This window comes from Rhinolophus hipposideros, assembly GCF_964194185.1.
Source record: "Rhinolophus hipposideros genome assembly, chromosome: 8".
In the NCBI taxonomy this organism is placed as follows: Eukaryota; Metazoa; Chordata; class Mammalia; order Chiroptera; family Rhinolophidae; genus Rhinolophus; species Rhinolophus hipposideros.
The window spans coordinates 29,528,560-29,672,738 of NC_138054.1; the positions used below are offsets into that span (position 1 = coordinate 29,528,560).

Sequence of the window (144,179 nt, forward strand, 5' to 3'; positions counted from 1 at the left end):
TAAAGATGGCCTCCTAGTTGAAAATGAACACTAGTTTTGATTTTTAAGACCTGAAGCGGACATGGTCATGGAAAACCAAATGACTGGGTACACGTCCCATGTATGTGTTATGTGTTATGTGTGTGTTGTTTGTGTACAATTGTGTCCATGTGTATTTAGATTCTGTGCATATATAAAGCTCTTATTAGTAATACTGAGGGTATGGCCACCAGACTGAAAAGGATTTGTTTTTTAAACAGACTCTCTATCATAATCTCAGATTTCAAACTTTTTATTCAAAATTAACATTTTAATCTATTCACAACTAGTTTCTTATTGAGAAATACTAATTATTCATGTAATTATTCTGATTATCCCAGTGTTAAAGGATTGAATTATTCCATATCGCTAGATAAAATATACAAAATCAGGGACATTGGATCAAAATTTCACGATAAAATTTCTTTGTAAGTTGAATGTGGAATAGATGTTTTATAAAAATAAGTTGTAATTGCTACATGCTAAAATCCACTTAGATATGTATGCCATATGCAGATACCTAATTTAGCTGATAGCAATATATGTTTTTAAATTTTTAAAAATGTTTTATTAAAATATAGCAAACATACAATATTATATTAGTTTCAGGTGTAAACCATAGTTATTCAACAGTTATATACCTAAAGAATTTATCACCATGATAAGTCCAGCAACCATCTGACACTGTACAACACGATCAAAATATTGTTGACTATATTCCCTATGCTGCACATGTTTATTTTATACCTGGAAATTTGGACCTCTTATTCCCCTTCACTTTTTCCCCATTTTAAAATGTTTTCAATCATAGTTGACATTCAGTATTATTTTATATTAATTTCAGGTATACAGCATAATGGTTAGACATTTATATAATTAAGAAATGACCCCCATGACTCACCTGGCACTATACATAGTTATTACCATATTATTGACTATATTCCCTATGCTGTAATTTACATCCCCATGACTATTTTTTAATGACCAATTTGTACTTCTTAATCCAGTCTCCTTTTTCACCCTGTACCCAACCCACTTCCATCTATCACCCTGATAAATTGAGTACCCATTTGACACCATACATAGTTATTATAATATTTTTTACTATATTCCTTATGCTATATGCTACATATCCATAATTACAGTGTAGCAACCAAATTGTACTTCTTAATCCCTTCCTTTTATTCACTCACCTCCAACACCCTCCCATCTGGCAAACATCAAAATGTTTTCTGTATTTATGAGTTTGTTTTTGTTTCATTTGTTTATTTTGTTCTTTAGATTCCACATATAAGCAAAATCACATTGCATTTATCTTTCTCTGTCTGACACTCTACTCAGCACAATACCCTCCAGGTCCATCCATGCTTCTGCAGATGGCAAGAAGCCATTCCCTTCCATGGCTAAGCAATATTCCATGATATATATGTACCACTTCCTTTTTATCCATTCTTCCATTGACAAACACCCAGGCTGCCTCCACATCTTGGCCCTTGTAAACAGTGCTGCAATGAACATATGGATGAACGTGACCCCTTGAAGTAGCATTTTGGGTTTCTTTGGATAAATACCCTGAAGTGGGATTACTGGGTCCTTCTTTGTCTTTTGTTATAGCCTCTGTTTTAAAGTTTATTTTGTCTGGTATAAGTATTGCCACCCCAGCTTTTTTTTAACCCATTTTTATAAATTATCTTTTTCCACCCCTTTACTACTTTCTGTCTACTTGTGTCTCCCAATCTGAAGTGATTCTCTTGTAGGCAGCATATGTAATGGTTTGTTTTCTTATCCATTCAGCCTGTCTATGTCTTTTCAGCGGAGCATTTAATCCATTTACATTGAAAGTAATTGGTGATTGATATATGGCTATTGCCATTTTATTATTGATAATTTTTATCTTTTTTTTTTTCCATCTTAAAGAAGCCCCTCTAACATTCCTTGTAATACTGGTTTGGTAGTGATGAACTCCTTTACCTTTTTCTCGTCTGGGAAGCTCTTTATCTGTCTTTCTATTGTAAAGAATACCTTTACTGGGTAGAGTACCCTTGATTGTAGGTCCTCACTTTTCACCACATTGAATATTTTGTGCCCATCCCTTCTGACCTGCAAAGTTTCTATTGAAAAATCAGCTGAAAATCTTATAGGAGCTCCCTTATAAGTTAGTAGTTACCTTTCTCTTGCTGCTTTTAGGATTCTCTCTTTGCCTTTAACCTTTGCCGTTTTAATTGCAACATGTCTTGGTTTTGTCCTGTTTGGGTTCACCTTGTTTGGGAGTCTCTGGCCTTCCTCTCTATTTCCTTTGCCAGGATAGGAAAGTTTTCAGTCATTATTTCATTAAATATATTCTCAATCCCTTGCTCTCTCTTTTTTCCTTCTCATACCCCTATGCTGTGAATGTTGTTATACTTGATGTTGTCCCAGACGTCTCTTAAACTCTCCTCAATTTTGGATTCTTTTTTCTTTCTGCTGTTCTGATTGGGTGTTTTCTACTGCTTTGTCTTCCAAATCTCTGATTGGATCCTCTGTTTCATCTACTCTGATGGTGATTCCTTCTAGTGTATTCTTCATTTCAGTTACTGCATTCTTCACTTTTGACAGGGTCTTTTTTATGGTTTCTATGTCATTTTTTGTGCTTGCTATCCCTTTGTTGAAGTTGTCACTGAGTTCTTTGAGTATCCTTATAACCACTGTTTTCATTCTGTATCTGGTAGGTTGCTTACCTCCATTTGGTTTAGCTCTTTTTTTCTGAATTTTTCTCCTGTTCTTTCATTTGAGATGCATTTCTTTGTTTCTTCATTTTGGCTGTCTTTCTGTGTGTTTCTATGTATTAAGTAGATCTGCTATTTCTCCCATTCTTGGCCAGGTGGCCTCATGTATTAGGTCCCATGTGGGCCCCTGGAATAGTTTCCTTTGTTACCTGCTATGGCTGCTCCAGGAGTTTCCTTTGTGTGGGTTGTGTGTGCACTCCTATTATAGTTGAGGCATGATTGCTATAGGCATCTTAGTGAGCAGGATTGACCTTCAGGCTCACAGGCTATGAGGTTTGGCCAAGTCCACAGCTTATGGGCTGCTCTATGGAGACTGACCCCAGTGAGTGAGATTTGCCCAGTGGTCTCTGGTGCTTATTCAGACTGCCTTTTGTGTATTCCACTTGTGGGGCTAATTGTGTGGTCCTCTGCTGTGGTCTGAAGCCCACCTCTAGGTATATGGTTCTGGACCCTTTTGCAAGGTACTCTCCTCCAGACTCAAGTTACCCACTGCCTGTGACTGGCCGGGGAGTACCTGGTAGGAGCTATAAAGCAATCCATGATTGTTTGCTGCCTGTGCTTATCCTGGAGACACATGAAACAGGCTATGTTGTGAACTAAGGAAAGCTGTGACTACCAGTACCAGGCTCGGGATAGCTCCAAAAAAGCAAGGACACTCTAAGGCCTGCTGTCACCTGCTGGCTCTGTGAAGGTTCAGCCCCTGATCAAATCTCATGTGGTATACAAGTTGGGTGAGGTGGGGTCTCAGGTAGTCACCAGCATGAGAAGTGCTATGTTCTATAGGTTAATTTAGACTCTGGTTTGGTGCTAGTGCTGAGCCTGAAGGTACTCAGCAAAAATCTCAGAGCACACTGAGGCCAGCTGCTGCCTACCTGGGTCCTGCAGACTCCAGTAGTTTTTCAAGAAAGAGTGCAGTGCAGGTAGGGCTGGCTCCTTTTGGAGAAAGTGCCTCTGGCTTTGGGGGAATTGGGTGAGGTGGGGTCTCAGGGAGTCAGTGTGGTGTAGCAGCAGCACTCACCAAACCAATCAAATTCAGATTTGGCCAAGTGGGCTCAACACAGGCAAAGTGGCACCCATCTGCTGACTGCACTGAAAAAGGATCCCACACAGGGAAAATGGCAATTGTTCTCCAGTCCTGGTGCTGTCACTTCCCGAGTTACTCTCCCTCCACTGGAGCCCAAGGTGAGTGCCTGCGAGTGAGAGAGTCTGTCCTTAGGCTGTTTAAGAAGATGCCTATGTTTCTCACAGCCTTCCTTCTCATCCAGATTGTCAGTACCCCCATTTTTTTCACAGCCAGATGTTGTGGGGCCTCCTCTTCCCGGCACCAGTTCTCTGGGCTGGGGGGTCCAGTGTGTGCCTGTGATCTCTCTCCTCTGGGGGGAATCTCTGTGGCTGAGATATCCTCCCTGTTTCACAACTGCCTCATGGAGGTTGGGACCAGCCCATTTCATGTCTCTACTACTTCTACCAGTCTTGACGTAGTTTTTCTTTGTATCCTTAGTTATAAAAGTTTTGTTCAGCCAGGTTTCAGATGATTTTCCAGTTTGATTGTTCTATAATTTACTTATAATTTTAATGTGTTCATGGAAGGAAGTAGGCACAGTGTTTATCTATCCTGCCATCTTGGATCTTCTCTCCTGGATAGCAATTTAAATTGAACTAAAATTATTTAAGTGTACAGCAAAATTTTCCCAATTTTTTGGCTTCTTAAAAAGATAATGATTTTACTATTTATTTCCAAGGTGTTTTCAAAAATCAAGTTGAAAAGTAAGATGAGCACCAGATTTTTCTGATAGTGGTTTTTAGAAACATTGAAATAGAAAGTGAGAGGGATGTGTGTATCTATATGCCCACATACAGGTATTCAGTTGATTGTAGCCTTATTGGGCCCTCATGCTTAGTCAAAGACACTCATGTGGAAAATAACTGGCATTTGGGCCTAAATATTTGGGATGATGGGGAGGAGGGTCACTCACATAACTAAAGCCAGAAGCCTTTTTAAATGAATGATTTCTTCCACTTAAACAAAGGAGGAGAGCTTCCAGCTGTCTAAAACCTTTCTTCACTAATCTGACAAAAATATAAATATTTTTATAAATATATTATTTACTAAGCAGAAAGCTTTTGGGGAGGTGGTAGGGCAATAGAGGAACACAGATAAATGTGCCAGCAGTAAGAGCTTTATGACCACACCAGACCCAACTGTCATTCCTTCGGTACTTCCTGTCAGTCTGACTAAATTCTGTCATCCCTCAACCCGGTTTAAATTAACAGGTAATTTGTAAATGTCACTTCAGGTTAGGCCGCTCATTTTGTTTCTACTCTACCAATGCAAAGTCTAGGACTAATTTTTCTTGTCTTCTTTTAATAGGATTTTCATTTATAAATAGAATTATGTTCTGAAAATAAATTACAGTAAGTGATGCACAGAACGGGTAGCAGCAGCCCTTTCATAGAATTTCAAGCACCTACATCAGAAGAGATTAATAAAAACACTTCAAAGGCTAAATTCTATTTAAGCAAAAGACAGCTTTTGGTTAATATTTAATCTGAGTAACTAAGATCTTGGTGGAAAATATAATTTTTTAATATCTAAATTAATTTTCAAAACAAAACCCATTAATTTTGCTTGGAGAGTTTATGCAGTGAGAAGGTTTTAGTAATGTATTTGTAGAGAGAAAATTAATCACTTAATTTTGTGGTGAAAAAATTAGCTTTTCATATTGTATTTGTTCTAAATGAATTCTTGTTATTTGATCAGGTATAGTGCTTTACTATTCTTTCTCCTAAGCCTTTCCCATCACAAGAGGCAAAGGAGAAGGCTCTAGGGGAAGAATGATCTTTTTCTAATTACTCTTCCATGGCTGCCATGCCCTTCACCTGGTTTTTCTGGCAAAATGTCTCAAATTTGAACCCCCAAAGTTCTCCACTCCTAAAGGTTGCAAGCCTGGCTAATGGGGTTTATCACATGGAAGGCTTTTGGTACTGTCATTATAGTAGGTTCATTGCAATCGTGGAATTTTTTACAGAGAGGAAATTAGGGTTGGGCGATGCAGTAGGGGATCATGTTAGGTTGAAAGGGAAAAATGAGAGCTCTTGCTCTTTAAGTCACATGACAAATGCTCACCAAATGTTAATTGATTGTTTGAGACAAAAGGTGTACGTATGTATCTATATGACTTGAATAAAGAAATTCGAGAAACTGTCAAGTTGATAATTTCTGTAGTCTTAGTAGTTCTGTCATTTATTACATTTGTGGCCTTAGATGTGTTCTTGCTCCTCTCTGAGTTTGAGAATGCATTGTCAATTTATGCTACATCTGGTCTGATTCAGTGAGGGTTTATGTAGCTGAACTTGTTGTCTAGCTAAAATCCTATTTTGTGATAGTCACAGGCCTTTTAACAAAACCAAAGTCTTTACTACTCTCCTAATTAGGACTAGAGATGGCTGGTCTGAGAGAGCTTTTGTCCTTCTTCTATCTGGCAGCTAGAGCAGCATCATTTTTAACAGAAAGATAAAAGGAATCTAATACTTAGTATCTGAAATTAGTTTAACAGAAACTCCAGGTCTAGACCATCAAACCATTCTGACACTGTGTTCTTTTACCTTCTCTTTTTAATCTATTTTGCAAACACTCTTTGGTCTATTCTCTCCATGTTAAGTGGGAGATGTGGAGAAAAAGAAATTCAAATTGTATTTAATCCGAGAATTCACCAAATTTCTTCTCCACTTCTTGGCTACTGTGGTTCAATGAACAAGTTCACCAATGTGGACTTTTTCATTCTCCAAGGTGATCATCTTCTTGCTGCACTTAGATGTTTACTAATTGAAGTCATATTATCTCATTACAAAAATTTGGGAAATGGAAAAATTATTACTCAAAACCCCAACATCCTGACATACTGTTGTCATATTTCCTTCAAGTATTCTTTTCTTTTTGTATCAAGTTTTTAATTCTAATGTAATTTTAAGCAGTGCACATATTATTTATAGCATTTTCTTGTAAAGTGCCATTTCTTTTTCCCATGGTTTTGCACAGCTTTTATAGTGATCATAATTCCAAAAGAAAAGATTATTAATTAAAGGAAACACAATCATAATTCTTTTAACAAATATCCATATTACATTCATTTGGGAATAGTGATTTAGAAGAATTTGTGTCTGTTGCTTTTTGCTATTCACAACAAATTTTTCCCATTGACAGAGAACTAACATTTTATCTCAGAAACAGTGTCACAATGGGTGTGGCTCCATTTGCTCAGTGCCAGACCTCTCTGCAGAGTCCACCTGGTAGAGATGGGGTTCTGCATTTCCTATCAAACGCCTGCCTGTTTAAGCTTGTTTGTGTACCTAAAGCCTTCTTTTTAGTAGATGATGTATGTCATAAAATATTTGGCTATGAATTCAGAAAGAACAAGGAGAGAGAGTGAATGAGAGACAGACTGACAGAGGATCATTTTTCCTGTTGCCTTAAATAATTAGAGAAAAGAGTATTTTCACCCAACTTTTTTCATTCTATTAATAGCATTTTTACTTTAGATCTTTTCCTTTACGTCTTGCTTTGGGGGTGCGGCGGGGGGAATGATATAGAATGTTATGGTGGAGGGCCAAGGAAAACAGTATTTTAAATCTCTGAGTCATTATATTACCTTTTAACAAATTGCTACCAAGAAACAATGAATGAATTTTTATTGACATAGAAAGCAGGATTGCTTCCTCCCTCTTTGTCACATGTACACACACACATGCCTGCTCATGCACACACACACTTCTTAATTGAATAATTTCACTCTAAATTCTCATTAGGATTAGAAGCATTATTGGCAGTGCTAGGTGACTTCCTTTTAAAAATTGGTCCTCATTTTAAAAAATAATAAGTTTTCTTCAGGTTTGCATTGAAATCATAAGTTAAAACTAAAGCCCCAAAAAAGAAATGTAGCATTGATGAGTGCCATTTCCAACTTTACCATTAGTTTATCATGTGAGCTAGTGAAAGAGCATAACTTTTATTCCCCCTACAGTATTCTGACTATAACTAGAAGAAATAATTGGTAAGGCAGAGACATATCATTACCAGTCAAGCTTCATGAAATTGACTTTAAAAATCTTTGCAAAATATAAAGCATATGTTTAAGAATAATATTAATTTGGTCTCAGGCAGTTTGCATGTACTTTTTAAAAAACACGCACTAAGAAAAAAAACAAACCTGCTTTTTATTTACACAGCCCAGTACTTTGAAATTTCTCATGGCGTAAAGCAGTCCTTCATGTACATAACCTATGAATTATCCTTGAAATAAAATGTTTAATTACAGTTGACATTTCTGAACCCATTGCAGGTGGTGCCCATCTGAAGAGTGACATTGTTTACTACACTACAAGGCTCCAGGCCTAGTGTCAGAGATTATAAACCAATTTCCATCCCTGCTTTAATGCTGGTTTAATATCAGAAGAAGAACTTTACTGTGTAAATATTAAACATTTTGTTTAAATATTAAGTACCAAAGGTCTTTTCCTTTTGATTATTAAAACAGGAAGAGCCCCAACTTGGAAAGAGGTGCCTTGTTGTATTAAGAAAATGACTGGTTCTTTACCTTCAGGTTAATTATCACTGGCCAGAGATGCGTGCTCAGGCAAAATGTCAGTTGCCTGCTTGTACCATTGTGAATGTCGGTCATTACACTGCAAGGGCTGACCGGCAGTCCGCATCACTAATAACGAGCTTATTAGGAATTGTGCACTTTCACTTGCTCTTTACCTCAGAAGTGGTCTTATGGTAATTGACAAAAACAAAACAAAGCAAGAAATTGCTGTCTCCTTGATGGAAGACAGTGAATCTCAAGGAAGTGACCCATGAGTGACCCAATTGTAGCATTCACTGGGTTTGATCATCATCAAAACTGGAGAGAAGATAACTGTATACAGGGCTGAGAAGAAGGGACCCATTGTGAACCTATGCTTGTTTGCCCACCTAAGACTGAAAGTAAACCAGGGAGGTGGACATTTATGAATACCTGTCCTGTACACAGAGACTCAAGTTGGATGCAAACTCTCTGAGAGTTTGCATCTCCCAAGTAATTGCAATAGGAACTACTATGAGAATATTGTCAATTCTTCTCAGTCATGGAAAAATGAACTGTGTTCTTTATTCTGTGATACATAGAGTTTGCTAGCTTTGTTTTTTTTAATTTTCTGTTTTGTTTGTTTCTTTGTTTTTTAACGTATTGTCTTAAAATCCCTGAGTAGAACACTCTGCATCTATTAGGCAGGTATGACAGATCCAGATGTTGCTCTTATATTCACAGCTGTTGGGTCTATCTTATTGAAGTGCTATACAAAGGCACATAAACTTGGGTTTTTGGCTTTTGATATTCAAGTAAACTCAACACCTCTAAATATGGAAGTGTCTTTAGAATTCTGTCTGAGAAAGATGAGGAAACCAGACAAATCTCCTTAGGGGGATGTTTTAGAGCACAGCAGCTTTGATGGGAAAGGGGAAAATGACTTGTCTTCTTTTTTTTTTTTTTTCCTTAGAACTGTTAACCCTATTAATATTTACATTTAGATGATTAGATGGCAACATTACAAAGTAGCTTATAGGACATGAATCAGTTTACCAGTACCTCACAAGCACTTTTAAAAAATCTCTTCAATTATTTAATCAATTAACGTATGTGTATATTGGACATCTATTTTGCACCTGGCACTGGTGAGAGCCTTTGGACATTTAAGATAGATCTAAAAAGTCAAGATAAATTTACTTGATCCAATTAGAAAAGCGTTTTACGTATTATTCTGTTCAATGGTAGAAAAGTAAAATTGGCTAGTTAGGGTGTGATAAGATTTTATAAGACATTAGTAATCAGTGAAATTGTTTGGAGGGGTACTATCTTTGAGCTGTGTGGTTTGGGCAGACTTATGTCACAGTCATAAGAAGGACATTTGGTAAAGGGAGAGATTGGGATCGAAGAGTCCTGCTGGAGGCTATGGCCATTATCTACTGAGGGATTAAAAAATAACTTAGGTTAGTGCAGTGACAGTGGGAATGGACAGGAAAGATGGTTTCTAGAAAATTTTAAATTTGATGATTACTAGTAGCTCTTAAAAAATTTTGTTTCTCATTATTTTTTCTTTGTATGAGGAGTGTGGAAAATATAACCCCATGGCCAAAGAATGAGTCAAGGGTTTAAAAGGCATTTATCGCTTTCTTGGTCAGATTGCTGACACTGTGTGACTGGCCTTTCTATACCTTCTGGCTCCCCTACCCCTAGATTCAGCATGACGATAGCAGATGATCTAACTACTAGATAAGATTTTAACATGTTTTAAGCTTCCAATGTGAAAGTCTCTTTGGAATTAAAGGAATTATTTTTAATATCCATGACTTAATTTTTTTTCCATTCCAATCTGTCAAAGGGAGAGGGTATCTTGCATTTTGAATCAAAGTTCATATATTATTAATCTTTTAAACATTAGGTTCTTTTTTACTCATGTATGTGTGTCATTGATGAGTATCCTTCAAAGATTTTCTTTTTGAAAGATTTAGAGTGTTGCTTATTGAATTAGATAGTTTAATATGATGTCATTTGCAATGTCTACTTTAGAGAAATCTTTAACATTCTTCCTTAGTTGAGATTTATTTAGTCTTACAGTGTTGTTTTCCAAATGTGAATATACTTTAAAATGTTAGGAACTTTTCATGTTAAGAGTCTTCATATTTTCTACCAATATCTCCTGCCTGCTTTTCAATCAAAAATAATCATTGAGTTATTATATAAAAAGTTCTCTGCAAATACACACTGAAGAAGTAACAAAGTGAAAGATAACTTCTACTCTTCTAGAAAATTACAATCTAGTTGGGAAGACCTGACATTTAAACACAGTGATGTTGCTAAGTGGCATATAAGTGGTGAAATAACCAGTGATATGCATTCATTCAGAAATATATCCATTACACAGCAAGCACATGACAAGTATATAATGTATTAGGAGATAAAAGGTGAACTCCAACTGAAGAGGTCTTTGAATTGGGTCCTGAAGAAAAGTAGGATTATGATAGGAAAGGGAACATTTTCAACTAAGGCACTCTCTTTGCAAAGTTATTAAGGCGCCAAAACCCAAGCTATGGCCAGGAGAGACACAATAGGCCAGGAAGAGGCTGCTCTGATGTCTGTGGTTAATCCAGATTCACAGAGCACAGATAGAAATCCTTAAGAGTGTTGTAAAATGGGAAATATGGGGGATACTAGTAGATGTCAAGAAGGAATAAAAAGAAGGAGTCTTAATAAGCTAAACTGGCCTACTGCCTTTTGAAAAATGTAACTGTTTAGAATTGTGCAATGGGATTTTCCATTCATCTCATAAGAAAAGATTGTTTTTTAGCACTGTGTCCTAGTGTCCCCTGCTCCTTCATCAGAGGTCACTTCCTCCAACTCATTGGAAGCAAATGGAGCAATCAGTTTCCCCCACTGTCGATTTCTGTTTTGAGGAACCAGAATCATATTACATTTTCAAAAGTATTATTGACAAAAGTGCTTCCATTTCACTCCTGGGCACTTTATAGACTATATTGTTCTTAGAAATGTTGACATATTAAAACTCATGCAATGTGAAGGGTCAGGGATAAGATCTCTGGAGATTTTTGAAACAAGAGTCACATAACAAGAGATTGAGCATAATTGTCATATTAGGTTAATATTATTCTGTAAATACAAGTTATCATATTTATAAATTGATACTATTTTTCAGAATGAAACTTATTATTTCTTTGAGTTCTTAGAAGAAAAGAGACCTCATAAATCTACTCACAGTTCAGGAGAAAAAAAAATTTTTTCAAAAACCTAGTGTTGATATGAAACTAGAACAATTTTTCCAGATGAGGACAAGTACATTAAAGAAATAATTGTTCTCTACCTGAAGTTGGCTTTGTATATATTACATTCTTTCCTGCAGACCCCTTGATGATATGCACCACTTTTGAATCTTTCAGGAAGCATGAAATGTGCCATTTTCAAGATATTTTGACCTAGCTTCTAGTTACCAGGAAAATCACTTGCAGTTTTGAATAGAAAAAATACATGTCTTCACAGTAGATTTGTTTAAAGATTTGGGAATTGGGGTTTGGATGGTTGTGTGTTTCACAATGGAAATGTTGCTGAAACTTTTTACACAACAATTTAAAAACATTATGGCAATTATAAAATAATAAACATAACTCCCCATTAAGCATGTGAGTAAAATAGCACAGGCTGCAGTTTATTAATATATTTTGTTGAAATTTATTCTACTTTTGGTTTCACTGGAGGCAAACTTTCAGAAAATATTCTAACTAAACATATTGATATTATTTTAGGATACCAAGTTTTAAAAGACTAGGACTGACCTTCTGTCAAAAGGACATTATGTTATAAAAATGTTTGCTTAGCGATTTCATTGTTTTTTATGCACTATTGACAAAAATCAAATTTTGTTTCAGAAATGATTTCAAATAGATCCATTTCTGTTCTCCTGACATTTTAAACTTGCTTACGTAAAATTCTTCTTCTTCTTCTTTTTTTTAAATTGAAATGGGCTGAGCATTTCACAAGTCAGGATGTATCCTGTGGTTTGGAATGATTGTTGAACTAAGTTTAAAAATATGGAAGATACTAACATAGAGAATTGGATTAGCTGGGGCAGTTTCTTTCATCATTACAGAAAGACTAAGGCAGAGAACATGTACTACCAGGAAAGGTGCTACCTGTTTCTGGCCTAAACAGGCAGAATCAAGAAAGTCTAGATTACATTTTTCTTAGAATTTACTGACATTTTAACCTACATATCAGTAGTTGTTTATCATCAGACTTAAGATAACAGATTATATGAGGTGAAGAGGAAAGAAGGCAAATTTATTTTGTATCAAGATTAAAATTGTATCAGCATGAGACATGTTGATACAATTTGTGTGGGCTGGTAATTTTCACAATTGCCTTACAAGGCAATAATACATTTTCCAGCTATTCAAATAATATGTATTACAGAGATTTGAAGGCAAAGGAAACGGCTTTAATGGAAAGAAATACAGCCAGAGGTACCCTTCATTTGAAACAATGCATAGAAAGGATCCACTATTAAGAGTCCCTCATATGAATGATTGCTTGTCCTGTATATCAACCTAATCCTATGAATTATAGCAAATGGATTCTTGCATTTAAAAAAATATATAATTACTTATAAATTTCTAATTCCAAGTAGCATAAATTAGGGAGTTTCCTTCCTATTATTTCAAACATAAAATCCCATATCCGTTTTACCTTTTGAGAGGTCTGTGGACTGGAAATTACATTTCAACACATTCAAATTATTACTGAGTTGATCCTAAGGGGTAAATTTTCAGTGCATGGCAGTGGGATTTGGTTGTGTAATTCTTATTAATACTAATAACACCCTGTTATTGGACTCTGAAACATACCTGAAGAATTTCTCCTAAAGCCTAAATACATGAAAACAATTTATTTTAGTCAAACTCAATATCAGACATAGTATATACCTTCTTGGAACTAGAAGAGAGAAAATATTATATCTGAATATTAAAACAAGAAAGACTTACAATTATAAATAAAGATTACTTGAACTCATGGAACAAAATTTATATGGCTTTTGCATCTTTTCAAACATATACTGGGTTGGTGGAGAAACAGTGCAAGAGCCAAAATAAATGACACATCAACTTTCATGCAGTACCTATGAAATGAGTCATGCCGTTCCCACATACATGCATTGGAATTCTGTGGTGCTGTGTTGCCACTGATTAGCAGGGTCTTCATAGATCTGTAATAATTTGGAAGGTCTGGACTCAATTTAACGTATGGGCCTTCACTGAGTTTAGTTTGGTTCTCATTCTGCTTTGTTCGACTCTTCTAGTCTCTGAATGTAATGAAATTGGTAGCCAATACAAATTGACTCAAAAATGACTCACCCTACTTAAATCCAATCTTTGAGAAAACGTTGCCTAGAGAGCGGTTGACTTTAGACAATACTGTACCTTGCCATGAGTTTGTGATAGGTATTTTTGGGATTGGCTATTACTCCTTTGGCAGGCATTACCTTATGTACCTATGAAATTCCAGTGCCCCCCCACTCCCTGCCCTACAAAGCCCACTTCAATACTTTGAACATTGATTCATTTTCCTAACTAGACATCCATCTTCTCTAGTGGCTGCGTGTAGGAGCCTTAGTCAGACTTAAAGCATTCTAACTTTAGGCAAATCAGTTATCTTCCCTGGGCTTCATTGGTCTCTTCTGTGAAATGGGGATAGTAACAGTACCTATCTCGTAGGGCGGTTTAGGGAATTAAAGGAGTTAAGAATTGTAAAGCTCTTGAAACAATGCCTAGCATATAGTAGGCATATTATAGTACCAAAGACCTTTATATATAATCCTGTTATAAGTATATGGTAATATTTATAGTCTTTCTTCTGCTCTCATCTTATGCAGCAGATCTTGTTTTGTCTGCTCAGGTAAACGGGAAAGCAAAGAAAAGGAAGGAACTAAGAACAAGCAGACTAACATGGATTAGAAAGGACACACAGCAGTGCTAAGGTGAACAGATTTTGTTTGGAAAATGGGAACAAGGAGGGAGAGAAGAAGGATCAGGAGGCCAGATAAAGGTAGAGAATTTAGAGGGGGCAAAGGTGAGGGAAAGGAGAGAAGGTAAAGGCAGGAAAGAGGAGGAGGATGGAAGGGAAGAGGAGGAGAGGAGAAGAGGATACACCAAGCTGAAGGCCTTAGCACGTAGGAATAGATAGATGGCTGAGCTCCAGACAATGCTACCCACTCTCTGGCATCTGTCAAGAGACTTTGGTAAGATTAAATTCTTCCTCTCTCTCTCCCTCCCTCTTTCCCCCTCAACCCTTCACTTGTTTTCTTCTTCCTTAACTTTAACATGGGATTTATTTTACTTACTTATCGGGAGAGGTTAAGTGCAATACCTTTTCCTTCTGATCAGGAATACTCTGTAGACACAGATACCAACCACAGTATGCCCTCGGTGTCTTGAGGTGCTCTCCACAGGGGCGTATGCCACATACTGCCCAAACAATATTAATATGCTATTTGAAAACTTTCTTTTCTAATGAACATGTGTTGGAAAGACTTAATATCATTTTAATCTAGCAACCCAATAATACAAAAGTTTACATAGCACTTCAGACCATTATAGTGTTTAAAATGTTTTCATAATCATGGTCTCATTTGTTCCCCCACAATAATTTTGCATATTTATAGGTCAGGAGCTATCATTTCTATTTTATACAGGAGTAAAACCATGGCTCAGAGATGTGCCAGCCCTAGAACTAATAAGGTGCTATGACTCCTTATTAACTCCTGTTATGTATGCATTCTACTTTATCACTATGGCTCCTGAATGTGTCCATAGGCCTACAGGGCCTATATGATCTCTTCATTCTCTATGAATTCCCTATGCATTTTTTTTTTCAGGACTCCATAGTTTTCCTTTATTTATGTACTAATTGCTTTAGGCTTGTTTAGCCTCTATAGTTCAATTATAAGTGTTTCTTTTGGCAAGGGGCTGTGTTTCTTTAGAATATACAGAGACTATATGTGAGGCTACAGGTTTCCAAACAGTTTCCTTACCTTCCGGCAGAGGACAGACAGTTGAACTGCACTGCCGGTTTTTACTTTTATGTTCTAGGAAGTCTTGCCTTCAGCCATACTACTGACAAAGGGATTAGAACTCACAACCTCTGATCATCCTTTCTTTGCTTTAGCCCTTTGAGCCATCCTGCATTTAAGTTTAGTAATTAGCACTTAGAAAGTCATTGAGGTCAATCTCTCATTGCATGTGTGCAAAATTTGGATTCATTTAATTGCCTCTTAAAGAACATTTCTGTATTATTCTGTATATTTTAAAGTAAATTAAACCAATGCCATATTCCATTAGAATAGGATACAGCAAATGGTATATGGACAGAACAAAAACCTATTGATAGACGTGTGGTAAGGTGACATTCAGATACATCTGTTTCCTTTCATAAAGTCACCTGCTGGAAGCCTATTGAGTAAATGTTAATGAATTTGGGTGTACTTTAGCTGCAAATGGATCAGATCTTCCTAATGTAACATTACAGCAATCTAGATTCACTTGGATTATTCTGCTGATTTATATTAAATTGAACACCAAAGCCAACAAAATGTATTAGAGAGGAATTAGATGTGTTAGAGAAATATTTCAATGGTGTTCTTGGAACCCAAGGAAGAGGAAGAAGAATAAGCATATCTCTTTGTATTCTTCCAGCTTAGAGCCCACGACACACATTTGGAGAGATGGACATGATGATTCTATTGTGTGAGTGGAATTTGCCATGTGACCTCCATTAATGTTTAAAGATTGCTCCATAGTTTAATCTTTAAAACACCATGCTGAAAGCATGCTGCTGTCAAGTGCCTGCCAAATCTAGTTTTAAATTTCAGCTGGCTTTTAGCTAGAAGTGAGGAAAAAAACATTAAAGATTTTTTGTTGTTGTTTTTACTGTTTCAACAAAAGTTAAAACTTGCATTTCTCTGTTTGATCAATTATTTCAAAAATAGCATGCAATCACCTCTCAAATCAAATTAAAACTCAGATGTAGAAGTTAAACACCTCTCTCCCTTTTTCTACCTGTTTCAGTCTTCTTAATGTCTTGATTTATATGCTGTACTTAACTCTTACGTATTTAATTAATACCTACCCACGTTTAACACTTAAAACTCTTTAGTTCATGGCTTTTCATATGTACTGTCTCCTCATCATGAGGCTGTAAGTATTCAAATGTGTAATTTAAGGGCTCTGATTTTGATGTAGTTTTTCACAGTGGAATTTAAGTTTTCTTTCCAGTGCAAGCAACTCATGACACTTTCTGACTTATTAATTTCATTTAGAAGATAAATTTGGTCAGTCACTAACAAATGCTTACAGACTACTTAATTTTGACTACTTTTTCTCATAGGAAAACTATGTAAAAAGTGGCCTAAAGTTATTTTGGTTGATAATATGGGTTTTCTGATATTTCTACAGTTGTGAATGAAATGAGCTATTTTCTCAGACTACATGAAGGATTCCTTTTATTCTCTCCTTAATAGATATAATTTCACTGATGCTATTGGGCCAGAGTCTCTGTCTACCACCATCAGATTCTTCAAAGACCCTTGTACTAGGGTTTTACAAAATAATTAATATACATGATGCCTGCTCTTAAAGACCTCAGCAATTGCATATAGTAGTTGCTGATGACTGGCCAGCACTGGCCATGAATTTCCAACATTTGATTCCAATATGGCTTGTAAATCAGAAGACTTCCATGGCAAACAGAGTAAAGTGGTAAACTTTGTTTTATAGTTACTGTTGATGGTATAGTTACAGTTATTCTAAAATCCCACATCGCGTTATGCACATGAAATACCTGATGAGATGGCCGATACTGGGAGCATTGTGTTTCTGAGCACTGAGTAATGGTTTTCCACCTTTTCTTTTTACCTCCCAATGAGATTCTTAGTACAAATGAAATATTCTCATGATGGAATATATGGAAAACAAATAAAATTGGAAGTATTTGGTGAAGGAATCTGCATTAATGAATAGAAATATTGTATATAATATCTATATAAACATATAAATGTTTCTAGTAGGCACAATAAAAAATGAAAAAGGAACAGGAGAAATTAACTTTAATCACCTATTTTAACTCTAAATATTCAAAACGTTACCATTTCAACATGTAGTCAATGTAATGAAATTACTAATGAGATATTTTATAGTCTTTTTTCATACTAAATCTTCAAATCTTGTATATTTTACACTTGTAGCACACTTGAATTCAGACTAGACACATTTCAACCGTTCAATAGCTACATGTGACTAGTGGCTGCCATATTGTATTGTTCCGGTTTTGATGTAGGCATTATGAACACTAAGATTCTCTGGGTTTAAATCTTGCCTTTGTCTCAGTCCCTCTGTGACCATGGACAAGTTAATCGAACATTCTGAGACTCAGTTTCCTAAGATGTAAAACAGAGATAAAAATTATTTCTATCTCGTTGAGGTGTCAGAAGAGTTAAATAAATTCAAAATACATGATGAATAATAAATATACTGCACTAGATGATGCAAAGGGAATGATATTGCTGAGAAAATTACCTAAATTTACAGAAGCATTTTGAAAAAATACATGATAAAGTTGTATTTCCATGTTCACCACATTGTCATTACCCCAGTGTTCCAATCATGCCATTCTCCATGCTTAATTATTGCTGTTGTGAGCTCATTCTGCATGTTGGGTATGACCTTACCTTTTTCTGGGTATAGCCTTCTCTTGTGTCAGGTATTCAACTAAAATGCTTTTTCACACTTGGTTTTCAAAGAAGCCAAAGTCTCGAAAGTAAAAAGTAAAGACTTAGTCTGGTTTGAGCTACTTTTTCTTTGAGACAAACAACTTATTAGATGGATACAATACAATGATTTTCCATAATGTTCATTGACTGACAATGCACAAATAAGTGGATATTGTTTGCTTTCCTAATTGTACAAATTTCGTGCTAGATCCAGCGGAAGGTAAACCCATTTTGTCAACACAAACCATGATTGCGAAAAGTGGACTGGCAGCTATTCTAGCCTTCAGAGAGCTGTCAGAATTTATGGACACATGACAATGTTGTGGAAAGCCTATTGTAAGTTACAATATTCATATAGTTGCCAACCACCTATAACCAGTGCCAGACATCCATAAGTGTTCACATTGTCAAAGGCAAACAGTAAGGACAAGCACCATTGATACTGCAACCGACATTGTTGTAACTAACCAAAAGGATAATATTAATTCATGACCATTGCATGCTCTGAAGCTAGCCAGAGGGGTGGGAGTGGGGGGAACCAACAGCAGGAATTCAATCAGACCATTCAGGCTGGCTAAGGACTATAGAGAAATAAAAGGCCATCCAAAGCCCCAAATTACCCATTCAGGCCCTTAGGAGAAGGGGAGTTGCAGAGTATGCTTTTCAAAGATGGAGCTTTCTGTCTGCCACAAAAATTTAAAGCTCTTTTTCTTCTGCAGGGGGTGTGAAACAAAAGGATCTTTGGCATTCTTTCTCTAGGTAAGAAACAAGTGGAAGATTTTGCTAGAGATTTGAGAAAGTTGAGAGTTCACTTTCTTTAATCCCCTCAATTATATCTGAAATGATAGAATGCCTAGAGAAGTTAACTAATTGCCCCAAATCAGACTGTGCAAGGCTCAGAGACAGACTTGCTCTTCTGGCCGTCTGTGCATTAGTCTATCCACTCTTCCTTGCTACTCTCTGTTGATTTTGTTACAGCAAGAGTAATTTTTCCCTTCTTATTATTTTTGCTAGACCTAAAAACGAGAGAAGAACTGAAGACAGGAATGATAAAAATCATAGAGGTCCCCAGACTGATAAGTCCATTCAACCATTCTACAAGAGCTTAATTTTACAGTGGGTAGTCTTGTGATTCAGCAAAGCAAGAGTTGTTAGTGACCTAACCAAAGGTATTATTCATGCTTTTTGTACAGTCTCCAAGGTCCAGAGTCTGGATTGTTCTGGGTTGGCATATTATATCTATGCAAGCACTGTGAAAATTCCTGTGAATGCCTAAAACACAGTCAGAAGGTATTCTGGGACCTAGGAAAATGTAAGTCATTTAAAATACTTGTTTGTATTTAGATAGTTTTAAAATATATAGAAATATTTTATTTTGTGTTTCTACCAAATCTAAGTAGCATCCTGTGCCCAGAGAGGTTAAGTTCCAAGACTGTTTACCTATTGAAAAAATTTACTCAATTTTATAAATAATAATTTAATTTTCACAAATATGAGTTTTGTAGGCAGCTGTGGAATTGTGCTAAATAGCTCGGGACTTGGAGTTACCAGAACTCAGATTTGTATGACTCTGATGGACTACTCATTAGCAAACACTATCCACCTAAAATGGTTATGATAAGGATGAAATAATATAATTGTACAAGCATTGTATTAACTATAGAGAATTGTACAAATGTAAGAGCTTATTATTTTGCTCAAAATCTAACAGATACTTGCATTATATATTGAAATAATTTACATTTATATAAAGTATTTTCTATATGATAGAAGGAGATTATGTCCAGATTGGACATGTTTATTGATAAGCTTCCTATTTAATACTTGTGACTTATTTACTTTAACAAGACAACTTACTTTATAGCTTACTTGAAATTTACCTCAAACATTCAACTGACAGTGACAACAGCTATCAGACCTTCTGTTTATGGTGCAAAAATCAAACTAAACATTTATAAAAATTTCCACAGAAGATTCACGCTAATGAAAGCACCGTTTGTGGTGTGCTAAAACATGTGCACACATAGGTATTGCCCCATTTATCAGACATGAGAGCTAATTACCTCATACACCACTATATCTCTTCCACTCTCTGCATTTCAATTCCCAATATTAACACATAGGTGGTCAAGCTGACCATCGAATAGCCTGCATGAGCATGAATGCATTAAATAATTTAATGTTGGAAGAGTTTATTAAACTGCCACATTCTAATCAGCATGCGTACCTGCCTTCATTAATTTTGCACTGGTCCATGGTGTGTCTCTACAGCCAACACAGAGAGCACTAATGTTAATAGGAGCTCTTAACAAACAGGACCAGTTAATCAAGGAAAATTTACTATTAACCACATGACCATGCATACTGCAATCTAATTATAATCACATTTAACTCTCACTCTGCCACACCCGTTTAGACATCTTTCTTATTATTTGTCAATGAAACTGCAGAAAATAGGGTATCATTATTTCATTAGAGTGAGAGAAATATTAGCATCTACACATGATTGAGAAGAGGAGAGGGTTTTCTGCTTGCCACAGTCGCTTGTTGGAGGATTCGGTTTTGTAAGTTTTAAAGAGCACTGCAAAGAGAGCCCTAATTTTGTCCAATAAATATTTGTAATTCTCTGAAAATAATTGATTACAAAGAAATGAATGGATATCCATATTCTGAACTGTTTCAGGTGAAATTCAGCATTTGGCAAGTTACAGTTATTGCTATGTAAATGGTGTGGATATAATCTAGATCATTTAGTTTGACTGTTTAACAAAATAATCTGAGATATTAATGTTAAATCTGATAAGATTGGAAGCCCATCATTGAATCAAATTTGGCTACGTTAATACCAGTGAACTGGAGAAACATTTACCAAGACTTCCTATTTTGCATATTTAGAAGAAGTATATAAAAGGGAAAAGAAAGAGTGACAAGGTATTTTTCTTTTTTCAAGTACTCATAGTATCTATTCTATTCCTTCATGTCATACAAGCTTGTGTGTATTTACAACGGATTTCTTGGTTTAGTGATTATGCCATTTGCAGTGAAGAAGTGTGACTTTCTGAATTGGAGTAAGAAGGAGCGCTGTGAGAATTTAGAAATGTCAATGACAGTATTTATGAAATATCAAGAAGAAAAGTTACAACACTTCTGTCAGTATTTTGTTTTACGATTACCTTGTTCCTTGGAATATTAGCCCACACTGAAGGAACTAAAGAAATAGCTCAGCGATTTGCTAAGAATTTCAGTTTGATGACTCAAAGGGCATTTAAAATACTTTCTTGAAAGACTGTAATTACCGTGTTTTAGATATTTCTTCCTGTTGGGGCTGATAAAGACTATCTCCCTATAGTATATTTTATTTTATTTTAGGTCAAATTAGCTTGCTTTAAAGATACAGACAATTCCATGTGGGTCAGCTATGGGATCAGATGAACCATACATTTATATGGAGTGGGTTGGGGCAGAGTATACCATTTTATTCTGCATCATAGGACCATAGTTCCGCATCTGCATTACATTTTTTCCTTGTGATTCATGGGTTTATAAGTGATTTTTACAGTTTTCCCTGTTACAGTAATAGTAGCTAAGTTTTATTGCCACATTATGTAGTGGTCTTACCTGTTGAAATATCAGACTATCAAATATAGAATTGACTGGATTCTATTTACAGCATTCTATTTACACAAGAATGGTCCATAAGGAGCCTCCCACTAGAAAGTTGCCTTAGAAGAACATTTAAAATGTGATGTGCTATGTAAAATTCAATGCGTGCAAGTTACCATGAATCTGACCATTCCTTGAGGTGATGGTGGATTCCCTAATACCACTCTCAGTATCAAGCAGACCAAGGTTAGAACTGTATACATAGCTGTACATAGCTGCAGACCACTGAAAGGAAATATGAGAGGGAGATTGAAGAACCCATGTCACTCTTTTTTGAGGGTTCTGATTAAAGAAAGGAAGATTGAGGAACAATATTTGTCTTTTTCTATCATAGTTCCTAAGAAATTATAGAGTTATATCATATTTAATGGGAGAATAATTATTTTGAATTTAACCAAGAAAAACATTATCTGACTTGAATGGTATAATGTTTTTCAAAATAGCTGACAAAGTGTGTAGATTACGCTTTCGGAAACTAGTATTTCATATGTAGAATACGTTTGCTTTGTTTCACTTATATGTTGTCATTTTGATGTTTTGACAAAGTCTTGTCTGTGTATATGGTTGTCTAGGCGAGTTGTAAGGTTAGGTGAAAAAGTGTTCAAGGGTTTGGGACCTCTGAACTGTGCTCCTATCTCTGCTTTGTTCCCTCATCTGTAAAGAGGAAGTGTTAGATTAGCTAATTTCTAAGGATTTTTGAACACATTGATTATAAGTATATGAAGTAATAGAATCTCAGAGACAATGAGAACATAATATTCCCTTCAAAAGTTCAGGAACCTTAAATGAGCAGTCTGGGGAATATTAAATAATGTCTTCTTTTTTGTTTTATTTTGTTTTTAATTTCATGTTTATAGATAAGGGCATTCAATTTTAGGTCCCTTGCTTTCTTCCACTCTTTGCAAAATGTACAAACTCCACATTGAGGGATGATAATGCAATAGTACTCTATATGACTCATAAATATAATTTAGTTTGGAAATGTCATGTGATAATCACACATAAAGCACTATTCATCAAAGGCCTGAGCTGTCAGGTCCTGATGGTGCTTTGATTATTTTACACATTATTTACACCGGAAAGAGTCAAAAGGCACATTCCACACACAATTTAAAGGGGGGAGAAGGAGCTCAATGGAGGGTTTATCCTTTTCACAAATGTGGTTAATTCTGAAAATGTAAAAGGACAGATATGTTAAATTGGCTAGGCAATTTAATAAACATACTATATATAATATATATACATATATGTATATATTATGTATATATGTATACATACATATGTATATATATTATATATTCTATATAATGTATATATGTACACATAATATATATACATAATATATATAATATATATGTATACATAATATATATAGTATATTATGTATATATGTATGCATAATATATGTATATATATTATATATATAGTATATAATATATATAATACACACACACTGCCACTGAACGTGAGAGAAAACATTCTGATGTTATATTAAGTGCAGGAAATATAAACAAAATAAAATAAACAGCATTCACCCTGAGTAGTGGTGTTTTTTAGATTCACAGAAAGCGTTCAGTAACTAAGATTGCACAACTAAGGTGGTGTGGCATTTGCTTTAGTAGCTCCAGAGGGTTCGAGCCAGGGGCCCGGAAGGGAGAGGGTGTGGGATGAGGAGGTCTTGTGGTGAGCTTGATGCAAGGTTTACAGCCTCACATGCCATCTAGGGAGGATAAATCCCAACAGGAAAATACTAAAAGCACTCACTTGTGAATGCACAGGCATATACTCTCAGCGCACATGTAGACATGCACTTGCACACAACACAACTAAGTCAGTAATTGGTGTTTTCCTGGGGGAAGCAAACTGGGAGAGTGAAGAGACACAATGGAATAAATCTTTGATCTGCTGCATCTATGTGTATTTATTGTGTTAGCCCAATATGCCGTTGGTAATCCTTTTGAGACATAGGTAAGAAAAAGGAGAGTGAGCTAGAAAGAATTTAAAATGGAAAGGGAAATCTTGAAACCCAGAAATGAAACCTGAAAAACCACTTTCCATTTCCTTTAGTTATTTTCCTTGCATCTTCTTTTTCTTCCCCAGTAACTTCAACTTATTATGATCTTTGTCTGGGGAATAGATAAGTAGTTTCATGTGGAGCCCAGAATCGTACTTCTCTGTGTTATACTGCTTTCCTATGGTATTGTAACATTCAGTACCAGGTAACTAATCCAACAGTTGTCCAGTTGATCAAGACATTTCTGGCCCCTAATCGGAGATGAACTGCAATATGAGATTTACTTTGCAAAGGGGAAACTTAAAAATTCTACTGCAAATTAACTATAAAGATCCAACAAACAATGTTTTTTATCATACGCATGTTACTGCCATTGGAAGAACCAAGATTGGAAAACATTCATCCAAGATGTGGGATAAGATTGAACATTTTGCTCAAAATATATACCAAATTTGGCTCCAACAAATTCCAAAAAGAAAATCACTGAATGAATTTTACTAAATGTTCTAATATGTACTTACATGGTACGATATAATGCCACAATAATTAATTGTTAAATTTAGTACTTATTAAAATTTCACTGCATTTGAAAACAATTTGTAGGCCTAGATTTTCTCACATTGTTAAATTTCACCTATGCACGATAACTGCTGAGAACTCATAACACATTGTGAATCAACTCAGTTACTTGTAGACAAATAATTTCAAAAACAAACTTACAGCCCGAAATCTGTGTAATTTTACCAACAGTTATCACCTTGGTAAACTTTAATGAAAAACAAAAAACTTACAAATATTTTTTGAAAAAAATTTATACCAACATAAGTTTTAATGTGGGTCTAAGTATATATTTTAAGTGTTTACATGTTTGGAGCAAGACCTCCAAATATAAGAGAGCCTAAGACAGATGGGAATCTGAAAACAAAACAAAACAAAAACTGGATAAAGAGTCAACTGTTTTAAAGCAACTTCATTGATGGTACTGGTAGTTTAAGTGACTATTTCTAGAATTCTCTGAAGGTGGCCAAGCTGCATTCTTTACTCTTAAGCACTCTCAATTGAAGAATATCAAGCTAGTCTTGAATATCTGCAGGGATGTGGTTGATTATATGAAGCCTTTGCAGCTGGCTGCCTCTCCCTGCTGGCTTGATACAGCTCAGGGACACGCAGCACTACTTGGAACAGGCTGTTAACTATAATAATACCCTAGATGTGGCCTCACTTTGACTTTCTAGACTCTCCACATGAGCTTTTGTAACCTTGCTCTATTTCACATAAAACCGTATCGCTGAATTTGTCTCATACACTGCTTAGTCTTGAAGGAAATGTCTTTCTCTCAGGATGCCCCTGGGCTTCGCATATTGGCCACATTAAGAAGATATTCCCCAAGTCAACATTACACAATTTCCTGGGGGAATCCTCTCCTGACAGGAGTTTTTTTTTTTTTTTTTTTTTTATTTTGGACTTCATTTTTTCCTTAATAATCTAGAATAAATTAAAGAGTTAGCTAACATTTATTTACATTGAACTAGCATAGAAAAGGAAAATTATGGTCCTGAGCCACAAGCATAGAATCCACCTTGATGCTGAGAAAGAAAATTAAATAAGGCTGGTATTGTTAATTTTTAAAAAATGCTTACTCTGAATAACCACACAGTTATTGTCAAAACTGGTGTTGGGACAGAGCCCCAGAAAGCAGTTTCCAGGCTCTGGGCCTCACATAGAAAGGTGCTGGCTCAGGTAGTAAATGGCCATCAACTGTGATTGCATGGCCATCAGCTCTGGCTAGTTGGCTGTCAGCTGTAACCAGTGAGCCATTGGCCACTAATATAACTGCTGTGGCTATGCTAGCAGAAAAATGGGGGCTAGCAAAAGCAGATTGCAGAGAGGTGGATGCCGCCGGTGAGAATATAGTGATATGACTCCCCTTCTTATGGCTCCGTGGGTGTTCCTTTTTGGCCTCACCATATCCTGTGTTCTTATGTGGGGAGCGGGAGCAGAGACCCTGCATGACTTCCTGCACGACAACTGGCTTGCACTGAAATGTGTTATGTGCTGGGCTGAAACTTTTTTTCTGAATTATACCAACTGGTACAATCCCAACAGGGAAATACTAAAAGCACTCACTTGTGAACACACAGGTATATACTCTCAGTGTACATGTAGACATGCACTGTAATTCACATTACTGCATTTTAGAAGGAAGCAACACTATCTCAACTTTCTCCCCTCACCGTCATCCTTCCCCTAGCTCCCCTCTCTCCTTTTCAATCTTGCCTTCTACTTGGACTTGCTTTTAGGCAGATTTCTAATCAAAATCTCTCTGGGTCTACCTACTTCTGAAAAAGACTCATTCTTATAAAAATCATGATAGTTTGACAAGCTGAGGGCAATTACCTGATCAATATCAGTCAGAATGAGAAACCCATGATGGATGCCTCTTTGGATTGAAAGAAAGGCAGCAAAGACATATTAAATTAAGCTAGACTCATTTGGCCCATCACCAGAAGATACTGAGGCAAGGTAATTTGACCTTTAAAAAAATCAAGAGATCGTCTGCATCACCCCACTATGAAGAAAGTTCTCAGACAAGGTAATTAGAGAATTTCAATAATTGCTGGCTTTGCAATAAAGGATTTTTAAAGTCTTTTTGGAGCTCAAACTAAAAATTAAGGAAAATTAGTGAACCTATTTCCACAGTTCCTGTAGAGTAGGTGGGGATATTCCGTGGGGCAGGGTGGGCATAAGACAAAATGGGAAACCGTCATTGCCACTCTTCAGATACGTAAGTCTTAATCTACCCTTTTCAACTTAGCAGGTTAATAAATGTTTTAATTATACTTTTAGTTTGATATTTTTTCTCAAGCCAAATAGTAAATCTCTTTAGATTATGTTGTCATTGGCTGTTAACATAGCTAACAAGGCAATAGATCTCAGGTACTTAGCCATCATTACTTTTCATTGGCTCAAATAATCACAATCAACAACTGCACACTCAGAGGAATTAATATCTGCTCACTCTAAACATCACTATGAAAAGGTGACCTACACCCAGTAACTATACACAACGTTTTTAGTGATTGTACAGTTGTAGGAACGAACAATAATTAAAAAATACATTTAAATCATCTACTGTCCCCTGTGACAATATCTTAAAGCATTTTTCTAGGCTCGTTCCTCTTCGGTTTATCCAAAGATCAGTGGCCCTGAAAACCATAATTAAAATACACCAGGATGGAACATTTTGGAAACCTGGAATGAGAATGTCTACATACATAGAAACCCAGAGTCAGAGAAACCCTTGAGAAGTTTTCTTTCTATTCAGTATTCTCAAACTTCAGATGCATGAAATTACAGCACAATTGTTAGGCAGTATAATCCAGTATGCCTTAGGAGCAGCCAGGGATCTGCATTTTTACAAGTGTCCCAGATGATACTATGCTGGTGGTCCATGGGTGCATATTAAGAAACACTACATCTGGTCCTCCTTTGTATTAGCCTTCCAGCAGTGTGGAAAGTATACTAGCTTAAAGTGATGAAAATCAATCGCTTTTTGCAAAGGCTACCATGGAAATGGACTGAGACTCATTCAATCAAATAACACAGTCCAAGGCTTTGATGTTTTGTCACTAGCCTGTTACAAACTGCCACTTCTCTTCCTCCAGCTGGAATCCCTTTGTTTTATTTCAGTCCATTTTGCTTAAATGTGTTCTACTAGCAAAAGTGTTCCTAGTGAAAAGATGGGTTATTTCATCTTTTACCATCAAATATGTGCTCCACCTATGTTACGTATTGTCCCAGGTTTCCAGTTCCCCCCAAAGTGTAGTGTACTTTCTTACCAGGAAGAAGAGAAATTAGTAAGTTAATTTCATTCAGAGTAAAAGTCAACTCCTTGCTATGTCATCACCTCTATTTTGCCTCTTGCTCACCCAGGCCAGCCACAATGGCCTTCTTGTTATTCCTCAAACATACCGGACACATTCTCACTTGAGGGCTTTTATTTCAGCTGTTTTCCCTGTTTTAAGTATTTGCTTAAATTCCACCTTCTCCCTGAGCCTTCTCATCACCTTATTTAACACTGAAATTCAACCTCTGCCTTTTTATTTATCCACCATAACATGATCTAAATATATATTGTCCCCCCTCCATGGCACTTATTTCCTTCTAATATACTATTAATTTACCTAAAAAAAATTCTTGTTTATTTTCTGTTTATAATCAGATTATAAACTCCATGAGGTTTGAAATTTAATTTTTTAGACTGATGCATAATAGGTGACTAGAACAGTGCCTGGCACATAGCAAATGCTCAATAAATGTTTGTTGGATGAAAGAATCAATGTCTAATTACCTATGATAGTTCCCTTTTCACAAGCATTTGCATCAAAATCTAAAAAAAGGCTAGAGGAGGCAATAGTCAAAAAGGGTGGCAATTCAAGTATCTTTCGGATTCACATAAATTCACAAATCATTCAGAAAATATGTTTGGATAGTCGGTTTTTCTAGGTGGGTCTTAAATTATACTACAAACATTACCAACTTCTCAGCCTACTCCTCCAGCCAGCTGTTTCAAACTCTTTAACATGAATATTGATTGCTGCTATAACTGAGGGCTGAGTAATCAGCAAAAGTAGCAAACTATAGGGAAAAAGTTGAGTGAGAGCTAATTAGTGTTATCCAAATTGTATTGAAAATATTGTTAGTGACTTGATGCTGCATTAGCATTTGGATACAATTCGACTGGTACTTATTTATTTTGCTAAATTTATAAGGCTAGGTGACATTATGGAGAATTCATAATGTTATGCCTCACAAACATTAACTCCCTATTTCTTCAGGAGTACTATTAAGTATTCATTGACTTGCAAGTGGCAGAGAATCCACCTCAAACTATCTGAACCAAAGACAAATAGGGGAAAAAAGGACAATATGGTTCCTGCATCTAGGAAGTCAAAAGAAAAAAAAAATATTTATCACTCAAACATTTAAAACATAAGCAAAATAAAAATACAATATTAACTATCTGAACATTTAAAAATAGTGTAAGCTAGGTAATTATTCTAAATTTATATCCACATACTTTAATCAGTTTCTTAGCCATAATCTATCTTAGCACCATGTTACAACCTTGTGATGGTGAATTTTGTGTGTCAGCTTGCTGGGCCCAGGTTGACTGCCCACATGTTTTGTTAAACCTCATTCTGGGTGTGTCTGTAAGGTACTTTGGATGAGTTGAATATTTGAATTGCTAGACTGAGTAAAGCGATTGCCCTCGCCAATGTGGGTGGGCATAATCCATTCTGTTGGAGGCCTGAGATTCCATCTCTCTGCCTGACTGTTTTTAACTATTTTTAAGAGGAAACATCATTCTCCTGTCCTTGGACTGAAACTTCACCACTGGATATCTTGGGTCTCCAGCTTGCAGATGGCAGATGATGGGACGTGCAGCCTCCATCATTATGTGAGTCGACACCTTATAAGAAATTTCTTTCCATATATATGCCCATCATACTGGGTCTGTTTCTGTGTAGAATCCTAACACAAGCTGTTTTTTAAAAGAATGCATTATTTTTCAATATGGCTGCTTTATTTTTTCATAAATTTCCTGCGATTTTTTTTCCAAGTTGCATTTTAAGGTTAATAAATTTGAAATCTTTGACATCTTCAATTAACTTTTCTTTCTACACCACAGTATTTTGAAATGAGACAAACATTTTCTTTATAAATGTTGAGGTACCAGGTAACCTCAGAGCACATTCTGCAAAATGGAGAATACTCTCAAATCTCTTTTTTCCATATTGAGATATTCAAATATTTCAGGACAATTCTTTTTACAGGTACTGTCTTTTTGCCTCTGTTCTTTGACAAATATATAAGACAAAGCTCTTTAAATAAGTTGTCTCTAATTATGATTTTTTGAATGTTTTGCCAGATATACCGTGTTTCCCGGAAAATAAGACCAGGTCCTATATTAATTTTTGCTCCAAAAGACGCATTAGGGCTTATGTTCAGTGGATGTCATCCTTAAAGATCATGCTAGGGCTTATTTTCCAGTTAAGTCTTATTTTCGGAGAAACACGGTAGATTATGTAAAATACTAAACCTTCTCAATTTTATCCGATTCCAGTACATAATACAGATTTATCCAATTAAAAATAGAAACTTTATTTTAAAATTTGTCCCACAACTTGAGCTATTCCTAAGCACAATTATGAAATTTCAGAATTATATTTTGTGTAATAGTTGAGCCCTTATTCTTTGTTTTGTTCAGTTCCTCCTTTGCTTTTGTAAGGATACATTTTCTCACCTTATTTGCACACTTTGTGTTCATTGCAATTTGTTAAAAGATCCAAAAGCTGAAGTCTGTAGGTACTTCATTTGCTTAATAATTTGATTCAAGATTTTCAACTGATTTTGAACGAAATACAACAAAAATTTGGGACGATTTATAAAAACGCACAATATCTTTATGGGACAAGAAGGTTGATTTAAAAAGCAGTTCTTTAAAAGTATAAATATTTCTGAAATCCATTTGATGATGGATCTCAAAGAGAAAGCATGTAATATTTAACATCGGTGTCATCACATTTTGGTGTTCAGGTGCAGTGTGTGTGTGTGTGTGTGTGTGTGTGTGTGTGTGTGTACAGCTACAGCTTCTATTTTCCTTAGTGGAATATCCCAACTTATTTGAACACAATCATGAATTATGTGTACAGCACAATCAATTCCTAGAATACACCTCTTCCATATGCTTCTTAATTTTGTAAGAATTATGTTTTTACCATGATACCATACTCCACTAAAGTTATATTTTTACTACAACAAAACAAATAATTGTGGCTTCAATGTTTTACTTTTACATTGATTTCACAGTAGCAGTCAATAATTTCAAATGTTTCTTCTTTAACAAAATTAAGTTCCAAAGCTTTGCTTTGATTCCACGAATTGTATGAAAAATTGAACCATTATTAGACTAATTGATTTTCTGTCTGAAGCGTCTGATGACACTGATAGAAAACTGGCATCACTTCTTTTACCAGGAAATCCAACATGTTAACAGCTATTGCTTCACTTTTCATTCATGTAAAAGAAAACATGAATTGAAAATAAACACACTTAATTTAAAATTGAAATCCTTTGATCTAAATGAAAAGTCATGGTTCTCAGAGTGATTTTTAAACATAAATTCTTCACTTGCATCAGTTAAATTATTATTATTATTATTTTGGACTCAGGCTTTAAAATAACCACTGACTTTTGAAATAGACACTGATGCTTCATCAGCAGATTGATGCCTTCTGATTTTTACATGTCAGTGATATCAACTATGGCCCCCAAAGTAAACAGTGAATGTTTATAAGCATTATGGGCAAGTCAAGAGTTCAAGTCAACATCAGAAACGAGACATCAGCACTTTCATTTTTACTCAACATACATTGTTTAGCTCATTACTATTGAAATATTTATTTCAAAAATTTAAAACTCTTCATCAAAAATTAAATAATAGTTGTATGTCACTAGCAAATAACCAAACCTCTGTATTAAGAGTATTCACTTTATACTTTATTTGCTCTACAGAATGACTGCTCAGTCAGTCTTATTTTCTACATATGTTTCATATACACTTAAACCGTAATTTCTCTCATTACTCACTGACCCCTGACTGGCAGCCTGGTGACTCTATGCATTTCACAGGCTGGAGCTGGGGCTCCAATACACCAGTGGTTGGCAGAGTAGATGGCATTTATATTTCCTCCACCATCAGCTGAGACTAGAAGTGAGATGTCCCTAGTCATGTGCTTATGGGTCCATTGCACGCCCCTTTGAAATGAAGGTCTTAGTTACGTGGCATTCGGAAAGAAGAGTAACAGAATGTTCTTGGTCATTTTTCATATTTCACCACATACTAAAGTGAAAACTTGGTACGCTGTACATGCTCCTCACACACTACCAGACAAGACTGTGCCAAGAAATGGCATTACTGAAAAGTGGAGGCCTCCCAAACCTATTGTGTCTTATTTTAATGAAACTGGAGTCAGGGAGTCATGATACTAAACCAAATGAATTATCAGCTCAGCTGACATCATTTGGGCCCCAGGGCAAACCAAAGTGTCTAGTGAACCTCATCACAGGAAGCAGAAAGTCCAAAGTGAGGAACAAAGCTAGCCTGGGGAGGTAGTGTTCCAGGAGGTGGGGTGACAGTGAGAGAATAACAAAAAGGTAGTTAGAGGCCAGTTCACTGAGAGCCTTGTAAGCCAAGGCAAAGATTTCAGGTTTTATTTTACATAACCCAAGAAGTCTTTGGAACGCATTGATCTGATTAATGTTTAAAAGGTCACTTACCTGCTTCCTGGAGATTAGACAATAGAGGATAAGAATGGAGGCAGGAAAACCTGTTAGGAAGCCATTGCTATTGTCAGGTAAAAGGTGATGGTGTTTAGGAGGAGGATAGATGTTGTAGATGTGAAAAATGGTCCAATTTGGGAAATATTTTAAATGTCTATCTGACAGGGTACATTGATAAATTCAATGTGGGGAGTAAGAGAAAGAGAGGTGTCAAAGGTAAACTCAAGGTTTTAGGATTAGCCTTTGGAGGAATGTTGGTGACATGTACAGAGATAAGGAACATTGTGGAAGAGTGGCTGGAGGGAGAAACTAAGAGTTCAGTCCGTTTGTTAAGTTCAGTCAGTCTGTTAAGGTTAATTTGGACATAACTATTAAATGAACATGTGTAAAGTTGAGTAGGTATTTGGACAAACGAGTATGCATTGTGGACTGGTTGGGGCAAGAAATATAAATGGGAAATCAGGAGTATAGATTTGGCATTTCTGTAAGAGTAGATAAGATCACTTCATTAGTAATAATGAAAACGCATTAATTGCATTTTCATTATTACTAATTGTATCAAAATTACCACATGCTCTTTGAAACACACACACACACACACACAAACACAAAAAAGAAACACAAAAAAAGACTAACCCTCTTTGTTCCACGGAAGAGTTTTAAAAGTTACATTGCATAAAATGAACCAATGATGGGGGGAATTAGTGTACTTAGGTTTTCCTTTAATTATCTTCTAAAATAATTCATGTTCTTCATTGCTCTCTACAGTGCTTGGTGCAATGTTGCAACCTAATAAAAGTAATAGACCACTAACTCTCATTTTACTTCATTCATTTACTAGAAAAATACATAGAAAATTAAATATTATAAAATTCATACTTCTGAATGGGTAATGAAATGAGACAAATGCCTCGAGGTGCATTCGCCATTTGATTTGGTGATCTGCCTATCACAAAACGTGCATTTCCTATCTACAGTCATAAGCCCAATTTAATCAAAATATGATTTCCCCTGGACATACCAATCAGTAATTGACTCTTCAAATGCTTCGCATGAAAGAAATTCTGGTAATTTATTAAGCATCTAATGACAGTTTACTGATGATGCAAGAGGACAGGTAGTAGACAAAGGACCAGAGGGACCAGTAATCAAAGAGATATCAAGCCACTGACTTGTAGAGAGAGACACATTTAGAAATAATACAAGATGAAGGGCTTGAGAATGAAAGGTGGAAAAAAGGACCATCAAATGTGTCTAATTATGGAAGTAGCCAACCTCAAAGATTCCAAATTGGAACTCTGATGTTATGGTTGAGCAAGGAATCTTAAATTCCATTTTACTTGGTGTAGTCCCTTTGTAGAACCTCTTTGATCTAGGAGCAGGAAGGCCAATGAGCTGGCATAACCTTTTGAAATCTTCTGTCATCAGTATACTCAGTGCCAGATAAGAGCAAAAGAGAGAATGAACCAAATAGATTTTTTTCTTTTTTTTTTTTTTAGATTCACATATAAGTGAGACACAGTATTTGTCTTTCTCTGTCTGGTTTATTTCACTTAGCATAATGCCCTCGAGGTCCATCCACATCCATGTGGGTGAAAATGGCAGGATTTCTTTCTTTTTTTGTGGCGGAATCATATTTTATTATAATATATGTGTATATTTGTGTGTGTGTGCATATATATATAGTGCTTTCTTCATCCATTCATCCATTGATAGACACTTGTTTCCATATCTTGGCTATTGTAAATAATGCTCCCATGAACATGGAGGTGCATATATCTTTGCAAGTTAGTGTGTTTTTTTTTTTTTCTTTTCTTTTCTTTGGATAAATACCCGGAAGTGGAATTGCTGGATCATATGGTAGTCTTATTTTTAATTTTTTGGGGAATCTTCATATTGTTTTCCGTAGTGACTGCACCTAGCAACAGTGCACAGGGCTTCCCTTGTGAAAATATTCTATCTTCATCAACGTTTATCTCTTATCCTTTGATAATAGCCATTCTAACAGAAGAATTTTCTTAATATCTATCCCATGATGATGTGGATGGCAACAGTAATAATAATAAACAGAGCACATTAAAACTTACAAAGAACTTTTAACAAAAGATCTCATTTAATTACCATAACAAGTAGATGAGTTAGGCAGATTATGTCTAATTATGTTTAATATGTCCAATTTTCAGATGAGGAAAATGACACTTGGAGAGGGTGTATAATTGCCAAAGGTCACATAGTTTGTGAGGGAAGCACGACCAGTCCTCTGATTTGTCTGGCTTCACATTGCTACACATTGATGCCATGCAGGGTAGCCAGAGAGATCACAGCCCTAAGGAGCCATAGTTGCTGGTGATATATGCCTAATACACTATGCTCTGAACAGCATAGCACAGTCTTATTTTAAGCTTTTCTTTGCCAAATATTCTTAAGAGAGAAGATAATAACAGGACTTGGATTTCCTTTAAAATGGTATTTAAATTGTTCAGAGTGGATCAACATTTAATGTGACTGATGAATATCACTAATTCTCTTAAATGAAGTCTTTTCTCAACAGCAGTTAAATATGTTTGGATAAAAAAACAAAAAGTGGCCTAAGTTGCGAAACTCAGGCCCAAAGTATGACAAGAATGTCTCAACTTAGAAAGATCCTAACAAGATTCTTCCTTCTTTGCCATATTCAGACACATTACCAACACTCACGACTTTGATACATTGCCTTCACAGTACTTTGTGTACTTCCCAAGACAGTTAATTTTCTTTGAAAATTCCTATAGTCACCAGTTATTTCCTCTTCTTAAGATGGTTGTCCTTTGGTCCTCACTGCATGAGAGCTGGCCATTTTAGCAGTTTCTGCTTCATGTGGGAATTAAAGTCAGGCTACCACAGACACAAAAATCATGGGCAATCTCCTGGAAAGATTAGAAACAAAATTGAATGACAGTTATGAGCCCTTTTATCACTTATTACTGAGAGCTATTTTCCTGAGTCATCTGCTGAAAATGAACACTGTAACAGGCTGTAATGATAGTCAGGATTCATCCACCATGGATTGCTATGTAAATTCTAATATCTATTTCTTGATTTATCAACTTTAGATTGTATGTACTTATGCCACACTATAAAACATTAGTATGTTATCTCTCAATTTTATTGGTTATGTTATTAGTATTTCCAGAAATTACATTTGTGACTAAATAATATATCTAGACCACTATTTATTGTTTATCCATCAATTTAGAGAGTATCTATTGACTCCTCTCTAGATAAGTGATAAAATTAGTGAACCTATTGTTTTTCCATCTATTTTCCTCCCCCTTTTCTCCACATTCTAGCTCTTATTAACCATACTATTACTTTTACATATTCTGTAATTATTACTATCTCCTATGCTCTGTCTATAAATTGATTCTATAAAATGAAAATAAACACATATATAATTGTAACATAAGTATTATTTTCCTCAGATCTAAGTGAAGTGATTGGATCCAAAGAGAAGACTATGTTAATGTCTATGTCACTTGATTTCTACTACACAAAAGAGAATGTCTATTTTAAGCATTAAGAGCAAATGGATTCTTGTTTCCTAGCTGTCTTCCTTATAGAGTGTTCATTATTTGGAATATGGATTTCACTACATCTGTGTATCCTAAAAGTGCTAAATGCCTTTATTTTCCTTATTGAAAGGGGAAAAGACAAGTGATTTCATCTTATCAATTTCTGAGCCATGAGCTTTGTGATAAATTGACTTGCTTATTAAAGAGACTCTATATATAGCTCTCACTAATTTTCTCTATTTCTTATTAGGATGGCTGCTTAATTATCTTCTCTTCGCATTGCCTTGTATTTCTTCTATTGTGGTTCAATCCTATGTTTTACACTGTTCAGGAATCCTGTTTTGTTTTGTTGGAATACAACTTCAAGTAAATTTTATTTTTAGAAAGTTTGTGTGACCTCTCCAATAAAATTGATAGTTGCCTGCTAGCTTTCACTCCTGATTAAAAAGTGTGATGGCAGTCTGATTTTTGGTCGGTTGTGGATAATCTATTTTTTTCCCATCTGGGACTTATTAGAATTTCTCATTGCTCGTAAGTTCTTAAATTTTATAAAAGTGCATCTATGTCTTTGTTTCAACTTGCATAATCAATTATGCCTTTAGCTCAGATAAATTTTCTTGTATAATTTATTTGATTATATTCCCGTCAGTGGGGAAGAGCATAATGTTATTTTCTTTAGGAACTCTAATTAATTATTTTTGTCTATTCTGGATTGACCTTTTATATCTTTTACATAATCTCAGATTTTCCATTCCCTTAGTATTTAGTTCTGAGAGATTTTTCTAAACTTTATCTGTCAAATCACCCAAATTCATTTTCAGGCATGTTCATCCATTATTGAATTCTTCTATTGTTTTTTTTTTGGGCGGGCGGGTTTAAAAATCTTGTTTAATTTCTGAAAAATCTGTCTTACTTCCTGATTACTCCTTTTTCAGAGTGGTCTAATTGTGTTCTGAGATGCACTGTCTTCTTGAATATCATCCAGGATAGCAATTAATTTTTAATTTTTTTTTAAGGTTTTCTTCTGTTACTTATGCTAGCTCTAGTTCCCTAGGGTCATTATTTATTTATTTATTTATTTATTTATTTATTTATTTATTTATTTATTTATTTATTTATATTTTTACTTTTGGGAATCCACTTTTATGCTATTGGTTATATAACTATTAACATGGGTAAATGAGGACCATGCAGTTAGCATACATTGGAAAGTTTTTATTGTCACTCCGTTACTTTGATTTACCAAAGGACCCTCTTCTTGGTGAGGCTGACAGGAGGCAGTGCTCTGACCATCAGGTTGCCCTGTGGAGTGTATAGGCAGGAAATGGGCAGGTAGTTTCAGTATCCCTAACAATGCAACTGAAAGGAAGATTACTCTGGCACCAAAGTGGTTTCTCTGCTTTGTTCTTCTGCCAGCCTGGAACTCTTTTTTCCCCCTTCTCCCAAATTCGTCCATGTTTTGGACTGCTATGTGGGTCTAGACTTATCTCTAATTCCCATTTCTTTTCTTTAATCCCAACTCCCCAGTAAGGATCCTCTGGGGTAAATCTAACACTTTGACTAGAAATAAGTTCCCAAGTACTTAATTAAGATGGAGGCAAATGCTACTCAATATCCTTGTGGGAGGTGGAAGGATCAGCAGTTCCAGCTGTTTTATTGACATTCCTTCATTTAATTGGCCTGAACCATGCACCAAAGTCCACTCCTGATCTTCAGGCCTGCCAACTCCAGGATTAAATCTTTCTGATGTTTCCTAGGAAGAATGTCTCCCATCTTATACTACAATCAGTATCACATCACAGTTCATTCTTATTCCCACTAACTACTCAGATTCTACAAAAGTGATGGTACTCAATAAATACGTGTTGAATGAATAGATGGACAAACACATGAATTAATAGATTTTGATATATTCCTTTTGATACATTTTCATTGTTATTTTAATGAACTTTGTAATGTGGGTAGGTGCTCAAATCATCATTTTCAAACTGATAGAATTTTTAATGAGTTATTAAAATCATAATTATAAAAATTATGTTTTATAAAGTTTATGATATAGTATTATATAATAGAATCAAAATGCTTAATTTCATATATATTATGACTTCTACTTTTCAGATACTACTCTGTGTGTGTGTGTAGACAGAGACTAGGAAAAATATCACATAAATGGTAATTTAATCTGATTTTTCAATTTCTAGAGACTTGGGTTCATGTTTTCTTTTTATTTGAATTTGTTGTAATATTATTTATGTAATAATAAAAATATGAAATTAAATTAGATACCAGTGGAAAGAGATGCTGCGATCTCCAGGTTGATGTAATATGAAAAAAAAAATACGCTGACCATTAGAAAAGGCTTTCTACATCTAACCTAAAACCTTCCTTTGTCACTTTTGAATGGGTCTCTCTTCCACCCACTACCAAGAAAACTGTTCTTGTCTTACTGACCATTTCTGATGATTCAATATTATCTGCTTCGATAATTATTATATCCATTCAGTAAATAAATTTTAAACCAATTTCCCTAGGTATCATGCTAAATCTGGGGATACAAAGATAAATAAAAGTCTGTATGTTTTTAAAGATTATAGCCTAGTGATTCTTCAATGGGAATTCAGAGAGGTTCTTACAGTCTTCTTTTATTTGCTGACTTTTAAGAAACTCTCCCCAACTTTCATTGTGCCTTTTCTCATAGATCTAATTACAACTATTGAAAGTTTAATTTTGTAATTTCCAAGGAAAAAGTGCAAAGCAAAGATAAGAAGGACAGAAAAAGGGAGGAGGGAACTAAAGAGACTAAAAGAAAAGAGAAATAAAGGCAACAATAGAAATTTATTTAAATGAGTCAAGGCATATAGGGAAAATTAAGAGAAAGATATCCTTCTTGGGCAAATATGAAAATAATGAAAACTCTCCCTTTCCCATATACAAGGTCAAACAATTAAGTTCACAAACTCATACTAGAAATAGTGCTACATACCACATTGCTGAATATCACTACAACAATCACCTTCGAAGCTAATGCACCTGGGAAGCTAATGTACCAATACCAGCTCCTAGTCCACCCTTCAAAGTAATTTTGGAACTCTTTATCTGGAATGGCCATCAGAGCTGTTGTCGTATTAATCTGAATATCCTGAGTGTCATCAAAATGTCTTCCTTTCAATGTTTCCTTTATCTTCAGGTAAAGAAAGAAGTCATTGGGGGCCAGATCAGGTGAGTAGGGAGGGTGTTCCAATACAGTTATGTGTTTACTGGCTACAAACTCCCTCACAGACAGCGCCCTGTGAGCTGGTGCATTGTCGTGATGCAAGAGCCATGAATTGTTGACGAAAAGTTCAGGTCTTTTTCATCTAACTTTTTCATGCAGCCTTTTCAGCACTTCCAAATAGTAAACTTGGTTAACTGTTTGTCTAGTTGGTACAAATTCATAATGAATAATCCCTTTGATATATAAAAAAAAGTTAGCAACATCGTTGCAACAAGTTCCCGAACCTAATTGTCAGTCCTTGTATGCTCTTTACATTGTAAATTATAGACTCCTGTATTGTTTCTGTATTCCTGTGCATGTTTCTACTTTGTGAAATTATTCATTTGTTTCATATATTGCTTTGTGTTATCATTGCTATGGCCATCTAAGTGCTGTATAAGAAAGTCCAGTATGTTTAAAAGAAGAGTAAAAGGTGGTTTCTGACTGAGAGCTTAAGGGGCTTTTCTATATTAAAGTTCAGAATTTTATCTCATGGATTTTATGAAATCTATTTTGGCTCCCATGTAAGTGTTATCTCATACTTAACTAAGTTCTCCAACACTGAGTCTTTCAGAAAATTAAGCTATTTCAACAAACAAGGGCTTCACATACTTGTAGTGGAATTTCCTTATGGATTTATGCCTTACCATAAGCTTGGGTGGTTAAACAGCATCTCTATCCATCCAGTTTTTCATGCCAGTAATCTGGGAGTCATTCTTGACACCTGCCTCTCTCTCCATCCCTATATCCTATACATCACAGGTATTATTGATCCTACATTCAGAATGGGTCTTGATGCCTTCGAGTTCTCTTTATTAATCCTGTCAGCACTCTGGTCCTGAGTTAGACCTCGATCATCTTGCACATGGATCACTGAAATGGCTGCCTAACATACTTCCGAGTCTCTCTCTCGATCGCTTCAATCCATTTTCCACATAACAGTAATAGTAGTATTTTTAAAAACTCAAATTTACCACATGGCTCTCCTGCTCAAATCTCTTCAATGACCTCCCATTGCTCTTAGAACAAAACTCTAGATCAGGGGTGTCCAAACATTTTTCAACGTTTTTCACCAAGGGCCATATGCGGTAAAATACACAAACAGCCGGGCAACTCACTCAAGGTGAAGTATGTATTGCCTCACCTGGTTTATTTAAGTAAACTAAATATATTTTTGGAATTTGCTGCGGGCCAATAAAAAATGGAGTGCGGGCCGCAGTTGGCCTGCGGGCCGCAGTTGGCCCCTGCTCTGGATCCTTATGAAACTCCCCATGAAGTGGCCTTATTTGGGTGAATAGAAGAGCTCTTTTCTGCTTCAAACCCTTTGTGTGCCTCCATTTCTTCCATAGTTTATTTGCATAAATCCTATATGTGACTCAGATTTCTGATTAACATCATTCCTCAGAGAAGTATTATTGAACTCCCTCTTCCTTAAGTTCCACATACTAGTAATTTCGGATTGACTATTTTTTTTGGTTGTTGTTTGTTTAATAGCTGTCTCTGCCATAAAACCTTAAGCACAAAGAGGGCACAGATCACATTCATTTTGCTTGTTACCACAGCCTCAGTAACTAGAAGAGTACCCAGCTTAAAGTAGTAGCTTAAAACCATTTTGGTGAGTAAATGATTGATGCTGGTTGTTGGCCTGCCAGAGGTGGTGTTGGCAAATTAGCTCTAGTCTCTAAGATATCGGTCAGCTCTGTCCCGTAGAAGCTGTCATAAATGGCTTTTTCTCATTCTGTTCTGGGTATTTAACCAGTCATATGTGTGGTAATTCAGGCCACAAATTAGAAATTAGAATGGAGTTTATGGCTTCTCAAACAATCTGGAGAAGTAGGCTCAGCATTTCACATCAAGATAAAGAAAGATGACCCCGTCCAACAACGTAGCAGATGCCTGATCTTGTCTTTTCATTCAAAAGCCAGCATACACGGGTAATATATAATAAGCATTTAGCAGTGTGCTAATAGTGTTTGAAATTCTCTTAGGTGACATGATGAGGAATCTCAAGATGGATGGAGTTGTTATATATTTGGTGTCCTGACTGTGCCTGCCAGAGCCTTTAAAGTCAGTTTAGTGGTCTATTAATGTGCCCATTATGAACCCAATTTCTTACCTTAGTCATTTTAAATCTCATCTGTCTAATAACTTAGTATATGTTATTAGCCCAAATTCAAACATTTTATACCAACCATAATTCTTAGTTGTTAAACCAGTTTTGACTTATTGGTGCCACATTAAAACCTTAATAGGTGGAATAATTGGCTCTCATAACAATTTGGAGTAAGAGAAGTCAGGAGTAAGCGCTGTTTCCAGATACCCGAAAGCTATGAACCAGTCCCCTTTGCCCTCTGAAAAGCTATGAATGAGTCCCCTTTGCCCTCTCCTGCATCGCCCCACCCCTGCTAATTTCAGGTTCTCCCAGTTTCCCAAGCCAGTCCTAATTGAATCCAAACAGGAGCTTGAAACCTCCTGGCATGGCTCTCGGGAAACACCTTTCAGGATTTCATAGGGGAATCTTTCTCCAGGAACAGTCAGTCAATGGCACAAAATGATGGGCCTTAGATGTTCTTTGCTTCAGAGGCAGAAGCCTGAAGCCATCCTCAGGGAGAAAATTGAATCACCGGGCCTGCTGAGTACTCTGCCCTGTAGCGTTCCAAACTCTTTACATTTTAACATCAAGCACCAGAATTTACTCTCCCACCAATTTGATTTGTATGTCTTTCCCATTTCTTAGTAGCATCCTAAGCTTCCCCCCTTCTATGGCAAAGTTAACTTCCCCTCCACAAAATGGACTGTTGGGCATAGATCTTGAATTTTAATCTTGCAGCCCAAACTCAGCCAGCCCAACTCATGTCTAAGTGTCCCAGGAGCAGATACCTGTGTTCCTGGACTCTTCAACCTGTTTACCCTCCTTGCCTACCTGCAAAGCCTCTGGTGCATCATGCATGTCTTTGAATTCTTCTCCCCTCTCTAACTGAGAGAAGCAAAGCCTTCTGGGGTGCAATAAAACTGCTTTAGGAAGGCAAGGAACAGATGGAAAATAAATGGGTTCAGGTGCTCCAGGGACTCAAGTGCTGCTGCAGAAGGCAGAAACAGAACAACTAAACAGCAAACGAGTATTTGATTTTTGTCTTTTAAATTTTGCATTGGGGTAGGGAAAGTATCAAGGTAAAGAATCAGACATTCTTAGGTACAAATAACACATAGAGAGCGTTCTGGTTAAAGCCAGGCGCTTCCTAACTTCTGGAGATAATATATTGGTAGCTCTAACCTGTGTGAAGGGTGAAAGGTAGGCACTAAATTTGATTCCTAGCAAAGCAATTTTTCTCCTACTTGGAGAACTATTTCATAGGGAGAAGTATGCTTTGAAAGAAAGAATAGAGTTTCAATCCTCAATTCAACACATGCTGTGTTTTTGGACGAGTCAGTCAACACCCCAGAACCTCGGTTTTTCTCAACTCTGACATAGGAATAACAAAATTTGTATTGAAGAACTTTTGGAAGTGTACAGGTATACTGCAAAGTATGGGCAAACTGTTACTATTGCAAGGTCAGTGCACACCTAGGGTCTGCAGTTTCCTGCTCCACCCTCTGAGGTAAATGATTAACATCCTCTATGATTTCACCACTTCGGTTTCATAATTCTCACCATATTTCTAACAGCTACTTGAGATACCACTTGTAGCCCCTTCCTCCTTGTTCCGCTTTATAGCTTTGCAGATTTAATCTATGAGGGCAATGTAACTTAGAGAACAGGAAAAATCCACCTGGCAATATTGGACATAAGGTAAGCTTATCAATTTGGGAGAATGAATTTTGCCACAGAGTCAAGAGCCTTGGTGAATGATGCTCTTGCCCAAATATGCTGCTTTCCAGTAAACAATTAATGATAAATAATGCTTATTGAGTGCTCACTTTGGGCCAGGTACTATTCAAGGTGCTTGTCTTGAATTTACTAATTGAATCTACCCCCTCCCCAAATGGTATGAGGAAGATCCTGTTTTTATTTTCATTGTACAGATGAGAAAAGTGAGATACCCAGAGACTGAGTGACTTGTCCAAGGTCACAAGGTAAAAAATAGAGACCTGGGAAGGCCGACTGTCTCCACTGCTCACATACTTAACGACTAGGAAGTGCTGTCATTTGAAACAAAGACAGGAGACTTGTTCTGGTCTCCTGGACTTTCTGGCTAAATATAAATTTAGCCTCATGCAGAGCAACAGGTCCAATATAGTTTTACTGATATGCTCTCTGCACTATAACTTGTATACAATGGCTTGGGGCAACCAGGAACATATCCGCTGAAGTTTATTGCCTGGCGGTCTAAGATTTATAACCTACATATGGTGGTGGTGTGTTTTTAACATCCCCCTCATGTATATTTTCTTAGTGAGATAGTAAGTTTCTCAAAGTTTTGTGTACAGCTTTTTATTTCTCTTGCATGTCCCTCACTCACAATGTTTTGAGGCTCAGTGAGTGGTTTTGATTGACTGTCTGAATTTTAGCGACTCCGCGTGATGGTCACAATGATCAAGTTTGCAAAATGTAAAGGGGCTAGGGCTGTGGATCAGATGCTGAAGGATTTTACTCCAAATTCTAATTTAACCCTTAGCCTGGTTTCATAAGACAACAAACCAATAGACCTTCAAAGTACATTTTTTGAGTATTTACCATCAGCCCAGGCCAGTGCTAGGAACTGTGGGGTACAAAGGCAAACAAGACACAGTTGCTGCTCTCCAGGAACTCACAATATAGTAGAGATTAAGTCAAACAGTATGCTACTAGGAGAGTGGGAATCTGCCCGAAAGAATCTGGAACGGCTCCTTGGAGAAAGTAGGATTTAACTGAACTTTGCAAAAAACAGTAAGATTGAGAGCATTACATGGAGTGAAGAAATTCCATGAATATTCCCCTGCTGGTGAACAGGGGTAGAAATTTCACCCTGAGGTGACATGCCCATCTTATTGTCCTATTCCTACTCTGGAACTTTAATGAGGACAATTAGTTCTTTCTGGAGGATTTAAGACAGGGAGAACTGATCATCTCATGATTTGCTTGAAATGGGGATTGGAGAACTTGTTAAATTCTTTTGTGTATGGAATAGAGGTAAAGTGCTCTGAAAATGTATTATTTAATTCTCACATGAGCTACAAATAAGGAAACTGAGTCTCAGAGAGAAAAAGAGTAACTTACTCATTATCATGCAGATGGTAATTGGCAGAGCAGAAATTCAAACCTAGATCTGTCTGATTCCAAAATCCATACACTTGTATAAAACATACCTCATTCTGTCAAATTATCTGAGCTCCATTTTGCTGTGAGTTCTTATTTATTCTTCTATGTGAACACCGCATTTATAGGTAAAAAGAAATCTAAAAATTCTAAGTTTACGTTTATTCAGTGTGCATCAATGTTTTACATTAATGCCTATTTTACTTTTCTTTTTCACCCCAAAGTTTTTTTTTTAGCTAGAAATTTTCAACCTTCTGTGATCTCTTTATAACTCCTTTTAGAATGCATAATTGTGCTCCATCAATTTGTTAGAGGCCTTTGAAGTGTTAAAAAAACTACATTAAAATTATTTTCTTTCAGGTGTTATGTTAATGAACATAGGTGCTATTCAGAGCAAAGTCAGGGTGTCAAGGGAACTTTAGTTAAAGTTATTCATACATAAACTAAAAAAGGAAACATCTTTAGTAGAGGAAAAATACATTTAATGAGTAAGTACGGCACACAATTCCCCCTTTCAAAAATGTCAGCTCATATTGAACCTCCATTCTAGATATCTTACAATTACTTTGTCAACAGAAGGTAGAGTAGTGATGGATGACGCATTGGTTCTTGAAACCAAACTTTCTATGAGTTACTTAGGCTGAAACTAAGTGCTTTTACATTCCAGTCTTATTGATGATAGTGGTTTTATATTTATCACCCTGTCATTTCAGTTGACTGTATCAGCCTCTTCCCTGTAAGAATATGGACACTAATGGAGGTGTGTCCTTAGTGCTCTGAAGGGTCACAGATTCATCCTGCTAACAGAGTCAGGGCACAGACTGCTTCGTGTGGAAGCTCAGAGGCAGCTTCACCCATTTCAAAAAGGGATCAAAAAAGAGGTCCTTAAAAGGAAATTGTGTTCTTACTGGCTCTCTTTGACCATGACCCATCCTTGCAGTGCTGCACACGGAGGCTTTTGGCTCTCACTAATGGAGTGTTACTATTTTGTAGCCTCCCCTTTAATAGGAAGAATTCTACTAGGACCTTGGCAAGTCCAGCACCTGATTGCAACACTTTATTTATAAGAAATTCTGTCAAGAATCAATAATAGTCTTGGGTCTCAAATTCTTTCTTTAATAATACTTTGATATGATTTGTCACAAGCTAGCCCACCAGATTTTATTACTTAGCTTGCAGCACAGTGTCTTATCTTTGAGTCATGAGATCAGCCATGGAGAGACCTTTAAAAAGCTATATTCTTTACTGTTTAGTTATTACAGAAAGTCTATATTACTCAATAATACCTTTTATAGGGTGTGCTGTCACATCTTCACACAGATGTTTAACCCCAATGTAGATATACTGGCTGCCTAGAAGCCATTTTAGTGACATAGACATTGTTTTTCATGATTAGATGCCTGATGTATCAGTAGCAACAAAGGCAGAAAACAAACAGAACAATACAAAAAGGAAACACAACTAAAACAAAACAAAAAAATCACTATCGTGTGACATTTCTGACTGGATCTCAAACTAACTGTCCATTTTGACAGAGATTTTGTTTAGAGTTCAGAGTATTAGGTTTTTATTACCTGAAAGCAGCAGAAATTTGGAGAAGTCAATTTAGATTCCTTTCCTACATGCAATCAGCTGCGTAGGTTTCACTGTACATCTCAATAAACATGATCCTACTATATCAATAGCATGCTGTACAGCAATAGCTCTAAACATGTTTTATACTGCTCAGCCGTGGAATTCATATTGTTACGGCTAATGCCTGTTGGTAAGTGTTCGTATCGTTACATGTTGTATTTACAAAACTATATATTGTCAGCCTAGGGTTTCATTTCTCCAATCTGTTTTTCTTCTTTGGAGAAAAATAGCAGAAAATGTACCAATACTCACTGTAGACAAAACACACACATACAGACACACTCAAACACACTCACATACAGACACACACAGACCAAGATTTCAAAATGGTAATCATTTTGAATTTTGAAATTAGAGGAAATGAGGGAAAAACACTCCCTGGAAAGTTATTATTTTAGATCTTTCATCTGTCTCCAAATTGGTACTAATTTTCAATGTAGATTTAAGAAAATTGGTGGTATGTGAGAAAACATTTTATTTAAAAAGTTTGCAGTTTTGTTCTTGCGGCTGCTGTAGTAGTTGCCCAAGGGGATTATCCTTAAGAGGCCAGCTGATTTCCCCTGCAGCTTGGCCCCTGGCTGACCATGTGCAGGGGCCTGAGGAATGACGCTTTGCCTGAGCTCAGATGAGCCACACCATCACTGCCCAGAAGACATCCTGGCTTTATTTCCATTCCTTGTGCAATATAAATAAAGATAGCAAAGCCAGGAGTCTATGGGGTGGTTCCCGCTGCTTGCTGTGACAGACTGTTCCGGAAACTTTGTCTCTCCTCTTGCTAGAACAGGCATACTTTTCAGTGCAGGGACTCAAGACATTGCCCACCATCTGCTGACATTCTCTCCTCAGACTGGGCTTATACTGGAGCTAAGGGCTGATGGGTGACACATCTCTTCTCCTGGCACTGGCCTCTTCCTCAGCTTCCTCAGAACTGAGCAGTGGTAAGAGTATGCAAGTAAACTGCCTTGAACTTGCCCCAAGAATCCCTGGTTTACCTGTAGGACTGTGTTAAAGGACAAGGGAAAGGAATCTATACTTGTTAAATACCTACCATGTGCCAAAATATGAGCTAGGCCTTCAACATATGCTTGCTCATTTAATCCTCATCTCTCTACAAAGAATATATTATGCCCTCTGTGATGCAAATGAGGAGCACTGCATTCAGAAATTAGGGAGCTTACTGCCCTTATGCAAATGAGACTGTGGGAACTGGCCTATAGAATCAGGGAGGTCGGACTCCAAAATTCGTACTATTCGTTATCTACTTAAAACCATACCACCAAAGCTAGCCAAACCATGTTGGTAGCTTCTTCCAGATTACCATGGATCACTGTTCTCTCAGAGAGTCTCATAAGCCTCCTTTCCAGCCCCATCATCCTATCGTCTAGGAAGCCCTCTTCCTATCCAAATCCTACCTCAATCCTACTTCTCTATGAACCCTTTTCCCAATAAGCTTTTTCAGGTTTGGGGATATTTTTTCTGAACTTTTTAATTTGTAATAATCATAGATTCATATGCAATTGTAAGAAATAATACAGAGAGATCCTGTATATCCTTCACTTAGTTTTTCTCAATAGTAACATTTTACATAACTAAAGTAAAATACCATAAACAGGATATTAATTTTGATTCACTCCATCAACCTTATTTAGATTTCATCAGTTTTATATTCATTCATGGTGTGTGCGTGTTTAGTTCTATGCAATTTTATCAAGTGTGCAGATTTGTGTATTGCTACCACAACTGCAATACAGAACAGTTCCAACAAAAAGATCCCTTGTGCTATTCTCATATAACCAGAGCCACCTCTCTACCTCTCTCCACCAACCCTGGCAATCACTAATCTGTTCTCCACTTTCATAACTTTGTCATGACAAGAATGTTGTGTAAATAAAACCATATAGTATGTAACATTCTCAGAGAAAATCTATTCAGTTTTAATACTTCTGTTCTTGAAACCGAAGTACATTTTGTGTGAAATAATTTATCAAAAAAAAGAAAGAAAAAAAAAAGAAATAATTTATCTATTGATTCAAAAATATTTGCAAGCCACCTACAACACGCCAGGTACTGTGTGAGATACTAGAGATACAATGAGGAGCCAAACTGACAAACATCTCTGTGCCATATATTTGGGTCCTTATTTTTAGAGACATACATTGCTCTTGATGTATTTCCTATCTAAACTCTTATCCTATCAATAGATCATAAGCCCCCTGAAAGTAGAGAACCCATCACACAATTCTGCTGTTGTCACATCCAAGGCCTTAGAGCAGCAAACCTTTACTAAGCACACAGAACTTAGATTCACGGCGCAGAGAGGAATATGTAGAGATCATATGGTCCATTCTGGTATGAAAAGATCTTTAAGGGAAGTGACATTATTACTCTCTTAACACATGTGAAAAGCCTTGCATTGAACAATGACATGTAAAACAATTTAAGCATATCAGTTTCTTTCATAATCCCTTCAGCCTTCAACACCTCTCACTCAGAGACATCACACTGTCAATCTCCCTGCCTCCCACTCAGTGTAAGCTCAGGCTCCCCTCTTCAATTTGTTATTGGCCTGTGCAACAGATGCTCCCCATCTTCGGGTTAGGTCTGCATATCAGAAGAGAATGAGGCCCATCATCGTGCAAATGGGAGGATTGTTTCACTTATAAATCACCCTTGGCTATAACAATAGCTTTCCTTTGTGACCACTGTTTAGTTCTTTGCTTGTGCAGCGGGCAGAGGAGAAAATTCTTCCCTTCTTCTCAACCATGAAGATTCTGCAAGGATCTTTAACAGATTTTGTGATGACTCTCTCAATCTGGTGCAGAGGAGAGAAAGATGAACTTGATAAGTTTGGAAAAGGTTGATTAGCCTCCAGAAATAGGTCACCAGCAAATTTATACCTATGAAAAGCAAACTTCCAATACGGAATATGACTGTTATCATCATCCCATAGATTCTTATTATGTAATAAATCAAAAGGAGTGTATTCTGTTGTGTGTTTCTCAATCAAAATTTTTGTGAACACAGAATTGAATTTCCCAGATGTAATCATGTAATGGAATTATTTTCCTTCTGCCCAATTATAGGTTTATTGTCTCTTTATTCTATTAACGATTGTTGATAGAGACAAAGAATGTTGACAAAGAATGGAAAGTTAAAACCTCATTGAAGAATGTTATATTCAATTTTCTGTGTAAGAGAACTTCTGGAAACCCCAGGATACATGGTAAAATGGTTCCCCAAAAATTAACGTTGTCTCGATAGGCCGCTCAGGAGGAGAATGTAGTTTTTAACTCATCTCCAGAACACTGACTTGGCACAATAATTCATTTGCTGACTCTAAAATGATAAAATGAATCCTTGTAGCAAATGATACATTGGAAAGATGAGAACCGAAGAACTCCGTGAATTTGAAAAGATTCTTTTATTCAATATATCATCTGTTCAGTGGATTGAGTTGTTGGCACTAGATGAAGCAGACAGGCTTACTGGCAAAGTGAAACATGTGGACTTTTATGCAGGGCTCTTGATGAATTAGCTGACCTTGCTGGTGTTGTCCAAGGTGCATCTTTCTTAAATTTTGTGTCTAGGAATCACAGTTTCTTGGGGGTGAAGTGATCTAGATTTAGCAATAAAACATTTTCATGACCACTAGGGCACAAAGAAAATGTTAGTATAACAAAACGGGCATAGCCTATAATTTATTTGAGCATAATTTCAGAAGAAACCCAACCCTAAACTGTCCACCATCTTCTGTGTGCAGCACTTTTCACTATCTGTTCATCATTTGGGGAAGATGATACGAACCCCAGCAGGAAACAGACTGTTCTACGGTAGAAATCTATTTGGATTTCACAGGTTGTTTGGATCTGCTGTCTTTGGTTGAGACTGGAAGGAATAAACTCTCTCTGTCATGATGGGGGATGGGGAGACATGCTATTTTGTTAATCAACAGGATTCATAAGTTAGATGGGAAATCTTGCTTTTTGCAATTTACATACAATGCAATGAAAAATTGGTGCATATTAATGAACTATTTGGTTCTCACAGGTTCTGAAAAATATGGGGAAATAGAAATTTCCAGAATAAGCAAAAATGTTTTAAAAAGTAGTCGGAAATATTTTCTAGCAAATTCTTTCACTTACTGTTTAGAAGACAATAATTAGAGCATTCCAGATAATTATTAGAGAAGATTTAGTGGAAAAGGTAAAATATTTTTATTCATCAAGTTGTCATAATTTTGTCTTAGAAAGAATTTAACATTTCCACCAGGCCCTAGAGTGAAGACAGCGAAAGGACAATGGAATGCTTACCAAAGTTACATCTAGAATTTATTGAGGTTACCAATTTACATGGAAACTAAGTTTCTTAAAATGGGGCAAAAGCTGATTTTAATTGGCATTAATGTAGAGAAGATGAATGACATTGTCTGAACAGATGACCTTTCATAGAGTCTGGGAAGTGATGATGACGAGGAGGAAGATAATAATGATAATGATGATGATTACCATCTCTATCCAGTTGATAGACTGAGAATATGTGCCATGAGGGAGGAAATAAGCCTAGGAGAGTGGTGTTGCATGCCCTAAAATGGACTAGCTGGGGATTTGTTACCAGAGTTAGAATTTTAATTGCTAAGTTGCTTGCTTTCACTCTAAACACTTATAGGTGAGTCAGAATTTACTACCAGAATTTTGGATGTTTTTCATACCTTGTGATAAACATCCTGTATTTCCGGATTCTTAATTGGTTATGACTAGCCTGACTGAATGAATGCTTTTTTTAAATTGCACTTTTTTGTATACAAATACTTTGATAAACGCTTCATATATATTTCATCCTTTTAATATCCAAATGATAGCAATAGCATCACCCCCATTTTTTAAATATTGGACTATAAATCTAGAAAGAGCCCAAGTTCCTGTTATAAATAGGACTGGTCACTTACATCTTGCTTAAACCCCAAATGTGTTAGGTTTAGCTACATATATTAGCTATAATTAAATATATATATATGTATATATATATATATATATATATATATAATCATAACTGATATACTGATCTATTAAGATTCCAAGGATAAATGGAATTAGGGTAAGTTAATGTGCTATGTAATTTTTATGTAATAATTCGTATAATTCTGACACCTGAAAAAGATACTGTAGTCCCATGTCACAATTGGGAAGGAAGAGTCTCAGAGAAGTTAATTTAATGATGAGGACTTTGGGTTCCAGAAAAGTTGTCTAACATCATACAAGTACTAAACACAAATCAAACACAGGTCATTCTGATTCCAAATACCATACTTTTAACTATACTATAATATATTGTCTTAGAATATAAAAACAATTTTAAAAGTCCCCTATATTCAATATCACATGACTACTCCAGTTGGTTGGGAAAGCAAGAGAGAGTAAACAGATAAATCTGTAGTTGACAGGAGGTTATTTAAAAAGAATATAAGAATATTTCAAAAAATTGGAGAACACAATTTTAAAGTGAAAAGGCCCTGAAAAATGATCTGGCACTCATTACTTGTTAAACAAAGAATGAATGAATAACTTCCTTTATACTAACTTGTTCTAGTATAAGTGGCTATACCTGACCTAAAACAACAACTAAAATGATAACATATATATTTTTTCCAAATCATAACCACCCAAACCACAAATACTCATTGAAAAGATTCCAGACACAGAAGCAACCTGGGATGTGGTAGGAACAGTAAACTTGGACTTATGGGAAAACCTCATACTGAATATTGAAACCACCCCCATATTTTCTCTACTATTATGCCCAACTCCAAAATGTTAACAGCAGAGAGGAAATTACAGCATCCTTTTCTAGTGAAATTAAACCATTACAGTAGTTAATGGAGACACCCTTTAGTTCGCAGATGCATTAACATATGCTTTCCATCAACTCTTTAATGCCTAACTATGAACAGAGAGCTAAGAATTATCAGACACTTTATCAGACCAGGGTGGGAAATTGTAGTAAGAGGCACACTTTGGAATGTGAGTCAATAATTAGATAGAGATTAAAAGAAGCCAAGCAAAAGAAAAAATGCAATTACTAATTTTAGTAAATGAGAGCCTGTACAACAAAATAAATGTAATCAAAGGCAACTACTTGGCTCACCAAGGGAATATATGTGTATAGTAACAACAATAAAAATTACAAATATGGATTTAACTCCAAATTGATAAAACTCTATTGTAAGGATCAGGGGAAGGTGGAGAGAGAGAGAGTAAAAGAGCTAAAATCTTCATGTATTATTATAAGAGATCAATGGATAATGTTTAGAATTGATAAATCACAATATAACTGTGTAGCAGTAGACATAGTTAAAAACACTGAAAAAGTCATTGCCCTTAGAAGGTAGGTGAGCTGCAGAGCAAGCAGGGGGATTAATCCCTCTCTTTTTAAAAAAAATATATAAGCTTCAGGAGTGCTTAAATTCTTCAACTGTGTACTCATAATTGCTTTGATTTTTTAAAAGTTTATAAAAAGTTCCCATCATTGCTACTTGACCATCCCTGAATCCATCAGTTTTCTCTTCAGCTTTATAGTGACTCCTCTGTCCCCCAAATTGTCCCTTCAATAATGTGAATTGGGCTAAAATCTGCATTATGCATAATCAGAGTTCTTAGAAAGATAAGAATGTAGTCCCCCTGTGGTGCTTCTTTTTCAGTTCTGAGCATTGCAAAGACATGTTACATAACTCGGAATTTCAACAAACACCTGGAAATCAGGCTGTGTGTATTGCTCAGATGAGACCAGACATGAAGAGATTGGTAGTGACAAGTGTTGTCACTTCTCTGTGTGACAGCAGGCAAGTGGCGTGCTGCATATACAAGGTCTGATGCCATGCTCTCAAGAAGAAAAAAAATGAAAAGCCAAGTTGAAAAATAACATTTCAGGAAGAGCTATCTGGGAAAATAATGGCAAATTACACATGATTTAGCTTTGCTCTTAGCTTTTATAAAGACCCAAGAACTATGAACTGAGTAGTTGTGCCCTAATTAAGTCTGCTCTTGATCATCTGTGTTGTACATCCAGTTCTCAGGCTGCATTTTAAAAACGCATCATATTATCCTCTAATTTCTCTGCTTTTTATCTTGCCTTGATTTTTTTTTAATTCCTGCCATTTTCCCCCTTGAGTAAAAGGAGGTTAACGTGAGTCATTAAGAAGTAAAAATAATTGCATAATAAAAAATAGTTCAGATATATTTTAATTAGAGCCTAATTTAATGGGATTTGAACCCAGCACACTGGAAATATATAGCTGTAACTTTAGCCGGTAAATTGCATGGCCTTTGCTTAAACTCAGTGGGAATTTAGAGAGATTATTTTGGCTGCTGGAAGACACCATGTTTTTTCCATTAATGCCAGGGAAATATATTGAGCAACTAAAATATTACTAATAAAAATAAATGTGAAAGTTGTAAATTTCAAACGATGTAGGACCCATAGTTCATACCTGAATTTCCAGATGTATGTGACATTTCATTAAGCTTAAAGCTGAAGACACACTGTATTATGTCTGACTTCTTTAAAAAAGGAAACTAAATATTTCCAAAATCTGTCATCCTTCAGAATCTAACGATAATAAGGCAAAGAATGTGAAAGGGTCTGTTCTAAGCCTAGAGAAAGCCCTCACATGAACTCTCCGGTCCTGTGCTCAGAGGTGAGGTGTCTCGTTCCTTCCCAGCATTCCCAATCCCTCCACTACCTTCCAGTAGCTTGTTTTTCATCAGTAAAATGGGAACAGTGAAATATCCCAATTTGCATGGGAGATTATGAGGTAGATTAATTACAATAAACAGCTACCCAAAACCTTTCCATGAAGAATAACAGATATTAAGGGTAAGGTAGAATTCCCAAACAGATTTGAACTCATTATCTCAGAAGGAAGCGATTCCACATTGAACCACTAGGCTGTACGGCCCTGAGAAACACCCCTGTGGTTTCATCTGAGCTATGTCAGCCACTGGAGGGAGCCAGTATGACTCTCATAGTGTAGTTGAATATGCTGAACTAGTAGGAAGACATAATTTTAAAATGGAATGTAAGGATGACAGAATTTGAACAAAATTCCTTTTATTTATTTATGCCAAAATCTGTGTGAATGTAAAATGCCATCTCCATCATGCTTTATTTATGGTGTGTGGTTTTTCTTTGGGGGAGAAAAGAAAAAAGAAAGAAGCAGCATGTTGGCTTGAAGTTCTCAGACTGAACCTCATTCCCACTGGCAAATGAGTGATGTGGAGAGCTCGGACAATGGAACAAGCCTCAGCACACGCAAATCTGGTGTGGGCATGCTCCCTGACTCTGCTTGCCTGGTCTGATCTGGGCAGGTTTGAAAAGGTATTGCTTGTCATTTAGCGTAGCTAGAAATCACGCCTGTGCCTCTCCATGAATAGAGGGATGTGTAATATGTAAAATTCCTAAAGACAATTTTATTTATAGCTGTTGCAAACAATGTTTATACAAAGTTTATTAAATATGTCACCCACATTGATTTATCTCAACCAATCTCTTCAATCACTAGTATTTATGTGATGGGTTCAGCTGCAACAATTATTTTATATGCTGTAGAGTCTGTTATAACTAGGGATTCACCCTGGCAATTATATGAAAGATAAAATGCTTCCTGAAGACCTCGGGGCAGACCAGGAAGTATATTATTGGACACAAGGTGGTTTTAACTGAATGCCACAGCACTAAATTTAGGGCAAGAAATGTAGAGCCTCTTATGCTTAAAAATTAAAGGTAGTTTTGTGTCCTTTTTGAAGTTTCTTTATTACTGGGAAGGTAGTAAGCTTCTCTGCACATTTCCTTTCCCACATCTCAACCTTGCATCTGGGAATGCTTTCCTTGTCATCTTTGAATTTGTCAGTTCTTGCTCCTCAGCAGCATTTATTTGTGCCCAAAATGGGCAGAAAATTCTACTTGGTGTTTACAAACACCTACAAAGGAAACTCCACACAAGTTACATGCCCAGAAGACGTTGGCATCTGATGTGAGGGCTTGAAGCATTGTTAACAAAGAAACCAGAATTTTCTAAAGAGCCCAAGGTAACTATTGGAACTATAAAATGACAAACTCGACAAAACAAAACAAAAAAGTTATTTAAAACCACAATCTAATGTAACTTCTTCTGTTTCCTAATAGAGACTAAAAAAGTCCTTTGTCAAAATTAACTTGACAGACCCACTTTGGTTCAGAGTAGGGCCTCACAGCATGATGTGAAAGTAGAAAGTAAAACAAAGAGGTAGCTAAACCATTCTGCAAAAGAAGTTAGCAGTGATTTGGGGCTGAAATTCACTGTAGAAGACAGTGGGAAAGAGTTTTGGATCTAAGAAAAGAAAGGGAGGTGAACAACAAGGAGGAGATTGTGATGACCGAGAAATTCGGTGTGCTCGTGAGGCTGGAAAATGATTTTCGAGCGTAGGCATATGTCATATTCAGGTTAGAATGTTCTGTTGTGTTGTCATGTAAGCCTCTTGCCTGTATCCAAATGATTGCTTTAGCAAATGGGAGTACAAACTTCAGTAAACTGTTTGCTGAAAGCACATAGTGATAATCGATAAACTGAAATAATTTAGTTGAAGCGGGAATGCTGAACCAGAGGTAATACCGTATTTCCCCGAAAATAAGACTGGGTCTTATATTAAGGTTTGCTCTAAAAGGTGCATTAGCGCTTATGTTCAGGGGATGTCATCCTGAAAAATCACACTGGGACTTACTTTTCGGTTAGGTCTTATTTTCGGGAAAACACATTAGAAGTGTTATACTGACACTCTAACATCAATAATCTCTGGGGAGATTGGGAGGAAGCCTCACTGAGATATAAGGGGGTTACCTTAAAATAATTTAATCTCAGGGGACAGAGTGATCCCTATCTAAGGATCATGCAACACTTTCCCAGGGGACAAATAGGTTCTTCTAGTACTTCAGTGGCAGTGTGGTTCTAATCCTTTTTCCCCTCCTGCTGTTATTATTTTATAATATTTTATAATATAAAATATAATATATTTATAATATATATTATTTTGTTCTATTTTATTTTATTTTTCAAAACCATTTATTTCCCTTCCAGGAGAGATTATTTTTTTCACTACGGTAATCAAGTCTTCCTCTTTAGTTGCCATTGGAGTTGATTTTCATTTTGTAGCTTTTTCTAGTGATTAACAGTATAGGCAATAGAAATGTTTGGGAACATGGGTTTGGGAATACTGATCTTGTGTAAAACCAATCACTCTCAAGCAGAACCAATTGAACTTATAGAAGAAGCTTTTTGGTCACCTCTTTAGGAAAGCTACATGAAGCAATCAATTAACTCTTTATTGAGTGATCCTGGCCCAGGCCACAAACTGGACAAAAGACCCAAGAAAGACCTCCACCTGCAGTGTGTTTCCATCTTGAGGAGGGAAGTAAATGACTGTCATCTAAGGAGGACTGTCAAAACAGTATGGAATGATTCTGATCTTTTCTGTCCAATTTATCATTTGATGCAAAAAGGAAAGATTTGAGTTCAACTTGACTATAGGAATTTGGGCTTTGCCTTACATATCCATAAAACATCTGTAAGGTAAACTTCACAGAACCTAAGAAATTGGAGACTCTCATCGTGGCTTCTAAAGGAATAGTTGTAAGCTTAAAATTAAGTTGGCACCCAGGGGGAAATATATATATATATATCCAATTTAAGGGCTACATAGTTTTAAATGGTGTGATGCTATAGTATCCTTTTATACTCTTTCTATCGGGTGCTTGGTTTACAACCCTTGACAAAGAATGCTCAGTAGAGCCCCAGAGGGTTAAATATAGGATAATGGTGCCGACAGAATAAGGTTCTGTGTCCTCCAAGACCATGAAGACAGAGTGTTTGGGGCCTACTTTAAATATTCTTCCCTCCAAATCCCAAGTTCCATTGATTTACCAACCCACATGCTATCTGATTGCCATGATTTCTTGATATATGAAATCATAGTGGAATTTCCTTGGAATTATATATTTTAAGCCATGATAGCATTCAATGACTTCCAGATGTCTTAACAATGATGGTCCACTGCATAGGGAGTTCCCACAGATTATCTCCCCTTTGATTTGTCACAGTTTTGTATGGAATTTATTACCAGTAGAAATATTAACCTAGCCTTCTACATCAGCCTACTTCTGAGATCTTCAGACAATATTGAAAAAGAAAAAAAGAAAAAAAAAGGAGGAATCTGTTATTGTTTTTACTGCTGTGGGAATGGTTAGTAACTTCTGCCAATCTCACTGAAAAACTAAGTAAAGAAGCATAGTCCTCTTGATGCCTCCTTTCCTAAGCATGGAGCAAATACCCAGTGTTCTAGAGACTGTTCATTTGTCACATGCACACAATAGAAAAGGTAAGAAAAGTGCTCATGTACTGTGGACACTGCACTGAGCAGGGCAGAGCAGAGTTCTTCCTGTCTGCCATCTACCTTGGCCATCATGCTGTTGCCATGCATGTGATTTCGGATTCTGTGCCACAGACCTATGCAAAACTAATTGTTCATGTGATTTCCTTTCTGAGCCACTGCAGATGTCCCTTTCTGTAACAATTTAATTAACACTTTAAAATAATGATGCATTAATTAATGCCAAATTACAATGAAAATCCTGGAGAATTACACTTTATATCAACATTAATGCAAAATGCGTTCCTCCTGGATAATTTTTCTTACAATGAATACAAAAAGAGATAATACTAATTAGGCCATCAATTTAAATTTACCATAATTTCAATCCATGTCATTTATCTGTTCCTCAGCACAAAACAATTTCAGTCTACCATACATTTGTACAGAAATAGGGATGTCTACATGGCAACCAGACCTGGGTCATCTTTAGGGTATTGTAAGATGGGCTTGGATTTTGTATCTTAGTTATTGAAAATGGTGTGTGTGTGTGTGTGTGTGTGAGAGAGAGAGAGAGAGAGAGAGAGAGAGAGAGAGAGAGAGAGAGAGAGAGAGAGAGAGAGAGAAAGAGAGAGAGGAAAATACTTTAGTAAAATAAATGCCCTGACTTGAATAAAGTTATATACTCAATCATATAATATGCATGGCAAAAGTAATCAGGCTCAGTCTATCAAGCTGCATATAATTAAGTTTATTTTCCACTCTCAGTGTCATGACCCAGGAGTTAGAAGAAATGTAGTATCTCCAGGGTCATTTATACATGAGCAGACTTAAATCACATCTTCCTGTATTCAAAGGTGACATGACCTCCACCTGTTACATTTCATTTTCATTGCTTCTAATAAAGAGAAGCTCCTTTCAGCATAAGGAAGAGAGAGGGCTCAAAAGGTTAATTTTACAATGTTTATTGAAGAAGGAAAAATGTGACAATGGCTCATCAATTGCAACTATTTTCTTTCTTAAGTGACCCTCACAATTGCCTTTCATGTTGAGACATGCTTGGCATCTAGAATATTTAGGTTCTGCAAAACATTTTGTTTCTAAGTCAAAACACCCTTGACTAAATATTTTCATAAAATCTTAAGTATTTTATTTCTATGTGAGTCTTTTAATGGTAAGAGAGCATGTTTGGACACATTCCTTCAGGGCTTAATCTTAAATGATACTCTCTTTTTGACAAGGAACTCCAAAATGATGGGTTTCTACCTCTCAGGTTTAGGAATTCTGGCATATACTTTGCTAAAGTACCATGAAAAACATATTTAATAAAGTAGCCAATTACAGTGTATAAGTGGACATGGAAATTTCCCAACAAAACAAAAAATCTTCCAACAATAAGAAACTCTAACTTCAGAAGGGATAAGAATATGGACACAGTCCCGTATCTCTGGGGAATTTTCCTCGATATATTGCTTACTCCTCTTAGCAATCTGAGTTATCACCATGCCCCTCCTGAAGATCTCTTTCCCCTTGTATTGAATGACAAGAAAAATTTGGCTCTTTATAGTTTAGTTTTCCTATGTTCTAAGTCAGCAATGGAAATTTCTGCTTGCCCAGGTGTTCTTAAAGAAAGTAGGCAATGGGCCTAAATGAAGTCTGGCAGAAAATTAATTTTAAAAAATCAATAAGCTCTGCTTTTGTTTTTATTCAGCTTTAGGGGAGTACATATCAGTGGCATTTACCGTGGACTATGTCTCCATGCCTGAAATAACAACAGCATGTCAGAGTGGATCAGGGTTCTTGGGTAATCCCTTCTACCTTCTCAGTCTGGTTTACTGCCAGGCGGTAGATGATGAAGACAGTTGAAACTTGACCTTGCTGAGCTATTTGCTATCATACACTCATCCCCGTACCATATGTATCTACCACAGGCATAAAGATTATGTAATTCAACATGTGTTCCCAGGCTGCACCTGTAGAGTTTTTCATGAAGATGATAAAATCAGTAAGCTAGTTCATCATATATGTCATTAATTATATACTTGAAATTTCTCAAGGTAATTCTTGAAATGAAATAACACATATTGATAGCTGGCCTAGTACCTCAAATAATGTTTGTTGTTTTTTTTTATTTGTTTATTTGTTGCCCTCACCACCACTCTTATAGTGTCTTCATCTCCCATTCCCTTGTCAGGAAACACTAGTAAAAGACTGTGCAAGCATAGAAGCATTCTGAGGTGGAACTGTTATATAAAGATATGGATTGTGTCATGTTGCAGGCAGATGAATGTTTTCAAGTCTATTCTTTTAATAGTCTCTCAGCAAGGTTATTATAAAAAGAAACTATTTGGGTTATTTCTCACAGTTGACATAATTTAATCCTTCCAGTTTCAGATTTATTTTGAAATACCTGAATGGTGAAGGTGATAGCTCTCAAATATTGGATTATATTAGATTAGAAACAGTGTCTTTCACAAAGAAAGACATGAGCCTCTTTGTTAAGTAATCTTTCTGACTTTCATCAAAACACAAAACCAACAGTAACCGTAAGATCCCAGTGGTTAAGTCTCAACTTAACCTGATGGGTAGGACACTGTTCACCCCGAGTCTCCTTCACTCTGGGGATTTCTGCTATGCAAACTTGCTCCTCAACTCTGGAATTAGATGGGGATACAAATCCCAGCTTTACCCTGGGCAAGCTGCTTACCCTTTTTAAACTTCAGTTTTCTCATCTACAAAGTGGAGGTGATAATAAAAGTAATTTGAAGACTGAACAAAAGTGCTTAAACAGTATTTTGCACATTTAGTTCAGGTTCTGTTGGTTATTTGAAAATTCATTCATTGATTATGCAAACATTAATTGATCACCTAACATGGTGCCAGTCACAAGCCTCTGACAATAAAAAGGTGATTAAGATAGAATCTCTGTCCAAAAGATCTTCATAGTTTAGGGGTACATACAGGTACAATAGTAAATAATTAAAATCCACTGTGCTATAATAGAGGTCTGAACAAAATACTATAAATCAATAACAACAACAACAATACAAGGAGAGATTAACTCTGAGGAATTTGGGAAGGGGTCCATGTGATAGGTGATATTTGAGTTAGAGCCCAGCAAAGAATAAAGGCAATATCATTCTAAGAAACAAATACAGATATAGGAAAGAGGTGGGTTCATCACGTGACAAGCTATCCCACGTAGTTGGATATGACTTACGTGGATTCATAATAGCCTGTTTGTGAGAATCTAAGGTTATTCAAGCATGACTGAATGTAAATTACCAAAAGTAAATTTATAACACAGAGAATATGAAAAAGTTTGGCAAACATTTTTTAAGAGGAGAAAAATAATACTTATCTATTGATTGAAATCTGATAGAACTCCAAGACTAGATATTAACTGGGAGCGATTTTAAACTCTCAGAAGCTCCTGCAACAGTCCTGGTGAGATGTGACAAGGCTTCAGTTAAGACAGTAGCAGGAGGGATGGATCCAGGAGACTCTATTGGGTTCACACTCAAGAAAAATAAGTAAGAATTGGATAAGGGACATGTCAAGGATGACTCTGAAGTTCTGGGTTCTCTGATATTTTACTTATTAACTCCTCAATTTGAGTTTGAAGGAACCATTGTATATGACCTCCTATAAAAATGTTGTGATACAAAAGGCATATATTTATACTATGTTTCCAGCAGCTCCTTCAATGAAAGCACTTTTGAAGCTGATTTGTACATACACCTACGCTGTGAACCACAGATATTTTCTTTTCAAAAAATACATGTTCTCCAAATTCTTTCCCCACCTGTATCATTAAGCAAAAGCAATTGCTTTATTCACCCCTCACCTGTTTGAGTTCTTTTGAATGCAGGTTCAAAGGCAGATTCCATGAATGTATCTTTTTTACCCATGTGTGTTGAAACCTGCTGGCAAAATATGTGTTATTTCATACCCCTATGGAAAAATAGGCCAAGTAAATGAATAGACAATTTATGATAGAAGCAAAATAAATGATGGACATCCATAAAAAAATGTTAAATTACCTTAGTAATGAAAATTAAACCTAGTTTCAAAATGGCAAAAAAAAAAAAAAAATCATCTCCTAAAAAGATAATATGCAATTCTGACAGGATGTTGGTGAGATAAACATTTTCTAACATGCTCAGTATCCTTTCTGGGAAAACGTATTGCTAGATGAGATCAACATTAAAACTATTCTTTTCTTCCAGCCCAGGAATCCCATGTCTTGAAATTCATTAAGAAAATAATTAGGCATATAGTTAAGGATTAATTAATTAATGTGTAAGATGAACAACAGTAAGACAATGGCTAAATAAATTGTATATCTACTAAAAACATACTTCCCAAAAGATAGTTTAATGATATAAGATAATTCTTATGCTACATAAGTGACAAACTCTATATGTCACAGAATTTTGATTTTTAAAGAGTTTACTTGTACATTCAAAAATAGAGGGGATGGAAAGAAAGAACCTGAAATATCAGTATGGATTTTCAGTGAATGTTGGGATCATTGGTTATTTTTACTCTCATTACTGTTTTTTTTTCTTAAGTTTCTAAAGTGAAGCATGAAGATTTTTAAAATCAGAGGCAATTATTCAGTTATTTATTTCTAATATATTTTAAATGATCTTGGGCATTCTTTCATATTCACGTAATATTTTTCTTTATATACATACTATGTTTCACACACACAAGTATGATCATAAAATATGGTGAATGTTTACATAAAAAATTATCACAGTAAAAGACACATTGCCATTAATCCCCCTCAAAATACTCCCTCTCGCTTTGAACACACTTATCCCATAATTCTTGCTACTTTCTGAAGTAGTTCTGGAAGTCTTCTTTTGTGAATGTCTTTAGTTGCACTGTCATGGCTGCCTGGATGTCCTGAATTGATTCAAAACATTTACCTTTCATGGTCATTTTGACTTTGAGGAAGAGTTGGGAGTCCTGAGGTGCCAGATCTGGTGAATAAGGTGGATGAGGACGCACTGTAATGTTTTTATTTGACAGAAATTGCCATATGCCAGAAGCGATGTGTTACATGGAGCGTTGTCATGATGGAGGATGATTTATGGCACACTTTAAAACATACCTTCACTCAACCATAGCTCACACCTGATTGCACAGAACAAGTTGAAACTTGTCACACAGTGTTACTAAGGTTTGATGTCTGCTTCCCATATTGAAGTTCCTGCCTTTGCGTTGGATGGCACTCGCACGGTATTTTGTGATTACAATGGAAAGGCTGTCACACATCACTTCTGGTATGACAATTTCTGTCAAATAAAAATATTACAGTGTGTCCTCATCCACCCTATTCACCAGATTTGGCACCGTGTGACTCCCGGCTCTTCCCCAAAGTCAAAATGACCATGAAAGGTAAATGTTTTGAATCGATTCTGGACATTGAGTCAACCATGACAGCACAACTAAAGACACTCACAAAAGAAGACTTCCAGAACTGCTTCAGAAACTGGCAAAAATTATGAGATAAGTATGTTCGAAGCAAGAGGGAGTAGTTTGAGGGGGATTAATGGCAATGTGTCTTTTAATGTAATTTTTTCTTTTAAATTTTAAACACCATATTTTTTTACATCTCATATACATATATAAATATATATATATATATATTTATATGTGTGTATATATGTATATATGTATATCTGTGTATATATATGTGTATATATATACATATATATACACACACATACACACACACACACATACACACGACAGGCACAGATATCAAAATCAGTTCAGTAAATTAGGAAAATTACCACATGGCCATAGACATATGTTTATTTAATTACAATGTTTTCTAAGAATTGCTTATCATTTAGTCAACATTTACTGAGAGGCATAAATCCATAACATTATCAAAGATGCAAGGGACTGAGAAATAATATAATCCAAATATTCATTTTTAAGGGGGCTTTGGGAAATTTTTCTTTTGTTGTGAAGCACTGGAAAGCCATTGAAGGCTTTCAAATGCAAGAGTGGTATAAGTAGATAATTTGGGTAATAATGTGAATGTGGATGGTTGACTGATAAGGTAATAGTTGAGGGACAGGACATCCAGAGAGAAGGCTATTTTAATAACCAAGGGAGAAAGTAATAAAACCGTGAATTAGGAAAGTAGCAGTGGGGCTGGATAGCAGATGAGGTTTGAAATGTATTTAGGAAGTAGAATTGACACATTAGAGTCAAACTGATTATGGTGAAAAGAAGAGAGAGAAGTTAAATATAACTGAGTTTTCTAGGTTAGGTAACCACAGAAGATGATGCCATGCCTCAGATAAGCTATCAAATTCTTGTCCACAATTTCACCACGCTGTGGACTTCTAATAAATATCAACTCATTGACTAATTCGGCTACATTTATGTCTTTTTTAGATGAAACAAAGTTTGGATTAATAATTATTTACTTTTAGCTTCATGTAGTTTTGAGATACACAAGAGAAGACTTGTGCATCAGGCATATAGAACATATGCACTGAGCTTTAAAGATGCATCAATAAAATGTAGCTAGGACACGCCAATATGTTCTGTGCCATTTTTGTCTAGGCCATCATTTTCACAGCAACAACACCAAAAGCAACTCCTAGAAAAATAGGACTATTTTTAACTTTTCTACTTTATATCAATTAGAAACTAATTTGAAATATTTTAGTGTAAAGGTTGAAGATATTTCTGGTCCAGTCACCAGCTTTAATTAGTTGTTTTTAAACCAATATATTTTCTTCCTTTCTTTGGGCTCCATATGTTCTTCTCCACTGAGATATGGATTTATGTCCTCACTGAGACACAATCAACAGACATATTCGTAGAGTGTGCTTTCTTGCAGGCATGTTCTGTTGACATTATCATGCATATAAGAATAATCTTAGAAAAAAGAAAATTTAAAACTAGGGGATGTAAAAGTTCATTCTCTTATTTTACTGACGTTGTTATGGATTCTATTAACTGAGAATTAGAACAATCTCAAAGTATGAGACTCAGTTATGTACCCAGTGTTTCTGCCACACATTCACCTCCTCAAGTCGTCACAGAGTATCCTGAAAGTAAAAGCAATAACACTCTATCTATATCTATCTATCTATCATCTATCTATTTATCTATCTATCTATCTATCTATCTATCTATCTATCTATCTATCGTCTATCATCTACCTATCTTTATATTTATAAATATACACTATATATCCATAATATACATACTATATGTAGTATATACATATATGTACGTATATTCTTTATTTTAGGCTAGTTTTACATTTACTATTTCACTTAGTGGATTTAAATATACCATTGAGACTATTCAACCTCAGCTGTTTTTCTCTGTGGTGGTTGTCCTCTTATTCACATAGTTTGTTACTTTGGTTGATTTCAAAATTACCAGTAAGTACTTTTTTAAGACTCTTATTACAAATATAGTTAACATGCAATATTATATTAGTTTCAGGGTTATACCATAGTTATTCAACATTTATAAACCTAAAGAAGTTATCACCATGATATATCCAGCAACCATCTGACACTGTACTATGATATCACAATATTATTGACTACATTCCCTATGTTGTATATTACATACCCATGATTTATTTGTTTTATACCTGGAAATTTGGACCTGTGACTCCTGCTCATCTTCCCCCCAATTTTTAATTTTTCTATGTCTCCCAATCTTGGTCAGGTGACCTTAATGTAGTATGGGCCATGTGGGGCCCTGGAAAAGTCTCCCTGGTCACCTGCTCTGGGTGCTCCAGGAGTGTCCCTTGTGTGGATTGTGTGTGCTCTCTTGTTGTAGTTGAGCCTTGATTGCTATTGGCATGTTGGTGGGTGACATTGACCGTCAGTCTGATTGGCTGTGGGGTTTGGCCCTGTCCACAGCTTATGGGCTTTTGTGTGTGGGGCACTCCACTGAGTAGAATTTGCCCCACTGGGCTCTGGTGCCTGTTGAGACCGCCCTTGGTGTGTGCTGCTCATGGGCCTAATTGTGCAGTGCTCGGCTATGATCTGAAGCCAACCTCCAAGTATGTTGGTTCTGGGCCTTTTGTGAGGGGCTCCAGTACAGGCCCACATCACTCACTGCATGTGACCAGTCAGACGCTACCTGGTAGGAGCCACAAAGTGATCCACAGTTTTTGCTGCCTGTGCTAAACCTGGAGGCATGCTGGAGAGGCCATGCTCTGAACGGAGTGTGGCTGCCACCAGTACTAGGCCTGGGGTAGCTTCATAAAAAGCCATAACACCATGAGGCTTGCTGCCACCTCCTTGCTCCCTTAAGAGTCAACCACTAATAAAACCTCAGGCAGTTTGCAAGTTAGGTGAGGCAGAGTCTCAGAGAGTCACTAGAGGGAGAAGTGTTCTGTTCACCAGATTAATGTAGATTCTGGTTTGGTGCCAGTGCTGAGTCTGGAGCTACTCAGCAAAAGTCTCAGAGCATAGCAACACCAGTTGCCACCTACCTTTGGACTGTGGACTCTGATAGTTTTCCACGAAAGAGTGCAATGTGGACAGAACTGGCTGCTAGCCAAGAAAGTGCCTCTTATATTGGCAGAGTTGGGTAGGGCAGGGTCCCAGTGAGTCTGCAGGGTGGAGCAGGGGAGCTCACCACACCAATTCAGATTCATATTTGACCATGTGAGAGAGGGCTCAACACAGGAAGGATGGCAGCCACCTACCAGCTGCACAGGAAAAGGACCCTACACAAGGAAAATGGCAACTGTCGTCCAGCCCTCACCTGGAAGTCAAACACCTCAGTCTGCCTCCCGTATGCCTCTGTTGCTTCCTGAGTCACTATCCTTCTGCCAGAGCCGAGGGTAAGTTCCTGTGAGTAAGTGAATCTGTATGCAGACCCTTTAAGAGAATGTCTGGGTTTCCCGCCACCTTCCCTCCCACCTGGATGATCAGAATCCCCACTGTTTGTTATGGCCAGAGGTTGTGGAGGCTCCTCTTTCTGGCCCCAGTACTCTGGGCTGGAGAGCCTAGTGTGGGGATGGGGTTCCTTGCCCCTCTAGGGGTAATCCCCACAGCCAAGATATCCCTCCTGATTCTCAACTGCCACAGTGAGGTTTGGGGCCAACCTGTTTTGCATCTCTACCCCTCCCATACTTCTTGATATGGCTTTTTCTTTGTATCCTTAGTTATAAAACTTCTGTTCAGCTAGACTTCAGAGGGTTCTCCAGGTTGATTGTTCAATAATTTAGTTGTAATTTTGATATGTCCACAGAAGGAAGCAGGCACAGTGTTTATCTACTCTGCCATTTTGGATCTTTTACCAGTAAGTTTTGTTAGCTCTCTTTTGTCTTTTCCTGAGCTCTAATTTGTCCAAAGCAGTCAAGTTGTAACTTTTTGCAGACAACATGATTCTTTATATAGAAAACTCTAAAAACTCCACCAAAAAGAAATAACAAACAAATATAATAAAATTGTAGGATAGAAAATTAATATACAAAAATCCATTGTGTTCCTGTATACTAGCGATGAAATTTCAGAAGAAAGAAATGAAAAAGACAACCCCTTAATCCTGTTTGCAATTGCCACAACAACAAAATATGTAGGAATACTCATAAACTTAGCAAAGGATGTGAAGCAAATATAAACTGAAAATTACAAGACATTATTAAATGAAATTGAAGAAGACACAAAGAAATGGAAAGATATTCCATGTTCATAGATCAGAAAAATCAACATAGTTAAAAAGGCCATATTACCCAAAGCAATATAGAGACTCAATGCAATCCCCATCAAAATCTCAATGGCATTTTTCAAAGAAATAGAACAAGAAATCGTAAGATTTATATGGAATCACAAAAGACCCCCCAAATAGCCAAACCAACCCTGAGAAAAAAGAACAAGGCCAGATGTATCACACTCCTTGGCTTCAATTTATGCTATAAAAACCTAAACAGCATGGTACTGGCAGAAAAGCAGACATACAGAACAACGGGACAAAATTGAGAACCCAGAAATAAACCCACATATCTATATATGGGCAGATGATTTTTAACAAAGGAGCCAAAAACATACAATGGAGAAAAGAAAGCCTTTTCAATAAGTGGTGCTGGGAAAATTGGATACCCACGTGCAAGAGAATGAAACTAGACTGTTGTCTGTCTCCATACATCAACATTAACTCAAAATGGATCAAAGACCTAAATTAAGACCTGAAACAATAAATTGCATGGAAGAAGTCATAGGTACTAAACTTATGGAATTTTAGAAAGAATTTTTTAGAAAGAATTTTATGAATTTCTAAATTTAGAAAGAATTTTATGAGTTTGACCTCAAAGGCAAGGGAATTAAAAATAAAAATAAGTGAATGGGACTGTATCAAATTAAAAATTGATAGATGATTGCATAAAGAAGATTTGGTACATACAAGGTCTGACAATTAGATTCGCTAACTTGCCACTGCGTGCTTATAATGGCAGCACTGTACAAAGGTTTCATAACTTTGGTATATCAGTGTCTCACAGCTGTGTTCGGTCGACGTGTCTTGCTGAGTGATGGTTATTGCATGTTTCTGTGTGCCACCGTGAGAATATCTGAGCTTGAATTAGAGCAATGAACAAACATTAAATTTCTTGTTAAACTTGGCAAGAATGAAAGTGAAATCAGGACATGTTAGTCCAAGTTTATGGGGAGAATGCCATGAAGAAAATGACAGTGTACAAATGGATTAAATGTATTTCTGAGGGGAGGGAATGTGTCATTGATGAAAAGAGGTCAGAGCAGCCAGTAATGAGCAGAACTGAAAAAACATTGCAAACATTTGTTGACTTGTGCATTAAAATTGTTGGCTGACTGTGGGAAGTATAGCAGACTAAGTAAACATCAATAGAGAAACAGTTAGGAAAATCTTAACTGAAAATCTTGGTGTGAGAAAGGTGTGTGCAAAAATGGATTCGAAGGAGCTCACCGAGGACAAAAGCAAAGGAGAGTCGAAGTTTGCCAACACCTTTTGGGGAGATAAGATGATGTTTTGAGCCATGTTTTCACTGGTAATGAACCACAGGTGTACCAGTACAACCTTGAAAAAAAGTCAGAGTGCACAATGGAAGTCAGCCAATTCCCCAAGACCAAAAATGTTCCATCAGTCCAAATCAAGAGTCAAACGATGCTGCTAATCTTTTTTCGTTATCAGAGGGATTATTTGTTATGAATTTGTACCAACTGGACAAACAGTTAACCAAGTTTACTATTTGGAAGTTCTGAAAAGGCTGCGTGAAAAAAACAGAAACAACATGAACTTTGCACCAATAATTCATGGCTCTTGAATCAGGACAATGCACCAGCTCACAAGGCACTGTCTTTAAGGGAGTTTTTAGCCAGTAAACCAATAACTGTTGGAACACCCTCCCTACTCACCCGATCTGGACCCTAGTGACTTTTTTGTTTACCCGAAGATAAAGGAAATATTGAAAGGAAGACATTTTGATGACATTCAGGACATCAAGGGTAATACGATGACAGATCTGATGACCATTCCAGAAAGAGTTCCAAAATTGCTTTGAAGATGGACTAGGCACTGACATTGGTACATAGCTTCCCAAAGGGAGTACTTCGAAGGTGACTATAGTGATATTCAGCAATGAGGATGTAGCACTTTTTCTAGGATGATTTCACGAACTTAATTGTCGACCTTATATTCTTGCTCTAGTTTTAAATTTCTTTTCACTTTATTTTACAAATATTTTTAATACTGTCTCTTGAAATATTTATTTATTTTATGCAGTATCATCAGTGACTTCCATATTCCAACAGTGATTTAATTTGTTTATATTCATTTTCATATCATCTTAAAATCATCTTTTTTAATAAGAGAAATTCATTCATTTGAAAGATATTTAAATTTATATTGTGCTAGGTAATGCTAAGAAGAATATACTCAGAGTAATATCCTCTTATACTGACAACAGAAAACAAAGTTTTTGTAAAGCAATTTTCCATTCCTGTGGTGGTCTAATTCTAATCATGGGAAGAATTTACTTTGTACTGCATATTTCTTTTTTATAGGTTATATGCTGACATTTTATATTTAGTTAACTTTGGACAAAAAGATTTCTATTTAGTCTATGGGTTTGGGCACAGCCAGGATGTAAGATTCGACTCAGTTCTTCACAACAGGTCAAGATGCTGGCAGGCTCCCCTACTGCTCATTGACACTGGAGGGCAGCTAAGTTCTTACAGGGACAAGTTTCTGGCTTTGGCTTAAGAATATTATGCATTCAATTGTTCATTTATTTATTCATCCATCCATTCAACCAACCAACCAATTTTTGTTGTGGAATCCAATTAGATAAACAAGAGAAAAAATTGCTAAAGGTTTACTAAATTGATTATGGGACTTTGAAGCACATGAATGTAAGAAGTAGTGGAAACTTAGGTAGAACATTTTGCCTGTGTTTTTGTCTTTAAAGACAGACGTCTGCTTAGAGGAAGTTTGTGATGCTGGCACAAAAAAAAGGAACAACCTGAATCTGTAGCTCGAATGGTCGAAGTGATGAATTATGTGAAGAAAATGGAAAAGGCTCTGAATCAAAACCAATTCTTTGTCCTGACCCATTAGAAAAGTGGTTTGAAATTTTTTTTTTCCACAACCAGGATACTGGCTTTTTGTTTCATAGTGGGATTACATTATATACATACTGTATATAAAATATACATACTGTATATAAAATATACATATAATTATTTTTTAGATAGTTTCATAGTTATGCAGGCATACATCAGAGTTACTGTAGATTTGGTTCCAGACCACTGCGATAAAGCAAATACCACAATAAAGCATGTCACATGAAATTTTTTGGTTTCCCGGTGCATATACAAGTAATGTTTACACTGTAGTCTAGTAAGTGTGCAATAGCGTTATGTCTAACAAGTGAACACTTTATTACTAAAATATGCTAACCGTGGTCTGAGCCTTCAGTAAGTCTTAATCCTTTTGCTGGTGGAGGGTCTTCCTGTAATGTTGATGGCTGCTGACTCATCAGGGTGGTGGTTACTAAAGGTTAGGGTGGCTGTGACAATTTCTTAAAATAAGACAACACTGAACTTTGCCAAATCGAATGACTGACTCTTCCTTTCACAAACCATTTCTCTGTAACATGAGATGCGGTTTCATAGTATTTTACCCACAACAGAATCTCTTTCAAAACTGGAGTCAATCCTCTGAAACACTGCCACTGGTTTATCAACTAAGTTTATGTAATATTTAAATCCTTTGTTGTAATTTTAATAGTCTTCACAGCATCTTCACCATGAGATGAAACCACTTTCTCTGCTCATTCATAGAAAGCAACTTCATCCATTTATGTTTTATTATGCAGCAATTCAGTCACATCTTCAGGTTCAACTTCTAATTCTAGTTCTCTTGCTATTTCTACCACATCTGCAGTTACTTCCTCCTCCACTGGAGTTTTGGACCCTTCAAAGTGATCCATGAGAGTTGGAATCTCTTCTTCCAAATTTATGTTAATGTTGATATTTTGACGTCTACCCATGAATTATGAATGTTCTTATTGTCATCTAGAATGGTGAATCCTTTCCAGAAGGTTTTCAATTTATTTTGCCTAGATTCATCAGAAGAATCAATAGTTATGGTAACAATAGCCTTAAGGAAAGTATTTCTTAAAAAATAAGATTTGAAAGTCAAAATTCCTTCTTTATCCATGGGCTGCAGAATGAATGTTGTGATAGCAGGCATGAAAACAACATTAATCTCATTGTACAACTTCATCAGAGCTCTTTGATGGCCAGGTGCATGGCCAATAAACAGTCATATTTTGAAAGGAATCTTTTTTCTTTCTTTCTTTTTTTTTTTTCTTTTTTTCTGAGCAGTAGCTCTCACCAGTTGGCTTAAAATATTCAGTAAACCATGTTGTGAAGAGTAGTTCTATCATCAGGCTTTGTTTTTCCATTTACAGAGCACAGGTAGAATAGATTTAGCATAATTCTTCAGACCCCTAAGATTTTAAAAATGGTGAATGAGCATTGTCTTCAACTTAAAGTCACTGTCTGCATTACCTCCTAACAAGAGAGTCAGCCTATCCTTTGAAGCTTTGAAGCCAGGCATTAAAAGTCTTAGATGGCATTTTCTTCCAATAAGAGGTTGTGTCATCTACATTTAAAATCTGTTGTTTAGTGTAGCCACCTTTATTAATTATCTTAGCTAGATCTTCTGGATAACTCCTTGTAGCTTCTATATCAGCACTTGCTGCTTATTTTTTGACTTTTATGTTATAAAGATGACTTCTTTCTTTAAATCTCGTGAGCCAACCTCTGCTAGCTTTATACTTTTCTTCCATAGCTTCCTCAACTATCTCAGCCTTCATAGAATTCAAGAGAGTTGGGGCCTTGCTCTGGATGAGGCTTTGGCTTAAGAAAATGTGGCTGGTTTGATCCTTCTACACCAGTAAAACTTTCTCCACATCAGCAATGTGGAGGCAATTTTGCTTTCTTATCATTCTTGTGTTCACTGGAGTAGCACTTTCAATCTTCTTCAATAACTTTTCCTTTGCATTTACAACTTGACTAACTGTTTGACACTAGAAGCCTAGCTTTCAGCATATCTCAGCTTTTGACCTGCTTTCCCCATCAAGCTTAATCATTTCTAGCTTTTGATTTAAAGGGAGAGACATGTGACTCTTCCTTTCATTGGAACACTCAGAGGCCATTATAAGGATATTGACCTAATTTAAATATTGTTGTGTCTAAGGGAATAGAGGCTCAAGGGGAGGAAGAAAGACAAGAACAGAAGGTTGGTGAAGCAGTCAGAACACACACAACATTTATTGATTAAGTTTGCTGTCTTATGTGTACACCCTAAAATAACTACAATACTAACATCAAAGATCACTCATCACAAATAACCATAACAAATAAAATAATAATGAAAAAACTTGAAATATTGTGAAAATTACCAAAATATGATACAGAAGCATGAAGGGAGGAAATGCTGTTGGAAATATGGCACTTAAAGACGCTTGATACAGGATTGCCACAAAACTTTATTTTGTAAAACATACAATATCTGCACAGTGCAACAAAGTGAAGCACAATAAAATGAGGTATGCTTGTATTAAGATTCCATAGCTTATTGGTCCTTCAAACTCCTAAACGAGAAATTTTCCATAGTCTGTTATGGAACGTCAACCTATTTTCCATCATTTTATTATGAAAAAGTTCAAAGATATAGTAAGATTGAAGACTTTTACAGTAAACAGTAAACTTTGCTCTATGTTGAAAATTAACGTTGCTGTACTCGTTTTATCACATATATGTATAATGATTTCTCATACCTCTAGCTATTCATCAACTCACCTTACTTTCTAAAAATTGCAGATTTTCCTTTCTCCCAAAATTCTTTGGCATCCTGAACTAGGATTCAGGTGTTATTGTTTTTTACAGTTTTTAATGTAAAATTTATATACAATAAAATGCACAAATGTAAAGTATACATTTGGTGATTTTTGACAAATGCTGTGTAACTCAAGCCTCTATTAAGATATAAAACATTACCATCACAAAATTCTTTCATGGACTTCTCAATTTCTCCCTAATACCCTCAGAGCCAAAATTGTTCTTATTTTCTTCCATCACAGATGAGTTTTGCTTGTTTTAAAATTCCAAATAAGTAGAAGCACGCAGTATGGATTCATCTGTACTACTTTTTATACTTCTTTTACTCAGTATAATGTTTTGGTATTCATCCATTTTGTGTGTTTCAATATACATATGGTTGAATAATATTCCATTGTACAAAGATATCAGTTTACTTATTTCTTTTTTATACATGGATTCTGGCTGTATCCAATTTTTGCCTATTCTAAATAAATCTGCAATTTCATTAAATATTTTCTTAAATACTTTTGCATCTATGTCCATGAAGAGATATTTGTTTGTAATTTTATTTTTATAATAAGGTGTCAGATATCAGTATTAGTATTATATGAGTACTGGCTTCATAAAATGAATTACCAAGTATCCCTCTGCCCTTAATTTCTGTAAGTCTTTGTTTAAGTTTGGTGCTATTTCTCCCTGTATGTTTAATAGAATTCTCAAATGAAATCATCTGGGCCTGGAATTTTCTTTGTGGAAAGACTTATGATGATTGATTTAATTTATTAGTAAGCATAGGACATTTCAGATTTTCAATTTTATTTCATGTCAGTTTTGATAAAGTGTCCCTTTCCCCTTCAGGATTTGTCTACCTCATCTACATTGTCTTTTCTTTTCTTTTCTTTTTTTTTTTCTTTTTTTCTTGGCATAAAGTTGATCATAGTATCGTTTCAATATTCTTTTAATGTCTGTAGGATCTACGGTGATAACAATATGTTCATTCCTCTTAGTGGTAATTTGTGTTCTTTATCTTTTTTCTTGATTAGTCTAACTAGGGACATTTTATTTTGTCGATCTCAAAAACCTAACTTTTGCCTTTATTAATTTCTCTGTTGCTTGTCTGTTTTTTTTATTTTATTCATATTTGTTATGATCCTGATTATTTCCTTCATTTTACTTTCTAGGCCTTTAATTTCTTTCTCTAGCTTCTTGAGGTAGACTGTTAGACCACTGACTTTAGACCTTCTTTTCTAATAGAGCATTTAAAGCTATAAATGTTCACTTAAACATTGCTTTAGGTGTATCCCACATGTTTTGATATGTTGAAATTTTATTATTATTCAATTTGACATATTCTTAATTCTTCCAGTTATTTCTTCTTTGACTCCAGATTATTTGAAATATATTTTTAAATTCTAAATTTTATATATTTTTTGGCCCTAGAATCTTATTTTTATGGGTATCTAACTTAATTCCATTGTGATCAGAGAGCACCTGTTGTACAATTTCAATTCTGTTAAATACTATATTTGGTGACCTTTCTCATGATGCAATATATGGTCTATCATGTTGAATGTTTAATTTGCACTTAGAAATATTTCTTCTCTGGTGGTTGGGTGTGATGTTCTATAAATATTAATTAGATCAAGATGTTAATCATATTGCTTACATCATCTCTATCCTTATGGAATTTTTTTTCTGGTTGTTCTATCAATTACTAAGGGATTGTTGTCAGAATCTCCACGATGGTGTTTGGAATTGTCTAATTCTCCCTTCAAAATGTGTTTATTTCTGCTTCACGTATTTTAAAGTTCTGTTGATAGGATTGAATGCACTAATGATTATTATGTCTTACAGATGATTTGATCATTTTATCATGAAATTTCCCTCTATTTCTGGTAGTACATTTTGTCTTAAAGTTATTTTTTCTGATAGTACTTTAACTACTCTAATTTTTTAATTTTTTTATGCTTACTGTTTATATGGTATATCTTTTTCACCGGTTTACTTTCAACCTTTCTGTATGTATATATATATATATATATATATATATATATATATTTAAAGTGAGCATCTTGAAGATAGCAAATAGTTAAATCTTGATTTTTTATAAATTTGTATAATCTCTGACTTTTAATAGGAGAGTTTAGTCATTTATATGTAATACAATTGTTGACAGGGTTGGATTTTGTCTTCCTATTTTATAATGTGTTTTCCCTTTGTCCCATCTGTGTTTTGTTACTCTGCTCCTACATTTCTGTCCTCTTTAGGATGTTTTAATATTTTTAGAATTCCATTTTAATTTATCTATTGACTTTTCATACATACCTCTGCATTGTTTTTTAGTAGTGGCTCTAGAGATTAAAATACGGATCTTTAACCTTTCACAGTGAACTTAGAGTTAATATTCTGCCATTTCACATAAAACGCAGAAAACTTGTTACTGTATAGGTCCATAAAATCCCCCTCACTTTATGCTCTCATGAACATACGTTTTATTTCTGTATACATTAAAAATCCCATGGGACAATGTTATAACTTTTGCTTTAAATAGTTATATGAATTTTAAGAAAATTTAGAGGAAAAGAAAATAGTTATGTATCATTACTTTATATTTGCCATTTTCAATACTCTTCATTCTTCCTGAGGATATGAGTTTCCAAATAGTGTAATTGTTCTTCAGCTTTAGAACTTCCTTTGGCAATTCTTTGAATTTATGTCTAGTAGTACCAAATTTTCTCATATTCTTTTTATCTGAAAATTTATTTTTTCCTACATTCTAGAAGGATATTATTGCTGGATATAAAATTCTTAGTTGACTGTTATTGTTTAATAATTTTTTTCTATCAGCTTAATGATATTTTTTCCTACTGTCTTTTGGGTTCCAAGTTTTCTGATAGGTAAATAATATAATGATTCACTTTTTTCTTCTGCGTGGAATGTTTCATTTTTCTTTGACCATTTTCATTTCCCCCCCTCTTTTTCTTTGGTTTTGTGCAGTTTTGTTTTGATATATCTGGGTATGAGTCTTCTCTTCATATTTTTCCTGCTTGGGGATTGCTGAGGTTCTTACATCTTTAAATTACTGTCTTTCACCAAATTTTGGGAAAAAAAATAGCCATTATTTCTTCATATTTTCTCTTCTATTCTCTCTCTTTTTTTCGAAGACTCCAATTATGTCTATAAATAAATCTTTTTATATTATTCTATAAACCAATAAATCTCTGTTAATTTAACTTTCATCTTTATTCTCTTAATTTCATAGATTGGATAATTCTTATTGATATGCCTTGAAGTTCACTGAACATTTCTTCTGTGTTCTTCATTTTCCTGTTAAATGCACACAGTACTTTTTGTATATCAGATTTTTATAAATCAGATATTTTCATCTCTAGAACTTCCCCTTTTTTGTATTGCTTACATTTCTATGCTGAGATGTCCTATCCTTTTTATGTATTGCATCAATATTTATAATTATTGTTTTAAATGTGAGCAGAGGCATAATAACTGCTTTAAAATCCAGCTTTGCTAATCCTATACATAAATTATTTTCAGGATGGTCAACGTTTGTTGTCTTCTACAGAATTGGTCAAATACTTATGTCTCTCTTAATGTTGAGTAATTTTGGATTGTATTCTAGACATTGCGAATTGTTATATTGTGGAAACTTTGGATTCTCTTTTATTCCTCTGAAGAATGTTGATATTTTTGTTTTAGCAGGCAATTACATTTGTTGTACTGAAAAAAACATGTTCTTTCTTGAACAACATTTCAAATATCAGTTAAGGTTTTTTGTTTGTTTTGTTTTCTTATATGTGCTGCTTTAGGTCTGCCTCATACATGCATGGTTCAAGGGTCAGGTTGAAATTTGAGCAAAGTTTATCGCAAAACATTGGGTCTCTACCATGCTACCTTTCTTTTTAACTATATTTCCCCCTATCTCCAGCAGCTATAACTTCTCTGAACTATCTTGTGGACTTTCAGGAGAGAGAAAGTGTGCATTTTCTATTCAACTTGTTTATTTTCAGACTAAAATCCATAAAACAGAAAATTTAAAGCATGTGAGTTCCTTTTCCTAAGTGTTTATTGCCCACTCCACAATCTGTCTACCTTTGTTTACATTTTTCCAAGTTATTGGCTTTTGTATTTGTGGTGAGTTGTAGTTGACATATTTGGGGATGTCAATTTGATATTTTTATTAGTCTCAGGAACCAAAACTCACTTTAAGCTGTTTTACATGTTTTTCAACTTTAAAAAACAAATGATGAGCTTACACTCCAATAATTTTTTTTGTAACAGCTTTATTTAGGTGTAATGCTACACGATTTATTCCTTTAATGTGTACAAGTCAGGGTTTTAGTATATTCACAGAGTTATGCAAAAATCAACACTGTCTAATTGTAAAACATTTTCATCCCCTGAAAAAGAAACCCTGTACCTATTAGCAGTCATTCTTAATTCACCCTCCCTCCAGCCTCTAGCAACCACTAAACTGCTCTCTAAGTATATGGATTTACCTATCCTGGACATGTCATATAAATGGAATCCTAAAATATGTGACTAGCTTCTTTCACTTAGCATGTAATGTTTGCAAACTTCATCTTATTGAACATGTATCAGTACTTCACGCTTTTTTATTGCCAAATAATATCCCATTTTATAGATGTGCTGTATTTTGTCTTTCTGTTCATCAGTGGATGTGCATTTAGGAGGTTTCCAGCTTTTGGCTATTATGAATAATACTACTATGAACATCCAGTACAAGTTTTTGTATGAATATATGTTTTGACAGTTTGACTGTGATATATCTAGGTGTTAATCTCTTTCAGTGTATCCTACTACGAATGTTTGGAGATTCTTCAATGTGTTAATGTTCAGGTTAAAGTGTTAATGCACAGGTTAATGTTCAGCCATTCTTTATTCAAATATTATTTCTGCCCCTTTCACTCTCTCTTCTTCTGGGACTCCTGTTATGCATATGTTGGTGAACTTGAGACCACAGTCCTCCCTGAGTCTCTGGTTATTTTTCCTTTACTTTTATTTGTTTGTTCCTCAGACTGGATAATTAAAATTATCCAGTCTCAATATCCTCAAATTTATTTATTTTTCTTTGGTCGGCTCTCAACTGCTGTTATTCCCCTTTAGTGAATATTTTAATTATCATACTTTTTACCTCCAGTATTCCTATTTGATTTGATTTGATAATTGTAATCCTTTTGTTGATATTGTTATCATTATTTACTTTATTTTTTAAATGTAATCTTATTTCATTATTTGAATATGGTGTATAATATCTGATTTAAAGTTTATGTCTTGTAGTCCAATATCTGGGCTCCTCAGGAACATTTACTACTGGTTGTTTTCTTTCTTGTGTATTGGACACACTTCCCTGTTACCTCATGTGTCTTGTGATTTTTGTGGAAACGTGGACATTTTAAATAATATAGCATGGCAAACTCTGAGAATAGATCTCTGCCTTCTCCCCTAGACTTTGTTGTTGTTGATGTTTATTTGTTTACTGACTTTAAAAATTTTGTAATATCTATGTTCTTTATTATGTGCAGTCACGATAGTCTCATCTCTGCTTAGTTACCTTAGACCAACTAATAATTGGGCAGATATTTCTTTAAATGACTTGAATCAGTAAGTCTTTCACCCCTCTCTGAGATACCCAGTATGTGGGTTTGTGTAGGCTTTCAATGCACTAGTAGTTTACAACTTCACTTCTTGCTTGCATAGAGCCTCAAGGTCAGCCATGGATAGAATTAGATACTTGTCAAGTCTTTTCATGGCATGTGCACAGCACTGCACATCCATATGGCCTTTTAGATCCCCCAAAATGTGATGTCTTTTCAAAACCCTTCATGGAGATCTTATTCCCCTTATTTTCCTTTTAACTTTTTGGCTGCTTAATTATTCCAACTTGAATTGCCACCCTAGGCAGCTATGTTGCTAAACAATTGCCTCTGACTTTTTTTGGCAAATGTCCTGTAGATACAGCTATCCTCATCCAGTGCTATCTAAGTCAGTTCCAATAAAGACAAGCCCTGAAAATGAGGTCTTTCCAAGGAGTTTCAATTCAGGCCAGATAATGGCAATTCTCTGGGGTTGTACTTTTAGGGGAATTCCAAATCCATTCTACCCACTCCCATGACTGTTAGAGTTCTATTTTTCACAGTTATTGTAGTTCCAAAGTGGCTGGTATTCAACGCTACTATAGAGCTATGAGGAAAGGCATGGGAACAGGGCAAATTAAAATGTTACAAAGTTTGATATTCTTACTGAGATTCAACCATTTTTCTTAAATAAATTCTTCTTGGATTATTTCAAGCCTTTGAGTAATTTTAGGAACTAAAAAGATGATTTGACTGTTGTTAACCAGTGTTCTTACTGCTTTTATAGAAGGGTGGATTTGGGGAGGTTTTTACTTTGCCAATGCTACTTTCCAATAAACTGAATAAATTGTTTAATTCATAAATATTTGTCTGTATACAGTACTGGTTCTTTAAGTGCATCATAAAGCATTTAAAACATTTTAAACAAAGGTAATAAAAAGTAAATATATATAGAAGTTCTAACATTCCATATTGTACCTCAATAGATCATCTTCCTGGGATATGAACTTTCCAGCTGGAAACTTTTTTATTTTTTTTGGGGGGGGGGACTTTCATTAAAATTTACTTCTGGTGTGATTGAGAGTGCAAAATGATTTGTTAGGGCTTGAAAGTTCTGTTGCTAATCAATACTGATAAGCATAGTTATTAGTATATTTTTAAAGTTTTTAATTTAAGTTTTATAAGAAGAACATGTTTAGGCCCTCAAACATCAGAGGATATCCAGGAATTATATCTTTTTTTATTAAGTAAGGGCTTCAAAGAGCATTTTACTCCATGGATTATTTCATGCTCACAGAGTAGATCAGGAATCAGCAAATTACTGCTGATGGGCCAAAATCAGCCTACTGGGGCCATGCCTAGCCAAGCCCACTGCTTAAGCTGCTTGCATACTACAAAGACAGAGTTGAGTAGTTGCAACAGAGACTGTACAGCCCAGAAAACCTAAAATGTTTACTATCTGGCCCTTTGCATAAAGTTTTCTGATATTTGGAGTAGAGCATGACTTCCAGTTTGCACTGGACTTTAGTGTTTCTCAAACCTTGGGATATATCCAAATAATTAGCCGTATTTGCAAATAGTACTGATTTCTGGGTTCTACCCCAGGATCCATAACATATATGAGTTACTTGCTGTCTGATTTTTAGTTGTTTTTGGTTGAGTGCTAGGAAACTAGGAGGAGGAAGAAAAGTAAGCTCAGGGTAATTATTCCCCCTTTTCGTTTCCTTCAACCTCTTCCCACTTAAATGCCTCTCTCTATCCATGTTTCTGTTTATCAGTGGTCTGATTATCAGCTCCTCTGTTCACATCTTCAGGTTTAGAGGGAGTAGTTGAGCGCTTATTATTCTTTGGGGCATTTGAAAATCCTTTGTAGTTTCCTTAGTCTCTATTCACTTTTGTAAATAATTTCTTTATTCAACTCTCCTAAATTATATTCATTTTAGTGTGCATTCCCTTTCAAGCTAGAAATCTAATACTTTAAAGTCTTCTTACTCTTCTTTATTTAGATAAAAACTTGAGCCTTTTTTCTCCATATTGAACTCCTGTCTTCAGAAATATTATTACTTTCTCTCAGTTTTGTGCTATCTTGAATTTAAAAATTCTACCTTCTGTTTCTTCAATCAAGTTGTTAATAAAACTGTAAACAGTTTACGGCCAAAAATAATACCATAGACAATTATTAGAACACTGCTTCCTGGTTGATTTAATCCATTTATAATATTCTTTGGTGTTATTCAACCAGTTACTAGTTTATTTTAAAAGCCTCTGGTCCTCGTGCCTGCATGTTGCCCTTTCTTTGATGTCTATGCCCTTTGATTTCTCCAAAGTCTCATATTCATAGGAAGTACCAGATTTCAATGGTTACGCATGTCTAGCCTCTCTTCATCCTCTGATCTATATCTTCTTCCAAGTGGCAGAAAACAATTCAGACATACTTGGCAAATAACAGTCTAATTAAGTATTTCAGTTTTTTCAAACTTGACTTCCCTTTGAAGGATCTTGAAGGAAGGCTTTGCTCTATGACACTGTTGATGTTCTTGTGACACTTGCCTCTTTACACTTGATCACACCTGTTGATGTTGAAGTTTATCAGCATTTTAACAACAGGCATTTTGTGAATTTCCTCTTTTGGCTAGACTACATCACCCTGAACTTAATAAGCAACTAAATTAAGATCAGTTTCAGATACATGGTGAAATAGGTCCATTTGACATAACAGCATGCTTCATATTATTTAAACTGCATAATACACATATATCTTCTGTTTGGAAAGTCCTCTGTACCTTTACTGAGGATGCTCATAAGCAAAGACAGATTTTTCTAAATTTCCCCGTATATAATTTGCTAATTGTTTTTATGGAATTGCTCATCGGAATCTGTGATTAAATCTCCAGAGAGCACAACACAAAGTGATCACAAATAAATTGCTGTCATTATTGTGTGTGTATGAACATATTGTTCTTATTTGTATAATTATTTTCAGCTCCTAAGTATAATATTTTCATAAATCAAGTTCAACTTTAAGACTAATATCTCTTTGTAGAAAGGACACTGACAGGAGGAAGTAGAGAGAGAAAATTTGTAGACATTTCAAATTTCAATTTTGATTCTATGGAAGAAGAACTGAGAAACATGTGCAGAATCATTGTACTACTTGTATTTTCTTAAGGAATTGAGGCATATTGACAAGCTAATGAAGAATGAGGTCAATAGGGGACCACAGCTGAATAGGGCACAATCATTAGTACTGGCTAGTGATTCCTCTGTCCTTGCTTACTGGTGCCAAAATGTGATTATATCAAAAATGAAAACAGTAGATTGTGGAACATCTTTGTTTTCTTGGTTTTTTGTCTTTACTTTTTTTCTTAAATAATAAATAAGAATAAATATTTGATAAGCACTTACTGTAGGTGACCAAAAGCCTGGAAATATAAGCAAATATGCATAATAAATAATTATTGATTTTACAGTATATGATTTGTCCAGTGACCTTACCTGATATATTCACTGCATTGCCTCTCATCGTGCTAATCAGAATCATCCTGAGATAAAATTTGTAGAACTTACTTCTTGTATGGTCAAAAAACATATATTTTGGAAATCTCTTGGCTGGTTCTACAAGGCACTTCAAATTCTTTGAATGTTTGGCAAGTTGGCTACGTTGGACTGGCTATGACCTTGGCTATGACTATTTCCTTCACCTTGTTGGTAATAGATAATAGCCCACAAAAAGAGTGTGTCCAGCTCACTGACTATATCTTTGAATTTTTGAACTAGCTTTCCAACTGTGCTATGGGAAATGGCAGCTCTCTCAAGATGATTTTTATTAAAGGGCTCTGCTATTCATTGTTACGATCAGCCCTTTCATCCATTGAACAGTATCCACTCAATGAATTAATCTTTCATCAAACTTTAAAAAATATGTAATGATGATATTTGTGTTTCTGATTTCATGGACACCCTGTATATATTGAGGAATCTTCTAAGAATTTTTTTTATTTCATCCTCAAGACAAATCCATAAGTTGGCTTCTATTATTACTTCCATTTTATAGAGAAAGAATTGGAGTCAGAAGGAGATTAAGCAACTTGTCCAAGATCATAGAACTGGTAAATGAAAAATTATGAATCTTGGGTTTTAGAAAAGAATAAATTGAAGATATAATACTGAATGAAGAAAAACTATGTTAGCTTATAAAACACAAATATTTTGCTGTATGTTCATATAATTTGATTAACTGTTAATATAACCTGCTCTCTGGCTTGCACAATAGATGTTAGATATATAAGTCAAAATGGTTTCCAGAGAGTTTCTCTGATAACCATACTTCGCCAAAGTATGTTTTGTGGCCTTTGACAAACTTCAGAATCTGTAAGCCCTCAAAAAATGGAGATGATTATTTTAGCCATCTAACAGGTGAGTTGTTATTTGGGAATTTGAATATAAATTGTTTTTTTATTTCCTTGGAAGAAAGTCATACTATAAAAACAAATTAGGGCTATTATAATGACAAGTGTGTGAGTGTACATTAATTTTTCCCTTATGTTCTTATTGCCAGCAGATGGAGGTCGAAATTGAATTGCTGCTGACTGTTGTCCCTTGTTATGGCCTGTGGAGATATGACAATTTAGGAAAAACTTAAAGGAATGCCAAGTAGCAGAGCATGAACAAGTGGGTGTGACCCACTGCCTTGGACATTTTATGGTTGACAGCATTTGGCAAGAAGAAAACTTGCAGCTTCTATACTAGCCTTGTGCATAGATGTCAACATCAATCCTGCCCCCAGGTCACCCCGTCTGAATTGTCCCATAATATATTCATTTGCCCAAATCTACTCTTTTAATTTTCAGCTACCTCACTAGTTCCCCTGCAAAATATCTAAATAACTAAAAAAATCACACTTGAAGAAATTTCTTCGTTTCATTGCAAATTTGGGTACAGAAAGAAGAGGCAAGGCACGTGAAATTTCTTATCCGTTCTCCTTTTGATCCCTTTTGGGCTTGTCCTGCTCTTTGTTTTTTTTTTTTTCCTCTTTGTTTGACCAGAGATTTTATTTTATTTTATTTTTTTTTACCTAGGGAGTCCTTAGATAATATTCCAAGGGTGCCTGACCCATGGGAATTCGCAGCACGATATCTGTGCGTGCTACAACATTTGTTTTTTCTATTAGCAGAGAGTCTATAGCTTTCACAAGATTCTCGAAGGGGCTTAGGACTTCAAAAGCTTATGATTCCTGCTTTGGATCTTTGGTTTATGGGGCAGTGAAACTTTGTGTGTTTGCTTTAACGATTGAGACACAACATTTTATGTGAATGAGAACAGGGGACTGCTTGGAGGGCATTATTACCTTTCCCAATCTACATTGCTTGTCATGAATTATTAATCATGAGGTAACACTTCATCTGATGCTTTGAAAACTCTCCCCCTGGTAAGAACAGCCTAATTGAATTGGAGGAAGTGGAGCAGGAAGAACGAACGTGGACGTTGATGGTTTCACCAAAAGTAATTAGACACCCTACAGCCTTCTCCACCTGTTTGAAAACACAAGGCCCACTAACTCCCCTGCCACAAGGGAACCAATGGGAAAGGAGAGGAAAAATTAAAAAATTGTGGAGCTTCAAACACCTCTTTCTTGAGAGTACTTTATTTTGGCTATGGGGTATACAGGGAGAGAAGGGGGGATAAGAGGTGTTGTCAGGGGTCTGATATATAGGAGATGAGAGTGTAAAACCAGTTCAGTCTATCTGGAGTGCAGTTTGGCAATGTAACAAAAACTTTAATGCAGGCATACGTCTACACAGTAATTCTGACTTCAGGAAGTTTGTTTCAGAAATGCATATATGTAAAATTTTGAAATAATTCGTATGTGTAATAGAATATGAAGGAGTCATTAGAAATCATGTTGAAATATACAGAGGGTACCAAAAACATGTATACACATTTTAAGAAAGGAAAAAACGGTATTAAAATTGTAATACTCAACATATACTGATAACAAAAGATGAATACAAGTCACATTTGACTTCTGTAATTACAAGAGGTGTTCAAAGTGGTTACCATCAGCGTAATTTTAATACAGGTTTTTCCTTTGTTAAAATGTATATACATTTTTTTGGCACCCTCTGTATATTTTGATATAAAACTGTGTTTTTGATACTTTGTATAAAAAGGCAATAAACCAATATTTGTGTGTACAGAGTACAATATACTCCACATTGATGACAAATGTAATACTATGGGATTGAGGGATATGTGCCTAAATTGCATTTTTATATAATATAAGCATTAAAAGACTATACATATACTAAATGACAAAAATGGTCCCAAATGGGTGATAGGAGAGCACTTATTTTTTTCTGCTTATCTTTATTTTCATTTTGTTTCCTGTAATAAGCATGTACTTTTTGTCATTAAATGCATTAACACAAGTTTAGACACTATTTTCTTTTGAAATTATGTACTCCAGGTAGAAAATAGAAGGACTTATAAGCAAAGGACCAATTTTTGCCAATTCCCAAAGGTTAGGTTTTACCAATCAGAAACTGAAGAAGACAGACAGAAGTGATGGAAATGCCCTTCCTCCCTCTAGATGAAGCAAAGACGCCAGCCTGGGCTATTTCCCTGGATCTGAACCACTCCCTTCTATCCATAACCAGGTCAAAGCAAGAGAGTTTTATATTAAATAGTACATAGAAAGGCTTTTAAAGACATTTGAAAATAAAAAGAAAAACAAATCAGCTCAAACCCTAGCAGAATTGCCTACTTCATGTTGCTCACATGCTGACTTCCCTTACCCCCGTGTTTACTTGGATCATAGTGTTTTCCAAACTATGCCAGAGTTACCCTGCCTGTCTTCCTTACAGAATGCAAACTCTCTCTGCTTGGTTTTCACTGAATCCCCAATACCTAGCATAACACTCCATAAATAAGTGTTGAGTGAATAAGTGATTAAATGAACACATGAATGAAGAGCATCAAGGAACTACCACCTTAGCTATCTTGGATTCCCCAAATGCAAATGCAATGAAATACAAGATTTGTAAACAGGTATTTTCCCAAAGGTAACCAGGCTACAACAGGCATCTCCAAGGAGTAAGAAATGACGGTTCAAAATTGTGCACATGGGGATTTGGAAAGGGTAACGAGGGGGAGAAAAATGCTGCAAGAACCGAGCTGAACTGAAAAGAAAAAGATAGGTGGTTTCAGTTATATTCTACCATTATAAATGCCATTACTGTAGGGATGGGGGAACAAAGATTGTTAAGTTTGCAGAGAACTGGATTCTTGAATGGGTGAAAATTAAATCTGCAGGATGATTTGAAGTGGAGACAGCACACTGGATGATTTTAGCCACATCAACAGGAATGGCCTTGTGCAATGATTTCTATTCAACCCCCCTGGCTTCCTGGCCTAAGCTGATTATTATTAAGCATTTATGTGGCATTTCATATGTACAAGTGCTTTACAATCATTTATTATTTATTCCTCACAACGTGAGAAAGCCACAAATCAAGGGCAGGGATAAAATTAATACAATTTTATTAAACAAGAAGGGTGTGCCCAGCAGCAGGCTCAGCTACAACCAGGGAGTGTGGCCTCCCAGGAGAGAAAAAACATGAAAATTACTTTTTCTTTTTGTATTGCAATTTATACTTTTAATCAGTATTACATCAGGTGACCCTGCTCACCTGGGAGAGCTCCTGGGAGCCTGGCAACCCAGTGTGCCAACTAAGAGGAAGCCTGCCTCTGAATCTGTCACTTCTGTCACAAGTTTCCTCTCTCCCTCCTTCTCTCCCTTCCACTCCTCCCTCCAATCCATCCACCCCTGTTTCTTCCCTCTGCTTTCTAGATTTTATTTTATTTTTTTGTATTTCTTTTTTTCTTCTTCCCTTCATGCCTCATCTCCCCTTTCTTTTCTTCCTATTTCATTCTCTCTCATCCCTGTCTTCCTTCCCCATTCTTATTCTTTAGATCTCTTTATCTCTCTGACTTACTTTCCTTCTCTCTCTGCTTCCTTCTCTTTCTCTCTCTCTCTCTCTCTCTCACTCTCTCTCTCTCTCTCTCTCTCTCTCTCTCTCTCTCTCACTCTCTCTGTCATATTTTCTCTTTCTAAATCCCTTCAGCTCACAGACACACACAGACACTACACACAGAGAAAGAAGCAGAATCTAATTGTGTTAAGTGCAGAAGGTCATTTCCTCTCTAAGAAGGCACTCCTTCACTGCCTTCTTCTGAGACCTGACACATGGAAAATTTTAACTCGATTTGTACAGGGAGAATAATGCCAGTGTTAATCCAAGTTGCTAGGAAGGTCATTTAAAAACCATTCCAGGTTGTTTTACTCCCACTGCTAGTGTTCTTCAGGCGCTTCTCATAAATGCTAATGAATAATTCACCTTGGTAGTATAGACAAACACAGGCTGGTGGTGTTATTTGGAAATCATTCAAATTGACTAATTAGTTATTTTCTTTAGATTTTATTTAACAAAGGAAAAGGAATTTTGAGCTATTTGGTGACTCACATCACTATGTTACTACAATCTTAACAACTCATGAATTTGGGGAAGGGTTGATCACATTTAGTGAAAAAGACTGAATGATTGCAATTTGTTTGAAATTATAAATTTATTATATCTTAGGCAGAATTTTATTAGACTTTGAAAAAAATATCTTAGCTAGAAGTCTCACTGGTCCAATTTTGAGGAATAAACAAGAATCATTTGTCATTAACACATGCATTGAAAATGAAGAACAGTAGATGAACACTCTAAAATCTGTTTAAATACTATTATTCGTTTATGACCACCTACTATACGTGGGATATACTGTTCTAAGAGCAGAGAACTGATAGAAAAGGTCCTTGCTTTCATGAAATTTAGATACTATTGGAATATTTTGTAAAGATAAGGAAAGACAGTTGTTAGATTAGATAAATAGATATGGGTAGATGTCACTTAATGACAAGTGCTAGGCAAAAATCAGAAAGAAAGTGACTGGATGTGTTTTGGGGTATGTTGGGTGCTATTTTCAGAAAAGCCTTTAGGGAAGGGACAATACAGCAGAGATTAAATATTGAGAAAGAGACAGCTATGTTAAGATCTGGGCATTCCAAGGAGCTGGATAAGCATGACATGTAAGAGCCCTGAGGTGTGAACAAGCTCAGTGTGTTGAAGTATCTTGTGTTTGTAGCCTAGAGATAAAAGAGAGTGGTAGGAGAAAAAAAGCAAAGTCCGCTCAGGTACCAAATCATGTTGTTTCTCTCTTTTGCTTATCAAACTCTTTTTAGTTAATAAAAGGGAATTTCATCCCAGTGACTGAATCATCACAATTCTCAGTTACTGGTAGGAGCAGGGTAAGTTTGTTTAGTTGTGACCAATGTATGTTCCCCATCCATACACGTTTCCTTTTAAGTCTGTAACTTGTTCCTATTCAGGCTACCAGATGTGAGTCTCCAATGTACCAATAAAGAGAAACCTCAGAGAACCAAATAGTGACTTTCTTTGTTTTTCAATTCCGTGAAAGGCAGACATAATTAAAATAATGTATAATAAAGCACATTCTTGGATTTTCTCCTCAAGATGATGCTAAGATCTCCTAGTTGGGTGTGTGCACTCTGCCCAGACCAACGCCTGGAAAGAGGAGATAGATGCCTGACCTGACTAGCTGCATCTTTGGAGCTGAAAGCATTTTGCCAAAGGACTTCTCCATGCTTTACTCCTTCACTAGGAAGTGAGGATCTGCCCACTTCAAACTGGGGCCTATCTTTACTAGTCCCAATGGGGTCGAGCCAGTGGCTTGACTTCTAAGATAGAGTTAGTGGGAGATGTGGCTTAAAAGACATTTTAGAACCAGATAGGAACAGATCTTAAAAATAATGTTAAATGATGTATTAAGCCTTTGATTTTAGAGAAGTTACCAAAAAAGCAAAGACTAAATCAATGATAGGAATTGAAACACAACTCATCTATATTCTTTTCCTTTGTTAAAAATTTATCTTTTTTAAAAAATTATTTTGTATTGGGGTGACAATTGTTAGTAAAGTTACATAGATTTCAGGAGTAAAATTCTGTATTACATCATCTATAAATCCCATTGTGTGTTCACCACCCAGACTCAGTTCTCTTTCCATCACCATATATTTGATCCCATTTACCCTCATCTACCTCCACCTGTCTCCTTTTCCTCCTCTTTCTCTTCTTTTTCTATTGCACACTAAGTATGGGCTTTAGTGAACCATTTGGTTTAATGAAAAATGTAATGCATGGGTCAAACTTTTGACTGTCTGCAAGTCCCCTGTTTGATAGAATCAACTTGTCCTTTTCTTACTGGTGATGAGGCAATTAGTATCTCCCTCTTTCCATACCTCTAAAGAATTTTGAAATTATCTTTTACCTAGACATTGCTACTTCTGTTAAATTCTAAATCACTGCTCTGTATGTAGTCAACTGTATACTCTTTGGTTTTCATGCCATATCACACTGCTAGACACATATATAATCTATTTACTTTCCAAAATACCATCTACTGAATAAAGGCCATGCATGTAGTAAATTTTATTGAGGATTTGGAGTCAATGAATGACAGAAGAAATCATGAAATGATTGAAAGACAGATAGATCACAATATGGCACAGCCAAGCTATAAAATAAAATTAGATGACTTTCTTAAAATCCTGTCATTATCACCTCTGAAAAGTTTCCATTTGTTTTCTCAATCCAGTTTCATCCCTCCACGATGTTGAAGACACCCTTCCTTTCTATTTTTACACCCCTCCCCAAGGCTTGCTTGTCTCTTCCTCCAAAGGCAGAGTGGTTTATGTGTCTGCTTGATTCATTCCCAATTCAAACAAGACAAACTCTAAGAACTATATGTATTAGTTAGGGTTCTCCAGAGAAACAGACCCGATAGAATGCGTATATCACTAGGAAGAGATTTATTTTAAGGATTTGGCTCATGTGATTGTGGAGGCTTGTTGAATCCAAAATCTAATGGGGAAGGCCAGCAAGCTGGAGACTCAGAAGAGGTTTGCAGTTGGAGTCGAAAGGCTGTCTCCTAGAGAATCAAGAAAAGCCGATGTTTCAAATGAAGTCTGAGGCTGTCTGCTGGAGAATTCCCGCTTGCTTGGGTGAGGTCAAGCAAGAGTGAATTCTCCAGCAGACAGCCTCAGACTTCATTTGTTTTATTCAGACCTTCAGTTGATTGAATGAAGCCCAGCCACATTATGTAGGTCAATCTGCTTTCCTCAAAGTCTACTGATTTAAATTTGTGTATTATCCAAAAACACCATCACAGAAACATTTAAAATAAGGGCTGACCAAATATCTGGTCACTCTGGCCCTGCCACGTTGATATATAAAAATTAATCGCCACACTATGGAAAACTAAAAGACATATGAGAGTGTTCTGCCAAATAGAGTTCTCTCCTTTAGGAGTTTCTATAACCAGCTATTAAACATATTCCTCTTCTCATCAGCACAGAAAATTCATTATTTATCACCAGTTACTGGTTTTCTCTCTCCTTTGTCAAAACAAATCAGAGCTTGAAAGGGGCAAGTATGTGTGTGTGATGGTGTGTATGTGTGCTTGTGTGGAGGAGTGTGCATATAGCAAAAAGGTGATTCAGTTTGGAAGGGGCAGTCTGATATAAAAAAAGGAAACACTGTTCTGTCGATCTGAATGAACAACTGTTTAAAATTTGATTTAATTAACCCACTGACTTCCTCTATATTTGATGTGTAAACCTTGCAGTTGAGAAATAAAGGAAACTTGCCCTTTTTTTCCCCTCTTGCCCACTCCCCCAAGGATAATATATATGTGCTAAATACAAAGGAAATACTTTGTTTTTCTAATTTACAATAAGAAAAAGTTTTTCATGACAAATGAAAATGAGTAAGGACTGGTAGATTTCAAAGCTTCAAAGTGTTCTAAAGGCTAATATAGATCTCGGAATTTGTTTTTTAAATGCTGTGCTATGCAGAAGAATTAATTTAAAAAATGTTCGATAAATTTAAGTTTAGAATTTCACAGTATAACTTCCACTGTGAAATGCTGCAGCCTTACTAACTCACTTTCTTAGTAAGCATGAAAAATATTGTGCATTCCATTTATATTTGACCTCGTTGTTTTCACTATATGCAAATTATCTGATTGATGTTGGGTTGATAATACAAAAGTGTTTGTGGAGGATTCTTTTATTTTTATTTTCAAGGCCTGAACTTTTATTTGTTTGTATGTCTGTCTGCTGTCTGGATGTCTATTACCAAGATGGGCTTAATTTAAAAAATATGTATGTGTGTATGTACACACACACACGTCTGAATTTACAAAACAGATAATTAAGAAAGAGATTTTTTTTTCAACATAATCATGTATATATAATATAGCTAAAAGCAGAGTGTTTCTGTCTGCAGGGGGAGCAGATGTTGGGGAAGGTGGAGCAGGAAAGTAGAAATTTTCTGGACCTGCATCTTGCCCTATGTGACAGCCTCGTGTAAATACAGTTTTCAAATTACTAACATAGGAGGAAATTGTAGATATTTCTATCCAGGAAAAACAATCCTCAAAGTGATGTTTAATAGCTGGATATTGAGTTCATTTAAAGTATATCTTGATATCTGCTCATTCTAATTTCTACTCATTCGAGTAAACTACTACCTGTGAAGCCCATCCCATTTTTTTTCCTTGAAGGGAAGAAATCATTGCTTAAGGGAAGAAATAATGTTCTAACAGCACATCATTTCTACATCACTTGTGTGCTAACCACAATGTACTTTATTATATTGTGAGATCCTTAAGCCAGAGATCACTTTATCTTTTTATCCAAGAACTTAATACAGTGCCTGAATCAGAGTTATGTGTGACCAATGAACAGACCTGTGTCATAGTTTGTAGAATAAATGTTTTTTGAATGAAAATAGCCAGGTTCATCCTTGTAGCATAGAGTAGGCAACTTTGATTTTAGGTTTTCCACAGTATACCGTTTCTCTCCTTCAAATTCAGTTTGAATAGACTGATGTGTTATCAAATTAAACATAATGTTCTTCATTTGCAGAATAAATTAAAATTAATTTTTCCTTAATGCTTAAAATTGTATGTGCTTCATTGAAATAAGTAAGATGTTTGAGAGATTGGGATCGTAGAACTGTCAAATAATTAATGTTAGAATTATTGATTTTTGTTTATTATTTCAATCTTTCAAATTAGAAATTAAAGAGAAATAGTAGATATGAAGAAGTAATGAGAATAAAACAATCCTGTAATCAAAATTGCAGCTTCTCTATTTTTCTATCCATGTAAAGTAATGGAGAAAATTTGAAGATAATTACAAGAACAAGAGGTTTAATAGATTCTAAAATCATGGGATGGAAAATTGCATCCCAAGATCCCTCTGCCATGAGCACTTTGACTGAAATATAGCTTTGATTTTTCTTTTGGATCGTTAAGGTACAAAACAATTATATTTCTGAGTGATTGCAGGGTGGGGAGTTGAAAATAAGATTGACCCACACTCCTCTTTCAGCTGTCATCAGATAATCAGTTTTGAAAATCCTTGTTTAATTCACTTACATTTTTTCTAATAGCATGAGAATTTTGACAAGAGAAGGTCCAAGTATAGGAGTAGGGATCATGGCTATAGTATTGCTAAAGGAAATGATATTCTGTGCTGCATTGTTTTACATTGCTAGGTGCTTCCATTTGGTGGATGGGAATGTGCTTCACAGACCATGACATTCTATGCTATTCCCATCATTTCCTGGTATTCTAAAAAAAAAAAAAAAAAAAAAAAAAAAAAAAAGCTGTGGAAGAGATATGCTTTATTTTTACTTAATAATTAAACAGAAAAGAGCTTTTTCAGATTCATTTGAAGTAATCACAAGGTTTTGAAATCTCAGCAAAGGGAATACCCATGTGTTTCTTTTCCTTCTTTTTCTGATTCTATGTCATGCAAAGGATGAAAGGAACACCCTTAAGAAGGCTACTGAAACTATGACATTTTTAAAGCAAATATGAAAGCTGAGTAGTCACAGGACTAGTTCCTTAAGAATGCATAGCTACAATTTAAAAAGTTAGAGAAACTTTGGAGGGTAACTGACTGATGTTCAAGAAGCATAAAACATTCTAGAAAAGGTCTAAACTAAAATTTGAATAATTAAGAAAGAAATACCCAGTCAGACTCTGTATGAATTAATAGGACTGGAATGGGTAAAAAATAGTATTTACTGAGAAAGGAAACAACCCATTTTTGTATTCCTTTAAAATATTTCCTTTAAAATATTCCTTTAAAAATTTAATATTCCTTTAAAATATTCCTTCACAGTTATGTGTTTTACAGTTTATCATTTATTTGTTTTAGATAGTTAAATGGGTTCATAACATTAAAATAATAAGTGTTTATTTTTACATTATATAATCAACTATGACAAATTCACATACACACTCACACACACACAGTCTTCTTTGTGTGTGCTTAATTTAATTTTTTTCAGCAGTACTCAAGGGTTCCAATTTCCTCACATCCTAACCAACACTTATTTTTTTATTTTTATTTTTTATAATAGACATCTTAATATGTGTGAAAAGATATCTTATTGTTACTTTCAATTTATTTATTTTTGTAAAGATTTTTTATTAATATATAGCTAACGTACAATATTATATCAGTTTTAGGTGTACACCATAGTTATTCAACATTTATACCTAAAGGAGTGATCACCATAAGTCCAGCAACCATCTGACACCTTACCACACTATCACAATATTATTCAATACATTCCCTATGCTGTACATTACATCCTCATGATTTATTTGTTTTATACCTGGAAATTTGGACCTATTATTCCCCTTCTCCTTTTTCCCGCTTTTTAAATTTATCAATTACAGTTGATATTCAACATGATTTTATATTAATTTCAGCTCAGCATAGTGGTTAGACATTATGTAAATTAAGAAGTGATCCCCCTGAGTAGTCCGGACTCACCTGGCACTGTACATAGTTATTACCATATTATTGACTATATTCTCTGTGCTTTACATCCACATGACTATTACGTAACTACCAGTTTGTACTTCTTAATCCCTTCACAATTTTCACTCTGCCCACCAACACCCCAACAAATCTAGTACCCATCTGACCCAATACATAGTTATTACAACATTACTGACTGTATTCCTTATGCTATACCCTACATCCCCATGGCTACTGTGTGACAACCAATTTCTTAATCCCTTCACATTTTGCACTCATCCCCACACCCCTCCCATCTGGCAACCTTTAATATGTTCTCTGTATCTCTGAATTCGTTTTTGTTTTGTTTATTTTGTTCTTCAGATTCTACATATAAGCAAAATCACACTGCATCTGTTTTTCTCTGTCTTACATTCCACTCAGCAGAATACTCTCCAGGTCCATCCATGCCGCTGAAATGGCAAGAACCCATTTCTTTCAATGGCGGAGCATTGAAAGAGGTATATGTATTACCTCCTTTTTATCCATTCTTCCATCGACAGACACCCAAGCTGACTCCACATCTTGGCTATTGTAAACAACGTCACAATGAATATATGAATGCACATGTACACTTGACATAGCATTTGGGTTTCTTTAGATAACTACCCAGAAGTGGGATTAGTGGGTCCTTACTTGTCTCTATTTATAGACTTTATTTTAAAGTTTATTTTGTCTGGTATAAATATTGCTACCCCAGCTTTCTTTTTCTTTTCCATTTTCATGAAATATCTTTTTCCATCCCTTTACTTTCTGTCTGGGTGTGTCTTTCAATCTGAAGTGAGTCTCTTGTAGGCAGCATATGTAAGGGTTTTGTTTTCTTATCCATTTAGCCCTTTATGTCTTTTCAGGTCAAACACTTAATCCATTTAAATTGAAAGTAATTGTTGATAAATGGCTACTGCCATTTTATTATACATAATTTGGATCTTTTTTTTTCCATCTTAAAGAAGTCCCTCTAACATTCTTTGTAATACTAGTTTAATGGTAATGAACTCCTTTAGCTTTTTCTTGTCTGGGAAGTTCTTTATCTGTCCTTTGATTCTAAATGATGGCTTTGCTAGGTAGAGTTATCTTGGTTGTATGTCCTTGCTTTTCATCATGTTGAATATGTTGTGCCAATCCCTTCTGGCCTGTAAAGTTTCTGCTGATAAAACAGTTGACAATCTTATAGGAGCTCCCTTATAAGTTATTAGTGCCTTTCTCTTGCTGCTTTTAGGATTCTCTCTTTATCTTTAACCTTTGCCATTTTAATTATAATGTGTCTTGGTGTGGGCCTGTTTGGATTCATCTGGTTTGGAACTCTCTGGGCTTCCTGGACTTGTCTTGTGTGTCCATTTCCTTTGCCAGGTTAGAAAAGTTTTCAGTCATTATTTCTTCAAATGCGTTCTCAATCACTTGCTTTCTCTCTTATATATTTATTTATTTATTTTTATTTTCACTGTTTCAATTGGGTGTTTTCTGCTACCTTGATTTCTAAATTGCTGATTCAATCATCTGCTTCATCTAGTCTGCTGGTGAATCCTTCTAATTCATTCTTCATTGTTCACTTCTGATTGGTTCTTTTTATGGTTTCTATATCCTTTTTTTGCTTGCTATCTCTTTGTTGAAGTTTTCACTAAATCCCTTGAGCAACTTTATTACCGTTGTTTTGAACTCGGTCTCTGGTAGGTCACTTGCCTCCATTTCATTTAGTTCTTTTCCTGGATTTTTCTCCTAGTCTTTCATTTGGGATGTATTTCTTTGTTTCCTCATTTTGGCTGCTTTTCTGTTTGATTCTATGTATTATGTAGATCTGCCATGTTTCCCAGTCTTGACCAAGTGGCTTTATGTCATAGGTGCCCCCTGGTGCCCTGGCACTATCTTCTTGATTACCTGCTCCACTCTTCTGTCCTACTCAGATGGTATCCCAGGAGTATTCCTTGTGTGGGCAGTCCTGTTATAGTTGAGCTTTGATTGCTATTCATACATCAGTCGGTTGGATTGACACTCAGCCTGATTGGCTGTGGGGTTTTACCACACCTACAGCTCACAGGCTGTTGTTCAGGAGGTTGACCCCACTGAGTGGGATTAAACCCAGTGAGCTCTGGTGCCTGTTGAGATCCTTTGGGTGTGCCACTTGTGGGGCTAATTGGGTAGTGCTAGTCTGTCGCCTGAAGCCAACCTCCAAGTATGTTGGTTATGGGGCCTCTTGCGAGGAGCTCTGGTGCAGGCACAGGTCACCACTTCCTGTGACCTGCTGGAGACTACCTGGTAGGAGCTACAAAGTGATCTATGGTTGTTTGCTACCTATGCTAACCCTAGAGGCATGTGGGAGAAGCTATGCTGCTATCTGAGGACAGCTTCAAACACCAGTACCAGGCCTGGGGTAGCTCCACAAAAAGCCTGCACAACCAAGGCCTGCTGCCACTTCCTGTCTTTTTTAAGTTTCAGCCTCTGATAAAACGTTGGTGTGGTACACAAGTTGGGTGACGCAGGGTCTCAGGAAGTCACTGGAGTGGAAAGAATTGTGGTCAACAGGTGAATATAGACTCTGGTTTGGTGCCGGTGAGCTTAGAACCACTCAGCAAAAGTCTGAGAGCACACTGAGGCCAGCGGCTGCCCACCTTAGTCCTTTGAACTCCAATAGTTTTTCAAGAAAGAATTCAATGTAGGAGGGGCTGGCTGCTCTCATAGAAAGTGCATCTGGAGTTGGGAAAGTTTGGTGGGGCGTGGTCTCAGTGAGTCAGCAAAGTTAAGCAATGGAGCTCACCATGCCGATTGGAATTAGATTTGGCTGAGTGTGGGAGGGCCTTAACACAGGAAAGATGGAGCCCATCTGCCGGCTAGATGAGAGGAGGAGCCCACACAGGGAAAATGGCGACTGTCCTCCAATCCTGGCTCTGACAGCCCCTGAGTTATTCTCCCTCCACTGGAGCCCAAGGTTAGTGCCTGCAGGTGAGAAAGACTGTGCGGGTTGTTTAAGAGCACGTCTGTGTTTACTGCAGCCTTCTGTCCTACTCAGATGGTCGGAATTCCTAGTTTTTCACAGCCAGGTATTGTGGGGGCTCCTCTTTCTGGCACCAGTATTATGGGCTGGGAAGGATGGTGTGGGGCTGGGATCTCTCGCTCCCCTGGGGGGCGCCTCCATGGTTGAGATATACCTCCTGGTTCTCAACCACAAAACACAGAGGTTTGGGTCCAGCCCGTTTCTGTCTCCACCCCTTCTACTGATGTGACTTCTTTTTTATATTATAAAAAATTAATTATAAAACTTCTTAATTATAAAACTTCTGTTCAGTCAGACTTCAGATGGTTCTCCAGGTTGGTTGTTTTATAACTTAGCTGTAATTTTAATGTGATAATGGAAGGAAACAGGCACAGTGTTTTTCTACTCTGCCATTGGGTCTCCTCCCAAACACACAGTCTTTGGCTTATGTGTCTTTTGACAGTGGATAAGCACCATTGGTAGCACGAAAAACCAAATGTAATCACAAGAAAACACATAAGAGGGTAAAAATGTTTCAAATGCCAATACTGAAAACTCAAATTCCAGTGTAGACATTTAGGAAGAAGGAACAAATACAGCTTACTGAATGCTTCTGGCTGGTGTCTGCCCTGACTCCTCTGTGCATTCTTTCTCATTAGTTAATGAGTGTGCCATTCTGATTCTTGACAGTTTTTGATGTCATTCATGGTAATATATAAAATTATAAAATGACAGATAACATTTAAGATGTGTTCACAAGCTTACTTCCATATATGATTGCCTAGCCTAGAAAAAGAACTACTGCATATTCACAAGGATATTCACTGCAGTATTATTTGTTTTGGTGAAAATAATAGGAACAACCTCAATAGAGGAATTAGTATTGGTATACTCTCACTTTGGTACACTGTGCAATGATAAAAATGGACGAGGTATATCTATTTGTATTTTCATGTAAAATTGATAACATATAGTCTATTAAAAATGTTTCAAATTTACAGAATAATATTATTAGTGTTAAGAAAAAAGAGAAATTAATACCCCCATATGTAAATTCAGAGCCAATGGTCCTGGAAGAAACACATTAAACTAATGACAGTGATTACCTCCTTGATGGAACATGATAACAGATACAGGGCTGGTTGTCAAAGGGACTTTAATCTTATATCCAGTGTCCTCATTTTTATAAGAGGAATGCATTTAGGTATTATTTGATTAACTTTTGGGTGTTTTTTTTTTATAAGTAAGTTTACTTAGGGTATTGAAAAAGAGGCAAGGGTAAAGCATGTTTGGCAATACACTATGTGGTTTTTTCTTCTTCATGACCAGGTAATGTACTTCATATATGACCCAATTTCTAGGGACATGCCAAGGTAAATAACCTTTTGCAAAACCCTCCACTCATTGCTGGAACTGAGTGTGCTAAGCAAGGAGCAATGTGTCTTGTCTCCAAATATAAACCTGTATGAAAGTGTTTCACCTTAGGGATTTCCCACAAATGTGACCAACTCCTAAAGCTAAAGAGCGATATAATTGTGATACTATTGCTATGTCCTGGCTTTGATATATTATTTAGATGGCACTGGCATAGCTATAGTAATGACTAATACTCTGAACTAACCCTTAAGTAGAGCTTACTTCATGCCAGGCACTCTTCTTAGGTCTTACCATGTATTAACTTAATCCATTTTTCCCTAATTAAAGACCAAATACCTACTTATTGTAGAAAATTTTAAATTTTAAAAGACCAAATTTCTGATTATCCTAATGAATCCTTCATTTAAAAACTTACAGTTATTTTGCTCTTGGAAGATTACATCAATTTTTTTTAAATATCAATCTAAAAAGATGCATAATATGTTTATATGTATTTTCATAAGTAACATATTTGGGTTTGCTTTTGCCATGTTTTATGAAACATTTTGTTTGTTTGTTTGTTTGGTTAGTTGGGTTTTTTTCCTACTTTCCTGTCCCCTCAGTTTTCTGTGTTTCACAATATAGATTATATGTTGATTTTTTAAAAGTTTCTAAATATATTTAGAAGATAAACATTTTACATTTCTTTAATTTCCAAATATAAGTGCAAAGGGATAACATTCATTGTTCTTGATGCCTAATAGAAAATCCAGCAGGTGAGCCAATGTCCTGGCACATTCTAATCTTTGTTAATATCTGTGGTGTACATTCAACACATTGTTATGCAATTATTATTTTAACCCTATAAATCTTTTCTATTACTTGTTTTTGAATTCACCAATGAAACTCATAACCACTGCTACAAGTGTAATTCATAGCCAGATCTGTATGCATATTTTATTATTTAGTAATAATACAATTTAGTACAATAATAAATATTCACTATAACTCAATGAAGAAGTATCTGTTTTTATCTCAGTTATCGTAGAGAGAGAACTGAAATTCAAATACTTTAGGCAATTTGCCCAAGGTCAGTAGATTAAGCTGCTAGTGCCCAAGTTGAGATTTGAACACATTCAGTCCAAGGAAGCCTGAACTCTTATAAAGCACCTCATACCACCATAAGAATGCTTTCTTTATCCACCTTCTCTAATGTTGCATTTCATTTTTCAACACATGCTTATGAGGTAGATAATATGTGATAGTCTGTTGAATAAAAGGGTGGTTCCTTGCCTTCATTGCCCAAAAAAGAAGCCATGGTGCCGAAGTGTAATAAATGTTAAGATAGAATTACAAAGTGCTGGGCAATCTGCTGACAAGGGCTGTGCTTAATTTGTACATCAGGACAGGCATTGCAGACAGAGGGACTTTTTGGTGTAGACCTGCATGGTGAGGAGGAGTTAAATTAGTGAGAAAGAATCTGAAAGGAGGTGAATATGGCTGGAGAGTCGCATTTTTGCTAGGAAAAATGAAAATGACAGATTTAAGGAAGAAGGAGGGATAAGAAACAAGGCTGAAAAGGTGCCCATACGTTAGTTAATAGAACTTGCTGCTGCCCTGGACTTTTGCTTTTAGCTCATAGACTTTCCCTTTTTAGTTTGTAGGGCTGTTGCTGATTTGTGACTTTTTTTGTATCTGTCCATGGGTATTAGCATGTGATGTTTAGAGCAGGCATATAGAGCAATGGAAATCTGTTCTCATGTTATTGTGAAATTTAAAATGAAAATTTAGCTTCTAAAAGTATTTGCTATGTTGAAAAGGAAATTCTAAGAAGGCAACTCTAAATTTACATTTGTTCAGCTGTTGGAAATGAGGAGAAGCTCAGTGGAGCTCAAACTCCCAACAAGTTATTAACATGTTCCTGTTGGTTTTTGAAAAGGAGTCTCTAAAACAGTCATAGGGATATTAATGAAAGTTTTATGATGAAATAAAAATCCTACAGCTAGAACAAAAAACATGCATTAACCAAAAATAATGGTGGGATACAAATTCCATGGCTACCAAAATATTATTCTGGTTAAGCTGAGAAGTGAAATGGATATCTTGTAAAGAAGTAAATGGAGTTTAGCCCAGTTACACTGGTTGAGAAGAAGCATAAACCTCACTTTTTCATTTTCTGCCATCAAAAATGGTGTACTCTCTAAATCTCATGTCTATGAGATGTAAACTACTAAGCGTATTGGCCTTATAAATGCAATATAGGGGAAAATGATCATTAAAGTCCCAATAGAACACAATATGCATAATATCCTATAAATAAATGATTTAAGAAGTGTAGAAATAATGCACCCTAACATTTATAGATATTCAAAACTAGCAAATTTAATGGATAGAAACTACCTTCTCCTTTTCATATATCTGCAAAATAAATACGTTTTAGCTTAAAACCAAGTTTATAGACACAAGTAATTGAAAGCCTGACTTCAGAAAAATGATATAAATGAGGTAGTGTACGCTACTTGTACAATGAACACTGTAGATATGTTTATCTCACATCCCTACTCTCGACTAAAAGAACAAAACAAATAATAGTAGTAAAAAAACCCAAAAAACAAAACCAAATAAACAAACAAACAAAAAGTAACAAACGTAGGCATCAAGGAGAAAAATTCTTGAGTGTAGGAGTGGTGGTGGAACTGAGGAGTGGTGCTGTGTAAAGCATGCAACATCTAAAGACGGAGGTCTAAAATTTTGGAATTATATAAAATATTGTTCTGAGAGATAGATGGGGTAAGGATTTGTAAAAGATTTACAAATACTTTTCCTCAGAATTTTGGTAAGTTCCAGGTACTTGTTTAACTTTTTAAAGGTTTTCAAATTAAAACACAGGTAACATACAGTATTATATTAGTTTCAGGTATACATCATAGTTATTCAACAGTACCCACCTGGTATTATACAGTGTTATTACCACATTATTGATTTTATTCCCTATACTAAAGAAGTGATCACCATGATAAGTCCAGCAACCTCCTGACACTGTACCACACTATCACAATATTATTGACCTTCCCCCCACTTTTTAAATTTTTCAATTAAAATTGACATTCAATATTATTTTATATTAGGTTCAAGTGTATAGCATAGTGATTAGACATTTATATAATTTAGGAAGTGATCCCCCTGACTAGTACCACCTGGCACTATACCTAGTTATTACAATATTATTAATTATATTCCCTATACTTTACACCCCCATGATTATTTTGTAACTACCAATTTGTATTTCTTAATACCTTCACTCTTTAAATGAAATAAAATTTATATTACTGAAAGTAAACCAGGCACATGCTAGTGTGCCTGAAAATCAGAAGCACAGGAGAGATGAAAACACCATGGACTCTAGATTTAAATACCCCGAGATCCTAATTCTGTAACTGACAAGCAAGCACTTTACCCATCTTCTCAGTTTTCTCATCTGTTAAAATAGAAACAAGGGAGAAGGATCCAACATGGTGGAGTAGATAAATGTTGTACCTAATGTGTTCCAAAGAACACATTAGAATTACAACTCAATTATAGAACAATTAACCTGGAGAATCATTTGAAGTCTAGCTGAATAGAAGTTTTATAACTAAGGATATAAAGAAGCCATGTCAAGACTGAAAAAGAAAAGAAACAAAAATAATCTAACTCTCAGATTGTTTTCAGGGATAGCACAAAGTATACATAAAAATCTTAGTTCAGTGGCAAGTGTAGACCCTGCAAAAATTATTAGATAATGAAGATGCCAACAATGATGATATAATCAGAATGATGTAGGAAGAAAGCCTCAATTAAGTGAAGTTGTATAATCATCATTTCTTTTTAAATGGTTGCTTGGTATTCTTCTTGAGTTGGAAATAATTAGGAAGTGGAGACATCAACTTTGAGATAGAAGCAAGGGCTGCCACATTTCAGTAAGAGCAGGGGTAAGGCTGGGGATGAGCCCTCAACATCACGTAACTTTCAGTTGAACTTTGTTGGATAGTCAGATTCCAGAACAAGTAATTGAATCATGGGCCATCATGTCTGTTCTTGGAGCCAGAGCTGCTGTTTGCCTTCTTCTGAATCCTCCTCCCAGAAATAATTTATCCATTTGGCCTCCAGGAAACTTTTCTCTCTTGGTTTTCCTCCTATTATGCTGACTACAATTTATCAGTCTCCTTTGCAGTTATTTTTTATACTCCCAACCTCTAAGTAATGAAATGCCTTAGGGTTCCTTGGTATTCTTCCTTTCTTTATTCTGCACTCACTCCATAAGTAAGCTTATCTAGCCAGGTGTTTCAAATCCATACTCTGCTTTGATAAATCATATTTACATCTCAAACATGACATGTCCCTTGAATTCTAAGGGATTCCTGTCTCCAGCCATCCACTCATCATTTTGGCCTTGTATATCTATCTACTCACTATCTCAAACTTAACACAAAAAGCAAAGTTTTACACCTAATATTATCCACCCTCCCACCCCCCAGTCTTTCTTAGTTCATTAAAGTACAACTCAAGTCCCCAAACTTGGATTCATTCTTGATTTGTATTTTTTCCCTCATACTCTAATTCCAATCCACCAAGATATTTCATCAGTTCTACTTTCAAATCAGTTGACCCTTGTACAACACGGGGCTTAGGGGAACCGACCCCTTGAGGCAGCTGAAAATCCACATATAATTTTTGACTCCCCCAAAACTTGACTACTAGTAAATAGCCTATTGTTGATGGGATGGATGCCTTAGCAATAACATAAACAGTTAATACATATTTTGTATTTTAGATGTATTATATACTGTATTCTTATAATAAAGTAAGGTGGAGAAAATAAAATGTTATTAAGAACGCCATAAGGAAGAGAAAATACAATTACAGTACTGTGTGTATTTACTGAAGAAACTCTGCATAATTGGACCCATGTAGTTTAAACCCATATTGTTCAAGGGTCAACTGTGTATCCATAACATGACCTTTTTCACCAATTCTATTCCGTTTTTATTCCCACCTTCCCTGCATTCAGGCCATAATCTCTCTCCTGGATTATCACCATGGCCCCCTTATGTGGTTTACTTGCTACAGCTCTTACCACTCCACCATCTATTCTCAAAGTAACAACTAAAATGACTTAAAAAAATAAGTTATATAATATCAGTTCTCTGATCAAAACATTGTAAGATTTTCAATATTACCCAGAGTAAAACTGATGATCCACATTGATGTGGTTCCCCTTTTCCTATCTGACTCACTTCCTGCCACTTTCTCCTGGGTTACTGTTTGCCAGCCACATTGCCTTCCTCATTCCTGTCACTCCAAGTGTGTTCCTCCCGTAGGCCTTTTGAACTTATTCAGAGCTCTGTCTAAAATGTCATTCTCCTAAATATGCAGAGATCTGCTCACTTCATTCAGGTCACTTCCGCTCACATCATGCTGGAGGAGTCCCCTATCCTGTCCATTCTAAATAGCATCCCCATTCATGCCTTTACCCTCTAATCTTGAGCTATTTTGTTTCTCAGAATCTACCGTAGTCTAGGTTGTTTATCACTTTGTCTGTTTTTTGTTCACTATTATATTACTGATACCTAGAAAAGTGCCTGTTTCATGGTTGGAAAAGTATAAATATTTATTAAATGAGTGAATGACTGGAATAAAATGGAAGAGAGTAGTTTTATTTTACCAACAGGTAAGGGTATATTCTAATCCTTGGCTGGGATGTTTGGAACCCAAACTCAGTTGGCTAGTAAGTATTAGAATAGTATCTTTGCCTAGTAAAAATTCAATAAACATCTGATTTAAAAAGACTGCCTTATGGTTTAAAAATTGTCAATACTGTATGAGCATTTCTTCCTAAAGTTATGCTCCTCTTGGTCAAGGGGAATTTTTAGGATCTTTTTTTTTTTTTTTTTTTTTTTTTTTTTTTTTTTTGTAAAGAAAAAGTACCCCCACACACTGCCTGTGATGGTAAAGTTTTCTTGAAAATGTACTCATGTCATTTCTGGGACAGAATGCAATTTGACCACACATTAAAATAAAATTTTTGGAGCCAAGGAATTCTTCTTCCCTTCTCCCTGAGGTCCCTGATCTCCCTTCCAGTAAGATCTCTTGGAATAAGCCTGGCTAAACAAAGTAAACTATACATACATTAATAGGAAAACAGCTGTTGAACTGTTTCAAGAGCAATATCACCAACTAATATTAGGGCAATATAGTTCAGTCTCTGAAGACGAAGAGCTTTTCAGTTCACTTTTGCATTATAACATTTACACATTCATAAAAAGGAAGAGGAGAAGGTATTTCAAACCAAGAATTGGAGCACTTTAGAAGAGACTTTGAGCTAGGATTCAGATCATTCACCGTAGAAGGGAAAAGAACAGAGCCAAGACATTCTTAACCTATATTTGTAAAATCTTTTGCTTATTTGCTTGCAATTTAACCAACACTCTTGGTCAGTTAATGGTCCATGGGACTTGTGTGCATGGGACCAACTCTGCTACCAGCTTCCCTGGCTGGGTTCCTCTGGTCTCTCACCTTGGAATGCTTCTATTATGTTTCCTTTCCCCATGCCTCCAGGTTTCTCCCAGTCCACCCATTACAAGTCCTCCTGATACTAAGAATCTTTTCCTATATCTCCACTATACATTTATTTTGGTCTTCTGTGAAATATAAACTGTTGGTATCCTTTCCATCATTTCAGCTTATACACATCTTCTATGTGTGTGTAGTGAGTATGTGTATGTGCTTGTGCCCCATCCACCCCACCCTCGCAAATAACTTGTAAGGTTGTTGAGAGCACAGAGTAGGTTTTGTATGTCTAGCCATCTTTCAAAGAATCTCACAGTGCTGTGTACATAGGCAGCCTCCATGAAGTCTCACGGGGGAGGGGGTGTACGTGAGTGGATGTTGCATGGTATTAATCGTGAGGAGCTTAAGCTTTGCAATCTAGATTTGCTGTCCACGTGATGTGTGACTTTTGCTAAATTTACACAGAGTGGGAAATAAAAAATGTCTCCCTCAAGGGATGGTTAAGGGATTGAAAGAAAACACATATTATTATTTTTTTTAAGTTTATTGGGGTGACAATTGTTAGTAAAATTACATAGATTTCAGGTGTACAATTCTGTATTACATCATCTATAAATCCCCTTATGTGTTCACCACCCAGAGTCAGTTCTTCTTCCATCACCATATATTTGATGCCCCTTACCCTCATCTACCACCCCTTTCCCCCCTTACCCTCTGGTAATCACTAAACTATTGTTTGTGTCTATGAGTTTTTGTTTCTCTTTTGTTTGTCTTGTTCTTTTGTTGTTTTTTGTTTATATACCACATATCAGTGAAATCATATGGTTCTCTGCTTTTTCTGTCTGACTTATGTCACTTAGCATTATACTCTCAAGATCCGTCCATGTTGTCACAAATGTTCCTATATCATCTTTTCATACCGTCGAATAGTATTCCATTGTGTACATATACCACAACTTCTTTATCCATTCATCTATCGAAGGACATTTTGGTTGTTTCCATGTCTTGGCCACCGTATACAAAGCTGTAATGAACATTGGAGCACACGTGTCTTTATGTATAAATGTTTTCAGATTTTTTGGGTAGAGACCCAGGAGAGGGATTGCTGGGTCATATAGTAATTCTATTCGTAATTTTTTGAGGAACCTCCACACTGCCTTCCATAACGGCTGCACCAGTCTGCATTCCCAGCAACAGTGTGTGAGGGTTCCTTTTTCTCCACAGCCTCTCCAACACTTGTTACTATTTGTCTTGTTGATGATAGCCATTCTAACTGGGGTGAGATGATATCTCATTGTGGTTTTTATTTGCATTTCTCTGATGATTAGTGATGTTGAGCATTTTTTCATATGTCTATTTGCCATTTTAAGTCCTCTTTGGAGAAATGTCTTTTCAGGTCTGCCCATTTTTCAATTGGGTTGTTTGTTTTTTGTTGTTGTTGAGTTTCATGAGTTCCTTGTATATTTTGGAGATTAGCCCCTTATTGGAGGCACTGTTTGCAAAAATCTTCTCCCATTCAGTTGGTTGCCTCTTTATTTTGTCGATGGTTTCTTTTGCTGTGCAGAAGCTTTTAAGTTTCATATAGTCCTATTCGTTTATTTTGGCTTTCACTTCCCTTGCCTTTGGAGTCAAGTTCATAAAATGCTGTTTGAACCCAAGGTCCATAAGTTTAGTACCTATGTTTTCTTCTATGCAGTTTATTGTGTTCGGTCTTATGCTTCAGTCTTTGATCCATTTTGAATTAATTTTGGTACATGGTGACAGATAGCAGTCCATTTGCACGTGGACTATCTAATTCTTCCAGCACCATTTATTGAAGAGGCTGTCTTTTCTCCATTGTATGTTTTTTGCTTCTTTGTCAAAAATTATCTATGCAGTTTTTATTTCTGGGTTCTCAATTCTATTCCATTGGTCTACATGTCTATTTTTCTGCCAATACCATGCTGTTTTGATTATTGTAGCCCTGTAGTACAAGCTAAAGTCAGGGAGTGTGATACCTCTAGTATTGTTCTTTTCTCTTAAGATTGCTTTGGCTATTTGGGGTCTTTTGTGGTTCCAAACAAATGTGATGATTTTTTGTTCTTTAAAAAATGCCATTGGGATTTTGATGGGGATTGCATTAAATCTGTATATTGCTTTGGGTAATATGGCCCATTTTAACTATGTTGATTCTTCCAATCCATGAGCATGGAATGTCTTTCCATTTCTTTGTGTCTTCTTCAATTTTTTAAAAAATGTTTTATAGTTTTCAGCATATAGGTCTTTCACATGCTTGGTTAAGTTTATTCCTAGGTATTTTATTCCTTTTGCAGCAATTGCAAAAGGAGTTGTTTTTTGTATTTATTTTTCTGAGATTTCATTGTTAGTATATAGGAATGCAATGGACTTTTATACATTGGTTTTGTGGCCAGCAACTTTACTGCATTCATGGATTGTTTCTAATAGCTTTTTGGTGGTCTTTAGGGTTTTCTACATATAGCATTATGTCATTTGCAAAGAGTGACAATTTAACTTCTTCATTCCCAATTTGCATACCTTTTACTTCTTTCTCTTGCCTGATTGCTCTGGCAAGGACTTCCAACACTATGTTGAAAAGCAGAGGTGATAGGGGACAGCCCTGTCGTGTTCCTGAACGTAGAGCAAAGGGCTTCAGTTTTTCACTATTAATTATGAGATTAGTCATATATGGCATTTATTAGGTTAAGGTATTTTCCTTCTATACCTATTTTATTAAGTGTTTTAATCATAAATGTATGTTGTATCTTCTCAGATGCTTTTTCGGCATCAATTGATATAATCATATGATTTTTGTCCTTTATTTTGTTTATGTGATGTATCACGTTGATGGATTTGCGGATGTTGAACCATCCAAGTGCCCCGGGGATGAACCCTACTTGGTCGTGATGAATATTCTTTTTAATGCATTGTTGTATTCGATTTGCTAGACTCTTGTTTAGGATTTTTGCATCTGTATTCATCAGAGATATTGGTTTGTAGTTTTCTTTTTTGTGTTGTCCTTATCAGGTTTTGGTATCAGGATAATGTTGGCCTCATAAAATGAGTTAGGGTGTACTGTCTCTTCTTCAATTTTTTTGGAAGAGTTTGAGCAAGATTGGTATTAGATCCTCTTTGAAGATTTGGTAGAATTCACTAGTGAAGCCATTTGGTCCAGGACTTTTGCTTTTGGGAAGGTTTTGGATGACTGATTCAATTTCGTTACTGGTGATTGGTCTGTTTAGATTTTCCAGTTCTTCATGGTTCAGCCTAGGAAAGCTATATGTTTCTAAGAACTTGTTCATTTCTTCTAGGTTATTGAATTTGGTGGCATATAGTCCTTCATAATGTTCTTGGATGATCCTTTGTATTTCTGTGGTGTCTGTGATAACTTCCCCTTTTTCATTTCTGATTTTGTTAATTAGTGTCCTCTCTCTTTTTATCTTAGTGAGTCTAGCCAAGGGTTTGTCAATTTTGTTAATCTTTACAAAGAACCATCTCTTTGTCACATTAATTCTTTCTATTGTCTTTTTGTTCTCTATTTCATTTAGTTCTACTCTGATTTTTGTTATTTCCTTTCTTCTGCTGACCTTGGGTTTCCCTTGTTCTTCTTTTTGTAGTTCTTTAAGGTGTAACATGAGATTATTTATTAGGGCTTTTTCTTGTTTCTTGAGATAGGCCTGTAATGATATAAATTTCCATCTTAAAACTTCTTTTGCTGCATCCAAAAAATTTTGGTAGGATGTATTTTCATTGTCATTTGTTTCTATGTTTCTTTTGATCTCTCCTCTAATTTTTTCTTTGACCTGGTCGTTCTTTAAAAGTATGTTGTTTAATCTCTATGTATTTGTGTTTTTTCCTGCTTTCTTTTTGCAGTTGATATCCAATTTCAAAGCCTTGTGATCAGAGAATATGCTTCATTTGATATGATTTCAATCCTCTTAAATTTTCTGAGGCTGATTTTATGTCCAAATATATGGTCTATCCTTGAGAATGTTCCATATACACTAGAAAAAATGTATAGTCTGATGTTTTAGGATGAAGTACTCTGTATATGCCAATTATATCCATTTCATCTAACGTGTCATTTAGGGCTGTTATTTTGTTATTTTTTTTCTGTTTGGATGCTCTATCCATAGCTGTCAAGAATGTATTTACGTCCCCTAGTGTAATTGTGTTTTGGTCAATTTCTCCCTTTAGTTCTGTTAGTAGTTGCTTGGTATATTTTAGTGCTCCCGGATTGGGGGCTTAAATATTGATGACTGTTATGTCTTCTTGTTATATATTCCCTTTTACCATTATGAAATGTCCATCTTGGTCTCTTGTTACCTTTTTCACCCTGAAGTCTGTTTCATCTGATATCAGTATGGCTACATCTGATTTTCTCTGGATACCATTTGCTTGGAGTGTCAATTTCCACCCTTTCACTTTGAGTCTATGCTAGTTCTTGTAGCTGAGATGTGTCTCTTGGAGACAGATTTTTGATCCAATCTGCTACTCTGTGCCTTTTTATTGGTGAGTTCAGTCCATTTTCATTTAGGGTGATTATTGATATGTGAGGATTTCCTGTCATTCTATCTTTAGTTTTCTGATAATGCTGTGTCTCCATTGTTTCTTTGCCTTTTTGTTGTTGTCTATTATTTCTGTGTGGTGGTATTTTATGATGTTTCCCTCTGTTTCTTCTTTTATTACAGTATATATTTCAGTTCTGGATTTTTTTTGAGTGGTTACCCTTAAGTTTATGTAAAAGAAAGTTTGATATTTAGAGTATTCCATTTTCTTCAGCATGCTTACTTTCTCCATTGCCATATTCCGGTTCAGGCCTTTACTCTCCCCCTTTTTATGTTTTGGTTGCCACAAATTGTCCCTGTTGATGGTGGTCGAATATCCTCCTTTAGTATTTCTTGTAGTGCAGGTCGTGTATTAGAAAATTCCCTCAGCTTCTGTATGTCTGGAAAGGTCTTTATTCCTTCTTCATATCTAAAGGATATCTTTGCTGGATATATTATTCTTGGCTCATAATTTCTCTCTTTCAATAGTTTGAATATTTGATTCTACTCCCTCCTTGCTTGTAGAGTTTCTGCTGAAAAATCAGGTGATAATCTAATGGGCTTTCCTTCGTAGGTTACCGTCTTCTTTTCCCTGGCTGCCTTGAGGATTCTTTCTTTGTCATTGATTTTTAGATAGCTTCAATACAATGTGCCTTGGAGAAGGCCTGTTGAGATTGAGGTAATTAGGTGTTCCATTTGCTTCTTGGATTCAAGGATCCAGTTCTTTCCACAAGTTTGGAAAGTTCTCATAGATGATTTGTTTGAATATATTCTCTGTTCCCTTCTCTCTTTCTTTTCCTTCTGGTATGCCCATTATTCTTATGTTGCTCTTTTTGATGGAGTCAGAAAGTTCTTGTAGAGTTCTTTCATTTCTGTTAAGTCTCAACTCTCTCTCTTCTTCCGTCCATCTCATTTCCAGGTTTCTATCTTCGATATCACTGATTCTTTCTTCTATCTGGTCAACTCCACTACCTCAGCTGGCTATTTCATTCTTAATTTCTTCTATTGAGATCTTAATCTCCAGAAATTCTATTTGGTTCCTTTTCAAAATTTCAATCTCTTTCGTAAAATGTTTGTTGTTCTTTGATTGTGTTCCTGAGTTCATTAAATTGCCTTTCTGTGTTTTCTTGCATCTTGTGGAGTTTTTTTAAGAACTGCAATTTTGAATTCTCTGTCATTTAATATTTCCATATCTTTAAGTTCCTTTTCTGGAAAGAGACTTTTCACTTTCTTTTTGAGCTGCCTTGTTGCCTTGTTTATTATGGTGATTACTGATTTATTATTTCTCTTCCTAGACATCTACAGGGGTGCCTTCTGCAACAGGTTGATAGGAAGAGGTCTTTCTTTTGTTTTCCAGTACTTGTTTGTAGAATGTTTTATTTTCTTTCTGACTGCAGCTTTTTTTTTCTCTCACACTGCAGTGCTATGTTTTCTCTGCACTATTACGGCTTCTCACACAATGGGGGGATTCCCTGGAAGGCGGACTTCTCCTCTGTGAACAGTTCACCTGGGTCATAGGGTGCCACCTCTGTGGTAGTATGTGGAGATCTTCTGAAGTTCCAAAGCTGTTCCTGCACCAGATTCAGACCCTGTGTCTTTTAGCAGTTCTGTTTCTTCCTGCAGGGGTCCACCCAGATAGTTGGAGACAGGGTCCGGGTGAGTTGTGAGAGGTGGCCTAGAGCAATGGTGGCGACCGCCACCACAGCCAGTCCTGCTTCCACAGCTCCCTCCCCTTTACTGGAACTAGTTGGACTGTGAATCTGTGTCTGAGAACCACAGTTCCAAGAACAGCAAATATTCTGTTCTTTTGATCTGACACCACTACTGTTCCGCTTCTAGAACTGTGCAGGTGGGGGAAGGGTGAGCTCTGGGAGGGTAGAGAGGGGGCGGCTAGTCTTAGTGCCTAGGACTTCCATTCTCTGCTCAGCAGTGAGGGCTTAAACCACCGTTTTCAGCCTTCTTCCCTCAGTCTTTTCTCCGAGGTCTCTGCTGTGAGCTTTGGGTTCAGCCATGTTATATGCTGTTCCCTCAGCCCTGTGGCCCATAAGCGGAGCCATAGCAGTCCAAGTTCTTCCCTCTACTGCAGCTGCAGTAGTTCCGGGATGCAGCGAGCTTGGAGCACTGAGCTAGGTCTGCGTCCTGCACTTGCACGACTCCGTCTCTGCACTTCTCCGTTCCGTCCTCCCCTGCTCGCGCAATTTGCTCACCTTTAGGTGAATTCAGTAGTGGGTCTCTTTGTCTTGCCTGTCTCCTTTGTGGAGTTATAGTTGTTCAATTGGTTGTAAATTCCAGGGGAGATTTACAGAGGCTCACCTAACACTGCCATTTTGATGCCATCTCTAATACATATTATTTTGACTAGTTCAGAGCCCAGCAAACAGTAAGTTCTTACTAAATGTTAACTTGAAAGTGAATGAGTATAAAGTTAGTGATGGATTATATATATATTTCTTTTGTAGAACAACATGGTGCAGCTGAAGTCTTTACGGGCTTACTCTACCCACTGAGATATAGACTAATAAGTGAAGAAGTTGTTTGTGGAATCAGACAGACCTCAGTTCGACTCCATTATTCCCTAGCTGATTGACTTACAGATATTTTTAAAAAACTTTCAGACCTGTATTTTCCTAATGAAAGCATTCATACATATCTCACAGAGCTGTTAGGAGAATCAAATGTGAATGTTGTGAGAGATGCCCAGAGGAGATAATAAATGTGAATGTGTTAATTTATTTCTGGAGCTGATCATTCCTTGGTCTTCAGTGAATGGGTCCATTTCAGCTCAGTACTTTGACTCTTCAGTTCCTGTAGCAGAGATGACTAGCCTGCCTATACTCTTGTCTTGGAACACACAGCTAAGCTCCACTTCCTAAGCTACTTTTCACTCGGTGTGGCCAAATGAATGCAATCCCTCCAGTGGAAAATGCTGCATGCCACCTTCTGGCATGCCTATAAAGACCTCCCACTCATCTCAACCATTCAGTTTCCTTTCCTCTGGATGCAGGTGATTATGACGCACATGGAGCAAAAAGGTTGTGGAGAACCTGGCTTCTATGATGACCAGAGAAAATCTACTTCAACAAGCTGAACACCTGCCCAGGACAATTACATGAATATGTAAGCTTCCTTTGTATCAGCCACTAAAACTCTGGGATCTCTTTGTTACTGCAGACTAGCCTACTCTATTTTAATATACTCCCCTTATCTTACCATCCAAATACTCATGCCTAAAAGTTACCCTGTGATATTAAGCACTTTATAAGTGTTAGGTTTTAATACTATTTCTACTAGCAGTAAGTAAAAGTGTCTTATTTCTAGACCTGTTGATTCTCAAGGTCAAAAGTGTCATTTTTTTATTATTAATAAGGACATAATTTTTCATACATTATTGGTGATTTACTTGGTGTCTTTTGAGTGTTCTTTGTCATATAATTTGTTCATTAGGTTATTCCCCCCCTTTATTTCTCTTCCCCCACCCCAACTCTGGTTCAAACCGTTGTTTCTCAATCTAGTTGTGTAGGACACAGCTCCCTGGCCCATGCGGGTATTATGAGACTTGCGCTCCCTCCAGCTGAGGCAGTCGGTCACCGGTTGTCGGTCACTCTCAGCAGCTCACGGCAGCTCTTGGCAGCTCTTGCTGACTGCCAGCTGCTCATGATGGCTGCCGGCCACTCATGGCCAGCATATAGCAGCAGCGTGGGGCAGCACATAGCATCCCACGCTTACCTCTGGCAGCTCACAGCAGCCCAGCTCCAGGGAGAGCTGTTGTTCACAATCTTAGCTGTAGAGGGCGCAGCTCACTGGCCCATGTAGGAATCGAACCTGTGACCTCTGAATTACGTGCCCGGTGTTCCAACCACCTGAGCCACCGGGCCGGCCCACATTGGGTTATTTTTAATTCTTTCTGGATGTGAAAAACTTTTTTCGTGGAGTCCTTCTTATCCCATTGTTATAGTTTGCTGTTTTTGATAATATATACTTAATGATATATAGTCATTAAGTTGAACGTTCTCTTTTTTATGTATCCCTCTTTTGATTTTGTGTTTTAAAAGTCATTCCCAACCCTAAAATTAGAAATGCATGTTTCCTATTAAAACAAACTGTGAGGCTCAATGCACACTATACCACCCATACTTGTTTTCTGGGCTATCACGTCACCTTTCCCTCCAGTGTATTTAGCACTGATCTATAGGATCTTTTGAATTCAGACAGCTTTATCTTACTTAGTCACTTTTATTTCTAATTAAGCATTTGGGACCTAAGTGATCTGAGGAATATTTTCTTCTCTAATATTCTAACTTTTATTCTCTTGGCATGTCTCTCATATCTCTTTAAGTTCTTTGTTTAATTTATTAATGTTCTTACCAATGCTTTGAAGATTTCATTAGCATGCTGTTTACCCCTTCAGATGCTATTAGTGAAGAAGGTCCAATAAAACAGAGTTAAACTGATCCTCCTTTATCTGATTAGCCAGTCTGCACATTCTAACCTGACACCTTGCTATATTATATTCATCCCATGTTTGCTGTATTCAGATATTTAAGATCTACATATTCAGCCAATTTAAATTAATTTAGCTATCAAGATTTCATGAGATGCTGTATCCAGCACTTTACTATGTTCACTATCAAGATACAAGATCAAATAATCATCTACCACATTTCCTTTAGCTAATATAATCTTTGTGATTTCAGCCAAAAAGTTTCTAGTTAGTTTAATCTGTTTTATTCTTTGTGAATCTAGGCTATTTATAGCCAGTGGCACTGACCTCTCAGAGTTGGATTATTACCTTGGAGCAGTCTGGATATATTTTCTTCATTATAGGACTCAAAATAAAATATTGAGAAAACAAGGAATTTAGCAGGAACCAACTGAGCCAAGGAGTTACCTAATTCCATAATCAATCAATAAATTAAATTTGTGTCAAATCAATCATACCCACAGTCCCGAGTGCTAAAGGGGATATAGACATATAAAACAGATTGTTTTAGTCAGGGTTCTTTTAGTTGCAAGTCACAAGCAAAATTCAAGCAAGTTAAGGCACCAAAGGGAATCTATCAGAAAATTCTGGGTTAACTCATAGAAGTAATGGAAGCAATACTCATGAACCAGAAATATCAGAAATAAAATAAAAACCTGGGATTTGATATCTTGAAGTCCTGTCTTTTCTTTCTTTCTGCCTCTTTTCAGTTTCATTCTCTTTCTCCACATAGCAGGAACATGCGTTAGTGAGGGTTCTCCAGAGAAACAGAACCAGTAAGATAGATTATACATATATAATGGAAACTGGCAAGTCTCAAGATCTGCAGGGTGAATCGGCAAGCTGGAGACTCAGGAGAGCCAATGGTGTAGTTCCAGTCTAAATGCTGACAGGTTCAAGACCCAGGAAGGGCTGAGGTTTCAATTTGAGTCAGAAAACAGGAAAAAGGCCAATGTCAAATTCAAAGGTAGTCAGGCAGGAAAAAAATCTTTTTTACTTGGAGGAGAGTCAATCTTTTTGTTTTATTCAGGCCTTCAACTGATTGGATGGGCCCCATTCTCATTAGAGAAGGCGGTCTGCTTCACTCAGTCTATCAATTTAAATGTAAATATCATTCAAAGACACCCCCACAGAAACACCCAGAATAATGTTTGAACAAATGTCTGGATGCCTTGTGGCCCACTCAAATTGCCACATAAAATTAACTATCACAGAACACACCTGTCATCAGCTAGGAAGTCCCATACCAATGGTTTGAATACAAAAGAGAAAGGAGATCTTCTCTGTGCTTCCATCTCCCATTTAAAAAAATTCTAGAGAATAATTCTGATTAGTTACCCTATAGACAAATCACCACGACTACCAGGATACTGTATTACAATTGGCCCAAATTTGGTCACCTAGCTATTTCTGGATTGGAGTGGTAGGGTACAATATTTTAACTAGCTACTTTGATTTCCCCATAAGAAACATAGTTAAAATTGTCAAGAGGCAGTTCCTCAAGAAAAATAGGGATGGAATGGTAAAGAGAACACAACACAATAAATAGCCAACACACAAATCATGTTCTCAAAGAGCTTGCAAGCTATTCAGAGGAACAAGGCCAACACAGAGGTTCATACCCAGCATATAATGATGTATCCCATCACTGACATATCCAAAAGTATATAGTGGTTCACAGAATAGAGAAGTCCAAAAAAAGTTGTTACAACCAGAGAAGGCTTCATAACAAAGTTAGCATTCATAGAGGGTCTTGAAAGATTGAAATGTAGTAGAGAGATTAGTCAAGGCCTTTGAGGTTAGAAGAGTGAGGAGGAAATGAGCATAACAAGCTATTGAGAAGAACTTCAAGAGCAGATAGAAAGGAGGGTAGCACCATATGGTCAGTTATGGAGGGACTGACGAACCATTTGTGCAAACATCCTCAAAACATTCTCCCATTAACTTTCTCTCCTACATCTTGTACCTAGACACAAAATATTCTTTCCCTATCCTTTCTTAGTTGAAACTTGGGTGCTCCTTCAAGATCCATTTTCCCTTTAGCTTGGGTGACTATATACTTTATCAACCAGACTGGGATACTTCTGGCTTAAACTGGGAATGGACTCAGCCTTCTTCTCATTTCTCATGTGACTTCTAAGTTATTCATTTATTCTCCAGTAAAACTCCTATACATTTGAGATTCATAATGTTAGACCTCCAGTAAAACTCCCTAGTTATCTGCAATTCATGATGTTAGTGATTTCTACCAAATCACTTCTCCTCAGTTTTGGGTCACTGGAGACTTTGAATCAGTCCCTGCAGTCCTTCTTTCCACTCCAAGTTCAGTAGCATCATGACCCCACGTGTAGTACCCATGCAAAAATTCTAAACTCATGGTTTCTTGTGCTCACCGCTAAAAGCCTTTGTCTACCTTTTATTTTACCTTCCCACTACAATGGCCATCTCTAAACTTGTGAGCATCCAGAAAGGACTGCCTTAAATGCAATGAGGTATCTTAAACCTTAATAATATGTTTCTCTATCCACAACTTGATTCACCTCTTTTTTTCCTGTTGTATAGGATGTTGTGTCTCTTCTAAACTAATCCTCCACCCCTGTCTTTGACTTTGATTCCTTATTTGCCCTCTGGGGCTTTAATCCATCTCTCCTCACCTTTACCTTAAGTATATCCTACCTTTTTTTTTTTAGGTTTCCTTTTTTGTAACTTATCCACATGTTTAAATTTTTATCTCACTGCATACCTCTCTTGTTATTTTAAAGAAATCGAGTATTTTCAATTATTGATTTCTAATTTCCTCCAAATCATACAGCAATCTTTATTATTGTTAAATTCAATGGATATGTTCCACATCATAGCTTAGTAAATCTTTTCATTTTACAATTTTATTATTATCACTTTGTACCACCATACTCTCTTTGGTTTTTATTGATCCTTCCTGTTCCTTTTCTGGCTAATTCTTTTCTTAACTTTGATGTTCTCCCAGGTGATGACTCTTAAAATTTCCTGGTTGATCTCACCCCTTTCCATGGCTTTGGCTGCTACTTGTAGGCTGATGATTCTGAAATCTACAAATTTATGTCTTCAGTCTAGAGCTTTATTCTAAGTTTTAAACCAAGATATTCAATTTTTAAAATAGGTATATCTATCTGGATATGCTCTTAATGTTTCAACATCAATAAATACAAAATTGAATTAATTTCCACAACTTGCTCCTCCAATAATACCCTCGTTATCTTCAGGGATCTCACTAGTCCGGTCATCCAAGTTAAAAACCTGAGAATCATTCTTAAATCCGCCCCCGCACCCCTTTTTTTACTACCATGCTCAATTGTTCATCGAGTATTCTTGATTGAATATCCAGAATATTTTGGGATTCATTTCCTAGTCTGATGTCTTCTACTACTTTTCTAGTTTAGGTCTTCATCATCTTTCTCCAGGACTACTGAAATATCCTTCTAAATGGCTTCCTAGTATTCATTTATCCTCTAATTTATCCTCTAATCATCCCTCAAATTTATCTTTCATGTAGCAGATGGAAAAACTTATCTATAATTCATGTGTGACCACCTCCTTTTTCCCCCTTTAATATCCTTCAATGACTTTTTCTATTGTGTTGATATAAAGTAACTTTATGTACCTTAATATTAGACATAAGATATTCCATCTCCAATCTCCTTAACAGAGTACAAAATTTCTTATTTATCTCTCCAACTTAATTGTGTATAACCTCAGCAAATGGAATTGAATATAGATCCCCATGATGCTGTTCCTTGATTTTGTGCCTTTATTCATGCTATAAACTCTGTCCGGAATGCCCTATTCTCCTTTACTTCATTTATTCTATTCATTCTTTTAGACATAGTTCAGGCATTGCTTTGTGGAAGAATTTCCTCCCTTTATATCCTGATTGGGTTAGGTATGTGTATCAGTAATATCAGTGTAGGAAACAACACTCTTGGTATCTCAAACAGGGAGAAATTTAATGCCAGAAATGATGATTATAATATCACTACCAATTTCTTGCTAATCAGGAAAATCTAGGTTATGTTAAGAAAACAAATTAACCTTAACATCCTTGGCTTAGCATAATAGAATATTGTCATTTTTCTCTCACTATCATGGCCATCTTGCATCAATAGCAGGGACTTTGCTCTGCTTTACATAGTCGCTCAGAGACCCAAGCCGACAAAGACTCCAATATCTTATACCTGTGCCAATGGATCTTCTGGTCTTCTCTGCTGCTCCAGCAGGTAAAAAAAGAGTCTGGAGAATTTCACATGGCTCATCACTGTCTTATCCTGGGAGTAACAGTTATCATGTCTGCTTATTTCATTGGCAGGGAATGATCAGATGGTCCCATTCAACTAAAAGGACACAAGGATTTCTAATTTTCCATGTACCCCCCAAAAGGGGACTGGATATTGTTGAGCGTTGCTTTCAAGAAGTGAAAGTTGGTTTCAAGAAACTGAAGGTCAGGAAGGTTAAATAATTTTCCCACATTTGCACAGTTAATTTTTGCAGAACTGGAGTTCAAATTGTACTATTATTTGAAAGTATCTTCTGCCGTTCTCATTTGATCTCTGTCTATTAGGTTTCTCCTGGGATGAGAGTTATATTGAAAGTGTAACTTACATTACACCTTCTGATATTACACTTTCCTGAGCCAAGTGGGGGTGAGTAGAAATCACACATAAAACTCCCAAGCAGGTTTGCAGGCATCTTGTGATTTCCTCATTGTGCTTTTCTGTCTGTTACGTGAGTGGCAATTTCCCAAATAGAAGCTATACTTTCAACCAGAAGTGAAGAGTATATGGAGCAGAGCTTCAGGCAACCCGCAGGCAACATTTAACATGAGTAAGATATAAATTTGTGTTGTTGTAAGCCCTTGAGATTTCAGAGTTGCCCGTTACCTTAGCTAAACTAGTAAAATCTAACACAAATACTGAAGAAATTACAAAATCCATCCAAAAATTGAGCATCCAGCGTTCAGAAAGGGCTGGAATCTAAGTGAATCTAAAGAATTTTAGTCAAGGGACCATGGACAAACTCTACATGTCCTTGACATTAGAATGATTTATATCAAACTCCTGATTATGTGTCTCTCTAATCAAGATCTACACTCCCAAGAGAGACACTAAGAGTCTTTCTGGTCTGGTCTGGTCACATGTCCATCTAGCTCTTTGTGAAGGACTCTTTGTGAAGGAGAGTAGCGGCTGTTGGAGAGTAGACCAAAATAGCTGACAGTCCTACTCTAATCACATGGAATGGGGTGGTGGTGATTCCCCAAAGCAAATCGGATGCTGACATCCAAAAAAAAGGAAGGAAATGGCATCCATAATAGCAGTGCACTGAAATAACAGCAATTATTCATCACTGGCATGTCCCCTTTATCCCTTTTTGTCTCTCTCCTTCATAACCACATGAAATCATCCTCCCACTCTCTGCTTCTTAAACCAAGCATCCTTAAGAATCTTGTAGAAGTCTGTTTGTCAGTGCTCAGCTCCCGTCCTCTCTGCTCAAATCAATAGGAAAAAATAAAGATAATTTACATTAATTTGGTTACAGTTGTTTTAACATCCCCTGAAACCTGGAAGTTCAGCAGTACTGGGCCAGCTTGAAGAAAACCTTTCTGACAGGAAAGCGAGTTTCAAAAAAATTGTTCCCCAGTTTGCTAGGCTTATAAGCCTAGGGCAAGTTTAATTAAACTCAATGGAGCATTTTAAAGTGAAGAAAAAATTAGGACAGCAAGAAAAACGTGTTGATTGTTTCCTAATTATGCTGTGGACTTTCTCTCTAATGCATCCCCCCTCCTCTCTCCCTAAATAAAACAACTGGCACGTTAAGTTTGCACATAGAAGATTACATCTCAACGATGTGTTCTATAGCAGCCAGGCACAGTGCTTCCCATTCCACTACCGGACTTGCTTTTCAGAGACTTTCATGCTTTTATTATTTCATAGACATTGTTCATCAAATACAAAGGGGAGGGGGGTAGGGAAATGCAGGAAACACATTAGACTCCAGCAGTTTCCAACCTTTTTGTCAGCAAGGACTCCATTGATTAGTGCCACCCCCCACCCCCACCCTAACATGGACTCCTTATTTTAAAAGATTTAGTCTACTGAATAATCTGTGTTTTTAAAGACATGATTAATTTACTTCCTCATTCACAAGAAACATGCATTAACGCAAATTGATCTTCTTTTCAGAATAAGATAACCATATTACTGATAGAATTACATCTAAAGCAAATATATATATACATATATATATATATATGTATATATATGTATATATATATTCATGATTTCTTCAAAATCGGCTTACTATGTAGCAGGCACTGTGCATGTAGCTTTGTTATACATATGATCTACGTTAGGATTTGAGAAATAACAAAGAAACTCATGGTTCTTGGGGGCTGCAGAGCCCCTGGTTAGGACCTGTGTGATGGTCACATGCAGTGACTATTATAGCTCTCCAAGATTCCTAGAGGGCGACCACGGAGAAGACTGTAGGTGTGGACGTGAATGGAAAGGATGACTTCAGGTAAAACCCTTCAGCCAGGGACCAGAAGCACATAAAGACAAATCAATATGTCTCAAAATTCTTTTAAAAAATGGTTAACACCGGAATAACATTTACTGTGAACCAGATTGCTCTAAGGAGTTTACATATATTAACTAATTTTATTATCTTGATATTCCTATGAGGCACAGAGAAGTTACGTGGTGGGCCCAAGGTCACATCACTAATTAGTGCCAGAACCAGGATCAGAAATGATGAGTCTGGCTCTTAACCCAGTGGTTAAGTTTCTACATAGAAGTTTGTTAACTAAACATGGCCTAACAGAGAAAAATGTGGGAAGCATGCTAAGCTCAACAGTTCCCAATTTTTTCACCATGAAGGAACCCCTCTGTATTTTTTTCGTTTGTCTTGTTTTGTTTTGTTTTGTTTTGTTTTGTTTGTTTACAAGTACGTGAACTCCTGAACTTTGAAAGATAGTGACTATACTTCACAAAAGGGGGAGGGCTCAAAATGAAATGAATTTCGTTCAATTTTCTTTAAAAATAAGTGTGTTATGTAGAACTTTGGAAAACTCTGGAAGAATGTATGTCAGGAAACTACACTAATAATAATACAGAGATAAAACTGTTCCCAAATCTAGGAATCCAGGTGAGTTGTACTATAAAGTCACTTCAGAGTCTGATAGATTAGGCTCCCTGTGAAAACCTATAGTAGTCTCTCAACCTATTTCCTCATTCAGCAATGGTTCTCTAAAGCAATGATTCTCAAATGATCAGGGTAAACAACTTGGGATACCCCTGGGTGGTATATTAGAATTGCTAAGGGAATATGCTGAATTTGAAGAAAATCTTCAAGTGATTCTGCAATGCATCTAGCTGGACATGGGGATGAGGATGTTCGCTACATCCTCCCCCACAGCGCTCACATCCCAGTGGAGAATCACTGGACTACGCTTACCAGACATTTATCAGCTGTCCTTCCTCTCCATCTAGCCTGTCTAGAGTCCTTTATGTGAGCACTGATTATAGCTAGGCAAGCCGACACACATGGCAGCTTTACAAATGCATATGGTAGCACCTCCTGGAGTCAGCACAGAGGGACACAAATAGAATTTGGCTGAGAGCAAATGATAACCCAGCTGTGGCTCAACTGACTGCAGGTGTGGTCAACTCACATGCTCTCTCTGGCTTCAGCTGCCTTACCCGTCAGAAGGGGACATCAGGCCAAAACACGTCTACAATTCATTTTCAACTCTAGATGTACTTGACTCTGAACTAACAGAACATGCACACCATGATCTGATATTATAAAATTTAACATTTGCCAGGTTTGGGTAGGCTCTGACAACAGTAAAACAAATTATCTATCTACCCTGATGTTTGAAGCCTTGAGAATGTTGTCACCTTCTTCTGGCCTTTCCATATTACTCTTCAAATGATTCTAGCTGTCTTATACTATTTGAGTTACCCCTTAGACCATAACACATTTTTAAAATTATACTTTTTCTTTCCTTTGATAGAAATCTATTCTTAATCTCCTATAACACCATAATCTTTATCTTTCAAAAATCTCATCCAAATTTCGCAACACAGTCAAATGTTGCTTTCCTCTTTAGACCTTCATAGATTAGATGAGACTTCCAGGCAGAAGTGAAACTCTTCCTTCCATAGTCTTTTCCTTCCATCGCTCATAAAAAATGTGTGTTGTAATGCCTTGTAATAGAGCTCAGACTTCTATACCTTAGCACTATGGTATTTAAAGTCAGATAATTCTTTGTTATGGGACCTGATACAGCATTGTCGGATTTTAGCAGCATCTCTGGCCTCTATTCCCCCGATGACAGTAGCACTCACCCTATGAGGTGTAACAACCACAATTTTCTCTGGACTTTGCCAAATCTCCTCTGAGGGCAAAATTGCATCCTGGTAAGAACCATTGGTCTATATATTTGTGTATATATCTTAGCTTCTCTTCCTTGTGCCTGCTAACATAAATATCTGTAGAAAAATGACTTAATTAATCATTGTTGAATAATTACTTGTATAATGAATGGATTTCTGTCAAATCATTACGATTTAGCTATCTGTTCTAGTATTAATCCCAAGATAAAAGAAGAGGCAAACACTTATGGTAGTCAGCTAGAAAGACTACTTGGCAGAGTTGATATTTACCTCAACTTTCTGTCAAGTATATTCTGCTTGACTCCATGCTAAGGAATAAAACAGTATGAACTTCTCTTTTGTTTTCCCATCAGATCCTCACTAACACTTGCTTCTTTTTTAGTTTCAAAGTTGGCCTCCACAGAGCCTTTGTGTTCATGGTGCCAGCCAGGGCTGAGAACAGTATCAGGAAACAACAGCAGTGGTGGGCGGGAGGGGCAGAGAGGAAAAGGCCATAGCTTGGGACTCAGAGACTCAGAAAAAAGGCCAGGCCTGGAGTGAATGTATTTGCCAGAGCAAATTCACTTGTCTTCATGTAAGTTATGCCTTTAGGATATGGTGAGGTATTTCAAGGGTGGTCTTGTTCTAGGATGAGAAAAACTTCTAGCCTTCTAAAAACTAAATAAATAAGTTAAGAACTTGGAATAGGAAGCAGGATTGGGGTAGAGGGTGGTTGAGCAATACCTGTAAGTTCTTCAGTGATCAGATCCCATGGAGCACTGGCAAGGTGACAGGTACTGGGTCACCAAGAAGGTAAAGATCTCTCTCAGAGATGAAGTGGAGTATTAGGCGGCTGCCAGCAGCTGGGACCAAGCACAGAGCCAAGATGTAGAGCAAAAGCTGACAGGTTGTATGTCTGTATCTCTGATAAGATTTCACTTTAAAAAAAAAAAAAAGCCAGCTTGTTGAGTCAGCTGTTGTTTTGGATTATTTTCTCCCTTCTATTAGCAAAGATAATTGAGAGTTGACTTTGGAGTCTGTGTAGCAAGATTGATGTCTGTTCTAAACCCATTGCTTTTTTTCTTTCAGTTCAGTCACTATTAGTTTCTTCCACTGCTTATCTCAGCTAAGAATTTTATGGATTGGTCCTGGAAAGCATTCATTCTTCTATATAAATAATATAACAACAGTACAATAACAGTAACAGTAATCACCCCACCACAACAACAGATAAAATTTTCAGAGTACTTGCTATGTGATGGGTATCATGCAAAATCTTTACATATACTATTAATAATCCTCCTTGTGATAACCCTATGAACCATTATTCTCATTTTGAGATTAAGGGACCTAAGGCTTAAAAAGTTTAATAAATTCCTGATAAAACACAGCTGATATTTTGGTTAGATCTAGGATTTGAGCCCAAAGCTGTCTGGATCTAGAAATTGTGCTCATAACCAGGGCATGATACTTTTCTCCATGGTTTCCAGCATAGCACTTTTGATAGACATTATTTCAGTGAAGAATTTAGCGATAATAGACAAGTACCCATCAATATCTCCATATCAGGCTGTTGAGGCCTCCCTAAAGCTGTCCTGTTCCTTCTGTAGGTCCAAACCATACTCTGCATGTGGTTGCAGATGTTTCATACAAGCTTCTGGACCTCATCATGGGTCCTGGTGTTACGTGTTAATTCTTTGAGATTTTGAAATGCCAAGTCAACTTGTAGAGATACCTTGTTTGTTTGTTTGTTCTTTATTTCAGTTTTAGATATTGTATGAATTTTGCAAAAAGAGGAAAATGAATGCTAAGAGTGCCTTGAGATTGACTGACTTCTGAGAAAGAGAAGAAAGACCCTTAAATTAAAATCCTACCTGAGTATATGGTTAGGGGTAGTGGCCTTCATCAACCCTGCCTGTTTCAATCCTGACTTTTCTTTGTCCCAAACTCAGAATCAAAGTCCATGGAACCTTTTTTTTGGTTCCTACTTTGAATCAGGCCCAGGTCAACAGCCAGTAAAAAGAAATTGTGCTGAATTATCACAATTTTTTATTTGTGCTGACTTATTGGAAATAAGGCAAGACAGATGAGTCGCCGTATCTGCACACTTGATTATCCCCTTCACCACTTTTTCTGTGGCTTCATTTTGGAGCTCTTTGCTACAGTGCTTCAGCTCTAACTTAGAGCACTGAATCATACTCTGATGTCCCATCAAGCATCTCTGTAATGTGATAAATTCATCCCAAGTCTCATAGTGCCATCCTGCACGTGACAAATGCAATAACACGTCAGGCTCAGAATGATACCCATATTAGGCAGATACTCCCTCTGCTGACAGCAGGTGTTTCTGCTTTATCTGAAAATAATTCACTGAATAGATAATTGGTGAATCCCCAGCGGGAACAAAACTTGATTCTGTCTGAGCATAGGTTACCAAGTGTACTACCATAAAATAATTGATTTTGTGATATATTAAGTGGGGACGTACTCAAGACTACTGAACTTTTCACTTAGGGCCTGGGGCTGAAGTTGAACTAGGCTCCCAAAGGTGGAGAACCCATGCATGACACGGGCAGGGCTTCACACTCCAACAGCCAATTTAACTTTCATTTTCTTTATTAATCTAATATGTCCTACCTTTCACCAGGAGGTGATGTGCAGGGAGTTTCATTAAAACGGTTGAGTTGTTATTGAAGATAATCACCGAAGGAATGTATCACAAAAGTCAAGAAAGTCTGAATCATTTTTTATGCTGTTGTTTTAGAGAAGAGGTTTCAGATGCTGATAGGGAAGTTGTTCTAGCTATAGGGCAAATTTAATTGCGTTTTTAGAAACTTCTTTTAATCCTATAATAACAAAAAAAAATTAAATCAGTGCTGACATTTTTTGTTGCCAGAAGAAGGTAGTAAAAGGGTAAAGAAATAATTGTTAGTTCTGAGAATATAATTAGCAACTTTAATGCTTTAATCTGAAAAATGCATATTTTGAGCCTGGGTGAATGATTAAAGAAAAGATATTGAAAGTCTTTGAAATTTCTAACTGTGTTTGTTTTTAATTGTGAGTTATGATCACTATAATTAGCTCATTTAGTGCATTTATAATGTAAACAAATATGAATTCCTACAAGTTCAGGGATATTTCAGGGCAAATAAGATCGACATTCTGACCTCTGGTTCTCTGTATTAAGCCTTTTTCATAATGTTTGGCAGAAGTTTATTCTCTGATTCAGGGGGAAGAAAGGAGGTTAAAGAACTAGAATCAAATACTGGGATACCAGAGTCAAGATTGGGGTGTGTGTGCAGATTTATTCCAAAAGGGTAATAGTTCTCATGAGTAGCCTGGGTTCCCTCTGCCCCAGCTCCCCCTGCTCCTTAGGACAGAGCCTGGGGCTGGGTTTGAGGTACAAGCACTGGAGGAAGTGCCAGATTCCAGATCAACGAAAGCTCATGCTGAGCCTCTGTGAATGTGGTCCTGGCTATCCTGCTCCACCTCTATCCTGCTCCACCTCGACAGAACCATGAAACCTCATTACTATGCACTAGAAAAAGGAAAAGAAAAAAAAAGAAAAAAAAACCCCAGAGGGATCTGGGGAATGAACTTTTTGGGGCTCTTACTTCTCTCAGAGGTGCACATTAAAATTCTCTCTTTCATTCATTAATGTGAATACAAGCTGCCTGAGAAAATAGCTGGTGGGACCTCCCTTAATGAATAGTGGGGCTTTTCTATGCTCTAGAGGCTTAAAATTGGGTTTCTTCCCACTGAGGATATATTTTTTTCCTTCTCATTCTGTCTTCTTAACGCTGCATGTTTGGTTATATTTCTAGGACGCATCTAGGCTGTGACCTGCCACATCCAGTTCTAATCGCTCATACGATTAGATTGGGCCACCCACAGATAGGCAGGAGGGTCTGGTGTCAGAGATTCCCAGAAGTTCAGGTTATTTTTCCAACATTATTTGAAAGTTTACACTTTGTCAATCATATGCAGTCAAGCTTGTTCTTATGAAGTTCCTCATATTGCTTGGTTTAGAATAGGCCAGAGATGAATATAAGAATTTTTTCTCTTGCTTTTAGGGTTTTTACTTTGGTTTGAAATAGAATTAACCCCTTTTGTCATTTCACAGTTTAATTTCTTTAGAATTCTGGTCTGAACTTACCTATTTTTCTCCCATGTCTCCCAGATGTGCTCAACCATTCCATTTCACAGCATTCAAGCCCACCTCCAACAATTATTGCCCATGTCATCTATTTGGGATGTTTTCTTGAACTATCATTCTATGTTGCCAGTTATCTTCTTACATTTCTAAGTACATTTCTAAGTTTCCAAAGGGAACAAGGTGTGTTTTCTACTTGTCAATGTCTCCAGGGTCCAACAAATTACAGATGCTCAATTGATGTTTTAATGAGAACATGATCATCAACATGAAGTCATGTCTTCATCAATTTGCTCCCTGTTCCTGCCATAGGGAAACTAGGATGACCAGGAACCCATAGTCATAATTCTAGTTCCTTAGCCCAATTTGTCTGGGACTGGTAGGGAAAGTGGTGGAGAGGGCTCTACCAATGTAGTCAAGATGATGGTGGGAAGAGAAATACTGAGATATAGCTGCTCATGCAATTTGAGAATGAGGCCACAATGTGACAGCAAGTTCCAGAGGAGCTTGTGGATCAGCCCCAAGAAGATGTCATAACACCTCACGCTGGGACAGAGACATTCAGCAGTGGACAATTACTCTGTTCCACACAATTTGAGAAACCCAGAGCTGTTTTTCTCATGGAAAAGGCATTTAGAAGTTTAATATAAAGAATCTTGTTTTCTTTTGTTTCTCCTTGAGAATTCTTTTAACTCGTGGTATTTAATTTACTTTTATTGCACCCTATATATTTTAAACACAAACAAATAAAAAAACCCAGTGTGTCATATTGTTTAGAAAAAGATTAATTAGGAAGGTGTACATAGAAAAACGTAGAATGGTATTTGAGGTTAGAAAACAGGGGGGCAAGTAATAAATACTTAAGAGCAATGATACAGTTACCTAAAGCTCCAGAAATAGTTCTGGATCATTCATTATTCATTTGTTTAATATTTATTGTCTACTATTCCAGGTATTATGCTAACACAGTTTTATCTGTTCATTGTTTAATATTATAAAGTTACTCTATATACTTTATAAATCAATGAAATTTATAGTCTCCTAGACTATCCAGTATATTGGGCCATTTAAAAATTCTGTGGCATATTTACAATCATGATATTCTGGACTTCATACTGTTGATAGAGAGCTACTTCATCGGTAATTGTCTACCAATTTGCCAGTAGGCTTTTAAAAGCCAAGTGATTTTTCTCAGTGGGACCCAAGGAAAATGTGGTGACAGGAATACCAAGATAAAACTATTTTATAAAAAATAGCTTTTAAAGGCTTACCTTTAGCATCCTGTGCTCTATTTCATATCTTAAAGAAACATTTGACTGCTTGAGGTTTAGCGCCTATATTGTATGGAGTTAATATTGTATGGCCACAGTGAGCAAATTAATAAAGGAAAGGCGGTGGTTCTTCCATAGAATCAGATCTGTTGTTACCCATTATTTGGTTCTGCTGCTGAAGGAGAAAAATAAGTCTTGGATATTATAGCTGTCAGTGTGACATCTGTTGTTTCAGGATTCGTGACTGCTTCAGTCGCCACCTGACCCAGATCATCACCATAACATTCTGTCCACTATTAAACTGTGAAAGGCCCTCGCCCTCCAGGTGGTACTTCAAGGTTGACATACCAAGATGTTTGTCTCTGTCCCCCCAACTGCCTCTCAACTGAAAAATACAGCTTCACTTTGTGCGGAATTGATGGAAAACCAAGTCTCCCAGGGTTCAAGGGAGCAGCGGAAAGCAACGGTTCTTGAGGCGTAGCCCAGTTCTGCTCTTAATCACTTGTCACAACTACTGGAGGGCCTCAGAGCACTCAGAGTGTTGCTTCTGTTCTTTGTTGGTGGTGGCTCTCCTTTCCCTTTGAACAGATGACTCCAGCTATGAAAACAACAATAACTAAGCTGCATACCCATATCCAAGCTTACAAAACAGATATGTAAGGGGTTATTAGTCCTTCTTAATGCACGAAGAATATTTTACTTTCAGAAATTTCCTCTCAATAGAACTCCACCTTTGGTTGTATGTGTTGGATTCAAATCATGACTCAACAGAATGACTAATTTAGATGCAAAGTTGACACATCACAGAAAGAGCATTTCATGTGAGTTATCCAAATCAGGTATGCATATACATTTACAGGAATGTGTAAAGTAAGGCACATCTCTGCTGTGTAAAGTAAGACACATTTCCTTCCAAAGGCTCATTTACTTATAGTAGTCATTCATTTAACCATTCTTGCTTTCAAAAACTATTGAAATGATAACATAGCAGGCAATGTGCTGGGAACGAGTGTACAGCAGCAGGAGAGAGAGAGAGAGAGACATCCTCTGCTCTCATGAACTTGAGCATGGCAAGAACAAACAGGGTTCACATCTATATGTGTGATACCGATTTCTCCTGTGCATTGAAAGAAATGGAAAAATATAACCACTCCCAGCCAAATAGTCATTTGATAGTCAGCACGAAGCAGTTGAGTTTCATGACATAATGAAGGCATCAGAGGATCTAAATCACAAAAGAAAACAAATGTGCCCCAAGCTGCTCTTCACATGGTACACTTCAATTCCTTTTCCTTACTGCCACTTCCCTATAAAGTCCAGCCCTAATTCTGCTGCTAGTTAAATGCATGAGTATCATCTTAAAGTCACTTACCTTCTCTAAACCTTGATTTTCTCATATGTAAGATGCCTTTAGTTGAAGTCTAAGATCTTCTTTTTTTTTAATCTGAAGGATGTATGATCCTTTTTCAGACAATCTTAAATCTGTTTTAATTCACTGTCTTCAAAGTGCCTCAGGGCATTTGCAGTGGTGTGGCTTAAGAATTATGATGAAGCAGGCGGGGATGGGAAAATACAGGGTCTGTGCTGCCCCAGCAGACTCAGCATCACGAGTTCTCTACTCACCTGGAGAGCCCCTGGAGTCTGGGCCTGAACAAAGACACATTATCCAGACCTGGAAATATTTACCCAGCTCAGAACGCAGCAGAAGTCTTGGCAAGAAAGAAGGTTGGAGACTGCACTTTGTGGCATCTGCTGTTGCTTTATAGGTTTGCATTTGTAGTGCTAGGACTTTCTTTTGTTCTCTCTTCTCTGTTCTTCTCTACTTTAATTTTCTTTTATTTTCCTATTGACACAGAGCCTGAAAATTTAAGTAGTTGTTACCAGGTGAGTGTTGGCATCTTGTATTATATAATGGCTATACTGGCTATAATGGCATGTACCCAGCCATGGGTAACTGAGAGGGAAAAAGAACACACTAAAAATTAAACCTCATATGTTATGTTCTCTCTTTAACAAAAATTAGCTTACGTATTTAATTAAGTATCATCAATTATTGTATCACCAGTGAAAGGAAAACAAAATGGTGGGTAAAATTGAAAAATCAGTAAAGGGACCTAAGAGCCTAAAAGCTCTTTTCTCACCAAATCTAAATTTTCAACCTCTGCTTTAGTTATTCTTGGCTCTTTCTTTGCATGAACTTTCTCTCACAAACAGCCAATATTCTGAGGTCTTGCTGACGAGATCAACTGGTCATATTTCGAGAAACGTGATATCAAAAGGCTCTGTTTAGATGAATGGGCTTCTGAAGTAGCAAGACTACAAGCGTAGCATGAAGTGTATGCATGATAAAATCTTTTCAAGTCTAGAATATTATTTAGGATTTCTTTTTTTTCTGAGAGTAGAAATTTGGAAATTTGACATGCACACAAGTCCATTTGCCCACTGAAGGCTGGTCCTTCGCATCCCCATTGGTTCTCTGAATGTTTTGAGCTCCTTACCTCCATAAAAATGGGAGGGCACATTCATTTACATTGATGGGCATCTTAAAGCTCCTGTTAGTAGACTGCAAACAGTCTTTTCTAGGGAAACGATTACAAAAATATTCTTTGTTATGTCCTTGTGATTGTGGGGTGAGAGAAAGGAAGAAACACATTTTTGGAATTTAATGTATTTTTTAAAGTTTGTACTTAAAAAGCTACCCCCTGAGTTCTTGAGTATCTCAAAGTGAAGACAGTGTTAAATTACTTACTCATGGTGACAGCCTGTCAGATTGAACATGTAGCAGAAGGACAAGGGAAATATTAGCAAATACAAAAATTGATCCAGGGTTTGAGACTGCCCTGAAGGAACAAGACAGAGACAGGTGGGGGTGGAACCTGGTGCCATGCTTCAATAAAATCCCCAGGTACAGAATATGGATGGTTTTCTTTCTGATTCCCATGTTAGTAACCCCTCTTCTCTGTGATGATTTGTGAGTGTGGGTTGGCACTCCTGTGAACACACATGAAGAAAACAGGCATCTTAAAAGATGAGGACTTTATGTTCCCAGAGTAAACACTGGGAAGTATCAGGTTCATCTCACTGGAAACCACAAGTGTCTGTTGTTACATGATAGGTACCTGGATTTACTCAAAACTTATAGGTCATGTGAGGCTTTAAAGCAGATGCAGTTGGTAAGAAAAGAGTAGTGTTGATATATACCAAAGCTAATAGAGGGAAAGATGGACTCAGATAAACTTAAATAATTAGAAATTTTGACAGTTGACAGCTGTACTGTCTAATACAGTAGCAACAGTGGCTATTGAACACTTGAAATGTGGCTAGTACAAACTGAGATGTGCTCTAAGTGCAAAATACAAAATGGATTGTGAAGATTTAGTATAAAAAGGAATGTAAAATATCTCATTAATAAATATTTTATACTGACTGTTAAAATAATAACATTGTAGAGATGTGGGGCTAAATAACATATTAAAATTAATTTCACCTGTTCCTTGTTATGTTTGTAACATGGCTACTAGAACATTTAAAATTACCTAGGTGGCTTGCATTTGTGGTGCACACTATATTTCTATTGGGCAGTACTGGCCTAAAGACTGCTCATGTGAGTAAGCCCGATGTATTTGAATGTTGGGACATGTAAGAAGGATGTTTGTGTGAAGGATTTAAACATTCATGTTTCTAAAATAAATTTGATAAAATGGTACTATAACGCAGCTTATTATTATGCATACTTACCTAGGCCATGGATCAAGTAGTATATCCTATTCTTAATAACACTATTCAACAAACTCCCATGTAAGTGTTGGCTTAGAATGTAAGCATCTATATAGTGACGGAAGGAGAACTGACTCTGGGTGGTGAACACACAGTGGATTTATAGATGATGTAATACAGAATTTTACACCTGAAATCTATGTAACTTCACTAACAATTTTCACCCCAATAAATTAAAAATAAAAAGAATACAAGCATCATCCACCTACCAACATGAAAGAAGAGAAGCTCTGAGTATAAAAAACTGTTAATGTAAGGGAATATAGGCAATTCATTCAGTATGCAAAAGTACTTTCCAGCAACTCCACAATTAGAGAAATTTCAGAAACAATGAAAGGAAGTAGAAGTCCCCAAGGATTCACCTTAAGAAAGCCTATTGTCCTAAAGAACGCCCCCCCCCCCCCCCCCCCGGGAGAATCAAAGAAATGTGTTGCTTTAATGGGATTTTGCTGTGTGAGGACTCCACTGTGTTCTAGGTAATTTCCAATGTGCTGAGCATTTCCCTTCTATTTTGCTCCAGAAGACATTTCTGTGTGAATTGGGTCTTCAAAGATAATTTTTTTTTATTTTGGTATGAAACCACTCAAAGACTCCTCCACCTTACCGCCTCATGACATGAAGGACACATTCTCAGAAGACTATTCTATCACTCGAAGAGTCCTCATTGCTCCCAAGATGTTTTTCAATCCCAGTGTAATTATCTCTATGATGGAGGAGGCTCCAGACGCATTTATTTGCCCCTCTCTGTGACTGGAAAATGTATTCCATATTCAGTTAAAGTCAGTAATTAAAATGGCCTAATCTGCATTCTCTTTGTAACCACAGGCTGAAACTCTCCCTCCCTCAGCCCCAGAGGTGGGAGGACTGCTGCTCTTAAACCCACGAGTGAAGATCTCTGATTGGCTGGTACATAGTTAGAACAGGTGAAATAATCTAATCTGGAATATTGCTCTCCTCACCTTTTTTAATAAACATTTTGCCTTACCACAGACCTTAATATAACAGCAGTAAAGGCAAGAGAGGAAATTGGAAACATGGCCAGGAGTGTGCCTTATGGTTCATAACAGCCCCAAATTGTGACTGTTTATTAAAACTAACACCCTTTTGTGAGGGTGTGGATCAAAATATCCAGTGGTTTCTCTTTTCGGATATCCCAACCCCCCCTTTTTTTTTATAACACTGAGTTGAAGTTTCAGTTTTAGGGTTTAGTTAAGTTTCTAAAATTGCTTCTGACTAAAACATTGACCTAAAAAAGCATCTTGTCTATAATTTAGCCCCATCAAACATTTCCATCATTTATTTCAATCAGTAGGAGATATATATGGATGGATTACCTCTTGGGCCACTGGGACATGAAGGAGTTAAGGCAGGTGAAGGAAGGGAGGAGTGAGGAGGCCAGAAAACTGCCTCACAAAATACAATTAAGGGCCTTTCCCAGGCCTGGGGCGCTCTGGCGCTGCCAGGGGAGATGAGGACTGAGTACAATGTTCTCCTTGTCCACACACCTCCCTTTTGTTTCAGCAGCACTTTGGCTCCCACACATGCAAAAGTTTGAATTTCCTGTTGGCTCTGAGGTGAGATTTATAACATTTATTAAGGTTACTATTCATTGTGAATTTACTGGGCAATAAGCCTAAGAGCTTTTAGGGGCTTAATTGCCTATGTTTATGGGGGTTGCAAAGCTCCCCACAGCGTCACTGTCAGCCAGCTTGGCCAAATGTGGACCTCTTAGAGTGTCCAGGGTGCATGTCCTAGTCCAAGGGGAATAGGATAGCTGAAAGGCTCAAAAGAAGACAATTACCTTAGGTCAGGGGATAGCCCAAGGGCTCAAAAGGAGACAATTACCTTAGAGCATTAGATTGGTTTTTCTGCTCTGGCTCTTTTCTGTCCACTTCTCTTTGGCTATTCTACCTCATTCTGGCCATGTTTGAAGTCACATTTGAATTTTATATTTTCTCCAGGAAGAAAGGATAAATATGTGGCAATAACTGGGGGGGGTGTGGGGAGGGAAAGGGGTGGTAGAAACGGAAGTAAACACGTTACAAACATAATATGGGCTAAAGAAACATTTTCACACATACTGTCACATTTAATCTTCACAACAGTCCTGTAAGATAGATATTATTATTTCCACTTTACAAATGAGGAAATTAAGGCTTAGAGAAATGAAATAACTTGCTGAAATTAAAATAGCTAGGAAATGGAAAAGTTGGGATTTAAACTCAAATTTTTCTGTGGCTTCCCAGCCCTAGTTCAGAACCTCATATTTCACTTCACTGAGTCTTCTTTTAGCAGCTAGTTGCTACTCATAAGCAATTGGTTCGGTTTTGTCTCCAGGACATTTGAAAGTAGAGGGTGAAACTTTTTCTTTTCTTTTTTCTTTTTTCCTTTTCTTTCCTTTTATTTTATTTTATTTATTTTTATTTTTTAATTTATTTTATTGTATGTGTGTGTGTGTGTGTGTGTGTGTGTGTGTGTGTGTGTCTGGGTTTGCTTTGTTGCAAAAGTAGCTTTTCCACAATGGTCTTATCCTTTGACCTCACCAATCCCTTCCAGTATGGAATGGACAAGAACAGAATAAGGACAACTGAACAATGCTGTGGGCTATGCAGGAAAAAGAAACAGATATTTGTCAGTCCACAAGAGTGACAGCTACTGAGGCAGCTCTGCAATTTGATTAAAGAGTTGGAAAGAGAGTAGTCCTAGGGCCCATTTCATTGTTTCATTCACTTGTTTATTCAACAAACATTTGGTAAGCACTCTCTATGTGCCAGGCACTGTGCTAGGCATTGGGGATGTTAGATGGTGCAGCACTCTTCCTGCTGTGCAGACGTGGACAGGATGCTGCCCAGGCACTGTCTCTTCAAGGCTCCCTCACATCCACCCAAGGTCTGTCACAGTGACAAATTTCCCGGGCTGCTTCACGGAGATAGTCCTACCACAGGGAAGAAACAAAGAAAAAAGCAGAAAGTAAAAAAGCTGAGCAGACAGTGTATTCTCTATATGAAATATATAAACAAATATATATGTATGTGTATATATATATATACCATATATATGTACATATATATGTAATATCATCTTTACATATAATAAATAAATGAGCAAAAAGATGTATATATAGTAGTGTCCCTCTTATCTGTGGTTTTGCTTTATGTTGTTTCAGGTACCCATGGTCAACCATGGTCCCAAAATATTAAATAGAATTTTCTAGAAATAAACAATTCATTAGTTTTAAATTGTTCTGAGTAGCATGATGAACTCTCACAATGGCTCACTTCATCCCGCCTGGAATCTGAATCATCCCTTTGTCCAGCATTTCCACACTGTATATGCTTCCTGCCCCATAGTCACTTAATAGCCACTTTGATTATCATCAGATTAACTGTCATGGTATCACAGTGCTTGTGCTCAAATAACCTTTATTTTATTTAATAATGGCCTCAACGTGCAAGGGTAGTGATACTGGCAATTTGACTATATCAAAGAGAAGCTGTTAAGTGCTTCCTTTAAGTGAAAAGGTGAAAGTTTTCAACTTCATAAGGAACGAAAATAATCTTATACTGAGGTTGCTAAGATGGATAGTAAGAACGAATCTTCTATCCATGAAATTGTGAAGAAGAAAAAAGGAACTTGTGCTAGTTTTGCTGTCGTACCTCAAACTACAAATGTTACTGCCACAGTGCATGATAAGTGCTTAGGTAAGATGGAAAGGCATTAACTTTGTGGGTGGAACACATGAACAGAAAACGTGTTCCAATTGACAGCAATGAATTGTGCTAAAAATCATTAAGCCTACGTGAAGACTTCAGCAAGGGGTCCCCTGAAACAAGTGACACCACGCCACTTACTGCAAGTAAGGAATGGTTGCACAGGTTCAAGAATACATTTGGACTGAAAAATATTCAAATCACTAGAGAAGCTGTGTCTGCTGATGAAGAAGTTGCTGCCATATTTCCAGAAGAGTTGAAGGAGAAAAGGTATGTTTGTATAGGAAAAAGCATAGTACATATAGGGTTTGGTACTATCCAGTTTCAGGCATCCACTGGGGGTCTTGGGATGCAGCCCCCATGGATAAGGGGGGGGGGTGGGCTAATTCATGTATATATATGCATGCGTGTGTATGTGTGTGTGTGTGTGTGTGTGCGCGTGTGTGTATAATCAGCCTGACATCTAGTCCAAATTGTCAAATTGCCATTACAAATTTATTACTGGACTTCTAACAGGCAGAGAACCTACTGGCACAGAAGACTAAGCAGTTGAGCCATCATTGTTGGAAATATATTGTTCAGGACATTTGCTAATTTATTGATGCAGCAGCAGAGGTAGAATCAGATTTAGTTATTCAGTGGAGGAATAAATTGGAATATTTTGGAGCATTTCTTTAAAAAAGCCACTTTAACGCCTATGTATTAAAATGACAGTCTTAAATAGGGGTCTCTTTTTCTAAATAAAAGATATGCAAATTGCAATTCAAGATTTATATTATGATAAAAACTGAAATACAAAAGAGTCATTATCCTACAAAATGTAAAAGTACATTACTTCATGAGTCTATAATGATATAATGGGATGTTGATGTAGTAAGAGGTGTCAGAAGGGAGACAATGACCTTAAAATTTTAAGTCAGAAACATTAGTATTGAACAGTAAGTATCTATCTATCCACCTAACTACCCGTCTATCTATTGAATATTGCATATTTTGAAAATTTGACACGAGGAACAGTGCATTTTTATCTTCTAGTGTTATAGCCATAATCAGGGGGTCGGGAGTGTGGAAGATGTGAAATACTTTTCACATAACCATTCCAACGCTGAAATTGGATAAAGATTTACCTTGAATTTTGATCAATAGACCTATTTCTTATGAAAATCAGTAGTGTGTTATGAAGCTTGGAGTCCTTTCCTGCCCTAGCTTCAGGGCCAGCACTTTAGGATCAAATGTCAGATACCCCAATGCTCCCTGTATAAGAAAGACTGGCAGTTCACAGAGAGACTCCCAGTTTTTGAAGATGATGGGAGCAATTTTCAGTTGATCATTGTATGTCACTGAAAGAGTCAACTTAAAGAGCCTGCATGAGAACACACAATAGATTTATTCTATTTGATCCCTGAGAAACTGCAGCAGACTGATACTTAGTTTTGAGCTTATTCTACTGGCTTATTCTAAAAGAATAAAGGTGCACGCGTGCATGTGTGTGTATGTGTGCGCATGTGTGTGTTTCCAATGGAGACACAGTTTAAGTAATCAAGTGATACAGCACATGTGAAGCAGATGTACAGGCTTGTTCCCACTACCAAACAGAGCAGAAGGCCTGCTTTAGCTTTATTTGGCAGGAATTTATATACTCGCTTCACTATTTGATCTTAATTTAAACAAAGGACGTTGGTCTCAGCCACCACTGGTTTCAGGGCAACAGTTCTGCCTTATTTCTAAAAGGCAGTGGAATTGTGACACTTCGAAAATCAGATGGTTGCACAGTATGAAAGTATCTTAAATGTTTATTTGTTTTAGTGAGCCAAACCCTCATTTTCTTGTTTCTGAGCATGCAATTGATTGCACTGAAAGTTGTAGGCAGAAGTACCTCTGACATTTTATACAAATGTCAGAACCTTGGCAAAGCAATTTCCAGAACTTCAGAACAAACCCAAACAAGCTAGGGACTCCAAACGAGGCCTAAGAAAGTATTCTCAGACCAAACCTGATAATTTTCCAGTTCGGAAAGTTGCTGAGGGTCTTCTGTCAGGGCGAGCTCATGGTTTATGATTTTTGAGTCCGTGCAGCGCTCCTTTCTATTTCATCTTGACTTAATGTCATTAGTCTTCCTTCACAGAAACCTGAACGTTCATTTTCTAATCTATCTAGATGATACGCTGACAGCATTTTCACTGATCGAGACTTTACCATTTATGTCTCTGCCTCTGCTAATCATTTTTAGAAATGAGATTTACAGTAAAAAGGATTAAATCAATTCTGACTTCCTTCCAAATTTCTAGGTTTTCTGAGATTCTTGATGAACACAGAAACCATGGCCCCTTAGAGATACTTTACTAAGAAGATCTTTCTTACCTTGGTTAGTTGGCCTTTCAGAGCTAGCCGCCTCTCTGTGGATTGTAGCAAGTCAACTTCTCTATGTTTTGCTTGGCAACCACACCACAGAGGCTGAGCAACTCAAGCTATTTTTGATTGGAAATAGATCAATGAGCTATCAATTCTCTTCTCTTTCATTCTCCATCTTTTCTTCTGTCTCTTCTTCCTAGTCCTAAAATGAGTACCCTTAGGAAACGTCAGCCTATTTCAATTAAGTGTTTAGATTTTGAGTTTCCCATCATGGGATAAATTATGACGTTTTTAGCAGCCAAGGGTCAAAGAGAGAAATTACACCAGCCCAAACTAAATCACAGCTTATTTTCTTCCTTTCTAATTTTTCTAATCTTCAACTGACTTGAAATACCATCACGACTATGTAACAAGCCTGATGCAAGTCAAGGAACTTCTGCAAGTATAATTATTTTCTCTCCTTTGCTTCCTTCCCTTGTTTCTTCCGTTTTCTTTTTCCAAATTTGCTTCCATTACTTTGCTTCATTGAACAGATTTTTGTCACATCCTCCCTTAGTCAGTTTGGATTTCCTCCCCAGATACACATGGCGAGTAAAAACAAAAATAGTAAGACTAGCATTCCTGTCTTTTTTTTATTTTCCCCCTTCCTTGAACCCTGCCTTTTCCATGAGGTGTGCTATTTCAGCAAAAGGACAGAAATCATATTGACACACCTTTGGTCACGTGTGTAGGTGACCAGACTCAGTGTCATTTAGTTCATGGAGCCACTTACCTACCAACAGTTGTTCTAAACCATCTGTTCTTTGCCAGTCCATTTCCTGTCTGCTGCAATCTAGAATAGACCTGGATCATAATCCTTCTGGTTTGGTTTCCTTTGTCTGGTCCTGTGCTCATCCCCTTGGTCTAGGGGATTTTGGCTTCCCTCGCTTTACCCTTATTACTTCATAGATTCCAGGTCCTAGGACGCAACCTACAAGTCCTTGTTAATCTTCACATTTTGGGAGACCATACTAGAGATGTAGTTAACATATATCCCCAGAAGCTTTCCCCAGCATCATCTTACTTGGTCATTATAGTGCTTGCCACAATATCCAGGTTTAAGGGGATGGAGGTACGAAATGTATCAAACATTTTTGCCTTAATTCAGAATGTCTTCTTTTCACCATGGTGAGCTGGCCTCTGTCCGTATAATCTAAAGTCAGTGTGCCATCTCTATTTTTCAGTGAGGGTTCAGTATTTCTACATATAAGGTTTGTATCTTGTACACACAGAGATTTCAATGTCCAGGATCCTGGCAATGGGTGCCTGTACTGCTTCTTCGTTGTGGTTATGCATGGAGGTGGTAGAAGCTCTCTGTAATTCTTTGTACTGAGATAGTATGATGACCTGAAAATTTCCAGTTCTCCCTTCATTATTTCCTCTGCTAGTATCCAGGCACTAGGAAAGAACCAGAAGGTTTACCCATATTGGAGAGGTAAATGTCTGGCAATTCTTAAAGATAGGACAGATTAAAAAGGGACATCAGAAGTAATAGCCAGGGTACCTTCCTCCTTTCCTAGTTGATAATGAAAGATTTAGCAAGCAGAGGTAAAATAACAAACATCACTAAATTATAGTTTTAGGGATTCTATGAATCACATCATGTGGGATGTGTACCATCATCAATGCCCATGACAAGCACCTGCTATTTACACGGGACACTAAAGATGCAGAATGTTATAAAATAGAGTTCTTTCTTTCCAGGGACTTATAATGAGTCTAAGAGAGACCACCATAAACCTAAAGAATAGAAACTACCACATGACAATTGTTTGGACAGTAGCACTGCAAGTGTTCCAAAAAGAACACAATAACTGAAACAGACAAAATCGAACTTTACTTAGGGATATAGCTGGCTTCATGAGTGTGTGACCTGTGCAGTCTCTTGGAACCTCACATTTGGTTTAATTCTCTGTTGTCACTATCTTGAAATTCTTAATAATTTAATCTTTAAACTAGTGTTTTGTAAATGAAGTCCTAAGGGACAATGGAGCATGTACATGAGCAGAGGATATGTGTGCAACACACACATCCATCATTCCTTGCCACCCAATTTGCACATAGAATTCACAATGTCCCATGAGCATAGAATTCTAGTGGACTCACAGTGTGTGGGAGTTAAGGGAGACTCACAGCAAGCACAAGGTAAATGTGTTCCATCTATGACTGTAAGCTAAGGAAAGGGGATACTGATATCCTCTAGAGGCCAGGTTTTCCATTCCACTAGCATTTGCTTCAAACATAAAAAACGAAAAGAAGACACGGTATTCTAAGAAATGCAAAGAATCAAGGCATCATATCAGAGCCTTTTCTTACTCATGGTACTTCCTTGTGTTAGCTAACCACTTAGGCTAAAAGTGATGACATACAAGGAAAGCAAAAAATAAGGCAACCCATAATTCTTTTTCCTTTCAGGCTCTCCTTATTCATCAGTAAACTGAAAGCATGTTGCTAGGATGTATGTATATAAAGAAGTGTAATAAAAACAGTTGAGTTAATTTGCAGCATTTTTGCTGTTTAGGTAACAAAATACATATTCATATACAAACTACAAAATAAAAATTGTGCAATTTCAGTAATTCTGTATACAAGTAAATGCTTTTATATTTAAAACTGGCATTACACAATAAAAATGAATAGGAAAATTCATGCAAAGAATTAAAAAATGTAATTTTTATTTACTGACAATGACATTAAATAGGAAATAAAAACATCATGACAATTCAAGAAAGAAAAAAAAACTTTTATAACTTAATATGTTTCATGGCATTTGTTTCCTGTTTTTTGAACAAGGGTCCTCACATTTTCATTTTTTGTTGGGTACCAAAGATTATGCAGTATCTCCCTGAGAGTCCTTATGAGAAGATAAAACCAAGAGAAGAACCTCTATGGAAAGCACTACCTGTGTGCCCTGAAATTGATTTCCCTGATTTGGTCCACGAGTACCAAAATGAAAGTGTGAACACTCAAAAGAATGTGTTGTCGAGTCTAAGCTTAAAAAGTAAAACCTACCCCAAATATTTGATAAAGTCTCAATTTTCTTTTCTTCTGGTTTCGCCATGCTTTTAAATTCTCTGTGTTCTATGCTCTTAAATTCTCCTCTATAATTGACTTGGGTCAGGAAAATTAAATTTTTTTTTCAAAATGGTAAATAGTTATTTATGACTTTAGTTGTCTCCTGAATCATATTGAAACTTCTGTTTTATATTTGTAAGCTCTTTATAAACAACTTCCATCCATTTCTATTCCCTTGCTGTCCACACCCCTGAGGACTGCTTATGTCCTATTACACTACTCTTGGGACCGCAGTTTCAACCCGACAACCACCTCAATATCTCCTCTGTGGAACTTGCCTCTTTTCCCTCTGAAGTCATATATACCACTATTTCTACCTGGAATAATATCATACAATCATCTGATTTTTCTATTTCTTCCCTTCTCCCATTTTGAAAAATGCAAATTTCTCGGTCTCACTCCACTTCACCTTGAGTATAGGTCCATCAAAAGAGAGGTTGGATGACTTTATAAAGCACTATGAAAATATAGTGTATAAGTATTAAAATTATTTTAATTATATTAGTAACAGTTAAACTTGCTTAGGGCTACTATATGCTAGGCAGTGTTCTACACCTATGCATGTATTAATTCCTTATAGTCTCACAACACAGAGAGGTTAAGTGTCTTGTTAAACAACTATTGAGTGGTGGATTTGGTATTCTAACCAAGAAGTTTTCCTGTTTTATCTTTCTGAGGAGAGATGTTAGAAAATATAATATTATGCATTGCTATGCACTAATACTGATCAATTAGCATGCATTTATGAAGGCTCTCCTTCTATATACCCAAGAGGAAGGGGAAAGACAACCCCCCAAATTTTCATATCAAAAATTGCCTGCCAGAAAAATCCACCCAATGTTTTTCTCTAAGGTTTTGTCTGGTTCAGTTCTGTTTTTTAATTTTGGAGAACAGACCTTCTCTGGGAAGTCAGATTTTACTTTGATTTTCCACCCGAGACTGGAGTGTGGAGAACATACATGCCTTTGCTCTCTCCCACAGATGCTTACTTGAGCTGTGTGACCACCAGCCTACAAGACTGCACTGCAATTCACTTGGAACTTCCTACAGGACCACCCAGAAGCTGCAGCTGGTGCTGAGTATGTGGGCGCTTGTTTACTTGAGAATGTGAGTTAAAGGAAGTGGACAGTACCTGCTTTCTTCTGTCAGACAAATACTTGATTCCCGTGGAAAGATCTGATGTGTAATCTAGAAATCTTCCTAGGTTTTAGGCCTAATGATTTTCCATACATGAAGGTGTTCCCTTCCCAGAATTGGGGCAAAAGAGAGCTTCTCTCAGGGTGCTGGCAGCTGCCCCTAGGCCAGCAGAGCCAGATGAAGGTATGGGAATGTAGGTCAGACAGAGTCCAAATGTGCTGATCCTCAGATAGACCACATTGAAAGAACCATTTTCTCATAGAAAGACTTTCCATTGAATCATATCCCATGCACTATCTCTGGCTTCTCAAAGAGGAACAACGCTGAACTTATAAGGGAAAAAAATCCTGTTCTTAAAACCTTTGCCTGTATCTATTATGAATAGCCATCCACGTTCATGCCTAGCCACCCCAGGAGGGCATTTGGCAATAGTTGCAGAAGAAAGCTTTTCTGCTCGGAGAAACAACAGTGTCCCAAATAGCTGACTTGTGAGGTGAAGGGTGTATGTGGAAGCAAGGAACAGTTTGATAGTGCTGTTAGCAATGCCTTTATAACACACTTTAGGTAACATATTTTTAGCTGATTATCTTCTACGTTTTTGCAAATCAAATATTTCTTTACAATTTTGTTTTGGAACTCTTTAGAGAGCTCACAATTTAAAGATTTTCTAACATCTACTTCCATAGTAAATTCATATTTTCAAAGATCAAGTTGCCTTGAATTGAGGGAAACCTGTGTTAACAACTTTGTCCCCTCACCTTTTCCCTTTTAACAAGACCATTCCACACCCTTGGGAGTCCATGCTGCAAACAGGCTCTGGAAATGAAAAAGGAAAAGGCAAGCATAGAGATGAACATGCTACTGTGTGAGGATCTTCCTTCATTATTAGGCATACAGCACATTCTTCTGAGGCTGAGTCTTGAGAGGAAAGGCACACTGAAATTTATTGAATTGGTACTGTGTAGCAGGCATTTAATCACACAACAGCCCCATGAGGGAAGAAGAAAATGAGATAACACTTAATGAGCACCCACTATCCAATGGGCACAAAACTAATAGCCTTACAATGTATTGTTTCATTTAGTCTTTATAATTAAGGTTGCTATAGTTAGCAAATTAAAATCTAGTTAACATCTAGTTAAATTTAAATTTCAGGTCAGCAACAAATATTTTTCAGTATAAGTATGTCTCATGCTAGGTTTGGGATATACTTATAAAAATTTATTGTTTACCTAAAATTTATGTTTAAAAGAGTGTCCTGTCCTGTATTTTATCTGGCAACCTTATTTATAATAATCCTAAGAAGTGGGAATTATTATCGATACTTTATAATTGAGGAAACTAAGACTCAGAGACATTAAGAAATTTGCCCAATTTCTGGTCAAGATGGTGGAAGAGATAAATGCTGTGTTTGCCTCCTCTCATGACCACATCAAAATTGCAACTAATCTGCAGAACAACCATTATTGAGAATCACTTGAAGCCTACCTGAACTGAAGCCCTACAACTGAGGACATACAGAAGAAGCCAGCTTAAAACAAAAAAGAGGGGGTAGAGACATGGAATGGGCTGGTTCCACACCCATGTGTAACCGTTAAATATCAGGAGGGATAGCGTGGCTGCAGAGGTTCCCGTCCCCATGCCCCTAGAGGAGTGAGAGTTTCCAGCCCCCCACCAGGCTTCTAGCCCATGGTTCCAGTGCTGGGCAGAGAAGTCCCCATAATTCGCGGCTATAAAAACCAGCCGAAATTGTGGCTGAGTGAGATAAGGGTGGCTGGAGTTCCAGGTGCTCCTCTTAAAGGTCTAAGGACTTACTCATGAACTTACTCAGTGACAGACTCACTTGCTCTGAACTCCAGTGCTGGGGCATCAGCTCGAAAGGCTCCAGGGACATATGGGGAAAAACTAAATTGTCTGACTTTAGAGGGGCAACTTTCTCTCAAACAAAAGTACTGACAGAATCCATTGTTTCTTTGTCGAGCCCGCCCTGCTCCCAGCTTGCAGAAGCAGGTGACCACCTTATCTGAGTCTCCATCAACCTGGCTAACACTGTTCATCCATCCTGCCCTGGTGATTCTCTGAGTCCCCACCCCACCCTACTTCTGGACACATCCAAGAAACTTTCACTGACTTTTCCATACAAATGGCCTGTTTTGGCTTATACTGCAGACTTTGCTAAAATCTTTCAAAGGTTCACAAATCCCATATAAGCAGCATCTGTCTTCAGCTTGTCCTGTACCTTGGCTAAACAGCTCCAAGCCTGGCACTAGTGGCAGCCAGCCTCGGTTTGTAGCTTGGCTGTTCAAGGTACCTCTGACTCAGTCTAGGGGGCAACTCTCTGAGGATTGCTTTGTGGCTCATGCCACAGGGCTCCAGGCAGTGCACAGGCTATGGCTGAACTTGGCCTGTGATGGGACTCCTCCCAGGAGGTGCCCAGGCTGTCACACTGGGTGGCTTGCTTTGGATAGAGCCAGAGCAAATCCTGGTTACCTTCAAGGATGAAACACCCAAAGGGCAGACTGGGAAGGCACCAGAGCCCTGCTAAAGTAAGTCCTGTTTCATCAACTCCTGCACGGCAGATCCTCCACTGTAGTCATGGCCAGTCCTCACAACCAATCAAACTGAGAATCAGTCCTTCCTATTGATGTGCAAACAGCAAGCAAATCTCAACTACAACAGGAGGGCACACACAACCCACACAAGGGACACACCTGGAGCACCCGGTTCAGGTGACCAGGGAGACTGCACCAGTATCCCTACAGGACAACTACTATATAAGGCCACTCTACTAAGATTGCATGGTAAGTTGGGTAGGGCATTAGCCCTACCTAATACATAGAAATAAACACAGGGAGGCAGTCAAAATGAGGGGACAAAAGAAACAAGTCCCCCCCCCAAAAAAAAAATTCAACAACAAAGCTCCAGAAAAAGAATGAAGCAAAATAGAGACAAGCAATCTAAAAGATGCAGACTTCAAAACATTGGTTATAAGGATGCTCCATAATTTCAGGGAGAATATCAACAAAGAGATAGGGAACATAAAAATGGAGACAGAAAACAAAACCAAAACCAAAAAAACCATAAGAATACAATAACTGAAATGAAGAATACATTAGAGGGAATCAAC

At 36.6% G+C, this 144,179-nt stretch overlaps 1 long non-coding RNA gene across 1 annotated transcript; it reads left to right on the forward strand.

Annotated features, from left to right (window-relative positions):
* Nucleotides 1-19,342: 19,342 nt before the first annotated feature.
* Nucleotides 19,343-84,943, forward strand: LOC308500808. The gene is made up of 3 exons (XR_013993787.1): nt 19,343-19,461; nt 29,183-29,287; nt 82,788-84,943. It is a non-coding gene; the product is annotated as an uncharacterized lncRNA (long non-coding RNA).
* Nucleotides 84,944-144,179: the final 59,236 nt, after the last annotated feature.